This window comes from Nilaparvata lugens, chromosome 6 (assembly GCF_014356525.2).
Source record: "Nilaparvata lugens isolate BPH chromosome 6, ASM1435652v1, whole genome shotgun sequence".
Taxonomy (NCBI): Eukaryota; Metazoa; Arthropoda; class Insecta; order Hemiptera; family Delphacidae; genus Nilaparvata; species Nilaparvata lugens.
In genome coordinates this window covers 49,171,926-49,315,670 of record NC_052509.1, presented here as the reverse complement: position 1 = coordinate 49,315,670, position 143,745 = coordinate 49,171,926, and the positions used below count along the sequence as shown (strand labels likewise).

Genomic DNA, 143,745 nt, shown 5'->3' with positions numbered 1-143,745 from the left:
CTAAAAAAATCATTGAATTTCACAATTTACACAAAGGAAAAAGTACTCTGAAAACAATTATATATACACATATACAAAAGTCTGATCGTAGTTTCGAATATGAGCAAGGAAAGTTGTGTGAGTGTACCACACCAGATTTTATGAATAGATTTGCTTTATGTTTTGATTTATGACAGGAAGGATACAATTTTAAAACTAATCATTGTTGAATCTGTTATAATTATTGTGTAATATCTGTAATAATCATTGTTATCTTCTACAATCCAGAATCAAATTGCTTAAATCTTCTATCTAAAGTCACACAAAACGGTTTTGTTCTTCCATCATGCTTTTGCGAAAATTATACAATACAGTTTCCACTCCTAACTATCCAAAATTGTGTATTAATAATAATCTTATGGCTTTTATTGGTGGGGAGCTCCTGAAGGAAGTTCCACCTCGCCTGAAAATCATATGAGCCGTCAATGGGCCTTACAACTGTCATACTTCAGCCGGGACCGACAGTTAAACGTGCCCATTCTATAACACGGGAGTGACCTGTTCATGAACTTTTACTTTCCTTGCCTTATTACCATAGGTAAGGAAAGTATTACTTTCCGAAAAAAATTAAGGTACCCAAATTTCTAAATTTCTATAAGTTTCAAGGTGCCCCGAGTCCAAAAAAGTGGTTTTTTGGTATTGGTCTGTATGTATGTATGTGTGTGTGTGTGTGTGTGTGTGTGTGTGTGTATGAGTGTATGTGCGTCTGTGTACAAGATATCTCATCTCCCAATTAACGGAATGACTTGAAATTTGGAACTTAAGGTCCTTACAATTTAAGGATCCGACACGAACAATTTCGATCAAATGCGATTCAAGATGGCGGCTGAAAAGGCGAAAATGTTGTCAAAAACAGGGTTTTTCGCGATTTTCTCGAAAACTGCTCCAACGATTTTGATCAAATTCATACCTGGAATAGTCATTGATAAGCTCTATCAACTGCAACAAGTTCTATATCTGTAAAAATTTCAGGAGCTCCTCCCCATCTATGCAAAGTTTGATTTTAGATTCTCAATTATCAGCCTTCATCCACAATTTAAACACCAAATTTCAAGTGGAATAGATTTAGCATGAGAATCTCTACAATTAATGTACAGGAACATTTTCACCTTAAATTAAAAATAAACTCGAAAATCGAGAAAATGTGATTATCCAATTGCAAACTATTGGTAACTGTTGATTCTATTAAATGATTCAGTATGAAGATATAGCAGACCTCGTATGTCTCCAGCTTTGACACCAGCTGGCTCAAATCTTTGAATAGTAGACTTGAGATGCGCGGGAACACTAGCTCAATTTTCAGAACGGCAAGGAAAGTTGTGTGAGTGCGCCACAACAGATATTTTGTTATGAGCGGGGTATGAACCGGGGATCTCTAGGCTGCTACGCAAGCACTCTATCCACTAGACCACGGATCACTCCATGTGATTTTGTATTATGAAGGTGCGTACAGATATACGCGCCGCGAACATGAGCAATTCACTTTTAATCAGCTGACTATATCTGTATTTTTAGAGAAACGGTATAATATATAGATATAAAAAGCTTGGCATCAGCTGATGAAAGTGAATTGCTCATGTTCGCGGCGCGTACGCACCTTAATATTTGAATAACATTGATTGATTGACGTAATTCAAATTTATTGCCGAACCAAATTCTGATAGCTTTGCCTGTACAGTAACTGACACGACAATAAAAACTCTTTGGTTTCAAACTTATCCAAAGGAACCATCAACTTCGAAAACACAATTTATTACAGTTCCATATTATAACTCCACTCTACCATCAAAACGATACCTTACAGAAGCATGAAACTTTCGAAACTAAAGCCGGCTATAATGTAGCTACGACACAGAACAGAAGCAGGATTGCATTTCCTTACTGAACCAAGTTCAAGGTTCTCGTGAGGAAAGTTTCCCTCCAACTTTGTTTTGAAAACAAGGGTGGATGGGGGAGGAGGGGTGAGTGATGAAAAGAACAGTGGCCGGAGGAGGGGTAGATCGAACGAGAATGAAAAAAAGTTCAGGAATTCCATTCTATTCGCCAGTGAAAGACGGATAAACGACGGCCATTATATTTCGAAAGATTTTCCAGTTTCGAGTAGCATATTAGATACAGAGATTTTCTAGGTAGGATTCTGAAATCTTTTGCCTGTTTCAACAGTTGCAATGAGAAATAAGAAAGCATTTATTTCTTTATTCATATTAATTACAAAATATACTGGCTTAGATTCTAGTTCATAGTCAATAATAGTATATACTGTCTCAGATTCCAGTTCATAATCAATAATAATATGACTCATAATTCAATTATTTTACAAAGCATGAATAATACTATTCAAAGATATAATGAAATAATGCAAATTGATTACGAGAATATAATATTGTGTTGTTTATACATAAGTTCCGCTTCAAGTTTGAACATATAAATGTAAATTCATCGAAGAAATATGTAATGATTTACTTACCATCAACATTTGACTGGGACAGGAAGAGAGTGAAAATAGTGGAAGAAAGAGAGAGTGATAGATGAAGAAAGAAAGAAAGCGATAAGTGGGAAGGGGGAAACTACAAGGAAAACTAAAATACAGTTGGATATGTCAAAGTCTACAGAGGAAAGCTTTTCCCGAATAGATTAGCAACAGCTTACGAGCAACTTTACGACAAACACGTGGAGGGGGGTGATCAAAAGAAGAGGGAGAAAAGGAAAAAAGAACAAGCAGGGTAGGTAGGGGGATGGAAATGACAAGGAGGGGTATGTGAAAAGGAGAGACCGTGAAACAAGAAAGTGGAAATGGAAGTGAGTGAGGTAGAAAAACGTCAAGTTCGAAAGAAAGAGGTATAAATAAGGAGAGAATAGAAGTTTAGTGTAGATGAGGGTGTCAGGTAACCCTGAGACACTACAGGAGAGGTAGAATAGAATCGTAAGTGGCGGAATAGATACCGACTACTTATGCATTTAATTCGATTTCGAGTCCATGAGAAGTGTGTTTAAGGTAGGCAGTGGAGTGAAAGCCTGGCTCCATGTGATAGCATGCTTTCCCGGCTTTTCCCGGCGCGGGAAAGCCACGTGGAAAACCGTCAGGGTCAATAGCGTCATGTCTTGCGCATTTCCCCAGGCGGGACTTAACTCATTCTCCATCTCTCTCTATCACCAACACTCTTTATCACCAATTTTCTCTCTTCTCCTTTTTCATTTCCTCGCTCTTTCCACCCCCATCACCATGGAAAACCGGTGGGCTTTCCACTACCGTCTCATACATCTGATCCACTCTCTCTCTCTCTTTCTTTATTTTGCTCTTACACTCGTTATCACTAATTCTCTCTCCTCTTCTTCCTATCTTCTTCTCTATTTCCACCCTTCAACACCCGGGAAACCGTTATACATCACTATAACAAATTCTTTCTCCTTTCGTTTCTCTTATTTCTCTCTTTCCGTCCCTCATCACCACGGAAAACCCTTATTTTACTCTTAACTAATTCTCTCTTCTCACTCCTCTCCTTTCTATTTTCTTTTCTCTTTCCACCCCACATCACGACGGAAAACGTTGCTTCCACCACTAAACGTCTGATTCGCTATTTCCCAGACTTCCATCGATAACGCATAATTTCATCCCCATCCCACAATTTTCCCTGACATAACCCCCCCCCCCTCATCCAAGAATGCATGAGTCACTCCTGACATAAGCCTCGGCAAGAATCAATCACACAAACAATCAATCAATCACTGAGATCACTTTTTCTGTGCTTTATTCGAGTAGGCTATAAAAATAACATCAGTGAATGATAGAAAAACCCACGTCATGAGTTTCAGCCCTCAAAAAGAACCAGTAGAGACTTTTTCGATGTTTTATTCGTGTAGGCTATAAAAATAACATCAATGCAAGCTGTGAGAGGTAAAAACTATACTTTGGGCAAGATTATACCTCAAAAAGTCCCTCACTTATTCTGTGTTTTATTTAAGTAGGCTATAAAAGTCACATCCAGCCAAGCAATGTGACATAAAACATCTCGCTCATGCAAAAAATGTCATTAATCCAATAGTAACTCAATATTTAAAATATTTCTCAATTTTTCTCCTATCATTTCAATTTACATTTCTGCGTCAAGTGCATAATGAAAAATTGTATAATGTATACAGAGTGTCCCATAAGTCAGTTGACACTACCAATTTTAATCTAACATCCCATTGTCAACTGACTTATGGGTCCATCCTGTATAATTTATAATTTTGTGATAAATATGAATTCTGGAGTATTCACAGCAATATAATTCAATTTAAATAAGAAAAAGATACTTTAGATATGGTTTTCGTAGAGCTTGAAGGAATTTAGAAATGTTGTAAGAACAGGGCAAAACGTCTTAGCTCGATTAGCTACTGCGACCCAACTTGGGTAAAAATTAATAAAGTATAAATAAGTGGTATTTCATTATTTTTTCCATAAAAACAGTATCCAAAGCAAATCATTGTTGGCATTTATACCCCATGGCAAAGTCTGGGCGACTCACAACTTAAGTAGCTGTCACTCGTTTCGAATAGTTCCTGATCAAATTTTAGTTCATAGCAGACAAAAAATTGAATAATAATCTTTTCAAAGCTCCCTGAGAACAGGGACAATAGTGGCATCCACTGGGAGCCAATGCCATCAAACAGGGACATTAACAGCGTCTGAAACCCTTCTCACAGGGACAAGAGAAGAAATTTTAGTCGCCACTATTAATTCCAGGTCTAGTGTAAGCCACTATTATCCTTGTCTGGAGAGTGCTTTACAGTCAAAACATAGTGTACTGGTGAAGTTAGCTTCAATCGAGAATGGAAGTTATCATCTTTATTCGTTAAAAGGGGACAAAAGTCGATTTAAGAATCTATAATCGTAGACTTTATAGTGAGAGATTCACTTTGAGCTATCAGTATTTGTTATGTATAACACCAATGTTTCGCATTCAACTAATGCTGATAGTATGTAGTGAATCTCACCACACAACAATATAACTAGGTAACTACTCTACATTTTTTTAGCATAACCGAACAAACACTACCAGCAGCCTCAACCTCATCACAACAAACACACCAGCTACATTGAAACCGTCATTATTACCGCGTTCACTATACTGAGAATCACTGTAAACCGTCAGCATTTTTGATAAATAACACCAACGCTTCCCATTAAACCGATGCTGACATCTTCGTGAATCTCACTTACAGTTCTGGTGAAAGTAGGCAAGAAATATTATTCGCCGGTTCTAATTGTACACGTCCAACAGGAACTACCATCATCTGGAGCAATAAAAACTTACCTACATTATTACAATTACAATAACATTATTACTATTTGCTGCTAACGTAAGTTACCGGTAAGTTATGGCACAACAGGCGTGATAACTAGAGACGTGATAAATTTCGAGATAACAGGAAGTAGTGATTCGATTATTTCATCGCCAATAACTATAAGTAAAATGAAGGTAGACAGATAATCTTGAAAAAGGATTGTACATAGCTAAAGTTAGTTATAGCAGAGAGAAGAGAAGTACAATATATTTTTTATTTTTGGTAGTTAGTAAACTAGTTGTTCTGCTATAACTATAACTATGGTTGCATAGAGGATGTTGGTAGAATTCTATTTCTGTTCTGGCAATAACCTTTTGATAGGTTATCTGGTTATCTTTTTATTTACTTTCGAATCGTTTCGATTTATTCACTTCCTGTGTAGAGCACACTCCTATCAAACGTGAATTTCAGTCGTGTGAAAGATTAAGCAGTGTGATAAATGCGGTTTGTGCATCAAAAGGAGAAGTGCTTAGGCTAGGCTATAGATTATAAATTATATAATTATATAGAAAATTGAGTGAAAATGTATCATACATGGAAAACTACTTTGGGGGTAATCACGTAAAAGAACAAGTCAAAAATTATTGGTAATTTTTTGAAAAATTAATTTTGTATTTAAGGTTTAAAACCAACGACACTGTGAATCATTTTTATGAATATTTTAGGTTATTAATTGAAATCTAGTGTTAGGAATTTTTTATTCGTTTTGTAATTTCTTTGTTTATGTCTGTTTCAATCCCAATTATAAATTATTCAACAAAGCAGAGCACTTGGAATTTACTATATCAGACTACAAACAGCTTCAAGTAGCAAAAAATTGAGAAAATATTTGAACTCATTCTTTAATGAGAGGCTTATAAGGCTTTCAAATATTCAACTTTCAGAAGAAGTTAAGTTGTAAAATTGTGCAACTCAGTTATATTATGTCCTAAGGAACGGACGTAGCTATAAATTTGGGACTAGGTGAGATTATCCAATCTCCATAAGTCTTCATTACTTTCAACAAGTAATCACTTTATTTTCCCTTCCTAAAAATGAAGCACCTTCCTGAAGCACTAGCTAAATGTTGAAACTAATGAAGCTAGGTTGTAAAATACGAGATTAAAATGGGCGAAGAATGTAAAGAATAAAGAATGTAACATACTATATTCTCTGGTATTAATGGAAAGTAAGATTAGGCAGGGTAATCATATATCGTTTTTTTCAACTAAGAAGTGAAAGAAGAATAATGAGCAGAAAGCTTGTTGAAAATTGAATCATAATTCATAATTATGAATGCAGCTAACTGCCAACATGATACTTCCGGTTGAGTCGTGAAATTTGAGTATTCCCTTTCTATTAGCAGATCATTGCAATATTGAATTAGCACTAGAGTGACTATGAAATATTAAAAAAAGAATCAAGAAGCTACAAAAATTAACTACAGAAGGATTGGTATCAAGAAAGAAGTCAATGTTGAATCTGAAGAACAATAAAATGAAGGAGCTTCTACTTCAAGATAAAACTAAAAATAGATATTGTTGTACTGGCTAAAATGTGTCAATTCTTTCAAACGTTTAAAACTAAGAAGGGGTCACTTTTACTATTCTGGTTACTTAAATGGTGTCTAAGATGCTTTCTCACAGATGCTTTGATGCATAACCTATTTCGGACTATGTGAAACCTTATCTTAATTTGGGAGTGGAATAGCAAGGTTACCTTATTTTTTCTCTCTCCCTATCATTTTGATGATGTACTTATTGTATCAATCTATAAAGAATCATGTAGAATAATGAAGACTTGCAGAATTTCAATATTATCTTCGAATTCAAGAGTATTCGTTATTAATATTAGTTATATAAGTTACCAGTCCTTACAAATGAAAACGTGAAACAGAAAAATATAGAGAAGAACTGAAGATGGTATAGAGCATAACCTATTTCGGACTATGTGTAACCCTATCTAAATTTGGGAGAGGAATAGCATAAGGTTAGAGCATATAGAAGAAGTAAATACGGGGGATGAAAGGAAGAAAAAGAAAGACAATAGCACGGAGGTAAAATCAGGAGCAGGATGAGAAGTGGAAGGGGGAGGAGGAGGAGGAGGAGGAGGAGGAGGAGGAGGAGGAGGAGGAGGAGGAGGAGGAGGAGGAGGAGTAGAAAAAGAAGAAGAAGAAGAAGAAGAAGAAGAAGAAGAAGAAGAGGAAATTAGAAGATTGATCTAATCTAGTCTGAAAATATTGAATAAGAAGGAAAATAAATCAGGTAACGTAAAGGAAGTAGTGTGGAAAGTGGAAAGAGAAGAAGAAGAGGTAGTGCTAGCTGGCCATCAAGGAGACCTCTTCTGTAGGCTACCCTCAACCTGCTTCTAATGTCGGAGCAAGAGGCAATTTTCATTTCATTGAGCCACTATTACAGAGACGTTGAGTTTTTTCTCACACCGCCTCCTCAACATCACCTGTGAATGGCAGGCACAATGAACCTCCCAGACGAATGGAGGAGGAAGAAGGATGAAGAAGGATAAGAAGGAGGAGAAGAAGAGGAGGAAGAGGATGAGGAGGAGGAGGAACGATGTCCAGACAGGAAGCACCGCACTTCTCTTGCTCACTACTCGAGACTTTGACTTCCTTTCTCGAAGCTCAACCATCATCAGTGGGACGAGGATTTCTGGACTCAGGGTAAAAAATGAACCCAAGTAGACGCATTTACTCGACTAGACTAATCGTGCTACAAAAACTGACTTGTCCAAGTTGAACTTTAGTATAAATTGAGTCCTACAAAGGTTCATCACCTTATACTTTTAAATCCAGTCCTACAACGATTTACGACTGTATACCTCTGAAACGTTATCACAATTCAAAAATAGATTTTACAAGTTGGAGTAAAGAAGATTTTGTTTGTATGAAAATTAAATCCTACAAAGGTTTACTACTGTATATTTATATATTAACGTTATGAGGAAACTAAAAATAGATTTCACAAAACATGTTTTTTTAGTTTTCATCACATCATCATACTCCAAAAATGTCCTTAATTATATTATAAATCTGGAATTAAGTTTTAAAAGTTGATGAAGAACAAAGATCACAATGTTATCACTGTTCTAGCAAATATAGTAAGATTCACATTAAAATGACAGCATTCCTATACATAACATCAATTCTTACAAATTCAACCAATACTGGAAGTTTGAAATAATGAGTCTCACTATAGAAATACAAGTTTTATGATTATAACGATGAAATTCCTTAGTGATTCAACCCGTCAAAAGAGTAATGGAGGTGAAATGTTGACATTTTCCATTCATTACAGGTTCGCCAAATAATAGATTCTTGAGAAATTCTTCAGTCAAGTTATATTTTTGTCAACTTATCATCGAGTTACCAGAACCGATTTTTTGGTCGCTATGAAACAAAAATGTGTCAGGCTGGTAAAGTTTTTGAGAATCGTTTATAAACACTGCCCAAAATGTACCTTCACGCCTTTCTATAAGATCATTCTATAATTCTATAAGAGCCTCGACAAATCAGTAAGTTTCAAAAATTTCAAAATCAGTTTCCCAAACCACTACTTTCAAGATCTCTGTACTCTCTTGAGTGAGATTCATTCCAAACTGTCAGCATTCCTTATTTATAGCATCAGTGCTTCCCATTCGAGATTTTAAAGTTAGTCCCACGTTAGTCACTGTTAGGTGTTAGTAAGTCGATGATTTCACAACAGAACAACACAATAATAGTGTTCAGAGTGTTATCTATTTTTTCGACAGTAATTTCGGTGGGAGCCGACTGTACAGTATTGGTTGAATAAGCAACATTGGTTGAGACAGTCAACAAAGGTTACACAACGGACAGTTCAATCGACGAATTATTTGTTATTTGAGTAGATAAAGTGAGACTATCGGTCATTGTTTCATAACCTCCAATATCATGATAATGATTTCAGTATCTCGACTTTTAATCTTTTTCCACAGCGTAAAAATTGCCAATACAAATAAAATCCCACACTTTTCGATCAAACTTCCACCCTATCTCTCCCAAACAAAAAAAACCAACAATATTCTCCCCTCAATACGAAAAACCACAAAGACAATACCTTCCTTTCATGACATCAAACCCGGAGCAATAACACTGCCTTTATCAATGCCCCATACGGACCCTCATGTTTCTAATACTGGAGTCGCTTTCTGATAGAGCACTCAAAAGTGGAGATAATATTGAAATGTTTCCTGTACAGCTGTGACAGGCCTGGTGGCCTAACCACACAAACATACAAACATAGATATAATCTTCACTACATATATGAATGGCCTAAACCACACTGATATAATCGATCCTTTTTATCTGTGACCTGAAACATATCATACCAATGTATACAGATATATATTTTGTTTAGATCGCCACTATAAGAGTGACCCTTAACACACATACGTATAATAGTCGATTGATACCTTTTTCACCTTGTCCTGAAAAATATATCTAATACGAGTGTATATAGATGTAATTCCTGTATTTCTTTGACCTGAGACAATACATACGGTGCATGTATCGATATAATTTGACTATAATGTTTGCTATATCTGTGAAGTGGAGTGGAAACCCGCATGGAGATGGTGACTGACCAATGGTAGCCAAGCAAACCAAAACAGCTGTTAAATATTGGGAACCCTATGTAACAGCTGCGTTCCGTGTCCAGGGAACCCTATCGCTTCCCGTTTCACACATTACCTTGGTTCTCTCTAATATTCATTCTCATTCTGATTTCTCTCTTCTGGGTCTTATGTAAAAATTTCCTTTACACCCTCTACTACGTTGTGTACTGCATCTATGTTTCACCAAAATACAAACAGAAGTTCAATTCTTAGCTTTTCTCTCCTTATTTACTTCTCCATTTCATTATTTCCCTCATTTTTCTTATTTCTCATTTCATTGAAATCGTTATACTCAATCTGTCCTATGAATTTCGTATCCCTCTATTTCTTGTACTTATTATTATTATTCTACTACTCGCCCTCAGGAAATTATATTCAGTTTCTCTCTTACCTTTTTTTCTCTATTTTTCTTTCTCTTTTTATTTTTATTGAAACATTAGTGTATTCCTTTATCTCCTTTTTCTTTCCCTCTTTTTCATTTTCACCTTTTCTACTTTTCCTTACTGCTCTTATTCTCATTTTTCCTTCTCTACTTCTCCATTCCTTCTTTTATTTTCTCCTTCTCCATTTTCGTTTCATGATTTATCTTGTGCCGGGTCTACACGACAACGATATTCGCGCAAACCTCTGTTCACACGACACCAACTTTAACGCAAACCTGTATTAAAAACTAAACCATATATAAATTCTATACGAAGTCTTTGAAGTGTTTATAAACTTGAGATGAATAGTAACTCAAGCCTCCTCCTCCTCCTCCTCCCCCAACTACTCCTCCTTCACCTCCTCATCTACTCCTCCTTCACCCCCACCTACTCCTCCTCCTTCAGCAACTATTCCTCCTCCTCATCAACTCCTCCTCTTCCTTGTCCACCTTCTCCTTCGCCTCCTCCTCCTCCTCTTCCACCTCCTCCACCTACTCCTCCGCCTCCTAGCTCTACTTTTCCTCCTCCTCACAAACTTCTCCACCTCCTCCTCTTCCTCCTCTACCATCTCCTCCTCTTCCTCCCCCTCCTCCTCCTCTCCCTACTCTTCCTCCTCCTCCTCAACTACTCCACCTGCTCCTCTTCCTCCTCCTCAACCTACTCCTCCTCCAACTCCTCATCCTCCTCCCACTTCTCCTCCTTCTCCTCAATAATAATAATCAAGAATACTGCTTATCAAGTAAAGAGTGAATAACTATATCTATTACATTACTATAGAGTAAATAAGAAAATTATTATCCATTAAAAAAACTTCCTTGTTTTTGAGTATTTTTGAGAACTGACCTCGCACATATTTAATTTGAGGGTGCTGAATCCGAATCTGAAATCGCGAATTCTCAATCTTCATTTTGAAGCGATGTAGGTTTTGATGGATAGATGAAACATAATCGTTTCCTAGAAAAATTGACGCAAACCTGGCTGAGATTGATCGAAGAAAGCACAAACCTTAAAACCTCAGAAATTTACTACGATCTCCCGTCTACACGACGCAAATATCGTTGTCGTGTAGACCGGGCATTGGCCCTCTTTCACCACAGGCCCTCTTTGGCACCTTTTCGCACCAATACTTCTCTATCTGTTCACCTGCTATTCTATCAATGTTCTCCTTCCTCACACTTTAGCAGATCCTTCATTTTCTTCCTCTTCGTTTCCTTCTTCTTCCTCATTTTCAGTTTAACCATCGTCATCATCTTCTTCTTCCCGTTATACTTCTTTCTTTATTTTTCTTCTCTTTCTCCCCCTCAATGATTCACTTTGTGTGCCATTCCCGTCCGCGATGACTTTGGACTTTCTAGTGCGTACGAGAAAAAGCAGATAAGGTCATAGTTTTTTTATATATCTTTGAAAAACACTTTGGATCACAATGATTTCAATCTTTTCTGGATGTGATATACTCTCATTCGGATACAGACTGACAGCAAACTAACAATACTCAACTAACAATATTCAACTAACAATATTGTCAGATTACTGTGCATTAAACTAACAGTAGACAATTTAGACAACCCAATAACATAAGTGGAATATGATGAAAACACTTCATTTATATGGGCTACTTTTGTACAAATTAATAAAAACTTGAACTACCCTTTATTATTAAAAAGTTATTATTAAAGTACCCTTTACTTTAAAGTTTTTAATAATAAAGGGTACTAAAAGTTTTTATTTTGTTTTTTTAATTCGTGGAATATGATATAGTTTACATTATGCTGATCACTGTCCAAAGATCTGGGTCCTATATATTTTGGAGAGGGAGTTGGGTATACCACTCTACAATGAGACCGGAATTTTAAAATAGTGACCAACCTACAAAAAAAGGACAGAAAAATGAGGTAATAGTTCGATACTCTAATTCAAACAAAATTAATATAAGTAATCTAATATCTACAAAACAAATAATCAACAATAATAATAGACAAATAATCTACAAAATCAATAATAAACAAATAATCTATAAACTCTCAAAAAATGAGAGTTGAGCACTGAGTTACAGTGCAGATGATAGGGGTCAGTTGGCTCAGATGATTAGTGAAGATTTGAAGAAATTGAATTTATGGCTGCAGGTGAACGCCCTAGAACTGAATGCCAGTAAATCCCACATAATTGTCCACAAGCTGAGGCCTGAAGGAAATGATTTAATGAATATATCATTTCATTCAAATGAATGTGATAGTCCAATAAACTGCACCTGTGAAAAGATTTCAGAAGCACCCCAAGTTAAATATCTAGGTATTATAATTGATTCAAAGCTTACTTGGAACCAACAAATAATTAAATTGAAGAGGGAACTTACGTGTGTATGCAGAAAATTTTACTATATAAGAAATTTATGCCCCGAATATGTCATGGAATCGCTGCACTATGCACTCGTAAACAGTAGACTACAATATGGAATAGCGGTATGGGGAGGAGCTTATTTTAATAACATTAAACCTCTTGTCACCGGGCAAAAATACATATTGAGGACCATAGACAAAAAACCAAGATTATTAGCTCTTTGCCAATTTTCAGAAATGGGGATTTCTACCACTAAGGTATCTGTATTTCTTCAAAGTATTGTCAATTTTCTTTTTTAGAAGTGGACAAGTGAACGTTGCTAACCGCGAATATTATCTCCGATCCGCAAGTAATTTAACCAGACCAAGACCACACAAAGAAATCTTTAAACATTTTTATTTATTTATAGCCCCAAAAGTATACAATGAAATTCCAATTAGCATAAGGCAGCAAAAAAATCCGAGAAGTTTCAAGTTTTTTCTGAAGAATTGGTTATTGGAAAAGCAGGATGTTGAAGTGTGGTTTAGAGATCTCAGATAAAAACTTAATAATATTGCAATAGAAGTATAGTTACAGGTCATTTAAAGAAATCTATTCAATGTGTGAAATATTCAAATCTAAGCTTAGTAGGTATTTGTTTCTGTTTGTGATGTAAATAGATATTATTATTCAAGGTAAAACAACCCAAGTTGGAGAGTGTAGATATAAGTGATTAAGTGCCCTAAGATTGCTCTAGAATAGATAGATGGCAAGGGATACGTTGAGTTGAATTTTTCACCTTATGATGAATGGATATAAGTGGAAGAGTAATAATATTGTTTGTTTTTAAATAGAGAAGACAAGTTTTGTTGATTCTAGTACCTAACAGTCTTCTTCGCGACAGGGATGTAGTAATTATTATTTATAGGTTTATAATTTTTCTAAATGACTAAAACTATTTGCTATTAACTCCCATAAAGGAATCCTCGGGAGTACCTAATTTAAAAAAAAAAAAAAAAAAAAAAAAAAAAAAAAAAAATCTACACAAACTAATTTATGAATTCGCAGTTGATTAGTACTTTTATAATATGCATTGCATTATTAGAACATAATCAGAACATGCAGTATAAGTTGACATCAAACTAAGCATCAAGTTATCAGCTATAAATCCTATGCTCCAAGTTTTAGCTCCGTACTCCTTGGAATTCTGTACATTCTGACCCACTCACTTATCTACTAATAATTAATTATTACAAAAACTAAACTACTAGCTCATAAACTTATAATCAATAAATATTCACTTGCAAACTTTCTAAATAAAGTCCTTCTGTGGACGGTCTGTGAATTATTATGGCCATTCCTGAGATTTACGATGATAATTTCTGTTTGCTATACGCTTGGTTAATTGCAGTGAATATGACGTTTTCATGATTTATAAGACGCTTAGTAATAATTAATAATATGTAGGGGCAAAATGCATTTTTCACAACCTGCAACTAGAGAGTATTTTAAATAGTCTTTGAATTTATTCACCTGCAGCTTGCAACTCATTTAATTACCTCCAAAGGTTGGATTTATGTATTTATCGGTCTTCCAAGTCTGACTCTTCCAACATACTCTACCTATTCACTCTCTCTCTCTCTCTCTCTCTCTTCCTTTTTCTCACGCAGGGTAAATGAATTCGTTGACCCTTCCTTTTCCTGTGTTTTACAATGTTGTTAGATTGGAGGTGTTAATGCACACAGACTATCTCCAACCTTTTTCACTTCGTTCTTCTCTCTATGTTCTACATACTATGTTCTATCTACTTCATTATTTTCTTTCTTCTTCTTTTTCTTCTCCATCATCATCATCTTCTTCTTCTTCTTCCCCTTCTTCTTTCCCTTCTTCTTCCTCGTTTATACTTCCCTTTCTTTATTTCTTCATCCTCGTTTATACTTCCCTTCCTTTTTTTCCCCTATTCTGCTCCTTCTATCTCTCTCCACTTGTGACTTAAAGTTTACACACTGCTGGGCGAACGGAATGCAAACAAAATTAATTAGAACCTTAATAGGGCTTTATAACTTCAGATTTCCTTTAATATTCACTGCAGAAGTTCACTTCCGGAGAGATGGAATGAAGAGAAGGGAATGGCACGAGCAGTGAGAACAAACGAATGGGTGCCAGTGACAGGATTCAGGAGTAGCCTTCACAACCAAAATCATTTATATTATTGGATAAAGATGAAACGTTCTATTCTATAATAATAATAAAATGATATTTTGCGAGATCGAAAATGTGTGAGCTAACACTAGGAAAACTTTTCCAAATTTTTATTATTTCAATTCAGTTTGACAGATTGTTCCACTGTACGATTATTTCGATAAATTTATTAAAATTAAAAATGCCTGACGCTTTATTTCAGTATTTGAAAACGGGCATAGAAGATTCACGTAAAACAAAATATTATTTCCCTAGAAATCGTTTTCGTGTTACAGTAAAATAGAATGACTTTTTATTTTTGGATGGAATAATGATAGATAATTATCTAAAATATCACTTAATTTCTTTTAAAACAATTATTTCAAATCAATAAGTAGGCTACATACGAGGAATAGCAATAACATGAGAGTATACTGTACTTGAAAAACTTTTCATAGTTAAAATATTCAAATCTGAAATATCACAGTATTGCAATGGTCTTTTTTCTCAAAGAGATCTGAATCCATCACAATGTAATCAATAGGCTATGCGGAATATTTTAGTAGAATAAAATAAAAAAGCCAATGACCTAATCACAAAATTTTCATGAACTCAACACGGAAAAAAACACAGTTTCAACCGTTTTTCTCTCAATTTATTGTGAGAAAAATGAAAAACTATTGCACGCTCCACATTCAGAATTTATTTGTTTCGCCCACTAATACACTACTGGCCTCCATCATAGTTCAGATTTGTTTCGGCTCTAGCAATATTACTACGGTCCAACAATTCTCCTTTTTAAGCGCTCATGTTTTATGAGTTCTGTGATTACCAAAGCAATCTAGTTGAGCGATTGCTATGCGGAAAATATTCAATGACAAATAGTTAGTTAAGTTCAGTTGGGAAGTAAACGAAAAATACATTAAATATTCAATTATAATTTACATTCAAAACGAAAAATTGATTTCATATAATTTTTTATTTAAATTTACCATTTTTATGAAGTTATTTTTGTGACTATGATACAGAATGTTTTTTATGTATTTTCTATATGAAATATCTTGATTCGGGAGAGAAACCGTTTTGAATTAATCATGTTCCTATCCCAGCCATTTTTACTTTCCTTGCCCTATTACCATAGGTAAGGAAAGTATTGCTTTCCGAAAAAAATTAAAGTACCACAATTTCTAAATTTCTATACGTTTCAAGGTCCCCTGAGTCCAAAAAAGTGGTTTTTGGGTATTGGTCTGTATGTGTGTGTGTGTGTGTGTGTGTTGTGTGTGTGTGTGTGGTGTGTGTGTGTGTGTGTGTGTGTGTGGTGTGTGTGTGTGTGTGTGTGTGTGTGTGTGTGTGTGTGTGTGTGTGTGTGTGTGTGTGTGGTGGTGTGTGTGTGTGTGTGGTGGTGTGTGTGTGTGTGTATGTGCGTCTGTGTACACGATATCTCATCTCCCAATTAGCGGAATAACTTGAAATTTGGAACTTAAGGTCCTTCCCCTATAAGGATCCGACACGAACAATTTCGATCAAATGCAATTCAAGATGGCTGCTAAAATGGCGAAAATGTTGTCAAAAACAGGGTTTTTCGCGATTTTCTCGAAAATGGCTCCAACGATTTTGATCAAATTCATACCTAAAATAGTCATTGTTAAGCTCTATCAACTGCCACAAGTCCCATATCTGTAGAAATTTCAGGAGCTCCGCCCCATCAATGCAAAGTGTGATTTTAGATTCCCAATTATCAGGCTTCAGATACAATTTAAACAAAAAATTTCAAGTGGAAAAGATTGAGCATAAAAATCTCCACAATTAATGGTCAGTGACATTTTCACCTAAAATTGTAAATAAGCTCGAAATTCGAGAAAATGTGTTTATTCAATAATGCAAACTGTTGGCAACTGTTGATTCTATTGAATCATTCACTACGAAGAGATAGCAGACTTCGTGTGTCTCCAGCGTTATTGTCCTGTCACCAGCTTGCAGATCTTTGAATAGTAGACTTGAGATGCGCGTGTACACTTGCGTCAGGTGATAAATTTTTATAACGGCAAGGAAAGTTGTGTGAGTGCGCCACACTATTTTTTTTATTCTGTGATTGTATAAATAAATTAAATTAAATAGAATATTAATGTTTTTTATCGATTGCAATCACAATGAATATTCGGGATTTGTTCATAGTAAGTATTACGAAGATGAATAAGGAACAGATATTCTTGGAAAAAAGTGTCGAAATTTATTATAATCTCATTAATATTATTTTCTGGAATACTTGTCTTAATATTAGCAGAGAAAAATGAATATCTTTACTCTATGATATTAGAGTAAACTACACAACAACTATGAATCTGACCGGACCCATGCCGCATTTTGGAGTGAACATCACAGTAGAGAGATGTGAATTCCAATAAGAAAGATAATATTCCAGTGAATAGAGATTTATAGTAGCGATGATAAAACATCAAGTCAAAGAATAAATAAAATTGCCTCATACAATCCAATATTAAAATAAAAAGAACTACTGATCTCCATTATCTGATCAATCAAGTGACTCATTTTTGAAAAACACGGTAACATAAATTTATTAGAATCATATCTGAAAAATTGCGAATCCACAGAAAACCATACGGAAGCAAATGAGAGTGAATATTGCCAAGGAAAATTACAACAAAATTTGATTTTAGTCATTACAACAGCATTCCACTGACCGATTTCAGAACTCAACAAACTACAAAAAACCTATAAAAAGCAAACAATCCAACCTAATTTCAGTAGATTTTCCAAACCGACTGAATTTAATCAACTTCCTGTGGTTTTCTCCAATTCCGTTCCTGGAGGTAAAGAAGTGCTCACTTAAAAAATTCCGACAGTAAATTGTTGTAGAGAACGTTGAAAGGCGCATCTCAAGTTTGGCGAAATTCACTATAAACTGTCAGCATTGGTTTAATGTAGAGCAATGATGTCATTTTAAATAAATTCTGACACTATTAAAGAGAATCTCACTGGTGAATACATTCCTCAGACGTCCTGAGTTAATTGCTCTTAATAATACAACTGTTACACTACGGTATTCGTACGTATTTTTCTACAAACTGTCTGATTCCAATTTATAAGATCCACTTGTTTTTCTACAAGCACCTGAAATCAGCTCAACATTGTGAAACCTGCTTTACAACAACACTGGAAACTAGTTCAAGATATATACGCTACTTTGTAATGTGACAGTGTAGTAGATAATTGTTATCACTAATGAATTGCTAGTAGACGAGCTTTTGCTCAGTAAAAACACTAGGTTAATAACATAACAGAACCACAGTTCGTAGTTAGTTTTATTGAAGATAGCGTGCATTGCACACTTTTTACGTTAAATAATTGCTAAAAAGTTATTATGATCAGACAAACTAGTAATTAAACAACAATTGGAAAACGATGAGACATTATATTTATAATTGTTACTTTTTTCAATTATGGTCAAAGCTCAAAGACAACTAACTGAACCGAAATAAAACTGAAAATGGCAAAGGTAAACAAGAAATTTGAACGGGAAAATGATATCAAACTTTCAATCGATAACATAAGCTACTGCGATCCTTGAAAAGGCAGTAAGTATAGAATGTAGCACTTGATTGTTACTACATTCTATACTCTCTGGAAAAATAATAACATATTTCAACACAACATAGAAAACGATATAATAACACTTAGTGACATTTTACAACATCATATAACATTTAAATATCGTTTATGCAACTTTGTAAACAAAAATTTACTATGGAATTTCGTTTATAAACTTTTGAGTTCAACATCTCCTTAACAATATTTAACTTGGAATTAGAGGTTTATAGTATACGTCATTGAAATGATTTAACTGCAGCAAGTAATGTATGACCTTCTGACCTAGTCAACAATAGCCATATGGATCAAGGTCACCCTTTCTTTGAAACCTGAATCCCTCTCAGTCGTCTTAATACCTTTCTTTTTCGAACAATAGCATTTCTTTGCATTCATTGGGCTTCATGCTTTCTACCGAGCTGAGCGATGCTTTAATTATTTTGCTCTGCTACTGCAATGGACTCAATGCAACTATGCATCAATAATCAATAATACAGTAAATATTTTTCATTCACCAACAGAATCAGTTAAAACTAATAATGATTTTAATCAGTCCATATAAAGTTATTCTTTCTAGTCAAGAAACATGAACCTAATTAAAATACAGGAAAGATATAAAATTATAATGGTACCTAGTTTTTGAAAACAATTCGAAGCTCAATGATGATTCAATTCTCGAGATTCCTTACTGCCTGAAACTGATGATTTTCTATATTTTCAATTTATATTGAATAGCTTCATAACAAATCTCTTTTTTAAATTTTCTACTCCGATTAGACCTATTGCATTGTTTCAGTGTTTCTATAAATGTGTTCCAATCTTTAAGAAGTAAGATACATTCGTGAGAATTGAAAGTCACTCATCACAAGTTCACTGGTGATTTTATAAAATTATATTCAGCTACTATTATTATTTACATTGTTTTGCAATTTCAAGGTTCATCATGGAGTACCCTGCCTTGCGAGTGTTCCAATGTACAGCAGTATCACACTCATAAAATTCCCTACTCAAAAATATGCCATCCATGTAATGACAAAAGCAATTAAATCGACATTTCATTCCGCGAATAAAATGAGGAAAATATACACACAAGGACAGGAAATTACCTCGGTAGAAAATTATAACAGTTTTTCGACAGGTGAACTGCAATACGGTAAATTAGTAGCCTGTACTACAACACGCTAATTACGCAATTCAAGGTGATGGGAAACATTTCATCAACGAAAGGTGGACGCAGAAAGAAAGTCAAACAATACAAGGTATTTCTCCCAAGAGTGCAACGACTTTAAAGGTCGAATTATAGTGCAGCCGGAATTTGAAAGTACCGCTTTTAAATGTACATTAAAGTTAAACTCACGTTGTACTGTCAGCACTCGTTAAATGTGAAGCATTGATGCTATTTATAAGGAATCCTGACAGTTTGAAATAGATCTCACTATAGTTGCATAGTTTTAAACACTGGCCGAGGCAAAAATGAGGATGGAATTCTTCGTCTATCTAGAGTTCTAGAGCTTGAGTCTTGACAGTTATAATGGAAAAATGTTTTAATATTGTGTCGGATGTGAGTTGTAAAATCCTAGGCGTTCTTTAGTTGGGAACGGTTGTTTAGTTGGGACATCACACAATGACAAAAGTTTTAATTCAACCTACAATTGATGATGATGACTATATTTTAAGCATTGAAATTTAGATTCAATGAAACCATTTTAATAGTATAGGAAACATAGTGTTTTCACAATGACAAACATCTCTTCTGGATGACAATGAGAACTCAGTGGATATAAAAAAGAGTTATAGAAGATAATCTCGTTTGATGATTTGCATTTCATACGTCAGACACAGATCAAGTGAATCTGTTAGTGATTTGAAATGGCAACTACAGAACAATAAAATAGTATCCTTGACGAAATTATAATTTATATAAATTACGAAGATAATATTGACAACGAATAGAATCATAATTGATTTATGTTCAAATTTTTTAAAGAGGAAGAAATTTAATTTTAAGAAGCACATTCTACTAGTTGTAATTTCTGATAAATGGAGTCGCTCATTATGATCCTGTTGTATGACCCTATTGAAAAATAAATCTCTTTGACTGATCCATTTAATATATATTTTGACCATATTCATCAATTTCAGAATCCAATCTCAACTAGAATGATTGCGTTTTAATGATTTGAAACAACTAGAATGATTAGCATTTTAAATCTGGTTCATTCAACAGTGCCTACTAATAATACAACCTTTTAATGACAATGTTTACGAATTCATTGTGAATAGCTGACTGATCGCATTGTACTAATTAAGTTCCCTGCGAGAATAGATGAATGTTACTAAGGACTCATGTGGGAAACCTATGGAGACATTTCAGATTCCATTTTAACAGAGTTTTAAGAGTACTGAAAGTTTCACCTTTAGTAATGGAGAGTTTCTTCGTAGATGAATTTAAATAGCGTATAATATGTTATTTTCAAACTGAGTACCTTATTGTCCACAAAATGGAATTCCAACATGCATATTTGCGGTGTTATTTTATATCATACACAAATGTGCTCTACATCGATTCATAGATATGAATTTTGATAACAATATTGTACAAAATATTCAGAACACTTACCTTTCTTAGTCGAATCAATTCGGTGCAATTATCCTCAATTGGCTGATGATTATTTTGAAGATGGAAATGATTGTTCTCTTTAATTTCTTCTTCTCTCTTCAATGTATCCTGTGGAAAAACATATCGAGTAAATATGAATTTTTCAATGAAAAATTGATACAAAATTCATACAGAAAACATTGTTCATTTTGTAACAACATATAAGAGAAGACATGGAGTTTGATTATTGCTATAATAATGGTAAAGTAAATAACGAACCTATATACTCCTAGCAGGAAAGTTTGAAATACAAATAGCCTACTTCATCAACAATTTGTGTTCAAATTTTATAGAGATAGATCTATGGAAGATAATAGTCGAGTACTTCTAGTAAGATCTATTTTTCATAGTAGTAATTCTTCTAACTTTTCTAATATCTGTTTGAGACAGATAGAAATGAAAACATCACTCTTGACAAGTAATGCATAACTAATTTCTCATTCTGTATGTGTACATGTATACTGGAGACTGATGGCTGATATGTGTGGAATTTTAATTCTAGTTTTGAGCCACCATAAATCTTGAACTCTACATGCTCAGAATAAACCAACTATGGTGAGATTGGCTTTAAACAGCATCTCTCACGGATAACATCAACAACTCCCATTCAATCAAATCTGACAGTTCATTGTGAATCTCACTACAGAATGCATTTATTAGAACGGGAATCCTTACCCACACAGTCTATTACTGATGCAGTAGTTAATTGACTGGAATATAATTGAGGAATGCAAATGGAGTACATTCATATGCAATCAAATTGTGACAAGTTTAATAATAGGACTTGTTAATAATAGATTAGTCTATTCCTCAAAGTAACGGTGAAGTTGATACAGTGATAAGAAAACACTGAACCACTGAACCACACTAAACTGAGCACACAACAACTATTAGTTACTGATACATCACATAATAGATCTTTTAGATAATAGTTTATTGAAAACTCTATAGTTTAATTTACTTCGAACTGTCTGAATTCCTCATAGCATAACATAGCATCAATGGTTTCCACTCGACCTATGAATCTCTGCTGATAATCTCTAGTGAATCTCACTTTGGTTTGAATGAACTAAACGTAGTCTATGACGTATTAGCAATACAGTAGGCAATTTATCCTTTACATAGTACAGAATAATTTTCTTGCACTGTCACTGAGCCAATTACATGCTTTTTCTTTTATTGGGAGTGACATTGTAGACTTTCTAGTAGTGCCATTTTTCTGTGACTGTTTTCGGAATTAGTTTGTGTAGTTGGTGCAATGCAGTATAGGGGGCAGCACAGTAGTTTGTAGAGCACACTCACACCCTCCCCCCTACCCACTAAGCCCACCTGAAAAGCTCTTTCCTATTCTACACCTCTGTCTCACTCGTTTTGTGTCACGTACTGCCTGAAACTTTCATCCCTTATTTTCTTTGAAGTCTCATTCTTCCTTCTCCTTTCCACCCCCTATTTGCTTACACCCTTCACAGACTCACTACTCAACTAGGACTCTACAACTGTATTCTATGAATTCAGAAAGGAGTGAGTGTAGTACATGTTGCTATTAAATACATAATTTATGATTTTATAAGGAGTAAAAACAAACTCTTTTCGATCGATAACATTAAATTGCCATCAAACTGATTTAAACCTCAATCTCACAGTCATACATATGTAAATAGATAAAGACTGTAAATATGAATACATATAGATATACATATAGTCAAACTCTCAGTGTCCCAAATAGTCAAACTCATAAACACTGTACTTTGTATCAATACAAAGAATAAACCCTCGAATTCAATAAAAAATTAGGTAGATAGCTATCTGATCATACTATAGGAATCCTAATGAACTCAGAACGGATTTTAAAAGGTGACTTGGAATCTCCAATATGCATCATTTCTACAGATTAGGCTTTTCCTTCCCAAAGCAAATCTGAAGACAAGAAATGTTCCTTTCACAGACGTCTGTGAACTTATTTTCAATGATATCTACTATAAGAATTTCATCCCCCAGAGATCAACGAAGTGCCACAGTTCAGTAGCAAAGTGATATATCATCTCACTGAAGCAGTTCCAATCTTCGACCTTGAAAGGGCTTCTTCTCATCTCTTCTTTCATAGTTTTTCATTCAACGTGTGATTGAAAAGAGAGCGCATCTGGTGTAAAACTGGGTCATTTTCTTCTCGACTCTTCCTATTTTTCTTCCGCCCCCTCCCCACTTCACTAATATTTTTTCTCATCCCTCCTGTTATTTGTCCATCTATTCCTCTCTTTCTTTCCCATAACCTTCTTACTTCTTGATCGACTCTTCTTTTTCTCAGCAATTTTTCTCTCTAATTCCTTCTCTTTCATTCAATCCTTACTTATCAACCCTTCTTTTCCATTCTTCCTTCTTATCCCTTCTTCTATTTCCTTCTATCCTTCCCTTACATTCCTTCTCCTTCTCTTCCATGTTCCCCACTAACATCTCTTAACTTTTCTTCATCTTTCTCTCTCAAAGAGAGAGGATTTCTCCATTCTCCTCTCTTTTACATCTACTCCTAGACGTTGAGAGAGGAAATCACTTGGGGTGTATCCCAATAAGATATTTCCTCCATCCTCCCAAAACCCAAATCACTCTAGGATTCTAGCTCTTACATTCCTAGGATATTGCTAGCATCTTATTGCTGGATTCATTTTCGTGGGACCTTGACAAGGTCGCACAAACCCAGCTTAAAACTCTGTGTTTTATTATAGTATCTCCTGTATCTACGATGTAACTGAATATTTAGATACTATTTTCAGGATTACGAACTTTACTAGCTTTAATTAAGCTAGTCTTGGACCATGTTAATAAACGATTTAAACTGTCCTATCCAAGCACACTCTGGTGAATCAAAGAGTTCTTCCCTAAGACAGTTCTTTTAATCGTTTATAGATACGGACCTGTATGTATAATCATTGTAAGTTTTAATTCTCTCTGTAGTTGGACCAGGCATTCCATTTCACTTGCTCCTGCTCACCCTCTATTTAATTGTCTCTAATGAGAATGCGTAAGATTGAACGTAATTAGCCCTGAGCTTAAAACAGAGCGAATTCTTCCGGTTTGGAGTAATCTTTGGAGAGCTTTGTAGCTGAAAAGATTCATTTATCCTGGGAGATCGGCCATAATTACCCCCATACGAATTGTGCTTATTTGCATTAACAAAGACACACAAACTCTTCACTTCATTTACTGTTGAGTTGTACTAAACTGTGAATTAAGATAATTAATTCATGATTATGAGATTCAAAGACGATCAATATTGATCTTGTATTGATTTAGAAGTACACTAAAAAAGGTCTCATTCAATGTATTTTTTATTAAGAACTTCATTGATTACGAAACAGAAATTCATTAGATTGAATATAATCAACTACAATCTTAATTGAATAAAAAAACTGGAAGTTGTCACAACTATAAGTTTATTGAAATTAATTCAATTGAGATCTGATTTCGGTTGTTGTACCATTATCCATGTATGGTATACGAAAACCATAGATTAATAAAATCAAATTTTATAATCGTGTAAACGTGTATCCTCTTTGCTGAAACTAAAGTAAAGAGCAGCAGAATATAAAGGAGTGAGCTAGTTATGTGATTGGTAGAGACGTAGAGAGTGACCAGAGCAAGCTATGTGATATGTAGACAGGTATTCCATCTGATAAACTGACCAATCAGGATGAACGTTTGCTTTACGCATAGATAAGCGACTCCCACAATGAACTATGAACAATGAGCCTAGTTTTTCCTTCAATGCCATAATTATATTATGATTGTAGTATTTTGTACAATAAATAAATGAATGAATGAACGGTTGATGTAAATTTCACAGCAACAGAGGTCATCCACAACCACCCATTGTGGGAGTGGCTTATCGAAGCAAATGGGAGTTGTTCACCCTGATTGGTCAGACATAATTATCTACCCATCACATGGCTTGCTCACTGCCTCACTCCTTTATATTCTGCTGCTATATCAGGCCTACTTTAGTTCTGGTATGCCAAAGTTTGATAATGATGAATCAATGGAAACCGGTGTCTCGAAATTAAAATAAATTTGTGACAGCTTCCAGTCTTTTTATTCGATAAGAGTATGGATAATACTCATAGTAGAGTAATTAATACTCATAGTAGAATAATAGCATAGAGAAAAAATAGCGTAAGTAGATATCCCATGGTATAGGGCGTTTATGTCGCAACTTTTACTGTTATCTCAAGCCGATTACTGTCGATTATTGTCGATATTTACTGTTTTGACCGGGTAAGAGTGTATGAACGGCACAATATGAAAGACTACCAGCGTCATAAAGCTTCACGGGAAAGAACTACGTGAACTATCGGCTTGGGATAACAGTGAAACTTGCGACATAAACGCCCTATACCATGGGATATCTATTTATGCTATTGTTTCTCTATGATACTAGTATACTATACAGGAAGTTGGCTATAATTCGAATATGTACTACATGGAATAGCCTACAGGTGTAGAAAATAAAAATTCAGTGATTACACTAAACTGATGCGAAAACATGATATTTTCAGAATTCATGACAGCCTTTGGACATAATGAATAATGAGTTTGCCTGAGACAATCTTGTATGACTTGAAAACAGAACACCTCTCATTTAATTAAGTTTTCAGCGACAGAAATGGGTGGAGACAAGCGTTGGCAATTATTATAAAGTGGAGCGAATAAGAAGCATGAGAAGAAAAAAAAAGAAGAAGAGAAGAGAGAAGCACCTGACATGATAGTGTAGGTAGCGAGCAGCCAATAACACGTCGACTCCCATCGTAAATCAGTTGTTTATAGGCTCATTGGCCGTCTAACTGTAGCTGTATTGGACAGCTTAACTTGCAAAGAAGTTGTATTAAACTCACTGTTGAAGTTGATTAGGCCATGCAAGCATCCTTGTATCTCATTAAAGCCCGATGATAGTAATCTCTTCTCTCTGATGGCTATGAACTTGTAATTTTCAAGTTTGAATTTCTAAAGATAAAATTTGAACAGCATACGCAGAACGGTGGCAATGTATGCAGCAGGAGATGAATGGAGAGAAAGAGAGAGAGAGAGAAACGAGTGTAGCAAAAACCGATTATCGTTTCACTTTCTTCAAAACGAACACTTTCCACGGTCATTGTCCCAATTTACAAAGTTGATGACGAACGAAATGAAGACAAGAAATGTGAAGAAGAAGGATAAGATAAGGTTTGAATGGTGGACAGGATCGAAAGTACGAATAGCATGCTTGATTTTTTTCAATTCCTATAAAAATGTCTTCAAGATTCAAGTGGTGGTGATCCCAAGGATAGAGATAAGAGCTAAATATTTATTTTGCTGAGGATGATGCATGATGCATGGGTAATGAGGCAGATGATGATGAGAGATTGTGTACCATGAAACCAAATCGCTCAAAAATATTTATTTGGACCAATACAGTATAACATGAATATAATTACTGTTCCATTTAAAATCACGAATCTTAAGCAAAATTGGGGAATAGGCATCATTGGATATCCTGTGAAAAACAAGGAAGAAAATCCCATAATGTTTGTGAAAAATTATGCAAAAAGTTGGAGTAGTGGGAAATACTCCCAATCTGTTCTATTACACTCTGTTCATTACAATGGATAAAACTTTGCCATCCAGTGAGTTGGGGGGGGGGGGTCAAGCACGCTCCCACTCTACAGCAAGGCAGCATCTATTATCTTATATATTGTATACTCTCTGTTCTGTTTAGAAATCAGCCATTATTCTCAGAACCTGAATGCGTATGACTCACATTAAATATGAAGAAAATCCGACAAAAAAATACTGCTGAGAAAAATGAAGATGCTAAGAAAACTTATTAGAGTTGGAAAGAGAATACAGAGTTGAAACAGTTGAAAACAGAGTTAGCACATTGTTAAAAAACTTTTTCAACTATACAGATTACCAGAGAAGATGAAAAAAAGAAAGAGAGAATACAAATAACAAATGAAGAAGAAGAGCTTTGTCAGAAGAAAATGAGGACAATTCGGTGACAGTCACCAGATGAATGGCGCCGAACCATGTTCAAGTTTGAGAACATAATTTTCAAGTTTGATATCTCAATAAAAACCAGCACCAGTCAGCATACGAAGAACGGAGGCTCAAATAAATGACTGACAAGATTATCTTTCACTTTCTTCTACTTTCAACGGTCGTTGTCCCAATTCACATGTATCACGGCGATTCGATTTCCAGGAGAAATATAATAGGAGAAGATGAAACATATATGTCTAATGTGTGAGAAGAAATATCAAGATTGAACTAATCAGAAGAAAAAGAATCAGAGAGGGATAAAGCAGTAAGAAGTTGGAAGAGATGAATGATTGAGAAATAGAAAAATTTAATACGAGGGGAGTAGAAGATAGAAGTGGTGGACAAGATAAGGGTGGTGGAAGTGGTTGTAAAATAGAAAAAAAGGAGGAGTAGAGAAGCAGGAAAGGGGGAAGGGGATAAAAAAGAAGGGAAGAAGAGAGGATAAGAAAAAAAGGGGAGAGGTAAGGAGGAGGATGAGGTAAAGAAAAGAAGGAGGCTGATTAGAGAACTAGAAGAAGCAGAGTATGATGAGAAGAGTAGGAGACGGTAAGGGAGAGGAGAAGGAGAAGAATAGGAATAAGACGAAGAACGAGAAGAAAAACTCAAATTACAATAAACATCCAATTTGTGGAGAAACACAATTAGGAGTAGGATAAGAACAAAAGTAGGAGAAGAAAAATAACATGGCAAAGGATAAGGAAGTAGAAGAAAATTAGGATTTCACATGGAGAGTATGAAGAAACCAGAAGGAGAAGCTGGAAGAGACACTGCCGAGAGGAGAGGAAAAGAAGTACCAAGAAAATGAAGATGATTATAAAAGGTGAAATTGTTTGCATTTTTATAACGAGGCAATCGGTTAGTGCTAGAATTGGCGCTTCATCATCATTATTTGTCCAGATTGTCCTGGTTCCAATCTGAAACCAAGTTTCATTTTCGATGACTGCTATTTTGCGTGTGCGAAATAAAAAACCAATAAAAATTTTATAGCAGAACTTGTCTCGTCTCTACTCTTGCTTTCCATCCGAATTGGTACCTACTTTCGCTTCTTTACGTTTCTTGGCCTTAGTTTGTTGATATTAATTTCAGATAGAAGATACTTAGCAGATTTCAGATCAGATCAAATCCGTCATACTACAAGAATACATTGGAGTTAAAACCTTTTTTTACTGAAGGGTTTACTTTAAATTTTGTAATTTTAATACAATTAAAAAATGATTCATGCAACACAAGGTTGATAATCACATTTCAATCCAATACACTGCTGCTTTATGGATTTGGATACATCTTAACGATCATACTGCTTATGATACCCATAGTTTTTGACTTGCGCATTTGCGATAAGCAAGGACAGAGTGAATGCCAGGTGGTACGGGTATCGAACCCAAGACCGAACAATGATTGGAAACTCAATTGTTACTTTGTTAGAATAAAGTGTTAGGAAACATAATTTTAATTGAATTTTGAATGTTGATTGAGTAGAGTTCCTTATAGCATAGCACAATATTACATCCCACCCCTTGAAACATGAAGGGCGAAAACTCATGTGTTTTTCATTACGACAGAATCATGCTCCTAGAAAATATTGATATCGATTAATGAACAATGAAAGAGTATCTGTAGCCTACATTGGAAATCGACTGAATTTTTGCTATACAGTAGTATACGTCTTCAAAAGTCTCAATTGCAGTTATCATAGTAAATAATAGATGAAACCAAGGTACCTAGTACCTAGAATACATAGGTACATATGATGAATAGATGAATAGTTGTTGGAAATTTACATGGAATGAGATATTTTTGAGACAAACATATTTCGTGACATTCATTTTCAGAATTTCTCACTTTTATTCTAGTCCATTTTATTACTCAGCATTTTTATCATAGACATCTATGTTCTACTATGTTCTATACTCTACTCTGCACTCATACTCTACACGATAGTCTTATTTAGTTCAATAAATTCCATTTTATACCCTCCATTATAATATGAGGTAACTAAGAAAAACATTTTTTAGTTTTCCTACAACTCTTGCCAGACCCCTCAAAACCACAAGAGCACATCATTTACACACACTTGTAACACAAAAAGAAACAAGTTCAAGGAAAAACACACGTGACCGACTGTGGGAAGTGGGAAGTAGTCAGATCACGGAGCCAAGGTGAACAAAGAAGTAAGAAGCTAGTTTCTCAACCGCTTGGTCTGTAGACAATAAAGGAGCCCTTTGAATGGGGCGGCGTTGTAGCAGGGTAAATCACAGGACTCTTTCCAAGCCCAACAGTGTCAATGGGATTGCTTGGTTTGATTGCTTTCAACCAAATCTAAAAAGCACTTCTAGACGCTAGAACCGTATGTAGGTCCATTTATCTTGATCGATTCTAAATAACGTAAAAATCATGCACAGCAATAAATGTACAACATCTAGAGAGAGATAACTATAGAGATTACATTGAATAAAATATTATCTATATATATAAAAGCGAAATGGCACTCACTCACTGACTGACTGACTCACTCACTCACTCGCAGAACTAAAAATCTACCAAACCATAAACGTTCAAATTTGGTAGGTATGTTCAGTTGGCCCTTTAGAGGCGCACTAAGAAATCTTTTGGCAATATTTTAACTCTAAGGGTGGTTTTTAAGGGTTTAAAGTTCGTCTTTTAGCATGTATATTCTTCTTATTCTCTTAATTATAATTGAAAAATGTCCATACCATATGTTAATATAGAACTATAATCTAGAGAGAGTACCTCTTCGAAACAGTTGTTAACTGGTAACTGAATTAATAATTTTGTCAGGTTGGCATTAAGTTGAGTTGACTTTGTTAGGTTGGCACCAAGTTGAAGATTGAAATGCACTTATCGCGGAAAAATTGATTGGGCACTGCTACTTCAATCAGAGCTATTCCTGGGAATATTGTATTACTAGCCATCAGGCTCGCTTCGCTCGCCATATCCGTTTTGCCAGGCGTTTAGTCTGGACCCCCGACTGGATCGTCCTAACATATGATAAAAATGTTCAAATGAAAAATGCTGATCTCTTTCTTGGACGATCCAGTCGGGGGTCCAGGGGGCGGAACCCCCTGGCTAGACGGATGTGGCGAGCGAAGCGAGCCTGACGGCTAGTGGTGGAATAAAAGAGATCCTGTCCGTTCCAATTATTTACCAAACCAAGGTATTAATGCACTCAAGGCATCATCATCAGTAACTTCAATTTGGCTCAAATAAATTATGTGGAACTCACAACACCTCTGTTCATATTGCAAATAAAAAAAGCTGGTGTGGTACACTCACACAACTTTCCTTGCTCATTGAACTGCAAGCCTCATTCTCAAACGAGAACAATTTAGGGGAATAACATAATGACGATTGGCGGCAACATATTTGCAACTACGATCAGACTACTGTATAATTATGTGTATATTATAATTGTTTTCAGAGTCCTTTTTCCTTTGTGTAAAAGTCGTCAAAACAGCTGTTCTATAGATGAAATATCTTGACTATGACTGTGTTCTTTTTATAAACTGCTCTACCTACCTCATGCACGAGAAGGAGGTTACAAAGTCCATTTCTCAAGAATGGACCCCCCATTAGTTTCCCAGGAAAAAGACTCATGCCAGTTGATAGAGCTGATAAATATCTATACAGGGTATGAATTTGGGAAAAATCGTTAGAGCCATTTTTGAGAAAATCGTGAAAAACATGGTTTTTTAGAAACTGTCATTTTTCTCAAGAATATTACGGAGCTGCTGCAATTTTCCCAGAAATGAGACTCATGTCAGTTGATAGGGCTTATGAATAGCTATCCATGGTATAAATTTGAAGAAAATCGTTAGAGCCGTTTTCGAGAAAAACGTGAAAAACTTGGTTTTTTAGTCATTATCCGCCATATTTCTCAAGAATATTACGGAGCTCCTGAAATTATACCAGAAATGAGACTCGTGCCAGTTGATAGGGCTCATGAATGAATGGTATCAATGGTGTCAATGGCTATCAATGGTATAAATTTGAAGAAAATCGTTAGAGCCGTTTTTGAGAAAAACGTGAAAAAACATGGTTTTTTAGTAATTATCCGCCATATTTTCCGCCATCTTGAATTGAATTTTATTGAATTTCTTATTGTCGGATCCTCATGGTATAAGGACCTTGAGTTTAAAATTTCAAGTCAATCGGTTAATTAGGAATGGAGTTATCGTGTTCACAGACATACACACATAGGCCTACACACATACACACACACAGACCAACACCCAAAAATCATGTTTTTGGACTCAGGGGACCTTGAAACGTATAGAAAACTTGAAATTAGGGTACCTTATTTTTTTGGAAAGCAATACTTTCCTTACCTATGGTAGTAGGGCAAGGAAAGTAAAAAATAATTGAAGATATGGGAAAATACAATGTATTTATATTTTTTAATAATCTAATCAAGTCCAAACATTGCTGGAATCAAACACATCGACAAATCATGCACAGGAGTATAACGATAAATAATATTCATCGTTTTTCGTCTAGAACAGAGAGAAGCTAATAACTACTTCTTCCCTTATCCTTAGCACTCTTCCGTAAGTTAGATCTTCCCTTATACCTGGTCTAGAAGGCGATAACTACTAAGATTAAGTTAAATATTGTGTTCAGCTGTTCTTAGTGAGAATTTGTGTGTATTTTTGGCTTCAAAATTCATAAAATAACTTTATTAATACAATGTGCAGTGATAATTAAGTGTAATATTTAACTATAATTTAGTGTTTTAATTTTTCTAAATTTAAAATTTGCATCTCATATTTATTTTTGGACGAAAGTTGACCATGAACTTCTTACAGAACAAACATAACCTATTTTTTGGACATGTAATCAAAATTTGGGAATGGAATAGTTTTGGGCCAAGCCTGTTGTTCATTCCCAATCATATTTATATGATTTGTTTTTGTATCCACGTATAAATGAATAAATGAATGAATAAATGAATAAATATTATAATTGAAGACATGGAAAAATATAGTAAATTTTCTTTTTTAATATATTAAACATTTTTTAACAAGCCTCGAATATATCAACTGACAGAACTGTCTGATACAACATCTGTTAGATACAGTCTGACAGAACTTTAACCTGACTTGGAAATTGACCACAACGATTATATTTAGTGAAATGAAACAAGAGCACTAGAGTTAAAAACATTACCACAAAACTGGCATTTATCAGTGCAAGTCAGGTTTTATTGAGCATTAGCAATTTAAATTTAAATAATGTAACAGTTATAGCGGCGGGCGGAATCTCGGCTAGACTGTTAACGGTGTCGGGTCGGTAACAGCGGCATTAAATAAAAACCAACAAAGGGAAAGGGAAGTCCACATTTCCACTGCACTGCACTGCACCAGTCAGATGGTCACTGAGCGTATCTGTGCTCTTATAGAATGGGCGATTTTCCATCAAACACGACGGATGATGCGTTTTCTACTTTTGTATAACTGGTCGTGGTCTATGATACAGTAGACCTACTTTCCAAGAAACTGCAGTATCAATTTATTTGAGATTTGGTGACAAATAAGCAATTATTTATATTTACTCTTTCCTCACTTCTAGCATAGAGAAAATAATATTTTTATTCCTTCGTCTAGGGATATTCGTTTGTCTCTGCTTCTAGTCAACACTTAATTTAAACATTTTTGCTATGACCTAAGCCTAAGAAGTCACCTACAGTTGAAAACGATCAGAAGATTGTTGATTGGCTGTATTATTTCATAATCTCAATATGGTGATTGTTTTAATAATATGTTATTATTATAAGCATTTTTCCCAAAACAATATTTTTTGTTATCCATTTGTCTAGTTTATTGTGGAATGGAGTACTATGGAGTTATTTTTCCATCCCCTTACTACTACTCTCTCTCTCACACACACATTAATTAATTCTTCATACTTTGTAAAATTCGTTGAATAATTAGCAATACTGGCATTTAATGTAAATTAGTGTATAAGCCAGTATATATTGCAACAAACCTAAGTAAAGTACCTCTAACCTGATAACACCTAATACTAACACTAATACTAATACCTAACTCTAACCTAATACCTCTCACTCACTCTCTCTTTCTCTCTCTTCCGGTAGGGAGTTACTGGGAAGGATACTTAGAATATTCTTTCCGAAGAATGGACATTGATATATCCAAAGCTCGGCCAATTTATGTAGTTGCATAGCAATGTTATCTAGAGTTATTATAAGTTGCTTTTTCTCATATCATAACAGTTCAATAATATTATTTTCTTTTTATATTATGTAAATTTAGCTGAAACTTCGTTGTATTGTGAGCTATTGTATATAAGTGTTTAACCCAGTATATATTGTAATCTACATAAATAAAGTAATCAATCGATCAATCTCCGGTCGTTATGTTGATGGGAAGGATATTATTTTATATCATTTTCAGAGTCTACAATAATATTGTTGAACCACCGCTGATTTATGTACTTATTTTACAATATCATACTATCGATAAACGAATTGCATTCAATCTTCATCCTGATTAATTTTATACATTTTTATACGATGTTTAATAATTAGCCGTAATGTCACTTATTGTAAATTAGTGTAAAAGCCAGAATATATTGTAACTTACATGAATAAAAAACTTTTATCTCTAATACCCTCTCTCTCTCTCTCTCTCTCTCTCTCTCTCTCTCTCTCTCTCTCTCTCTCTCTCTCTCTCTCTCTCTCTCTCTCTCTCTCTCTCTCTCTCTATCTCTGAGGGTTGTGTAGTAGAGAGGACCAGGAGTCCTAACTCCGCCCTAATAAAGGCAATTAATCAATCAATCTCTCTCTCTGGTTATGTGAAGGATATTTTTGGGAAAGGCTATCATTTATCATTTACAAAGAATAGACGGCTATTTGTTAAAACTGCGCCTCTGTGCCACTTCTTAGATAATGTAGATACAAAACAATATTAAACTATAGTAATTTCAAATCTGGAAATCTGCGTATAATTTTTAGACGATCATTGAAAGATCGGCACACTCACACTCTGATCCATCTTTTGATTATCATCAATTCAGTTCAATTACTCACATCAACCTTTGCATTGAATGAAAAAGAATACTGTGATATATTGATAATTCAAAACACTAGATTTGAACTATTCAAAAAACTCATTTGGAGTCATTAAAATTTAATTACAAGCTATCTTTATTGATTTCATTTATAGAATCACTTATATGGAGTTTGCTGACACATATAGATAATTTATTTTAATTTCCCATGTCTTTACATAATTAAACCGAATTACGATCTATTAATCGGGAAACCAATAAATCAGTTGAAATGTATTTTAATAGCCTATATAAACGTACATAAATAAAATAGATTCAGAACAAAAATGTCATTTAACCTTTTAGTCGAGATTTTATTTCCCTTCTCTACATCGATCTCCGCATCAATCTCTAAACAAACAAGAATTAAAATATCACGAATGCAAGATAACGATTCAAAAAAATATAGTTGAATAATTATGCAAATATTTGAATGAATGCTCTATACAAAACTCTCATTCCACTTTCTGCTCACAATTCAAGCATCTTTATGACTTTGAAATGTATATCTACATATTCTCTTCATCTTCCCTTCTCTACATAAATATCCTCATCAATCTTTATGCAAACAAGAACTAAGATACCATCAATACAAAATAACAACTATTGAAAAAATATAGTTCGTTATGCAAATATTTGAATAAATATTCTAAGAATAGCTCTCATTTCACCTTCTACTGAACTTTCGTTTTCTTTGCTACTTAAATCAGAATCGTTGATATCACCCGTTCCTGTCTCCTTCAAATCCAGTTCCCAGCTGGAGGTAATTCTTGTAAGTGGATCAACGAAATGAAACTGAAATCTATAATAACTTTCAAAGCCGGTCAGGTTTCCGAACGCATCTTGTTTTACTCCCAAGATAAATGTGCCAGATCGCTTTGAATAAATCAAGACAACTTTGTCCAAGTGCCACTAATCAGCTAACAACATCGGAATAACATCTTCACTTTCATTGCCTCTCTCTAGTTATGTTGATCGGGAACATCGGAGGATTACTTTAGTGGACAAATTAAAAAAAAATGAATAACAAATTTTCAATAAGCATGATAGGAGAGAGCATATGATGGTTCTCATATACGGTACACATATTAAAATTCTAAAAAAATTATAAAGATGTCACTTAGTCTTGATCAATTTTCTTTAAAATTTTCGTAAACCAAAAGGCGTTTTAAATGAATAATGGTGTATTTTTGTAACTTGATTCAAATGGAAATTAGGATGATACCTTTCAGTACATTCAGTACAGTAAATAATTTTTTACTGGGAGTTTTTGTAAAAAAAATGTGAGCAACAGTTTTCTCCATTGTCTCTCTTAATCATTGACATGATTTGTGATTGTATGAATCTTTGATATTGATAGCCCAAACGCCTTAACCTAAACAATAAATGCCAATGATACCACCAAAGATACATAACTATAATTTATTAGATAATTGAATTTGTCTAGAGGTTGATACTAACAGTCACTCTTGAAATGAGTAAATTACTTTATTTTGAGTTCACAGAATTGCGTAGACATTCTATTTCGTTTTTGTCAAGCAAGTTTGATGAGGAATGAATTACTGTGGACATGAAAATCGTACAGTATCCACAGTAAATTTACTGTGCATTTACAGTAAATTTCCCGCTACATTTACCCTACAGTTGTCGCTGTTTTAAAGAGATTGCATGAATAGATTCAGCCAATTGTGATTGCATTGAAACTGACAATTCTTCATCAGAAAATGTGTTCAACGATGGACAACTTTTTTATGAGAGATGATTATCTTCTACAATCTACATACTACTGTAATAGTAAAGTATTAAAATGCAGTATTCAGAATATTGTTCGTTTTTTAATTGAAAACAGATTGATTGATCACACAATAAAAAGTGTGGTAAGACTAAAAGCCACCATAGTGTAAAAACCCGCAACCGATTTTTCACCACAGTTTTTTTATTCTTTGTAATTAATTGCACAACCATGAAAACAATCGACCACAAAAACCTGGAACAAGCCAACGGATGTTGACGGTGTTGGTCCAGCCCTGTACCAAATGAGACGGTCAATTAGTTACTCTGTTCTAGAAAAAGGTCACCATAAAATAACCCGAACGGCTACACGTCCACAGATCTCTCTATCTATCTTTGCCAATTATTCCATGAAATAACGAGATTTGTAACGGCAAATGGGCAGGTGAGATTCACTTCAATCTGGCACCATTGGTTGAATGGGAAGCGTGGGTGTTATTTGAAAATAATGCTGACAGTTCCAAGTGAATCTTTCTACAGTGAGATTCACTTCAAATTGTCAGTGTTAGTTGAACGGAAAGTGTTAGTGTTACTTGTAAGGAGTGCAGACAGATTCAAGGTAAACTCACAATGGCTTATCAAAAAAAACATTGAGAATATTACGCTCGCGAATCAAGTAGGCCTCCACTGAAACTAGTGTATAATAACACATCGTGTGCAATTCACTAATAAACTATAAGTAATTCACTTCAGACTGTCAGCATTCCATATAAACAACATCACTGTTTCCCATTCGACCAATGCTGACATCTTCAGGTAGCACATACTGTAATATACTTTGTAGAAAATTGATTGCCGTAATTAATTGAGAACTAAGCTCGATACACGGATTAGCCTTGTTACTCGTAAAGTATGTTACACTTCTCATTACACACTACAAGCGCCACAATTAGATGTGTTATCTATTGTTATCGGAGGAAGCAGCAATTAAAGTCCAACTGGAAACGTGATAAAGGCACTCAGGTCACTGGAAGTTCATTCTACCAAACTGTAGACTGTGTGAACTTGGCCTTTCTTACTAGTTTTATCATTCATTTATGCTATCATTCTTTTTTATAGTAAATGTGAGAAATAAAATTAGGAGAATTGATATCGATTTAATTCATCTTGTTAGGATCATAGAATTCCTTCATGTAAAGAACATGTGAGTGTAGGTACCTCAAAACTTGTATTATTCGATTGACGGACCCCCATCAAAGGGATAGGTACCAAAGCGCTCATCACATACAAAGAGAATGCCCTGGTTGCACTTTTGCCTATTAAATTTAACCGTGATTGAGTTATACCATCAAACAAACCATTACCACGAGAACCAATGAGCGAAGCGGATGACAATTAAATGACGTCATCTTATTAATCAGAGATGACTGAATTAATCAGCATTAGTCGCGATGAAATTTAATACGTGCACCAGCGGCTTATCCAGAAAAAAATTTCAGGGGGATCATAACATTGGCGTAAAAAGCACCTAAACTTCGGTTGGACACCAGGGGGTACGGGGTGTATGGAATACCCCCCCCCCCGCAAACGGATGGTCGGAGGCCCTACTCCGGAAAATTTTGGAAATATACCTTCAATTAGATGCGATTTTACGTAATTCCCACTTAAAAACTAACATTCCATTCAAGTTTTCCACTGCTTGAAACCGGTATTATGGAGTCTGAAAGGCGAATACAGTAAATGAATTGACAGTAGGCTAAGTTATACTGAACATCGAGAATACTTGTTCTATTTCATATCAGTCTGCTAGTAGACTACCTAGTAGCTAAATGTCAAATATTCAACATGAACTAAAAACAAGAGGAAATTGAGTACTAAATCTGAAACACCCATCATTTTTAACCGGTCCAATTTGATTTACCGAAACGTTAGCAAGATTGATTATAAAGACAACTGAGTCTAGGTGATTAAAGCTGCTGACCGTTGCAATTTGAGAACAAGGAGATAAATTTTAATGTGCACATAAACACCCGTACAGTGGACCACCCAGATCATACTCCGTAGAATTCTGGTACATAAAAACCGTACGTTGATCATTGATACCGCGAGTGATGGGAATGGAAGTACGCAATCAAGAGCTATCTATATAATAGCAATAGGATATAAGTCTCCAACACTTCTGCACCCCATACAATTGAAATAGAATGGTTCAAAACCAGATAAAATTATTGACAGCGAAAATTGCAGACTATCTAAGTTGGTAGCAGGCCTAATGTGGTCACCTATGGATTGGAAATGAAAATTGCAACTATGATTATAGAGAAAGATTATATGAAATATTATGAAGATTGGATGCTGTAATATCTAGCTCTTACGGATTCAATTCTCATGAGTAGATGCGGTCAAACTAAGTTACGATACTGTTGTTATACTGTTGTATGAATGAGATAGCCTACCGTACCGGTATTTGGAAGCAATTTATTTTTATTGTGGGGAGAATCTAACAGTAATGTAGGTTGATCTCTACATTAATAATTCAAAGTATAAAGTGATCCAATAATTCAATGGAACTTGTCAAGTGGAATTTTTATATTCTTCCAGACATATAAAAAATTTCAAGGTCAGAAATCAAATGTGTTTGATTTTTGTGCTGAATGGGCAAAGAAGCAGATAAAAGATTGTGAAATATGTGGTAGCCTACCTTAAATAAGTTCAATCCACAATAATAGGCATTCTAGAACGTTATCAGAAAATGTAATGATCTAAGCGATACAAAGAACAAATAATTATTTCACATTCATGATAAACTACTTTTGATAAGACAGATATCAATAGTCTTTAGCAATTTATGCAATACCAATGACAAACATAATAAATTTTATCTGATTTTGTGGGAAAGCTGAGAAATAATTACACTCGTATTTATTGGCCTGGCTTGTTTGCACTACATTGACTTATCGAGTAAAGATAAAAGATTAGATAATGCAATTGAGAAACTGAACAGTTAAGTTTATTGATCTACTGTAGGCCTATATTTTATTTTGTAGATATAACTACAAACGACGTTATTGTTTGGTGAATAAATGATAGTGTATATTGTCTACTATTATCCTAAAATTGAAATACTGGAATGTATGACAAGAACTAAGAAATATGGTAGATGACAGTTAGTCCAAAAATCTGGAGTGGCGCACTCACACAACTTTCCTTACCGTTATGAAAATTGATCACCTGACGTGATCGTGTTTACGCGCATCTCAAGTCTACTATTCTAAAATCTGAGCCAGCTGGTGACAGGACTATAATGCTGGAGACACAGGAGGTCTGCTATCTCTTCATAGTGAATTATTTAATAGAATCAACAGTTGCCAACAGTTTGCAATTGAATAATCAAATTTTCTTGAATTTCGAGTTTATTTCCATTTTTAGGTGAAAATGTTACTTAACATTAGGCTAATTGTAGAGATTTTTATGCTTAATCCTTTCCAATTGAATTTTTTTTAATTGTATCTGAAGACTGATAATTTGGAATCTAAAATCAAGCTTTGCATAGATGGGGCAAAGCTCCTGAAATTCTTAGATATGGGACTTGTGGCAGTTGATAGAGTTTATCAATGACTATTATAGGTATATAAATTTGATCAAAATCGTTGGAGCCGTTTTCGAGAAAATCGCGTAAAACCCTGTTTTTGACAACATTTTCGCCATTTTAACCGCCATCATGAATTGTATTCGATTGAAATTGTTCGTGTCGGATACTTATAGTGTAAGGACCTTAAGTTCCAAATTTCAAGTCATTCCGTTGATTGGGAGACGAGATATCGTGTACACAGACGTACATACACACCCAGACCAATACCCAAAAAACCACTTTTTTGGACTCAGGGGACCTTGAAACGTATAGAAATTTAGAAATTGGGGTACTTGATTATTTTCGGAAAGCAATACTTTCCTTACCTATGGTAAAAGGGCAAAGGTAAGTAACAAATATCCATAGTCCATCCCACGGGCTGGAAAACTCGCTCAAAATTACGCTAATATTTTGTCAGCTGTTCTATTGAAACAGTGGAAATTCAACGAAAAAAGTAATCTATAGCATAAAAACAAACCCATTCACTAACCACCATTACAATATTCATTCTATAAAATAATGAAATTAAATCAATTTATTTCCCATGTTACATTCTATTTATATTTGTAGCCTATCTATAAGAAACCCCCAACAAGACTACTAATAATGCAAAAATGATGATTGGAAACTTACCTTCTTCATATTCCAAAGCTTGAGAGCGTCGTTTGTTTTATTCCCATTTCTGCCGTTGATTTTTCCGAAATCGGGCGAAGTGAAAATTTGTTGATTGTTGATAGTTGAACTGCCGAAACTCCTGGGAGATTGAGGCGAGAATGGTTTGATTCCTACAGAGCTGTCATCAGCAGTCAGTTTTTGGTTATCAGTTTCACATTCCTCGTTGATTGTGGCCCGATCGAAATAAACATAGTCCAACGATTTGCTCTGGTTCGAATTGCTGAATGCCATAGACCGCGCAAACGAACTTTTGAAATAGTTGCTTGTTATTTCGCAAGAATAGTCGAAATTTGGAACCGTACCGTTGGTATCCATAATGATAGATTAGAAAAAGAGCTAGCCAAATAAAAAAAAACAAAACACCAATAAATCTAACAAATAACATGCATTTTAGAAAAAATGGACAAAATATAGGTTATGGTACAGTCTGAGTCCAGTCACGTGAAACGCCACAAAACTTCAACGAAATGCTTTTGAAGTCTGAACTGAACGAGATTATCAATCCAAAGATACTAAATTAATAAATATTTACAGCAACCTGCATAAAAACACACTTGTTTTAAACTGATTTGACCGGTATCAATAGAGAGAACACACCGGTAAAAAAGTAATTGCTACACAAATAGCTGCGTAATATTCAGACACTCTTTCACAATAACTCACAAATCGCAGGAAACACTATACAAAAACTTGGTCAATTTCAAAATTCGGAGGATCTAGGAGAACAAATAAATTCACGAATACACTACATGATTCACGTAAATTCTTCACTACGAAACTCAACGATAGCCGACTGTCAACATCAACCGTCAACAAATTCAAACAAGACTGTGAGAGAACTCTGACCGTTGATCTCCTCAGCGCATGCGCAAAATCACGTCTACCAACATTACCAGTCCGATTTCCCACCGTACGAAACTATCTCATCACTGCAGGGTGCAGGGTTTTATCAATGGAGTTTATCAGTAGCCAATAGTACAGTTTTCTTTTACTGCTTATCTTATCAGAAAATCGGTATAAATATAATATAAAAAATAACAATATTATACAGTAAAATCCTAATTAATCCCAGACTTGAATTTCATACGTAATTATTCAAATTTGGTGTGGAGAAGCAATAATGGAAAATTTATTTAGAAAAATAGAATAATATTATACCGTTTAGGGTTGAAATATTTATGTTTTCAGTAAGAAAACAACCCTATCATTAATCTCATTTCTAATTATATCATAATAATCAATCGTAGATTATCCGAACAATAGTTAATGATAATAATAATTATTAACCTATTCACTTATCTTATAGTCTGAATCATGGTAAGGAAATCCTTCACTACATCCACTAATACATCGATGGATAAACATTACTATCGACATTATTTATTCAACTATGATTCATAGATAGATACATTTACATTTATCATTCTAAGCCGAGTGGAGGCTAGAAATATTACTCATGGAGATAAATAAATAGTTCTTATCTATTATTGACATTTTTATAAGTGGTTCCCACCTTCCCACACTGGAAATTAATAATAACCAACGAACCACTATTATTTCTGCAATGGATCATGATCACTTTATGCTATTAAATCCAATCGTACATTAGCATCAATCAGGATGCTTGCTTGTCTTGGTAACAAAGCTGTCAACTTTCTAAGGTAGTAAGACCAACAAAAATAAGACATTCCATCAGACGTTAGTCTATGTCTCTATGAGATGACTCATCACACTTGAGCGACTTTAACAGAATCTACTCTGAATAGCCGGTGGTTAGAAAGGCAACAACCTTAGCAAACAATGATCAAAACAAGCTCCAAATATTTTAGATGTAAGATAAAAGATAAGGATCTTCTAGGATGTACTCTCTTCAAATCAGTGACTCATCAATGAAGAATCATGTCGTAGTTTAGCCACTAGCCATATTACTAACATGGGTTTAGCCAACGGCTAAATTGTATTATATCGATAATTGTCATGCTTTACATTCTAATCATACTAAAGACTACTGAGACAAAACTGTGAAATTCTAACGATAAATGACATAATGGGTATGCTGATGACTCCATAAATATTGTCATCACAATAAAGCTTACTGTAGTTTTAAGTAAAATAATTTGTACTGTAGTACGATAGGTATAGGAGCACTTGATATTTCAATGTAAATGTAAGTATGCTTGTACTTTTTTCCAATCTATACCTTATAAACTGGTTACAGGTTCTCGATCTTGTTTTGGATAACTTAAATCAAAGACAATACAAGTGACTATTTCACGGTACTTGTACTGTTGTACTATACTACTGTATTAATATTATTCTATTTTTCTCTTGTAGAACAAAAATAAATTGAGTTCAGATTCCAGATTGAAAGAGATCATCATGCTGATACTAATTCAATGATTGAAATACCACTCAAGTTAATGGTGAGAGAGAGGTAGACAGAAACCTATTTGAAAGATAAGAAAGGAGAAATAACAGGAAAATACTTGTATAGTGAGTGATTGAAATAGATTCTCTGTTTATAATCACAGCTAACAGAGACTGGTGGCTTTGATGCGTTGCAGAAACTTAGCTGCAAGTATTTTGAGGTTTAATATTGGTTGAGTATCGACACTCAGAGAAAAAATAGAAATAGAATGGAGTTATGGAGTTTGAGTCGGTTGTTGGTAAAGGGAAGCGAGCCGTAAAAGAGGAGGGAAAAGGGAATTGGAAAGGGATAGAGAGTCATAATATAGGAAAATAAAGATAGATGTGGAAAATATGATTCTTCAGTCTCTTTAGAGATCTCGGACGTGTGAACGCTTAGTTTTCTCAGTAGCAAGTGAAAAAAACTGTGAGTATTTTCAATGTGGAGGTTATTAGGAGAAATATTTTTCTATTATTGATTCTTATGAAGCAGTGCACATTGGTATTGTAATACGGTGGGAAGAATAATTTATTATCGAATGGTCTGGAAGTGTTTTAGTGAAAACTATCATCTCACTTATTAACTGACTTAGGCCTATGAATACGAGTGCTCAGATAATAAGTGAACCCCTATAATGCAGCTATTATTCCTTTGGATTCGTGATTTTCTAGATAAACTCTACAACTCATCAGAAAGGTAAGATAGATCACATAATCAAAATGGTTTGGCTTGTTTGCAAAAAAGCATGTTGAATTTCAATCATGATTGAATGCCACCAATGAACCAATCAGTGAAAGCTTTTTTGGAAAGAAGGCTTATTTCTGATTGGTTCTCGTGGCTTTTAATAACGTTTGAAATTTAACAGGCTTCTGTGAAACCGGGCCTTGAACTATTAAAATTACAATGAACCATAAATATCGGAAATCGTTCAATTCAAATGCGGCTCATAACCTCTATTTTCAGACTGTTTTATAAATTGGGATAGGAATAGTTTTGGACGATATTTAAACCTGTTATTGTTTCTATCCGAAAGTAATGTGATATTTTTTTCAAATTCATAAGGGAAGTTTAGTCACTTGAAATTGTAAGATATCACAGATTGTAAGCTTTGTACAGTACGCCTGTAGACCTAATAAATTTATAAATCCATATTTGAATAAGTCCAATTCAAGTTGATTTTTTTTTTGTTAAATAAATATACTACTCTTTTATTTTGCTCTGTGAAAATCATAAGTTTGTTTTTTTCCTTTTCTCTTATTATATATATTTTTTAGTTTTAAATTACAGTATGTTATTATACTCAAGAGAAGGAACTTGTAATATAATAAATGTTGTATTTGTTTTGATGCAAAATAAAAATTATTTGATTTGATTTGATATCAATTTAAGCTTTGTACAGTACGCCTGTAGACCTAATAAATTTATAAATCCATATTTGAATAAGTCCAATTCAAGTTGATTTTTTTTTTGTTAAATAAATATACTACTCTGATAGGTACCTTATATAGATATTTTCATTTTCTGTATAATCTTAACCACCTGTTCCTGAATCAAACAATCAAACCAATATTGAAACCTATAAAGCTAAATAAAAATTCTATTGATAATCAACAACAGCCAATTTATAAATGGGAGAAGAGTCGCATCAACGGTAATAATGATTATATTATCTATCAATTGCTTTTGGTTTCATCAAAAAGTAGGTTTTCTTGTGTATGATTTTCTCAGTACATCTTTTCTCTATGGTTAGGCCTACATTGTTTCATACAGTGGCTGACTCCAGTCTCCAGCACAAAGTAAGGATTCCTCTCCCTTCTCTATAGCTCCAGACTGTGGACTGTTTCGTGCATGCTAACGCCATCTATTAGAGAGCTTACAATTTAGCTGCGAGGAGCGCAGGTTTTAAAAGAAGGATTTCACAAGCTATCGTACAAGCATAGATACTGGAATACTGTATGGTCGTTTTCTAGATTTCCTGTGATGCTATAAAAATGAAATATATTGGTAAAAGCCATAATTGAATACAGAAGATATCAAATGTCAGTCGGAATATACATTTTTAATAGTTAATAAATTATTTTATTGTTTTAAATATGTTTCAGGGGCAGATTTGGGAATTGAATGAAGATAGTTCATGAAAGGCAACATTATAGATGAAGAATGATTTCAGAGAATGGCAGAATTCTACAATGTTTACTTTATAATTTATCCTTGCCAATGAAAAAAATAATAGAACGTAAGGTTAAAAGGAATGAGAATGAGATTTTCTCATCCAATCCCATGTTAAGAATACAACATGGAAAACAAGAAAAAGACAAGAGTGGAGAATCACATAATAAATAATGAGAGAATCACCTTTTATCAATGTATGAGAGAATCAAATAAACATGATTGATCATCATATCGATCTCTGCTGGAAAGATCCATAGCTAACCAATAAACTCAAATCAGGAATTATAATTTCACTCAAATGGCTGGTGGATGAACATCAATCAAGACTATAAACTAAGACTGTAAAAATATTATTGAAAATGACTAGGGAAAAAGCAAAAATCGCCATTCCAGAAAGAGCAATGCTACCCAACAGCATAGGTTGCATGGACTTCGACTACTTCTATCAATTTTATGGACGTGAGTAGAAAATTCTATGTGATTAACTTAATCCTAGAAGTAATATCAAGATCCTAACAACATCATTCTCTCATACTGGAAACTAAAATAACCGTACTTTGAATAAAATGTACTTTTTAGAATAACCGCATTATCTGTTCGTTACCATAATATATCACATTATAGCCTGGTAAGCATTGCAATGTATCTGCTTCATGCTATTTTGTAGAGCAAGAATTTCTTCTGCTTCAACCTATTTTGCTTATTGCAGCAGTTTGATTTGAAATTGACAATAACATATCATTCCATTAATAAAGCATGTCTAGAAGAGATTGTAGAGGATTCAAATTATTGAATTACCCACTCTTAAAATAGCGACAGAATAACCTATCATATTCCTTATTACTTCAATCTAATCTAAAAAGGCAAGTGAGCAACTTTCCCAATAATTGTTAGTTCAAATTAAAATATCAGTAGTACTTCCCAGGAACATAACTTCCAAGAATGTGAAATAAAAATGGTATTAGAAAAAAATCTATATGACTTAGAATGAGATTGAGATAAGATACGGTTGTCCTGATGGATATTTTTTCGTATCATAATATTATATTATTTCTAATTGTTTTGGTCCTAGAGTAAAGTAGTTACTTCCTCAATAAATTTATGTAATTTATAGAAATGTAACTGACTTATTTTTCAAAAAGCTTTTGAAATAATGTCATGATATTGTAATAAATCTTTTTCCATTGACAAAGAATAATGAAGTTCTCATATCTATTTGTGTGGAAATATGATGGAATTCTCATCACAATAGATTCCATAACATTCAAATATTTTATTGTTTTATTAGTTGGCAGCCAATAAGTCTGACGAAAATATTTTAAACACAACATTGGATATAAACTGTGGAAAAGCCAATTGTTCTAGCCAAAGTTCTACTTAATGATTTTAATAAACATGTAAGCAATTGAAAAAGAAAACACATTAACATTATTATTCATATTTAGTAATATTTCAAATCTTAAGCTCGTGGTAATGCAACTCTAAATCCATATTATATCAATAACTATTGACCAATTATTATTGAACATGTTATGGATAGGGTACTCAGTACTGAAGAGAATCAATAATAGAAGTCAAGACGTACTACTTAATCATCACTTAATCACGGTTAAAAATTTCATAAAATGTTATATTTAATTGAGCCGCAAAAAGTATTTTGAAATTGGATTATTTGAAGTTCGATCCAATAAATTGGATGAGGAAAAACAATAAAATTAACATTTATCTTTCTGCATATTTATCTCGATTACTGGTTCCCAATAAATTGTCCGCGAAAGCTCTAGAAGTGGTCTGCGATGAGTCCGAAGGAAGGAAAATTAATGTTTCAAGCTTTAACTTATTAGTGTTTTTAAAATTTTCTTTATTGCCTATATCAAAGTATAATCAATTTCCCTTCGAAAATGTTATATCAAACTCATCGTGTTCAAAATATGTTTACAATCGGTAAAAGAAGTGATAAGTTCCAAATTTCTAATGCTATGAGATAGGACTTAAAAGTTTGTTTGGAATCTTAATGGCAGATTTGTACCATGTGACCGAGCTAACCAATCAGAAGCGTGACAGTCAATGGCCATACTGTGGGTAATATAGTTACTGTAATTGAAACTATAGACCTTATGGAAATACAGCAATAGATTGGCTTCTCCACACATCTGTGTAACCACTTGTCAGCTGACTTATGATGAATAATATTCTATAGTCTGATTTTTACTCTAATATTGGCATATGAAGGAGGCTCTTTTTTTCCTTTTATATTATCCTTGGAATGCAAAATTTCCAAAAACCTTGTATATTCGTCGACGCGCAATTAAAAAAGGAACACCTGTCAAATTTCATGGAAATTCATTACCGCGTTTCGCCGTAAATGCGCAACATATGAACAATATTATAAACAATATTCAAACATTAAGAGAAATGCCAAACCGTCGACTCGAATCTTAGACCTCACTTCGTTCGTTCAATAATCCAGTACAGTAAAATGTTAGGTGAATAATATAATTCTACGTTAGAATGTAAATATAATAATTATTACAATACTCATAAAGGCAATAAACACACATTTAATATTATTAATTATTACCAGCGGCTCAAATGAGATTATGAAATAGAGATAGAGATAGATCATTGCAAATTTGTTGCAGAAAACATATTATAATAACACAACCTGTATTGTTATCATATTATATTGAGATGTTTGCTGCTGCAAACAATCTATATAAATAAAAATCGAGCCTCAAATTTTGACATTCAATAACTTTTTTATGTGTGCACCGAATTTGATGATTTTTTTAGCTGTGTTTGTTATGTTCAGGAGCAGGTTTTTGGCCTTTCAAATTTATGATCCGACTTCAGGACTCTTTCCTACGGTCCTTGAAAGTTTACATATAATCCTTATGGGAGAAGATTGGTGAGCTGGCCACACACAAAAATAAAAATCAGCTGTTATAATCATTGCGTCATCCAACAGCAGTCGGTAGATCTGTTTTTCTATTTTCTTATTTACTGATTCACAAAATTTTAATTCTAATAATAATGCCGCGGTACGAACTACGTCCAAACTTGGGTCGTAGAACTCGAAATGCTGTAAATTCAGAATATGCACGGGAAAATCAGCAGCAAGAAGATATGCCTTAGGACGTCCATAGGAAACACATAGGAAGTCCATTTTGAGATATAAATGTAAATACTGATTGTTGAATAATTTTCATAGAAATATAATCCATCAGATCAAGCAAAGGCGATCCTGAGTAGGCGCGGCTTGGTGATACAAAGTGTTGATCTTATGGAGATTGCCTTATCACACCGTTCAACGCCAGGCCCGATTCAATGTGTGTGAGTTCGTTCATTCAAACCAATAAGAATGAAGCACCTGGATGCAAAATGCCGCATGCCTCCTCAGGTGTCCATCCAGCTAAAGTTTGTTTAAAAATTATTTGGCGGTACGAAGTTCGCCGGGCCAGCTGGTATGAAAATATATATGTGAACATAAATTATCATAAGAATGTCAATTTTACTTGTTTTATATAGTGATAAGGACAATAAAAAAACGAGAGGTAATGAAAACTAACTAATAAAATGTGGACAAGAAATGGACAAATTTATTTCTGCTTTTCCTTGCTGGCCGGCTTAGCACAAATAATTCTATTGAGAGAACTTTCAGCATTCCTCAGAGCATAACACCAATGCGCCTCATTCTACCATTTCTGACGGTTTAAAGGGAATCGCACGGTATCGCTTCGAACCAGACTGGTTTATTTTCAGCCACCGTGTTAACAGGTAGGCAACCTCAAGGGGTTGAGGGCTTTTATCCACTGGACTATTGTGTGGCTTTTCGGAACAAAGAATAGCCGAACAGCCAGCCATGTGCTGCTGTCTCTTCCTATCCTATCCAAAACCGAAATAGATCTGTGTTCCTATAGTGAGATTCACTTTAAACTGTCAGCATTCTTCATTAATATTGTCAATACTCCCCATTCAAACAATGCTGACAATTTCAAGAGAATCGTACTACAGCTTTTGTTCCTAACAATATAGGTATACTGGTCCATTCATATCATGCTTATTGTGGTTAACCCACTTCTTTCTTATACTAAATAGTAACCAAATGCCGATACGATTGGATACAATCCAAGTTTTCGAGTATTTCAACTACTATCTTAACTATTATTTCGATTACATTAAAAAAATAAGTTCTATTTTTCAGGCTCTAAATTTTGTAAAATTACGTGAAAATATTTCAGTTATCAGTGATTTGAGTGTAATATTTTTGTTTCCTATCCAGTTTCTCAACCTTCAAGATTCTTATTTTTAGTTGTTTTTGAGTGAAAAAGAACTGAATTTCAGAAAAGTGGAATCATAGCCTCATTTCGGACTTTTAAATTATTATCTAAATTTGGGAGAGAAATAGTACAAGGAGTATCCTTAGTTTTTCTCTCCCATTCAGTGCTTCTTGTAAAAATTATAATAATAAAATAAAATACGTATATTGGATACGATTGGATACTAAGTTTTCGAGTACCTTAACTATCATAACTAATATTCCGATTTCATTTTTTTAAATTACGTATTATATATTGATGATTATGTGTATGTTGTTTTATCAGGCTAGATTCGGTAATTCACCTAAAGCTATTGTATAGAATGTAGATTAGTACAACGGTACTGTACGAATAAATTGGTGTTGCAATAGAAGGTTGTTAAACTTTAACGTATTCCTTATTAGCGTCCTATTACAGTAAATAAAATAATTTGATAAGTCCATACCATCCTCATTCCTTTAACATTAATTAGTTACGTATTTGTTGAATTGCAACGATTAAAAAGCACTCTTCTCTTGAATATACAGTACAGAGTACGGTTCTCAACCAATGATAATACAGAATACAATAAATAATTATTAGTGTGCAGCAAAAATACTATAATATTTATGTTACCTGATAACCTGATATAATTATGTGGCAATCGGTGAAGCCAATATTTTATATTTCTCTGCGCTGATACTCTTCTCGACTACTAATTATTATTGATAGTGTATTTATGTTTTCAATTGTTTCATCCGTTTCTAAAACGAATACTAATATATTGAAATAGGCGTTTTATATTTTTGAGAAATTTTACTAATTTTTCCTTCAATAACAATATTAATCTTTGTTCATCCTTTACTACAGTTTCTACTTACTTTTTCGTACCCCTTTACTCTTCAGAGCAAAACAAGTGCTCTCTCATGCGTTTCTGGAGGGGTGCGACTTTCACACCGTGGGGGAAGCTATGAACACAGCTTGTGACAAGAGTAAGACTCATCTTAAACTGTCAGCAACCCTTATAGATATAACATCAATACTTCTCATTTAACTAATGCTGGCAGTTGAAAGTGGATCTCACGATAGGTGCATCAGGTGAAGAGGTTTGATGAACATTGATCCTGAAAGGACACAATGTGTGTCTAATGACATGGTCTGGCATGGTCTGGTGAGAGAGTGAGTGAGTGAGTGAGAGAGAGAGTGTGTGTGAGGGAGGGTCAGGAGCTTGTCTAATCAATTTGTTGCTTGTTCTCCAAGGAATTTCAAAAGAAGGAAGAAAGTATCATGTGCAGTGAAATTCACTTTATACTTTCAGTATTTATTTAAAAATAACAGTATTACTTCCCGTTCAACCAATGCTGACAGTTTGTAGAGAATCTCACCCTAGTTGTTTCTAACGGACCAGAACAAAGGTTTGTGTTAAAAATGTGAAATCAAAGTAAAGCGAGGAAATATTTCATTGAAAAATAAGCTTTCACATTACATTTTTTATTATTAATAATTTGGTGTCAAATTTGAAGTATCATGACGTTGATTTTGTAAACCATATTCATTTACCGCAGTGATGTATTTCTGTTGTATTTGAGATTATATTCATTGCTCGGTTCAACACTAAGGAATTAAAAACACCTTTATTGTAAAATCTTATTTCAAGCATGAGTGTATGATCAAAAATTGATTAACACAAATAATATTATTCTTTGACTGAAAACGTTTGTAGCACCGGGAAGAAACGTTCCTTCGTTAAGTATCAACAGAGTTTCCTTTCTGTAGGAGGCCAAAAAATAGCCACAAGAGCGCAGAAAGTCAGTTTACCTGCACATTTGAATAGGTGAGGATCGGTGATAAGTGATATGGTTTTCAAACATACATGTGCGGCGAATATTTATAAATAAATATGAAAAATTCAAAGAATTAAATTTATTTCGAAAAATCTTCGAGTGTGTTGATTGTGTACAAGTTGGCATTGTGTGTGTGATAATAGTTGGGTGTAAGAAATTTCGGTAAACTGTGTTTTGTAGCATAATTTGTTTTTATAACAATAAGATTAATTTTTCATATCATTTTCAAATTCAATCATCATTTAAATTCATTCATTGAATGGATTTGATACTGAAGTAGAGTAGAGTACGTCTCTGTCATTATAGTATTAAAAACATATTGAAGGATAGTCTACTTTTAGTAAGAGTCAGAATTTAGTACAGAAAGTTTCATAAATCAAATTTATGTCGAACATTTTAATATAATAATAACTAAATTTAATGCCATTTGAATATATTATTAGTATTCACTTCATAAAGAATAATAATAGAAATCAAGAGTAAACATGCATGTTAGTAAAAGAGAGGTAGAAAACTACTTTGCAGAATTACAAGTTTATCAAAACTGTAATAGGAATAGGAAGTGGAATTTAAGTCAGAGAATTCTGAAAAAATTGTTAGAAGGCTGAACTTTTGTTATTTTTTCCAATAATAATACATCTTCATTTATGGCTCTCCCAAATATGCTTTTGATATGCCCATACACGCATCAGAAATGAGAACTTCATGAAACCAAAGGTCTAACAGGTATTTAACCATCGGCAGAGCATGAAGTCTTTCCAATTATAAAAATCTGGGCCTATGATGAATTTGGGACTTTATTATTTACTTGTAATGTTGTGAACGCTATATAATCTACAATTGAATTTTTATCACAAGGAAAGCATGAGTAAATAGTAATATACAACTCCCCAATAATGTAATTCATATCACCGATGACTAGTCATTCTACAAGAATGATCATGTGTTTGTGTTTCCCATAACTGTTTTGAGTGACGCATAGGACACAGAACGTAGTTTCGATGTGACGCACACCTCAACTATTTGCAAATTCACCAAGACGTTGCTCTAATGAACAAATGTTCCAATGAACACGAACGCTTTGATGGTCCCAATTGCAAATTCATAACTAGGCTTCATTGTTTGAGTAAGATTACAACTGGATTCATCTCATGCATTGATAACTGATTCAAATGGCTTTGGCAAATGGAGTCAGAAAGTACCAAATTGAGTGATAGAGCATCCCATAGAATATTTTACTGTGAAACATTTCTAAGTAGCTTTCAAGTCTTGTAAGTATCGCTTGAAAGTTGAGTTAAATATGGATGAAATAGTAAGAAGTGGATAAATGGAGCTGAAAATATTATGTAGAACATTGAAAAAGAGGAGGAACTGAAAGAAATGAAATAGAGAATTTACAGAAGAGGGATGAAAGGAAGTGAGCTACAAGAGAGGAGGAGGGAAGAAAGTGGTTTTTGATGAGGAGGAGGAATAGGAGGGAGAGGATGAAGTAGAAGAGGGAAAAAGAGGAATGAAAAAGGATGGCGAAGAGGAGAATGAGGAAGGAGGGAAGATGAATTATTAACTAGAATGGGAAAAATGAGAATGTTGAATTGAAGTTAACTATGTATGAATATGAGAAAAAATGCATCGAGACTTTGTTAATGTTATAAAATATCGAAAATATTTGAAGAAGAATGAGAAGATTGTAAGATGGAAGAAAACTGATCAAAAAGAGGTAAAATGGAGGTAGGAACAAGATGAGTGTGGGAAACGTCGACTTAATTATTTCTTGATCAGCTTCGGAGCTGTCAGCTGTCAACACACGAGTTCATTGCACTAACAAGAGGACCGTTCTTCCTGAAGAGTAAAATATGTGTGGGATGCAGAGGATATTTTGCAGACCTGATAATAGTGTGTAGGAAGCTGAATATTTTTGTATCCCACTTGTCAGGCACATTTGAAGAGATAGATCTACTGGTCTCCCAGGGTCATCATATCACAAACGGCTTCTTAAAAATTTCTTCACCTCGTCTTTTCTTCTACTCATTTACTTTCTCTCATCCTTTTTTCTCGTTCTCTTACCTTCTCTTCTCCTTCCTATTCTTAGTACTCCTCCTCCTTCTCCTCCTCCTCCTCCTCCTCCTCCTCCTCCTCCTCCTATTTCTCATCCTCCTTTTCCTCTTCCTTCATTTCCATCTTTATTATTAGAATTGAATTGAACTCTATACTCCATAGTCCTCTTGGCCATCATATTTTTTTGGTTGATTTTAGGAAACGGGGACCGTAACAGTGATTAACTGATTTCTTCTTTTAATTCTTCTTCCTCTTTTATTCTCCCACTATTCTGCTTCTCCTTTCATCTTCCTTTTCTCTTGAATGCTCCTCATTAGAGGCCAAACAAAGCTCACCCAGTAGTCTATTTTGATCCAGCTGTCAGTCTCAAATAATGTCTTTTGCAGTGTGTTGAACAAGTCAAATTTTTTGGCAAAATTCCAATTTTTCTCAATAGCACTCACTACTTTGTACACAAACCCACGTGCCATTGATGTCTAAAGCCAAATAACGAGTCTTCGAAACAAGTTTCATGACACTAAACTCCTCTTACTAATAATAATTCATAACACTGTCATAAATTTACTGTAATATTTTTCAGATGTAAACATAATGGATTTTTGCAGATAAAAATGGAAGATTTGCAGAAAATATAATCGATTTTATCTCTAATAAAATACAACAGTAAGGACATATATTTCTTCTACAGAGCATCAGAGATTTTTTCACATTTAACATGGTGGTTTTTATTGCAATACAGTACTCTCAAAACGTAGTCGATTTCTAATAAATTGCTATAAAATAGAATTAAATAGGTAAAATCGAGGCACCATAAGTTTAATCAAAACATCAAAATTATATTCTTTATTTGGAAATACAGTACATGAGGACGCCCCAAACAATGTGAGTCTTATTATAATCTTCCTCAATATCACCAATAAAAAAGCAAACTTTTGAAAGCCACCTGTTATTGTTATTATTCAAATGAGATTGTTACCCGGTCTTAACCTTGTTTCAAGGATATCTTTCCTTACAGACAATGCACAATAGTGAAGCCTACGCCCTACCATTATCCAGGTGTAAGATTAATGAACTTTTTACTGCTGTAACGAGTGATCGCTGTCATAATCAAGTAGGATAGTTTATTGTGCTGTAAAACGCTCAATAAAAACATAATTCGCCGGGATTTGTCCCACATTCATAACCTATACTAATATAATATCCAGTGTATATTTATATAAAACTTTCATTGATTTGATCAAAATTCAAATTTTGGGAAAAAATGTAGTAAAATGAAGTACTGTAAACTGTAAATTAAACATGCTGTGGCTACACGTTAACTCAATAGGATTGTAGGCCTACTGTCAAAAAATAGAATAGAACTCAATGAATAAACTAGTAGAGTAGCATGATAATAACTCTAATAATAGGGAAATATTAAGTAAGAAAACGAATTTGTTGATTTCTTATTAATTGCAGCTGCATAATTTCAAAACCTTCAAACTGTCATTACCGAACTTTTTGAATGTTCCTGTTGCATGCTTGAAAAACTGTTAATTACTGAGTGTTAAAATGGGACCAAGGCTATTCAATCCCAACATATTATCCACGAGGATGTCATAACTAATTTGTTGAAAAGAAGATTCCAAGAAAGCAAGTAACAAATAACACAAAACTCCAAGAAAAACGGGTCCAATTATTTTTAAAGTACTATTTTCCTGACAGTTTTCTCACGAACAATAATTTGCTACGAAAACCTGTTGTTCAAATAAGGCGTTTCAAATCAAGAAACACTTTTTTAACCATGATTTTAGTTTTATGTCTACTGTGCAAACGTTTATAAATCGGCAAGCTGATATTGTGCACTTGGTTTAGGATTATAACTTTTATGAGCTATCATAGATTCGACCATTGTTTCGATTCCTATTTCGTCTCAAGTTTGAAGTTTGTTCTACTTTCTTTGTATAAATGCATTATGTATCACCATAGAAAAATAGAAACCATTAAAAAATATCATATCCTCTTTTGTATCACACTCTTGTAAAGCATTTCAATTGATTTACTTTGTAATCAATATCGAGCATGTCGTCCTTGCTAGTATGATACCCAACATTTTATTGCCATGGAATCTCTCTATACCAGATGTAACTTCCAATAGAAACCTTTCTGTGCGGCTGTAGTTTCAGAATGATTCAATCATTCTATATTTCTCTATGGCTGAAAGCAAATATAATACCAAAGAATGAATGACGGGGAATCGAAGAGCGAGAATGACATTCCACACCAGGTAATCCAAGTCTCCATTCCTTTCGTCACGCAACACTCGCCTTCATCCTCTTTCTCTCCTATTCTCTTTTTCTTCTCCTCAGTTTCTCAACTAAAACGTACGACACACCCACTCCTCAAGGAGCTTTAAACATTAGTGACGTCACACCTGGGTTACCTCATCTCATTACGTAGCGGCTTATTACGACCAGTTCCGAGGGAGAAATCTTCAAAGGAAAAGGAGCAAGATGAAAAGAGAAAGATCACGCTCCACCGCAAATTGTCAGCATTCAGTATGAATGGCATTAATGCTTCCCATTCAACTATTGCTGACACACTTATGTGAATCTTACGTTAGCGCAGCCTCAATGTCCCTCGTCACCAGTAATAATAATAATAATAATGGAAGATGCACGATTAGCCGAGAAGTAGAGGAAGAGGTGAACAGAAAAAGATTGGATCAGTGGAGGAGGAGGAGGGGAAGGATGATGAAGAACAAAAAGAAGAGAAGAAGAAATTATTAGAATCGAATGAATGAACGAATGACCAAACCGGCCAGATGAAAGAAGAGGTACGAATCTACAAATTCGTATCCTGCGACCTGCGACAGCGAATATGGGAAGGAAGCAGGTTTGATACTCTGATACTCTGTTAGTTGCGTTGCTTGGGTTGGAATATTTGAGCGTTGTTTGAAGAAAACAATCCACCCTTGTTGATCAATTCGAATCCGCTCTCTCACATATTCATTCACTTCAATTTTCAAGATTGATAAGAGGAAAATGATACATATAGATCATTTCAAGGCGTTCTAATCTCATCATACGTTCTATGACAAATTTCCACAGTTGTTAATAAGAGAGACATTATTGACATCTTAATTCAATCTATAGGCTATTATGAAAGTACAGACTGATTGAATTACTGACAACATCATGTCTGTCTGAGACGTCGCCGAGGAAGGTAGCTAGAGTTGAGCGCTCCGTTATCTGTGTTCAAGCCACAACTTGACTATTGTGTATTATGTTCAATTCGCTTTGTTAAGAGTGCTGTCGGTAGAATTATGCTATTTCTATCGGTCTGTTCCTGTTTGAATCTGTTGTATTGTTTCTCGTCTATTTTAATTTGACAATTTTACTGCGATTTTTTTTGCTGAATTCGGTGGTCGTAGTTTTTTGAATTATAAACATGTCTTCTAACTGTGTTGAATGTAAATCGAAATGTGCCGCACGTTCATCGATTTCTTGTAGTGACTGCAGTAGTTTCTGCCATTTGAAATGCGTGAATATGACCAAAGACGAACTGGATTTTATTATAAGTGAAAAACAATTTGGCGTTGCCCACCGTGTGCTGCATCAAGAAGATCAAGTATGCAGGCTGTGAGTGATGCTGAAAAAGGTAAGGCCAGTATCTCACAGGTTATATTCATGTTAGAGGAAGCAAAGAATGATCGTAAACGTATGGAGAAGGAAATGAACACTTCGTTTGAATTTTTACATAATCTGGTTAAGGAACAAAAAGAAACGTTGGATAAACAGGCTATGAAAATGAGTGAATATATTGCAGTTATTGAAGAACTCAAACAGGAAAAAGTTAATTTGTCAAAGAAGGTGAAAGATTTGGAACTTAAGCTGGACGAGAGCGAGCAATACTCTAGATCTAATAACATAGAGATTCATGGTGTTCCGGAACAAGGAAACGAAGATTTGTATGAGACAGTCGCGGGTGTTTCGGCAGCTCTAGGTCACAAAGTGAGTAGGGAAGCCATAGACGTGTGTCATCGGCTGGGTAAGAGGAGTGATAACGCTGGTCCAGCAATAATAATTGCGCGATTCGTGAGGCGAGAAGATAAACTGAAAATATTGGAAAAAAGGAGAGTCAAACGTGATTTCAGTACTAATGACATTGTCTCTCTTGTGCTACTGCTCCTGTTTACATCAATGAAAACCTCTGCTATGGACGCCGAAAAGTTTTTGCAGCTGCCCGACTAGCGAAGAAAGAAAAGAACTATGCGTACTTATGGATACGTAACGGGAAAATCCTAATGCGGAAGGAGTCATCATCCCCTGTACGTGAAATTCTATCTATGGAAGACGTTGCCAAACTGTGATGAGGGAGGTCAAGTAAGCTGTTATGTTTAATTGCAAGGTGACGATTTATGTTTTTCATTTTATATATTAATATTCATTAATATGTCAACTGACTAATGAGTTCAATAAGTGATGATTCATTAATATCTTACCAAAATATAGATGACTCTTTTATTTTGATGAATTATTTTCTTTCTAATACGTGCGCAGATGGGCTAATTATCATGAATCAAAATATCAGAAGTCTGAGAGAAAATTTTGATCTTTTTTTAATACACCTAAATTCTTTAGATAAATTACCAGAAATTATAATCTTGTCGGAAATATGGATTGAAACAGCAGAACTAGGACGATATATGATTGATGGTTATAATCAGTTTTCTAAATGTAATGAAAACTATAGAGCTGGAGGTGTACTTGTATTTATATCACAAAGATTCTCCGCTATTGAAAATGATGTGACTATGACAACAGCCGATGTGATTAATGTCAAGGTCAATGTAGGTTCAGACGTTGAAATTACCTTTATCGTTCTGTATCGATTACATGCTTACTCAGTTATAGATTTCTTGAGTGAGTTGAATGGTGTTTTTGCGTGCGTAAGAGATAATAATGTTGTTTTTGCCGGCGACATTAATATATGTACTTTGAAACATTCTATTAATACTTTTGAATATCGGTCTTTATTGGCTAGCCATGGTTTCTATGAATTAATCAGCAAGCCAACTCGTGTTTTTGGAAATAGTAGCAGTTGTTTAGATCATATTAACGTAAGATCTAAACACGACGTTTTTTTGTTTGATTCAGATGTTGTGTCCTCTGGTCGTAGTGATCATGATATTTCCATTTGTAGTATTAAGCTGAAAGATCATTCAACTGATAAACTTAATAATCATTCTGTAAATAACAAAATTAATAGAAAGAAATTAAATTATGAACTGTTAAAAAATAATCTTAGATCGGTGGACTGGTCGTCAGTTTATTCCGAGGGTGATGTAAATAAAGCGTTTAATATTTTTCTTGATGTTCTAAACGATAATATTGATAAAGCTACTGAATTGTTGGAATGCAAAAATAATTACAAGCACACCATTCTGAAACCATGGATGACACAGTCGCTGTGTGAAAGGCAAAGATATAGGAATAAAATGTATAAAAAGTTAAGAAACGAATAGGTGATTTAAGATTTCAGAATTATTTTAAACGCTATTGTGATCGATTAAAAAGAGATATGGATTATAGAAAAGAGCAATATTACATGAATTTATTTAGTGTAAATAAAAATGATATAAAGAAACAATGGAAGACTATAAATGAGATATTAGGAAAAAAGTCAAAAAATAATAAAATTATAAAGATCAAAGCAGGGGTAAACCCTAGTGTCATTTTGGAAGATGAAAATAAGATTGCAGAGGAATTTAATAGCTTTTTTGTTAGTGTTAGTGATCAGCTGAAACTTAAATTAGATCCGCCAGATGATGAGATAAATAAAGAGTATAGGACTTTATTCAAATTGAAACGAGTGATGAATTCTTTCTATTTCTTTGAGACTACTGTTTCGGAAGTAGAAATGATTATAAATTCATTGGACTCGAAAAAATCTTCTGGGTTTGACAGAATATCTGCTTCTATTATTAAAGAGATTAGTAGTATAATTTCTCCAATACTTTCGTATTTGATTAATTTTAGTTTTATCAATGGCATTTTTCCGGAATCACTAAAAGTTGCTGTTGTGATTCCTCTTTTTAAAAAAGGTGACATTTGTGATTTGAACAATTATAGACCGATATCATTACTTAGTGTTTTTGCAAAAATCTTTGAAAAGGCTATTAAAAAACGATGTATTGATTTCTTAAAAATAAATGGTTTTTTCTCTGAAAAGCAATTTGGTTTTTTGGAAGGAAAATCCACAGAAGATGCGTTATTGAATTTCTGTGCAGATTTATATCAGGGCTTTAATAATAAATTGAGCGTGGGTGGTCTTTTTATAGATATAACCAAAGCTTTTGACACTGTGGATCACAGTTTGTTACTGAATGTAATGTGGTTTGCGGGCTTCAGGGGTTTTGCTTGGAATTTTTTTAAAAGCTATTTGAATAACAGAGTCCAATGTGTTAAAATTAATAATGATGTATTTAGCTCCTTCAAACCAATAAACTGTGGTGTTCCGCAAGGATCGGTCCTTGGACCTATTCTTTTTTTGATATTTATTAATAGTCTTAGTAGTGGACCCTTTAGAGGATCACTTACTAGTTTTGCGGATGATACTGCTTTATGTTACAACTCAAAATCTGCTTTGGAATTGCAAAAGGATGTTCAGTATGATCTTCAGTTATTAAAATTGTGGTTTTCTTTCAATAAATTATCCCTTAGTAATAAAACTAAGTTTATTCATTTCTCTTTAAAGGATAAAATTTCTTGTATCAAACCTTTGTATTATAAATGTAATATTTGTTTAAAGTCTGATATTGCAATTTTATATGATTTGAATTGTCATAGTTGTATGCTTATTGAGCAAGTTGATAAAATCAAATATTTAGGCCTTTTTATTGATAAAAATTGTAATTGGAATGAGCATATTAACTCTATTAATAAATATATGTTATCTGCTATAAGAACATTCTACTACTTAAAGAATATTTGCCATGTAAATGTATTAAGGTTGATCTATTTTTCCATTATTGAAAGTAAGCTACAATATGGGATCACTTGTTGGGGAGGTATTTATTTCACAAATATCAATACACTTTTAGTTGCACAAAAGAAAATTATCAGAATAATGGCGCGTGTACCTAGAACGGAACATGCAATGGTTTTTTTTAAACAATTTCATATTTTGCCATTAAGATATTTATATGTCTTTAGAGTTTTAAGAATATTTTTCATTAGAGGAGGAAATGTTCAAAGTAATGCTAGAGTTTACTCTAGTCGTTTGAGATTTCAAAATAAGGTCATTCTGTTGAAGGCTAATGTTGAAGCTTTTCGTAGGTTTTTTACTTTTTGTGCTTTAAAGTTTTATAATTATCTACCTTTCCATGTGTCCTCTAGTTTAAATTTAAGAATTTTTCTCAAGGAATTGAAATCTTGGTTGTTTTCACTAGAAGATGTTGAGTTTCTGTTTAGATAGTATAGTTACTTTTATATTGTATTTTTGATATTATCATATTGCAGTGAATGATACATTTATGAAGGGACAGTTTATCTCTTAGTACTCTTCAACATATTTTTTTTCTCTTTATTATAAACATTTATCAAGTTTTTATATAATTTTAGCTAGGCTCTAAGCTACTCTTTCTTTATTTTCAGTGTGATGGTGCCTCAACACGTTTTTTCAAATGAGGTTACCTAACCACTTTATATTATTGTTTTGTAATGTTTTGTGTATTATTTAATATTGTAAATTGTAAAGTGTGTCAATAAATAGAAATGAAAATGAAAAACATCGTCAAAAAATGAGTGATAATTGAATAAGAATAATTCTATTGATTGATGGAGCAGGACAGAAAATTTCTCTTGTTCCTGACTAAAATCCATATCTTTTAGTTTAATTGAACAATATATTATTTTATTTATTCCTTTTTACAATTCACTAGGAAATATTTCCAAATCTATCATTTACAGCTGAATGTTTTTCCTATTGGGTATCAGTGGATATCAGTCATACTGATTATGTCAGCCTTCATTGTAACCATCAGAAGTGAAACCACTGAACACCAAAGTGGCTCATAGTTTATAAATGAATACTTTACAGTGCTTTCCATTTTTCCTCTAGATACTTACTCACAAGATACAACCTGAAATAATTTTTCCCACTCTCGATAAGTTTCCAAGAAGCTTGAAACATTTTAGAATGCCGAATATTCACCCAACTATCACACACATTATGCTTAATAATATATTATATCTAGTTTATCTCACAGTGTCTGATAACAGTGCAACGTTCAGATTACTTCAAAGATAACCTACTAAACCTACAGTAGGCCTACTAGAAACATAGCTGAAACCAGTTTGCAGAATGACGCAGTAGTGTATAAGAAGGACAACAGTTTATGTGAGAAAAAAAGTGACTTGAACTGTTGATAATGTGACACAAATTCCAAGTAAACTAGTAGTAATTGAAAGGACTTTTTACCTTCAATGATATTAATTTATGGACAAATTTAGTTGTGTTTGCCATCATAAAAATAAGTTTCATCTTGAAACATTTGAGATAATATACTGAACTGAGTTCCAGAATGAGTGAAAGTGTTCAATAGATTTGAAAAATATCTGAAGGGTCCTACGTGAACATTATCATCTGCAATAATCAATTTCGATTGTTCAAATATAACATTGTATTCGTCCTACATGAATATCATATAATTCAATAATCTATTTGGGTTGTCTATGTGCATTCTAAAAACTTTCAGATATCGCGAATCATTCATTGGGCATTAGGAAGTGAATGTGACAATTTGATTCCACATTAGAATCAAGGAGTATTTAAACAGCCAGACCAAGTTTCATCAACATAGCCAAAGAGTTAATTCTTCATTTACTGTGAAGAGAGTCACTGAATCTTCAAATTACCAACAAGTGAACAATTTAAGTACTGTTTCAAGTGATCAATTCATCTATCATGGATAATTTATTATAGAAACGTGAAACAATGCATATTGCAGTGTGAAATCGCCACTTTTGTGTGATGTGTCAACATTTGTACAAGGCATATCCAAAAGATACCAAGCCATGAATTCAAATTCGCTGACTGAAGCATCATTACCGCGAGTGGTACCACGCGTGCGCCAAGACCGGCCAGCGAGTGTCTACGACAATCTAAGAGGCAGTGGAGCGACAACCAATGGCGGCAGTGCAGCCATGATGGGGACTCCTCCTGTTCTCCACAATCATCCCCTTAATGGCGGCGCAACAGATGACGTCACCGAAACGTTTCCCACGCAGACGCATTGCTTGCGGACGACTGTGCCGCAGAACATTGCTGCCACTGCAATCGCCGGCAGACATGCGCCGACCAGGAACTCTCTGCGACATTCGCGCATGATTGTGCTCAATCGATCATCTTCAAAAGGTAGGCAAAAAAAGATTTCAAGACTCAAATCAGGTATGACAAATATTTCTCCATTAGATGATAGATCACTCAATTGAATAGATTGAATGTCAGCACAAGAATTAGGATAGGGATCCTGCTGGTCTCAACTGAATAACTCTCTGAAATTTGCTGTAAACTGGGCAAGAACCCCCAACAGACTGCTTATAAATGAACAACATCAGGGCAAGGCCACTTCACTCACAATTTAATTATTTTAAAAGGAGGTCATTATCAACTTAATTTTATTTTTCGTGTTACTGGAGGTCAGAGATAATGTATAAGGTTATCATTTCGAGCATGCAGCTCATATTCTGAATAATTCTTATTTCTATTGGGATTTGCAGGGAAAGGTTCGTGTCTGACTTAGATCACATTACCCAATTGGGACAAATTAATAACTCATTAGTCCCCAGGCAATACAGTACATTTCATCCCTCGACGTGCACTCATAAAAGTGTGAAAATTTGACAAAAAATGCCATACGCTAAATAAACAATAACTCATTCTGAGGTCAAATTAATTATTATAACTTGATTATTCTCTCCACTAAACACAAAGAAAGCATGACAAGCAGGAAAAAGCAGGAGGAAGCCGGAAGAGGAGGAGGAGAAGGATGAAGATGAGGAGGAGGAAAAGGAGGAAGAAGGAGTAGGAGGAGGATGAGAAGGATGAGTAGGAGAAGGAGAAAGATGAGGTGGTTGGGGAAGAGGAGGTTGAGGTAGTTGTTGCAGAGTAGCTGGAGGAGAATGTAGTGATGATGATGATGATGATGATGATGATGATGATGAGGAAGAGGTGGCAATGGATGAGGAGGTGAAGGAGGAGGATGAGGGGGAGGAGGAGGAGGATTAGGAGGAGGAGGAGTAAGTACTACTCGTTATATTTATTTCTGTTCTCAAGTAATACAAGAATAATATGCAAAGTTAATATCCATAACGTTCTAGCAGAATTAATTGTCCTGCTCCAATATATTTAAATTAATTTTGTAGCAGGCTCTTTGTCCATTAATAAGTCAGATGATCTAAGAGATATGATTTTGTTGTACATTTTCAAGCTGAAACCACGTGTCAGCATGACAAGGACTCTTTCTCCTTTCAGCATGACAAGAAGGAGAAAGAGGAGAAGAAAAAGAGGTCGAGCACGTTACTTACTATTCTGTACAGACACTTAAATATGGGTCATCAAATAATGTCTTGTATTTCAAACAAGCTGAATTCTGTAGCTTGATTTTTTTTTCTACTGAGGGTGAGGCCGATATGAGCTCTTAGTTTGTGCGTGTTAATGAAGTGGATGATAATAAGAGATGAATGGAACTACAGTTTTAGGTGGGTTCCGAACCACTGGGAAGCGATTCAACAAGTCATGAATCATATTCAGAGGAGTTGGCTATTATTGTTACTAAGTTGCCTATTATTGTTACTAAGTCTAGGGTTATGGTCGGGTCGATGTTTAGCTTTCAGTTTGGGTCGCGCTGGCGATTTGTAACACAAACATTTTAAAGAATGAAAGTGAACTCTATGGTTTCATCTTCATTTCCATTCAGCACGATGACATTGGAATGTTTTTATCAGATGATCATAACCGAAATCTACACCGCGACCAACTCGTTCTGTTTGCACCTCTAATTAAGACAATCTCGCATCACTACACAATCTTTTCCTGGACTGAAATCTATGTTACTAGTAGTTCTGTGAACAGTAGACCTCACGCAGTATTCTCATCCACAAGTACCTGATTGAAACTATAGACCTTATGGAAATACAGCAATAGACTGGCTTCTCCGCACACCTGTGTAATCACTTGTCAGCTGATTTATGATGAATAATTCTATAGTCTGATTTTTACTCTACTATTGGCGTACGAAGGAGGCTCCTTTTTTACTTTCCTTGCCCTATTACCATAGGTAAGGAAAGTATTGCTTTCCAAAAAAAATTAAGGTACCCTGATTTCAAGTTTTCTATACGTTTCAAGTCCCCCTGAGTCCAAAAACATGATTTTTGGGTGTTGGTCTGTGTGTGTGTATGTCTGTGAACACGATAACTCCATTCCTAATCAACCGATTGACTTGAAATTTTAAACTTAAGGTCCTTATACCATGAGGATCCGACAATAAGAAATTCAATAAAATTCAATCCAAGATGGCGGAAAAAATGGCGGATAATTACTAAAAAACCATGGGAATTTGGTCTTTGAGGTGCATGAATTCAGTATTCGAGAGAGCTATATTCAAATAAAGGTGTACAAATAATATACTGTATATTATAATACTGTATTGAATTATTAATAATAATAATTGTAATAATAACATTTAATAATAATATATTGTAATAATAATAATATTTGTAATTGAATTATGAATAATATATCACTGTTTCATTGGAATCCTAGCCAAAATTCCTGACTACATCTTAAACCTCACTTATTATATAGATGAATCAAACTATATTAAGGATAGGCATGATGAGAAACTCTAAACTCTAATGATCAGAACTAAATACGTTCATTACTTCTCAAAAAGGATTTGAATCTCCTCATACTAAGACCTAAATGCACGATTACATGATCATATTTATTACAGAGTTCTCATTCCAAGATTGAACAGATTTCAAATTCAATTTGAAAATTAAATTGAAAATCTGTTCAATATTAAATTTTCTAACAAATTTCTCAGTTTAAACCGAGTGCATTGGGCCTCAAGGTGTCTCCGCTCACCCCATTCAAGTTGTTCGAAATCATACTTGAGTCAATTAGAAAATGTGATTGAAAGTTATTCCTGAAAGTTTGCTTGGTACTGTAGTTTTTGAAATGAAAAAGGAAACATTCAGTCACAATATTTTATTCAAATTCAGTTCTTATGACATGATGTACAGTCTCTCAAACATTCGCTGTATCTTGCTTTTCAAATAATCAATAACATACAACAACATGTAGTAGAATATTTCGGCTATAGTCATTATACTTACGCCTAGAAATGCATCCAAGTAGATAACAGTGGCATCCATCATCTTATTGTTATTGTATGTGTAGGTTCGAACTTTTGGATGGAATAAAACGTCTATGAGTTCAATTGTAGCATATGAAGTTTTGGAATTCCAAACTTCATAACTTTGTGATTCATAAGATATAACCTTGTAGTCAGTGTAGTTGCAAGATGGCAAGCAGTCACAAGAATCTTCAAAGCTCCTGTCACCTGTGTCATAATGAGTGGCTTTGGCAACATTCACCGCACAGGAGCTGTATTCATCAGAGCATATGTATGTTGATTCGTTGTGCGGCATGAAAAACAGAACACATCCGCATTCTCCCAAAGCTCTTTTGGTGGAGCACTCCATTAAACAGTTTCGTCGCGTGTAATATTGAAAAAAGTCCAATGTTTTCTCTGTTGAGTTGTAGCATTGCTTAGCAGATGGAACTTTGTACAGAAAATCGTTTTCATCCACAGGATATTTTAGAATTACTTCAGGTTTGATGAGAATGCGAGAGTGTTTTGACCCCTGAATACGATGCCATCTCATGAATGGACTAGGGACTTCCCAGGGATTGTGGATTGTAAACCGATATTCATTGTCCCTGCCAATAAACTTGATGTCTTTCTTCTCACTATAATCATAGAGAACATAAGTTATGTCTGATTCATCTACCAAAACTGGTATCTTCGATGGTCGATGAAAGTCGTTTGTTCCTTGTAACCAATGTTCTGTATATGACGGGAAATCCATTGATCAAATCAGTATTCAATTGATGCGTCATGTTCAGTCCATACCAATTCTCTATTTCCAAGTCCAAATGATGTTGTACTGTATCCATCTTGTAAATCTTGTAAGCCGGAAGCATGTTGAAGGACCAGCAGAGCTCTCTGAACATGAAGGTTATTTGATCTGGTACAGGACAAACTAATGATGAAAACTAATGAATAGTCATTCTTTGAGAGAATATTGATGAAGGATACAAGTCTCATATCAGATATAACAAATCTTTCTCTATTACTATCTGTACTATTTCCAGTTGAACTCATATTGAAAATCTTATCAAATGCTTTTCTTGACATACCTAAGATATCTGCAATTTTATATGTCTCATCACCAAGTTTTTCCATGAGATATTTAACTTGCTTGTCTGAAGAGAGTAGTGGACCACACATTGTGAAAACAGGAATAGGCAGGGTAGAAATGTGTTTAGGAGACTTTGCCACTTCCATTGTCATCGGATCCTCTTTCCATTTATTTATCTTTATTCTATAAATTGCAAATAATGAGGTAATGAAACCGATTACGACTATACACCAAAAACATTGCTCTATCCAATGTTTGTTCGCATCAAAAATATACTTTACCCCATGTAATGACGTATTATCGAGAAAGTTCTTGAAATGGGGATTCACATTTTTTCTTCTCCTCATCTGCCTTTGATGTGAAGTTTTGGAAGGAGCCATGTTGTGAGTGTGGAAAACACAACAAACAATAAACACAGTGGATGATGGATTACTCAATTGAATGGACTGAATATCTGCACAGGAACTAGGATAGGGATCCTGGTACTCTCAACTGTATCACTCACTGAAATTTGCTATAAACTGGGCGTGAACCTTCAACAGACTGCTTATAAATGAACAACATCAGGGCAGGAAAATGAACAACTTCACTCACAATTTAATTATTTTAAAAGAAGGTCATCATCATCTTCGTTTTATTGTGTTACTTGACGTCAGGGATAATGTGTAAGGTAATTATTTCGAGCATGCAACTCATATTCTGAATAATTCTCATCTCCATTGGGAAAATGCATCATGTATCTTTATTGAATGGAAAGGTTCGTGTCTGAGTTAGATCACATTACCCAAATTTGATAAATTCATAACTAATTCTGAGGTCAAATTAATTTTTATAAGTTGATTATTTCTTCCACTAAATAACAAGAAAGTATCACAAGCAGGAGGAAGGAGTTGTAAGATTAGGAAGAGGAGGAGGAGAAGGAGGAACAGTTTGTGAAGGAGGAGGTTGGGAAGGAGGATGATGGGGAGGAGGAGAATAAGGAGGGAGAAGGAGCAGGAGGAGGATTATAAGAAGGAGGAGAAGGATGAGGATGAGGAGGAGAAGAATACAGGGAAGAGGAGGTACTACTCACTATATTTATTTCAGCTCTCAAGCAATACAAAAATAATATATGGAGTAACTATTGATAATGTTTCAGCAGAACTAATTTCCAAGTAATGGTCAGTCTGTGTGCTATGTCCCAAATTCAAATTCAAAATGTTTTAATTGCCGTGAACAAATACATGTTATTGACAAAGTCATCAGGTGAACTTATAATTACATCATACATACAATACACATACATTTCGCATTCTTAAAAACAGAGAAATATTATCACAGCAAACAGCTCCGGTATATTCATAACAATAAATTACATGTTCCAATCAATTATATTTTAAGCACTCTTTAGAAGTCAATGTCGGTGTGCTCGAAAAACTCCACAATACTATAGAAAGGGTTTCTAGAGCCATTCATTTAATTTGTGAAGGAAAATCTTCTTTGAATATTCGTTTGAGGGGTTTGCAAACTTGTTATAAACCTTTTAGTTAGTACAGTGTGACTTTTGAGAGATTTACTCAATCTGTATTAGTCGGTAAAAATTTTCCCCTTATTGCGAGTGTCATGCTTGTGAACATCTTTATTAAAAGTCAAATAGGGTGATTTTTCAAAGAGAATGTCACTAGCTCTAAAATGCACTAGTAGTTCTGTGAACAGTAGACTTCACGCAGTTTTCTCATCCACAAGTATCTGATGTCACCTGCTCTAGTTGATTCAGTAGAATCACAATTCACAGTTAAATCATAATTTACTCTTAAAAACTGACTTATCTTAAAAAACTCAGTTCACGTTTGAATTTGTATCCCATATGATAATATTTATGCAGTTCCGTGATAATTTTTCCATCTGATAAAAATATTTCTCAACTATTTTAAAATTAATTTTTTTCAATCAAGAATATTATAATCTCTTCAGCATTATTTAGCTCATTTAATAATTTTTTATTTTATTTTCAATCACCTATTAAATTTGTTTTTCAAATGTGAGAATATTGATACTGATGGGCACGCAACATAAAAAATATTGAACCCCTACCTTATAGAAATAGACACGGTCAGACATCTGTGTAATGCATGCAATGAATAATCCACTTGTCAGCTGATTGATTATGAATAATTATTCTATAGTCTGATTAATCCTATCTTCAAAGTATATTATAGTCAGATATATAGTGATATCAGAGTATGGAGGAATAATTCCTCCATAGAAAAGGAATTATTCCTTTTTTTCATATTATCCTTAAAAATGCAAAATTTCTAAAAACCTTATGTATACATCGACGCGCAGTTGAAAAAGGAATATTCCTGCCAAATCTCATCGAATCCTATCAACGCGTTTGGCCGTAATCGCGTTACATACAGACAGACAAAAGAAAATCCTAGTTAAAACATAGACCTAACCACGTTTGATCAATAAATTAACTAGTAGTTCTGTGAACAGTAGACCACGCGCAGTTATAAACCACAGCCTCCTCTTATACTGTCCATCAGAGTAAATCCTGTCTGTATGTCGTGTCGGTGAGATACCGGTGTGAAAACGGCTAATGGCTGTTAGGGGTTGGTGTATCAAAAATGCTGACATCAAAAGCTAATCTCCTTCAAGATATACTGGTAATAGGTCAGCCCGAGTTCAAAGCAGAGAAAGGTCGATAGACAATACTATGTTATTTTAGTTATTAAAATTGCATGAAATCAATAGTTCATTTAATCTATATAAATAAAAATCGATCCTCAAATTTTGACATTCAATATCTTTTTATGTGTGCACTGAATTTGACGATTTTTTTAGTTGTGTTTGTTATGTTCAGGAGTAGGTTTATGGCCTATCAAATTTATGATTCGACTTCAGGACTCTTTCCTACGGTCCTTCAAATTTTACATGTAATCCTTATGGGAGAAGAGTGTGGTTGTAGTTGCAAATGTGTGTCACTCCAGATTTGCATATGAAATCTCATTCAGTATGAGCAGCATTTTTTTATTTTATTGTCTTTCACTCTCTTCTCTCTTCTTCTTATTACTCTCTGTATTCATTACACATTGCACTCATGCTCAGTGCATGACACTCATCCTGTCAAGTGATCCTCACCTCCTCACGCTTGACGTGACGATCCCCTCTTTTGTAGCATGTTCACGTTCTAAATAGCAAGAAGAACCAAGAATCACGAAGGGACACAAAAGAATACAGAATACGAGTGAAGAAGGAAAGAAGACTAATTATTATAGTGTTCGTGACCAACACTGTTTCCTGTTTTCCTCAATGGAAGGCGGTCGAAATGACTTTTGCAACGATTTCGAAGAATTTAGCCAAATGTTACCTTATTTTTCAATAAAATTGTATCTCCGAGTATTCTAAAGTCAAATTCAATAGCACAACCACTAGGCTATATAACTCTGCTAAAATCTTAGTTATTATTTTTGTGAGGAATATAACAATACGGTAGCAGCAGATTTGAATAAAATACATCTGTCAAATGTTTAATAGCACCAATAATGTTTGTAATACTATTGGAGAAAATCACTCAAATCATTCAATCTGAATTTGAAAATTCAATTGAAAAAATAATACAATACACTACAAAGTAGTATATCATTCTATATTAAAGTATATAAAACATTTAAAAGCTAATCATTATTTTACAGTTTTAAGTGATTAGTGAGGGCTATTTTGTTTTTCAATTTGGTTTGTGAACAATCTAAATTTTTATGCTTTTGTACTCCGGAGCGAAGCTCGGTGCCCCGACATTCATATTATTTAGGCCTACATTCATCTCTGGTCACAACACCTTTTCAAAACATTGTAGAAATTCTTCATAAAATTTTCAGCAATTTGTGTTTGAAAGTCTTGAGTAAGACCATTGTGAAAATCTATATATTCTTGTTCAAATAGTCTTATTTCAAAAATAGCATCATTGCGAAGAAAAATGTTATAACCTATGTGTACCTAGTGATTGATATGCATCCTGGAATTAAGTATTCGAAGTCTTTGGTTCGGCTTGAACTGGGATTGAGCCCTCTATTTCATACTCTATGATCCACCATACTCTCCATCACAATTCTAAAACGGAATCGCAGAATACTGCATAGACAATGAAGCACATCATCAACAAGTCAATGAACTATGATCGTGCTTTCAGTGCTTTCTCAGACTGAGAGTCAACGCGACTTCCAATATGTACCTGGCCACGTGCTATATAAACTGTCAGCATTGGATCAATGGGAAGCATTAGGTTTATATTCATGAGGGATGCTGACAGTTTGAGGTGAATCCCACTTTGGAACTTTGAGTCGGATAATGTCCCCTCTCTTGTCAAATAAATCACCTACTTGAGTGCGATGACTTTGTAGGCGACTCTGATTCTATCGCTATTCTATTCTCTCTTGAACAGTTATTTTGAAATTGTCTCTTCTTTAAAGAGCCTGAAAAGTCAAAGTTCAGCGTAGAAAAACGAAAATTTGAAACAGAAACTGGATCAGTCAAGAATGTATATTAACAGAGATTCAACGAAAATTCTAATGGAGAATGAGAGAAAACTTTGGGTTTTTTAATACGACTGTACGATAAATTAAAAACAGAATATGGATGAGATGAAGAATTACAGAGATTACTAGAGATTCATTAGAAATTCCAATAGAAATGTGAGAATACTCTGAATTATGAAGTATCGTACTAAAAAAACTTACTTTTCAGGGCTAGTGAAATTATTTAAATACAATAAAATTTTTAATGTACCTTTTACCCTTGAAAATGGCTCTAATGAGCTGTGATTTGATATAGAATAAAAAGGGTACTTGGTAATTTTTATTGTCTTCCAATGAAAAAAACTTGCAAGATGACTTGAACTTGGATAAGTTGAGAAATGTATATTACCAGAGATTTATTGGGAATTTCAATGGAAAATAAGTGAATACTTGAAGTAACCATGGAAAAGACTTTCAACAGGAGTCGAACAGTTGAACCAGGAAGACTTGCGTGATTCAATAGTACCTACTGGTTACATAAATCACCTTTCCCTAAAAGTAAATTCTGACAGCTTCTGAGCTAAGCTAAGGTATCAACTATGGAGTATCAACGTTTACTTGCAAGTTGCTGGTTAATCGTGGTTCTACTATCTTGTATGTTGCCATCCATATTTAATTGTCACACTTATTATGTTGAAGAATAGCATATGATTCATAAATTGTCATAATTCCATTTTTAATGGAATAAAAATGTCAACTGCCATGAAAATAAATTGCTATTTTCTCATTGATAAGCTTGGGATTTATAAAATTATCAATTTCTGAACTCCCATTAGCTGTCGCTAAGACATCAAAATTGCTGCTCTCTTATCAAGTTCCTTGTGATTGGTTGAATTACATTGGTTGAATTGTGATTGGGTGAATTATTCTCACTATGGTCCTTGACATGGGGACTGAGTTACTGCTCTTCTTATTGGTCAGCTAGTAAGTTTGTGATTGATAACCTCTTACCGAAAACAATTTATGTAATAAATGATTGGCTTTGTAACTTTGTCTATTAAAGCCACTGAGACTCTTGGGCTGGCCCCAACGTTGTCTATTGTATCTTCTTGTCAAGAACTAATTCTAATTCATTATACGAACTGGAGAATTGTTGAAAATTACTCTATCTCTACTCATCCTCCACATGGTTAGGTGAAAAAACAGAATAGCGTATCTAATCTTTCAACTAAGAGCCATTTGAAATCAGAAGTAGAAATTAGAAGAAAATTGTTAAATCGTAATTAATTGATAATTATTCAACATTATATTAAATAGAAAAATCAATATTCAATTATTGATTTATACATAAAAAACATTGATAATAGCATTCTGATTTTTTTCTGAAAGTCCTATAATTTTTAGCATGACATTTTAAGAATAGCCTTAATGTCACGCTTTTAAAATACTTACAATTAGGACAGATTTGGTTTAATGCATCCTATTTCAGTGGTGGTTGAGTTCTTAGTGACAGAGAATACCGCTTGTGAGCTCTGTACATTGTCCTTTTCCTTTACAATATTTAAGATTGTATCGCTAAAACATAGCATTGCGGTCTTTCATATAATGAATGTGATTGAGTTCACATTCCTATTGTTCTAAACTACCAAATTAACAAATCCGACCTTCGTGGAACAAAATCATGAACTGTGAGGAGACCTAGACTTGAGTAGAACCAGATTGAAAACAATTGTGTGAAAAATTCTATTTAAACACTGAGAGGTAGAGCTTTAGAAGGTCAGTAGGATTGTTCCGTATTATCAGGTAGCTGGTTCAAGATCAGTACGATAAAAGCTCATTGTAACATTATCCAAAGATGCGAGAGAATTCTTCGGTTATATGCATTATAAAATAACATTAGAAGTCTTTGAAGACAGATAACCTCTCACTTGAATCCGGGGTAGATTAGAAGACTAGTCAGCTACAAGCCACATGCAAAAATAGGGGAAACCCAAAAATCTTGGAAAACCAAAAATCTCTTCAAGAATTCCGAAGATACAATAGCTTTTGCTTTCACATGGGAGATTTATCTTCCCTTTTTATTGTATCTATTACTTTTTTTGATACAGCAAATTGTTAATAACTAAATAATTTGATACCTGACTATAGTATAACAATAACCTCCCGGGCTGGAGAACTCGTCACTGAAGAAAATACCGTTAGTTATATTTGTCAGCTATTGTAATGAAATGTCCGGGTAGAATCGATTAAAAATATTCCATATGACTCTCAAATACTTTTTTCCATCTGTGAATAATGATTATACCTACAGCATACATGATATATTATACAGGCTTCACCACAGTAATAAAATATTGAGCACGTATCCTTATCGCCTTATAAAGAATGTTATTGTCCAACGAACTCGATATGTATCAATCTGTTCAAAGAATATGTATGTTGAAAATTTGATGCTGATTGATGTGAGTATTCGAGAGTTATCGTCAAACATACAATCACCCCTACAAGGACTCGAGCCTCTTAATTCAAAAGTAGGAACTCGCTACGCTCGTTCGATCAATTATTGAATTTGTTATTAAGTTCTTATTATTTTCAACTTCATTAGGCCTATGTGTATTTCACACTTTCCTCTGAACTTAAAAAAGGAAATTTCGGTACGTTATGAATACTCTACTTACCTAAATAATATAGGCTACGTAGACCAAAATAACGGCTAATCTCAGTTTGTCCGCATAGTCCAATGAGCTCTTTTTCAAGCTGTGTCTATTTGCGCCAGGCCTAATGGTTGGTCTTCTCATTCCTTCCTATTTAGAAGCCACAAAGAACTCTTGACTTTAACGGCATCTCTAAAAATAAAGCCCGAAGTACCGAACTATTCTAAGCAGCCTCTAATAATGCGAGTGGCAAACTGCAGGCGTGTTTAGCTCTATTCTTATTTATCAGATCGGAAATCGAACTGAGCCAATTGGCAAATAAACATCTCAGTTTCCGGAGCAGATCTTCCAAATAAACACATGGGTATTTGGTGCTGCAGACTTTGTTGGAGTATTTAGAAAATATATACGGTGTGGAAAACTCATACTAATTATTCCTTTGATGTTGCAATTAGAATTGAGAACGTTGGTTATAAGGCTTAGTTGAGGGAAATGTATCTGGTATGAAACACTCACACTAATTCCCTTCATTCTTTAATTAGAATTGAGGACATTATGAATGACACATAATAATGAAGCAGGTCAATCAATCTAACGGTTATCATTGTTTCATAATCTGATATTGAACAATACCATTCTTCCTTTAAGAATGTAGAATTGTGGTACATTATTCCAAAATTTGATCATCAATAGCGATAGTGATTAGCAATCCTGACCTCTTGGCGAAAAAAACTTCACTAAGTACAAACCATAGAGTGAAGATACCGTTTAATTATAGTTTATCTGTAGTAATCATTTATCTCTGACATTACTAAATCAATCAACAACAAACAAGTATCACGAATCGAGTATCTATCTGTACTATCTGTTTCACAACATTATTTTCTTTTCTAGTTTTGCTATCGTAAATAAACGAATATCAGTATAGTATCACAGATGACGGCTTTGGCCCACTAAAGTGAAATGATCTTACAACATAATTTTGTGGAGCCACTACAGCGATACGATATTATGGTCTTGAGAGGCTCACTTGCATCTCTCAACCGTGACTGGATTGTTGACACAGAAGAAGGAGTGATGTAGAGGAAGAAGACGAAGAAGGAGGAGAAGAAGAAGGAGAAGAAACGGAAGAGAGGAAGAAGTAGTAGTAGTAGAATAAGAAGGAGATAAGCAGAGGAAGAATAAGGAGATAGTGGGAGAAGAAGACGGAGAAGGAGGAGAAGAAGAAGGAGGAGAAGAAGAAGGAGGAGAAGAAGGAGAAGAAGAAGGAGAAGAAGAAGAAGAAGAAGAAGAAGAAGAAGAAGAAGAAGAAGAAGAAGAAGATGAGAGCTGGCGAAAGTTGTACTGGAGAGCAATGAAGAAATCCAAGCACTATAGTGACTAGCTGATACCAAACAAACGCTAATGTCATATTCATTACGTAAGAAGCTAGTCGGTTTTAGGTTAGCCGGTTACCAAGCCATGGTAAATACCGGTACGTACCATACTGATAATGTACATTACATTTACTCTATAGCTGTATTATAGGTACACTTCTAAATGGATATAATGTAATACATGGATAATTGAACTGATTTACTTTGGATAATGGTGTATCCAGCCTTATAGGTATGAAATGGCCTTAAGTTACTTTAGGGTTTTGTGGAAGATAACATTGAAAGATTGGTAGTTGAGTAAAGATAATTTGGGTAAAATGAAAGTTAGGGAGAAGATAATATTGATTAATGGGAAAATATACAACATTCAAACAAAGAATTAATGGTACACTACATTTACTACTTTTTGTTTTTTTTTCTAAATTTGCTATGCTGTATTTTTCCAGGAGATTGTCTTCATTGAATGATCCGCATATAAGTATTCACTATTGTGTGAGTATCCTAGTCAGATGGGATGATAACATTACATTTTTGATATAACAATCAAGCGCTTAGAGGGGTTCGAATTGACTAACCCAGCGTAAGTTAGTATATCAAAGGTTTTCTAGCTAGTCTACGTTTGCTTAGGCTAGGCACACACCAGTTAGTCAAGACAAGACAAAACATGATCAGACACAACACTTCACATAGTTGCTCATGACGCAACACACACAGATTAGTCATTGCAATTAGACATGCCTTCATAAGCAACTATGTGAAGTATTGTGTCTGATCATGTCTTGTCTTGTCTTGACCAACTGGTGTGTGCCTAGCCTCTCAATGCTCACGAAGTCTATTTGAAATGATTGATCATTCATTGCTTTCATATTCTATGGAATGAGTAGGTTACACTACGTTACATGTATGTTTCATCACCTGAATCTCTAGAGAAATCGTTATTTCTACAATAGCAACAATAATACATGGATGTATTCAAGAATTGAACCAATATAGGATTTAATTCCATCAATTGCATCCAGATGATTAATTAAAGATGTTATGTGCCGGTACCGGTACTGACGTAGAACATGTGAAAATAATTAATGTTTAAAATATGATGTGTATTGTGAGCTTAAGATTTATTCTGGAAGTCGTGAACATTGAGAAATAGAACAACCACGGACAGAGGGGATTAGAAAAATGACAAGAAAAAAATAAAAACAAAGAGTAAACCTGGGTCAGCTTCTATTTCCTCCACTTGAAAGAAAGAGAGAGAGACAGAGGGAGAGAGAGAGAGAGTGAAAAGGGGAAGAGAAAGAGAAAAAAGGGAGAGTATGTGAGAATCTGACTAAAGTAAATTGGACGAGAAACGAAGAATCAAGAAGAAATTGAAGATACCATTTACCAACAGTTATTACAAAGATGAACTGTATGGCATATTATAGTCCGCCAATTTACGGCGACTATTTTATCGAGAAAAAGAGAAAAGGAATGTGAATAAGAAGGTAAAAATGATGGAGACGTGAGAGCTGAGACATGAAGTAGGAAGAATGCTGTCCACATATAAGAGACTGCATAGCAAACACCTGAAGAATAAAGATTGCATTATACGGTACATAGTCAAGACTAAAAACGGTTTAATTTACGATGAGGATCTCTAGAGTCTTGACAATACTTCATAGAACTTGTATATATGTGTTGTAGGTTGAGTTATCAACCCATATCAAAGAAGGCTTGTTTATTTTCTAAACAGGTACCCTTACTGCCTCTTTTATTTTTTCAGTTGACTGGGAAGAGTTCATAAAGTCATTTTTATTATCGCTATTATCATGAAAGTTCAAACATTGTAAAAATTTCTTGAAGATGCAGTACTGGAGAATTTGTAGTACGCTACCTACGTTCATAGAGAAATGATGGAGAGTTGAATGAATTCGTTGAAGGTTAGGCACTACACTTGGGCACCAAAACTACACTTCACGAATCACTTGATAAAACATTTTTCTGACCTTTGATCTGATAAGATGTGAGTTTTTACAAATGAAGAAAAGATGAGTTTTCACAAACTCCAATCTAGATCATTACTATCATCTCATGTACAAACATGACATCCAATCGTACAGAGTTCGAATGGACAATTTCATTGGAAATGTCAATTGGCAAACATGTAAACGGAAATTGAATTCTCCAACAAAATCGAATCAGCACAGCATTGACCTTCAATTATGCCTCATCTTCTGCAAAATCACTTCTATTTTCAAATCGAGTGAATGAGAATTCATCGCAACGTCACGTGACCTTGTCGCCGATGTTTATTCAAGCGCACAGTGCCACAACCACAATCCAAATCACCAATCTATTATTCAAGAACGTATGAAATAGGTTTGGTTCGGTAAGAATGATCTCAAGAAACAAGTAGGCCAGTTTGACAACAAGGTAGCCTAGTTGTTGATAGAAAAAGTAATGTAGCCTAGCTTTGTTTAGAACAATAATTATTGACTTAGAACAATTTTGTTATATTTTTTTATTTTTCTTCCAATATTTGCATTGTGTTTTCTATGGCGAATAGATGAATTTGGATTTGATTCAATTGAATTCTCCCAAAACCAATTGATATCAAGTAGACTAGTAATAGAAGAAGAAAAATAATTGGAATAAAATAAGAATGAGGAAATTCAAGATAACATAATTGAATGAGATGAGCATTTTTGTTGATTTAGAATTAGCAAAAATAGCGGAGAAATTTTAGTTACAGGAGTAGAAGCATTAAATTCATTCCAATGACTAAATTATTTGAAAGGAAGTAAAAAAGTGAATTCAACACATTTTTTCATTCAGACACATTAATATATTATTTTCTCCCATACATCACACAATATTTATAGCAGTACCTTTATGAAGAAATCTCATATATTTCCCACCTAGGAGCTATTTTGCGTTATAGTAGCATGGATAGAAAAAAGTAAAGATGCGCCGTTAGCCTACAACTCATGAGGATTCTTTGATGAATTTCAGTGAAGGTAGGCTATAGGTATGGTTTGTTTTTTAGTTTGTCACCAGGTAAGATAATGAATTTCTATTCTTTTTACATAATTATCATCCCTACATGTAAGCCATTGCAGCTTTCTCTTCAACATTTCTTGCACAGTTTGTGGGTTTTGGCCCAAAAAGGCATCAGCAGATTTAGAATAGGAATAGATACAATTCGATTAACAACTTGATTTTTTCAAATTTATGAGTTTGCTAATTTTTCAAATTAAGGAAAACGTCATAATTAAGAAGTGGTACTGTGACTAGCTGCGACTTCTGGACTTGACAATTATATTTATTTCAAATACGATCGATCATCTTATGCTTTGAATCATTCTGTACGTTTTTTGTCCTTTTTCTATAAAACTACGCTCGGGTGCACAAAAGCCTGTTAAATGTAAACTGTGATTAGATGCCACGAGAACCAGTCAGAGAAGCCTTAAAAGAAGTGGTACTATGACTAGCTGTGACTTCTAGACTTAAAAGTTATATTTATTTTGTATCCAATCATGCTTATGCTTTGGACCATCCTGTACTTCTATTTGTTCTTATTCTATGAAACATAGGCTCGTTTGCACGAAAGCCTGTTAAATTCTTACCACGATTAAATGCCACGAGAACCAATCAGAGAATGAAGCTTCCTTTACAAAAAGTATTTTCTGATTGGTTCCCGTGGTATTCTGGTATTTAACCATGATTGAAATATAATAGGCTTTTGTGCAACCGGATTATAAAATTTGAATTTTTGAATTCAGAAATCAACTCTCAACTAGCGCACAATAGAATACAATGAAATTGAAACTTCATTCATCACAATACAGTTTCAAACAAATTCAAAATAAAAATAGAAGATATTATAAATAGTAGGATATTCTTCTCTGAATATGAGTCAATTTTTTTATAATGATGTCCTATTTTTGCAACATTTAATAAAATATTTAAATAATATTTTAGATTAATATTGCAAGATAAAATAATATTATTAATATTCAAATAATTTTTGAATATTAAATAAAATTGGAGAATGGTTTGTTGCAGTACAAAGAAAGTACCATCCACATGTGATGCGTCACCACAGACTGGGTCGCGCTTTGGCCGCGCTGCAGGCTCTGATTGGCGGGGCGGTCACCACGCTGGCCCTCTGGCTCATCATATGGACACCACGGCTGCCCACCAGAGACGTGCCTTACTGGAGCGGATTACCGGTATTCATTTAACTGATAATCAATTATAATCTGTAATTTAATAAGTGTACCATACAATAAATATCCTATCTCTCATAGAGCAACAGAGATTTCAACATTTATCATCACATTTTATTTATCATTAGTTAGAGATCAGCATACATAGAGTATTTAATAGTTAGTGTAGCATTTAATGCACCTAGATACATACACATAGGTATTGTATTCTAGATACATTGGTATCATCACTTTGGTTCAGGTATCATTTGAATCTCGTACTTCTCCTACTCCATCCTCGTCTTATCCTCCTCCTCCTCCTTCCCTCTTCCATTTCCTCGTCATTCTTTTTCACCTCTCCCTCATTTTCCTTATTATCTCCTCTCAATAAATTAGTTTCCAATTGGAATAGCAATAAGGTTACCTTATTTTTCATCTCCCTATCATTTTGATAATGTATTGTATGAATGAATAAATTGGTTTCCACCTTTCTAATTTATTTGTTATTACAGTATTAAATTGAGTACAGTCTTAACAATTTCGGAAAGAAGCAACAGACTTGAGACCATGAACATTTCTGTTTCAATTTGTTTTTGGACGACAGTCCATATAGGTTCTAATTTTGAATGATTGATCAATTCACTCTCCAACTCCAAAACAAATAAACAATCAAATTCTGAATTTATGAATACTTGAGAACATTTAGAATGAAAAAGATCGAAAAGAACTATAGTAATCTAAAACAAACAAAAAACCCTGAGGAGTAGACCTAAGTTACATAAAAAATACAATAGCTTCTCTGTCTGAATCTAGAAGATTTTCAATACAGTATAATGTAAATATGTCAATACAATTTTTCATGTTGATAAATATTACCATATATTTATTGTGACTAACAAATTTATAACTTATTATCAGGTTGCTTGAATTGTGACCGAAGACTATTCGCTTCTTCTTAAGATATTTTTAACAAGCAATATTCCAATACAGTAAATGGTTTTCAATCTTTTCAACTGGCAAAGCTCACTTTCCATATTTTGGAGGAAGTATGTGAATTTGATTAGTACTATTCACTCAAGAATTTCACTGTTGATTCATTGAATCAAAATATTGTAGTGCACTTGAAATAATTCATTCATTTTTGTTCACAGCTCCTCTTGTCTGGAATTCTGGGACTTGTACTACTCTCTTGTTGCAGAAAAGACTATCCAGGCAAACCGTATTCTTGTCATACATTCATTTTCAAAGTAAGTAAATAATCTAGGTGATTTTATTAAAATTGAAACAAATCGCAGTCAGAAATTTCTCCAAATTGGAAGCCTCCTTTCAAGATCCTTAGTCGAGGATCCTTGAACACCGGAGAAACGTGTTTTGTGAAGCCCCTTTCATGAAACTTGTTTTTTACCAAAGAGTATTATCACAGAGAAACGATAGAATAAGAAGATATCCCATGCTATCTTTTCTCTATGGTATTAAATCATGAAACAATATATTTTCTTCTATATTTCATAGTCATGAATATGAAATATTTGATATTATTGATCATTATTAACAAGAATCAACTATTATTATTATATTGAACTAGTACCTCAATAACCGTTATTTAAGATTATTGAAAAGAAATAGAAGTTATCAAGTACCCTTTTTCATATTCTATTAATATTCACAACTATAATTATAGTTCCAACTCATTATACAGCCAAGTATAAAGGAAAATGAGTATTGACAGTAGTTATCTACTAAAGAAGACAATGGAAAAAGAACCTAGACAACTATGACGTCCTATATCATTTTCACTGAATTTTACTAAGTGAATTCTACTATAACTTATAAATAGGTACTATAAAAATAATTACTAGAGAGTTGTCTTGCCCTGGGAACGCACTATAGCTATTCCGATGAGGCCGTTCTAGTGTTTGATTGAATTTATTTAAAATGAAAATTAAACGTCCTGGGTACGCACTGACAGTGATGTGTTTCAAAAAAAGTAATTACAAAAATTAAAACAATTGTTTGCAGACAATAAGCGTGGTAGTGTCGATAGCGGCGGGTGGAACGTGTTTCTGTGCGGGCGCGTTCGCCGCGCTCCATCTGGTGTTCCTGTCGCGCGCCGCTTGCGAACCGATGAACGTGCTCAATGCGACGTGTGTGTGCCGCGCGCGAGCCGCGCCCGACACCGAGAACGTCCTTGACATCACCGCCAAGGTCACGCGCTACCAGGACCTCAACTGTCCCGAGGTCGAGAACATTCTCACGGTAAATATTATGTTAACATTTAATTTTGCATTACGGAAAAATTGAATACAGATTGATACAGTAGCCCAGTCAACGAAGTGTTATAGAGGGAAAAGTTTGGAAGAAAATTTTTCACCCCGCAGTTCTGTTTAGGGTAGTAAGGAGGTAAACATATCAAAAGTCCCCACCCCTACCCCTTGTGCTAAGGGGGTGAGGGTGGTTCAAAGGTACCATTTTTTGGTTTCTCACATATAACTCGGAAATCATGCATTTTACAGACATGACTATTCTATAAGAGATTAAAGCTTACATAATTTTCTACAATATTGATCAAACAACTTTTTCTACATCTCTCTCACTTCTCGAGATATACGCTCTAAAAGATGTGACATTTTTGGAAAAACACATCTTCCTTCAATTTTTGGCTTTTTTTGCTCTTATAACTTTTTGAATATCGACGGGAAAAATCCATGCTGAACATGAACTTATAGAGCATCAAATTCTCTTCAATTTGATGTATAACTTCACAAGTTCACGCACATCCCTACGACTGTTGCAGCAGCTGCAGTGTTGAGTGTGAGATCTTCAGTTATCCAGAAAATGACCAATTGACGAAGGAATTTGGAGAGAATGTTTTGAACACAATTTTTGACTTCGCAGCTTTGTTGGAACCAGTTAGGGGGTGAACATATCAAAAGTCCCCATTCCAACACCTTGTGTAAAGGGGTGAGGTTGGTTTAAAAGTTGCATTTTTCAATCTTTTGCTTACAAGCTCATATCTTGAGAAAAATGCGTTCAACCGACATGACTAACTATTCAAAAACGAAACTTGATAAATTCTCTACAATATTTGTTTTGTGGTGATTTGTGATATCTCCAACAGTTTTCGAGATATACGCTCTTAAAAGTGTAAAATTGTTAAAATAACAGCTTTTAATCCTATATTTTGATGTTTCAGGGCCTATAACTCTCCAACAATGCATCGTAGAAATGAATGCTCAGCGTAGATTTGTAGAGTTTTGTTTTCTCTTCAATTTGATGTATTATTTCACTATTTAATGTTTTCCTTTTATTGTTATAGCAGATTCAATGTTGGGGGTGAAATTTTCAACTCTGCAAAAAGTGTCAACTTAGCAGTTCCGCACCTTTGATAGACGGGTAGAGATGTGTATTTTTGCTATGTTTGCCTCCCAACTAGTCTTCATTCAGCTACAAAGTCAAAAATTGTGTACCAGATGTTCCAGACTCAAATTTCATTGTCAAGTGATCAATTGTTACAAAATTAAAATTTCACCCCCCACCTAGAACCTGCTATAAAATAGAAGGAAAACATTAAGTAGTGAAATAATACATCAAATTGAAGAGAAAACAAAGCTCTACAAATCTACGCTGAGCATTCATTTCTACGATGCATTGTTGGAGAGTTATAGGCCCTGGAACTTCAAAATATAGGATTAAAAGCTGTTATTTTTACAATTTTACACTTATAAGAGCGTATAACTCGAAAATTGTTGGAGATATCACAAATCACCACAGAACAAATATTGTAGAGAAGTTATCAAGTTTCATTTTATGGATAATATATCCATATTATGAATATGTGTCGGGGAAAATAGTGGCATCCCCAACACATATTCATATAAGCTATAGTGGAAGCCACATTTTCTCAATGTAGCAATCAATAAATATTGTTGAATTATTAATTTGTAAACAATTGTTGGCTATTTTTTATAATTATTCAGCGTTATTAGTAATCCAGTACCATACTAAAAAAACCTTAGTTTGAGTTCTGATGACGAATAACACAAACAGAAATAGTTGGTGAGCATTCAACGTACTGCAATTCAATGAAAAATATTCCCAGTCAATCGATGAATTAAAGCAGAATTGAAAGAATAAGAACTTCTAGAGAAGTTACCAAAGTGTCTTTTGATTTTGTAATAATGTAGACTTCCTATACGGTGGGATTCACTGTTATCTGTCATTATTCCTTATTAATAACATTCAATATTCTCCAATCAACCAATGCTGAAAGTTTGAAGTATATCTCACTATCACTATATACTATAGCTTTTGTTCCATAATGTTATACTTTTTAGATACCAGTATACTTTTTATTGTATACGTTATACATGCTAGAGCAATATTTACTTTATGGTGAGGGCTGCTCTTTATTTATCAAGAAAAAAATCAAGTAGCCTACCCTTTTTAAAAACTTATAATTCACAATAAGTTATGTTAACTCACTTGAAAATGATATTTATGTTGAAACATGTTGTGAAATTAAAAGTTTTCAAAAAGAGTCCTTAGATTTTTTTATCTTGATCTTAAATCATTATACGTATACTTATACTTATACTTATAAATATATAGGTACTGTGTGCTAGTTTCTATGTATCATGCGTGTGGTTTGGCTATTTACCCACTTCTGTTCTTTCATAAAACTCTCCACGTTACATAGGGAATAGAAAAATGCCTTTACAGTTATCAAAGTCTTTTTCTTATTTATGGTAGTGGACTCCCTCCAGTTTGGCTTTGGTTGGTTTGGCCATTGGTCCAATAGCCATTATTTATAAAATTAGCCTAATTTGCCATTTTTATTGTCTGTTTGCAATTACTTATTAGTAAACTGCAATACAGTACATATTGAATTTTGAATTGAATTGAATTTCTTTATTCATCAAAATGCACATAATACATCTAAACAGTGTCAAATTACAACAAGAATTATTAATATATTGTCACAAAATCATCCTTTATACATAGAGAAGTCAAAAATTTTGATAAAAAACAAGATTGTAAAATCATGCAGTCAAATTGACATATTCCTGCAAAGAGTATAGGGATAGTCCCACCAAATATTCCTTTGATTTTTTTTAGGTATTCAATCTCCTCTATTTCTTTCAACTCTCTAGAAAGTATATTGAAAAATTTTCTCCTAATAAAAAATGTTTTTTTCTTAAAGACATCCAATCTATGCCTCTCCTCGATCCTTCCAAATCTGGTGTTTTAGCCATGTGTTTCGTTTCGTGACCTGTGATACATAGAAAATATTCTGTCTTATTAAATATGCATACATCATGATCTTGAATGTGTTTGTGTGAAATATATCTGGCAGATTTTTGCGAATAGGCCTACATGTATTTAATAGAGTAAGATTCACTTCAAACTGTGAGTATTAGTTATAAATGACATGAATACTGTTTCCCAAACATGTAATATACACGCCCTTTAGGCTTTTTTGTTTCTGAAGGATAATATAATTATTTTGTAATTTTTTTCATGTTATGTAAACTTATGGGTCAATAAAGGAGTTTCAAAATAAAAAAATACTCCACATTTAACCTATTCTGAAGGTAGGGAGTTGAAAGTGCATCTCACTATAATATAGAAAGTATGTAGCTTACTACCTAAGCTAGTTTCATAAAATTCAATGAAACTCTAATTCGATCTCATTATTCAGGTGCTGCTGATGGGCTCAGCGGCTGCTAACCTCCTGGGAGGAGTCCTAGTCGCCTGGTACGTCTACCTGCACTGGAGTAGTCGCTATGCCTACATCTATTCGCAGGTCAAAACTGGAGATGATAAACCTATCATCATAACAAATAAAGTGTGACGAGTTGTCCAAGTGAAAAAAAAACTTATGAATTACCTACCTTAATGCCTTACTTTGTGCAGACTGAACAATCATTATAACAAATAAAGTTCGATTACATCTCACATCTTACATTTTTAAGAGTTGAAAAAACTGTAGAATTAATGCCTACATTTATTCCTATTTGAAGACTGGCGATAATGAGCTAATCATCTTAGCTAAAAAGTAGTTGTGAGAATATGTGGAAGAAAGTGAAAAGAAACATAATGAATTTGTGACATGAAAAAGTGTATTTATTCTCAATTGCAGACTCATAGATGTTACATTAAAAATGAAAAACCTACTAGATATTTTATAATTTAGTACAAACAAATAAGTAACAATATAATGTGGGAGAAAGTGAAATAATCAATGAATTTGTAACACAAAAATGTGTATTATTCTCAAGTGAAGGCTAGCGACGGTAAAAGCCAATCATTAATATTACAAATGAACTGTGATGAGTTCTGCAAGAAAGTGAAAAATAACAAATGAATTAATGTATTCATTAATTCCATTCCAAGTACGATAAGTCAATCATTATAACAAGTTCAGTGTGCTGAGCTCTCTTCAACAAATTTTCTTAAACCTTTCAAAGAAGAAAAGAACATTGAAAATTACAATGTGATGTATTTTACTTTTAAATATTTGAAATAGAAGTATCACTCCAATAAACTGTATAAAGTTTTTTTAAACTAATACCGTAATGATTAATTCTTGTTTTGTGAAATATTTTTCATTTATAACTTAGTTCTATTAGTAGAGTGAATCCTCTTTAAAATTGTACGATACATATTGAGCTGCTTTGTGAACACAGTCATTCACATTATTATGATTTGGATCAGTGAATAACCAGATAACATCGAGCAGAAATTAATTATTACAGTAGACTATGAATATTTCAACTGAATATGAACTCAACCACTATAACCTAAAACAACTGATACCAAGCATGATTGTCCCTCTTGCTATATCATGAATCAGATCGCAGTATATAATGTACCGGTATGTTATGGTACCTATTTACCAGATATTTTTCAAGTGTAGAACCTTCTTTTATATTAGAACCTTATTACCTATATTTTTGTAGGCAATACAAAATTTGGTTTCTTCAATCTAGGATAGGTGTACTAGTTAATTTATTAGAAGAATTTCGAGTACTGTACCGGTAGCCTTGAACAGTACATAAAAAATAAGAAACCTACCAGATATTCTATACTTTAGTGTATAATATAGATTGTATATTTTTGTAACATGATGTGACTAATTAATAGAAACTTATCAATAACGACTGTAAGGCTTGGCAATCACATATTTGAAAGCTCATAGAATTAAATTCCAAAATTTCCCAAGGACAGTATAGTCCATGAGGGAGTTTTGAATAATTCAAAATAATAAATATTATAATAATTAGTATAATAATAATTATTATTATTAGTACCAATATGATTTTCATTATTGTGAGTTGTGAGACATTGACTAGATTCTATCAGAGATATAGTTCTTTTGTAATGATTTGTTCTTTATATGTAAATAGTAATAATTGTAGCTTTATGTTTATTAAATTATCAAGAGCGTTCAATGTGTTAGAAATTAGGGCAACTGATGAAACCAAGTACAATCAGCAATAAAATTATTGTAATAAAGAGTAATCATACCCAAAGCGATTCTCAATCATTGAGAGCCATTCCTATTCACAAATAGGGCCTATAGCTTAAAATCAAAATAGCTTAAAATTCCTATTTTAAAAATTACTAGATCACTAGATAATAATAGTGGTACAGTAGTTGAGAAATTTATATTAATAATTTTTGTTTTTAAACTAAGCATACTAATTTCTCAAATAGGTCTGAAAATTATTATTTTGTCTTGATACATAACTGATAACTTGGATAATCTGTTGGAATGATAATCAATAATACTTAATCCATTGGAATTCCAGTTCACGTACAGTTCAACAATTCTTCTTTTTTTTGTTGACTTCAAGGAATTTTTTGTTTTCCAATAGAATTGAACTTTAGAAAAAAATTGACAGATGTGCCACAAAATCCATACATATATACCTATATCACAGAATAAATACAGATGTATGTAGGCATATTCTAATTTCCAATAGGCTATCAGGAATGTAACTAGCATTTATGATTTATGTTTTTATGCCGATATCTAAATTACCAGTGAGTTGAGCCATTACCATCATGAACTATGTAAGTGGCATTCAAACTAGTTCTTTATTGTGATTAAGGTATAATATATTATGGGTTAAATGTGATGGTTGAGCAACGATCATTCCTGAATTCAAAATTCATTAGAGACCAAAAACTGATCTTTCGACTACTTTTGACAATTGGAAATATAATTTCAATCTTTTCTGAGAAACTTTCTCGCTTTCACAACCAACTCAATTCAATTAAATTTCTTTATTCCAATATAAAAACAATGTACAATATAGAATAGAATAATTATGGAATAATTATTTCCCCGCATGGACAGTTGATCCGTGCGCGAGGAAAGAGTACCCAATCTATACAGGAAACACTTGTGTAAAAACTACAGTCAATAATTTATATTAATTCAAGTTTAGCCTATAGAAAAAATAGTTAAATCCTGTATGAATATATAAATACAAACTGTATCAACGACGATTCACACAGCACAAGTACCCGACTCAGAATACTTCATCTTCTGGTGAGCTATCTGAACTATCGATTTATCATCTTTTGAAAAAAAAACAAGTTTTTAGCATGTTGAAAATTTAATGTTTTCTTCTAAAAATGTCTCGAAAGAAGAACTATAGGTCGATAAAAAAGATCCAGGCACCAATAGAAAGGCGACATTCTCCCCGGTCCCTGTTTCTTTGATGTAAAATTCTCACTTATTACGACACTCCATGATCCTGAGAAGTTATATTCAAAAGATTGAATCATAGTTCCATGCTGAAAATAGGCTTATTAAACAACTGAAAAAATTCTCAATAGAATATTCTTTTATTGCGGATGAAGCCGATAAGAAAGTTTTGCTTATGCGTGGGTAATTTGATGATCAAACGTCCATACCTACCGGCAGGATTCGAACCCATGACCAGGTGGCACTAGCAGACTGAATGGTGCAATGCCTAACACCTCAAGTCGTCTGGACTAACCTGGCCGGCACAATTATTAAAAATATATACAAAATATAAAAGAGTCTCATACAAAGCCTCATACAATATGTAGCATATTTATAATTCTAAATTTTTATAAAGTTTTTTGAAAATTCAAAAACATTTTGGCTTTAACGGGATTTGAGCCAACAAGCAACCTTAAATTCCAGAATTTTATGTTGTATCTTACTACGGAGTTTCCAATTATTGTGCTTGATGATCTGATAGGGCTTTTCTCTCAAGTAGCATATCTATGACAAATACAAGAAATTTGGAAATAGAATTTGAATTAATTCAGAATCTTAAAGAAAAATTTGATCAGTTCGTTATTTACGGTTAAACAGCTAATCAAGTAGTATCGGTAATTCAGATTTGATGAAAACAACATATATCCATATCTTTCTTGTACTAACTTAAATCCAAAGCTGTCTCCATATTATATAGTAGGTAAAGATAATACACTACAGATAAGTGACTCAAATATTTGTTAGTACGTATGTTAAAAAAATGTGGAGTCGCTTTTATTATGGAGAGATTCAACAAAATATAAATATAAAATTTATTGTATTCCTTTATTTCATAGTTTTTAAATAAGAATGTTACATCAAACCGGAATTAAATTTAGTGTAAGAGTGTTGTGATACAGTGTTTGAAGAAGTATTTTTGTATTTAATTATACTCAACAAAAAGTTTGTACTTGGTACCTATTATTGTGATACCTTTGCTAGTTCTCTAGATTCGTAAATGTTTCAGTTTGAATGTGTTATTATCGGTAGTATTAATATACTGTAGGCCTAAACTACATAACCCTGGCTGCCATTTGAAAAATTGCCAACAATGAAACCACAAGCCTTCTCGTCATGCTTTTAGGTTCTAGCCATGAGTGCCTATGAGATTGGAAAATTAGAAATGTATTAGAATTCAGCTCATTGCATCACTGATTTGCATGGTAGCAACTGAACATGAGAAAATCTCTGAAACATTTGACTTTTAAATTTCTGAGACATTTGACTTACATTCAATATTCTTGGTGGGTTTAATAAAATTTTTACGAGTACCATCAACTGCTATTAATGATTGAAATAAGACAATAATTAAATTACTGACAAATTCAAGACTTAAATATGAATATAAGGTATACCCAAACACTTCAATATAAATGGCTTCTGATACTTATTGAAATTATCAAACACAATGGATACTGTTGAAAATGTGTTTTATTAAAATCAGCAAATCAATCAATACACTTAAATATAATCAGAAATGATAGATGTGAACAAGAATATCATCTCCAGCTCATGGTTTTGTGAGACCAAAATTATCAGTAACCCAAATAAATAATTTTTATATTATACAAAAAGAATTTTCTAAAATCTGAAATTGATCTCCTTAATAATGTTATAAAAAAGTAACTAATATGAATAGGATAGTCCATCCATAAGCTTGATACAAATATTTCTATGTTGTGAATGTGATGATTAGCAATGTAAATTCAACTGTATCATATTCCATGGAAATAAATTATGCAAAGTGCGGCAGAACCGATGAAGCAGTTTGCTTCGATTGTCACATCAACTGTGGTAGAGTAAGAATTTTGTCTGTGGTCAATTATTGTCCATTTAAGCAAATTTGAGTAGGAAACATGGTTTGGACTGATATTCATCCAGGACTTGCCATTCGCGATTATCACTCAGAGCCATAGTCAGGGTGGTTTTCGTTTCATCAGGTCATTTTCCCAAGCCCAGGCTCATAAGATAGTATAAACAGGTGCGCGGAAAAGGTATCAAGTTTTTTTACAATAATATTAAAATTGAATTGGACAAAATATCTTGAACTACTTAAACATTAATTCTGAACACACATTTCTGAAAAAGTAGAATAAATGTCAAAATACCATGGTTTAAATATTTTTTTGAAAATATTCCTATTTATTGAGGCCCTGGGTGGGAACCTCGCGGTTGCCAGGGGCCCCCGAGCTGGGTCTGAGCTTCTGGTCTGTGGCCCCCAATGATCCATGATCCATGATCCTCCCTCAAAATGATCCATGGATATTGCAGCGATTACTGTATTGATATGATACACAAATGTTTACAGGAAGTAATTTATTTGATACAATAAATAATTGCTGCCATATTAAAGATTATTCTGACCACATTCCTCAATGATTTGTGAGTGCATTATAAGATGGTTTACGTATTGAATAAGTTTCAAGAAATAACGATAAACTATTAGTTTAAGGAGCTCTAATAATTATCTTTTCCCGGTTTGTTGTTATAATACAATATATAGTAAGTATAATACACAAACTCACTTTCTGTGCAACTTCTGATTCATGTTCAAGAATCCTTCCTGTATATTAATTTTGCATTGTATTGAGTCATATCTTTTCAAACCTTTTGTTTCATCACTTGAAAATAGAGCCTATAAAATAAAAAAAGTGAAAATGTTATATATAAATACAATGAGGGACCCGGTCAGGGACGCCCTTAATTCCTGTCTACGGCCCTTATTGTTACTACAACTAAAAATGTGTGATTACTACACAACAAGCTTTTCGACCGCAGTTGAACATTTCTCGAAACAACGCCGCTCCTAATGCAAACATAGTGTTCATGGTCGTTTTCAATAAGCCCTTAACAATATTTAAAAATGCTAATGTTATTTTGTTATTAGAATGTAAATTCGAATATTCTGTCCAACAAGTATCACATTTTGTCGACCAATTCTTGTTGAATAGACCAAAAAATAGTCCAGTCACTATATACATTGGTGCATGCAATTTATATTGTAGTTCTGATTTTTTATATATAGTATATATTAATTGGGTACATAAGAGAAGTCCAGAACCAATTTCTTCATGAGAAATTTCCTTGTGATAGATAGGGCCTTGTGGCCCAGAAACCTCGTATTTTCGGCTCATTTTCCAGTTTTCAGCTATTTCTGCTAAAATCTCGTAGTCGGACAGAAAAATTTTCTCTCGCCTGTTTTAGATTACAAAATTATGGATAAAATGAGATAATTCGGAACTCTCTTTCTTTAATTAGTACTGAGTTATGATTTTTCAAAAATGAGTGAAATTTGAAGAAAAGAAATCAATTTTGATTAATTTTAGTTTTTGATCAACAATATCTTCCGATTGTTAACATTTAGATATATAATTCAAAATCCCTCTGGGCGTATTTTTGTGCTCTACAATCTCATTCTCGAGAGCAAATTTTTCTGTCCGATCACGAGATTTGGCAGAAATAACTGAAAACTCTAAAATGAGCCGAAAATGCAAGGTTTTAGGGCCACTCTGTATCTAGCACAAGGGAATTTTGCATGAAGAAATTGGTTCTGGACTTCTCTTATGTACCCAAATAATATATTAAAAATCTGGTGTGGCGCACTCACACAACTTTCCTTGCCGTTATGAAAATTGATCAACTGACGCTAGTGTACAGGCGCATCTCAAGTCTACTATTCAAAGATCTAAGCCAGCTGGTGACAGGACAATAACAGGCCTACAAATAACGTTAAAATTGCATACAACTACAAACTAATTGCTGAAAAATCGGAAAAAGAAAATTGGAATACTATTTTTGGAAATGATGATACTATAGATACCCTAGTTGACAATTTTGTGGATCGTATAAATGGTTTTATGGATTCAAGTAAAACTGAGAAGTATATTCCTCGCCGAAAGCGTCCCTTAAAACCTTGGATTACGGACGGAATAATAAGATCAATTATTATACGGAATAAAATGCATGATAAAATAAGAAAAGGCCCTGCAGATGCTGATTCGATAAATACATACAGAGTTTATCGTAATACATTGAATAGACTCATAAGTGAGGCGAAGGATAACTATTATGGGGATAAAATAGAACAATGTAACACCAATAGTTCAAAGCTTTGGAGGTGTATTAATGAGGCTATCGGGGAGGGGAAGAAAGAGTGTTGTAAAATTGGAGTTGATGCCAAGAGGTTGAATGACTTTTTCACCAATGTTGGGAGAGACAGGCTAAAACTATAAACAGTGATCCCACAAGCTCTCCAAATTTCAATTTCAACAACGATGTAATTGAAACTCCTCTACCGAATTCCTTCTTTATGAGACCGACAAACTTCAATGAAGTTCAAGCGACAATAAAGAGCTGAAAAATAACTGCACCCCAGGCTTGGATAATCTCAATAACAAAGTACTCAAACATATAAGCCACACTATTTCACAGCCGCTTTCCGTGATTTTCAACAAATGCTTTGAACAAGGCTACTTCCCTAAACATTTCAAAACCGCCAAGAAAAACCTTTATTCAAGCAAGGAGATCCCTTGGACCCAAGTAACTACAGACCAATCAGCCTTATTAGTAATCTAGCAAAAATCATGGAGAAAATTATAAAGAAGAGATTAGTTGTGTATTTGAACAAGCATAAAATAATAGATAAGAATCAATTTGGATTCCAGACTGCGAAAAGTACCGAAGATGCGTTAATTGAATTTTCTAATACTGTTTCACAAAACTTGAATTCCAATTACAAATCTATAGCAGTTTTCCTGGATATTAAAAAAGCCTTTGATACTATACCACATAGTTTTCTTTACAATAAACTCGAAAGATATGGCTTTAGGGGAATATTTCTAGAACTCATAAAGAGCTACTTGAGAGATAGAACCCAGTCTTTAACAATCGACGGACTTACTGATGTCTCCAAAATGACCTCCTACGGTTTGCCTCAGGGAACGGTACTATCACCAATCCTCTTTATATTATATGTCAATGACTTATTAAAGCTGAAATTAAAAAACGCCACAACTATATCATTCGCAGATGACACTGCAGCTATTTTCCATGGGGAATCTTGGACTGGGGTACATGAAATTGCAGAACAGAACTGTTTGCTCATAAAAAATTGGTTGGACAGAAACACCCTGAGCCTGAACATTGAAAAAACCAATTACATCACCTTCGCATTCAATACAACTGGTAAACCTGATGAGAATTTAAATCTGAAACTCCACTCAAACTGCAACAATAACTGCACCTGCCCTACTATAAAAAGAGTCAAAAGTACCAAATATCTAGGTGTCCAAATAGATGAAAATTTGAAGTGGGACATACACATAAAATTTATTTGCAGAAGAATGAGATATCTATCCTATAAATTCTACGAAGCAAAAAAAATTCTGAACTCAAAACATCTAAAATGGTTTACTTTGCACTGGTCCAGTCCATAATTCAGTATGGTATATCCGTAAGGGGGGCTGTTATAATTCTCACTTAGAAGAGCTTTTCATAATTCAAAAATCAATAATCAAAACAACTTTAAATAAACCCAGACTTTACCCAACCGACTTGACTTTCAAAGAGTTTAATGTGTTAACAGTTAGGCAGTTGTACGTAATAAATGTAGCGAAATATATAATCAAACATAAAGCTAATTTTCCTTGCACAAATAACACAATCAATAACCTGTACAATCTGAGACCCTCCTCAAATAAGTATCTTATGTACAATACAAACATTGAAACCATCAGAAGACAACTTATATATTTAAGCACTAAATTGATAATAAAATTCCTGAAGAATATATCTGCTGCGCAAAATTGACTAAAAAAATAAAACATGATATTAGTATTGGATTAAAACGAACTATTTTTTCTACCTGTAAATTAAACAAAGTAAAAGAGGAACTTAGTGTTTTTGTGTGCTCACTTACCAATCTAGTGTGGACCTTTTTATTTATTTTTCTTTATTAAATTAACTATCCTATCATCCCACCTCACCTTTTTTCCTAATCCTTTATTTTCCCTCTCAAGGATTGAAAGCCTTCCTAGTACATGGGTAACCATAGTTGGAAGAGCTTCAATCCCACCCCTTTACACCAAATTCTGAATTAGCATCTTGTACGGACATTTTTGTTTTTTTTTGTACTAATTTTGCTAGTTGTTTATTCTTGTTGTAATTTAATATTACTTGTATTTTATGTATGTGTGTAAAGGAAAATAAATTGAAATTGAAATTGAAATAACGCTGCAGACACATGTAGTCTGCTATCTCTTCATAGTGAATGATTTAATAGAATCAACACTTGCCAACAGTTTGCAAATTGAATAATCTTATTTTCTCGAACATTGAGCTTATTTTCAATTTTAGGTGAAAATGTTACTGAACATTAATTGTAGAGATTTTTATGCTCAATCTTTTACACTTGAAATGTTTTATTTAAATTGTATCTGAAGCCTGATAATTGGTAATCTGAGATCAAACTTTGCATAGATGGGGCGGAGCTCTTAAAATTTTTTACAGATATGAGACTTGTGGGCAGTTGATTGTGGGCAGAGCTTATCAATGACTTTTTACTTTCCTTGCCCTACTACCATAGGTAAGGAAAGTATTGCTTTCCAAAAAAAATTAAGGTACCCCAATTTCAAGTTTTCTATACGTTTCAAGGTCCCCTGAGTCCAAAAACATGATTTTTGGGTGTTGGTCTGTGTGTGTGTGTGTGTGTGTGTGTGTGTGTATGTGTGTATGTGTGTATGTGTGTATGCCTGTGAACACGATAACTCCATTCCTAATTAACCGATTGACTTGAAATTTTAAACTTAAGGTCCTTATACCATGAGGACCCGACAATAAGAAATTCAATGAAATTCAATTCAAGATGGCGGAAAAAATGGCGGATAATTACTAAAAAACCATGTTTTTCACGATTTTCTCAAAAACGGCTCTAACGATTTTATTTAAATTTATACCATGGATAGCTATTTATGAGCCCTATCAACTGACATGAGTCTCATTTCTGGGAAAATTGCAGGAGCTGCGTAATATTCTCGAGAAAAATGGCGGATAATTACTAAAAAACCATGTTTTTCACGGTTTTCTCGAAAACGGCTCTAACGATTTTCTTCAAATTTATACCATGTATAGCTATTTATAAGCCCTATCAACTGACATGAGTCTCATTTCTGGGAAAATTGCAGGAGCTCCGTAATATTTTTGAGAAAAATGGCGGATAATCACTAAAAAACCATGTTTTTCACGGTTTTCTCGAAAAAGGCTGTAACGATTTTCTTCAAAGTTATTGAATGGATAGCTTTTTATCAGCTCTATCAACTGGCATGATTCTCCTCTCTGGGAATCTAATGGGGGGTCCACCCCATCCTTGAGAAATGGACTTAGTAACCTCCTTCTCGTGCATGAGGTAGGTAGGTAGCGCAGTTCATAAAAATAACACATAGTCGAGATATTTCATCTGTAGAACAGCTGTTTTGACAACTTTAAAAAAATTACGACTAAAAAAATAATCGTATTTTACAATTTACTCTAAGGATAAAGTACTCTGAAAACAATAATTATATATACACATATACAGAAGTTTGATCGTAGTTTCAAATATGAGCAAGGAAAGTTGTGTGAGTGTACCACACCAGATTTTTTAGGTATGAATTTGATCAAAATCGTTGGAGCCGTCTTCGCGAAAAACCCTGTTTTTGACAACATTTTCGCCGTCATCTTGAATTGCATTTGATTGAAATTGTTTGTGTCGGATCCTTATAATGTAAGGACCTTAAGCTCCAAATTTTAAGTTAATTGGGAGATGAGATATCATGTACACAGACGCTTATACACTCATACACACACACATACAGACTAATACCCAAAACCCACTTTTTTGTACTCAGGGGACCTTGAAAACGTATAGAAATTTAGAAATTGAGGTACCTTAATGTTTTTCGGAAAGCAATACTTTCCTTACCTATGATAATAGGGCAAGGAAAGTAAAAAATCAGGACTACAATATAAATTGCAAGCACACCCCCTTTTGTATGTCTATATTGACTGGACAGCTGAACTACAAAGAAACATAGCCTATTGAGCACCTGTTGCCAGTTGTGACATCTGATCAGTAACGTAATTTGTAGACTTATCAAATTCAAGTTATTGAAGTTATTAGAAAAATATAGAATACATACTTGTAAAAATACTGTTGTAAAAATTAAACTGAAGTGAGTGTAGCAGATAACAAGCATTTGGGAAACTATAAACTTACAAAAGCAGTCTGCTCCTGTAAGGTATAAGAGAAGAAACAGGTAGAACTACACTTTACCTCAGCCAACTCATCATGAATTCAAAGAATCAAGTTTACACACAGTATTCAAAAATGTGCACTTTCATTTTTGTGCAATTTCACAGTGATATAGGCTACTTGGGAAAATAATTATTCTATCTATACTACTACTACTACTACTCATTGACTCTACGGCCCTTGAAGAGCCTTGGCCTCCTCCACAAGCCTTTTCCATGCATCTCTGTCCTGTGCTCGCTGTCTCCACCTTCTCACGCCCAAGGATTGAAGGTCTGCCTCCACGTCGTCCAACCATCTCTTGCGTGGTCGGCCTCGCTTTCTTTGTCCCCATGGTTGCTGATACAGAGACATACGTGCTGTACAGGTTTCCGGCATACGTTCCACATGGCCCAACCAACGAATACGTGCTCTTCTAATTTCAGTAACAATGCTCGGTTGCCCATACAGATTATAGAGCTCATCATTTTTTTCTGAGTCGCCACCTATCAGCCTCTAACACTGGCCCATAAATTCTTCTTAGGATTTTTCTCTCCCATCGATTCAACAGCATCTTATCACAACTTGTCAACACCCATGTTTCACAAACATACATCACCACTGGTCGCAGAACTGTCCTATAAATTTCAATTTTACTGCTCCAGCTTAACAGCCTTGATCTAATGATTTTCTGTAGGCTGAAGTATGCCCTATTTCCATCTTTCAATCTCTCTTTGATTTCCATTTGATTTTCATTTTTGTTAGTGATAAGGGATCCAAGATACTTAAAACATTCTACTGTTTTGAAACGATGTCCTTCCAGTGCGAGCTCTTCAGGTATCCTTCTCTGGTCTCTAGTCATCATCATGTACACAGTCTTACTTCCATTGACTGCAAAACCTGCTTTTTTTTACTCTTCCTCCAATTTTCTAAAACTTTCAATCAGATCCTCCTCCCTTCGGGCTAAGATGTCTACATCATCTGCATATGCTAGGCATTGTGCCATTCTAGTAAGCAGTGTACCTCCAGCATTCAAACCTATATTTCTGACTGCTCTTTCCAAGACAAGGTTAAACAGAGTGCCTGACAGAGTATCTCCCTGTCTCAGACCCCTCTCAATGCTGAACTCTCGAGAACTTTGACCAGCGATACTAACTTTGCTTTTGGTTCCTGTCAATGTCATGTTCACAAGGTGCACCAACTTATCTGGAATCTCCAGTATGCAGAGTGTTTCTAGCATATACATCCTGCCTACACTATCATATGCTTGCTTGTAGTCTATGAATAACTGGTGGACAGGAATATTGAATTCGTAGCATTTCTGCAGTATTGTTCTGATAGTGAATATATGATCCGTTGGTGCTCTCCCCTGTCTGAAACCACTCTGATATTCTCCAAGAGCATTTTCAGCATAAGGTGCCAACCTCATTGCTAACACCTTTGCAAAGACCTTCTAAGCTACATTTAACAGAGCAATACCATGGTAATTAGCACATTCCGACTTGGAGTCTTTTTTATGTATTGGGCAAAGGAGTGCCATTTTCCAGTCATCCGGCATTTTCTCTTCCCTCCACACTTTACAGACCAGGGCATGCACCTTTCTCAAAACCAGCACTCCTCCATGCTTCAACAATTCTATCTATACATTCTCATATATTTATTGTATTATAATTATATTTCAATTATTCAGATATTCTGATGGGGTTACTTGAAACATTACTACAAAAATTACTAGCACCCTCTCTTTATCTAATTCTAAACACAACTAGTCTCGGCCGAAACTTGCCGTTTTTAAAATTAAATTAAGTACTAGTTATTATGTGTATTATATCTATCTGATTTATTATTTTATGGAAAAATTTTTCAAGTTGATTGAAAAAATATGAAAGCTTCTATTTATGTGACAAGGACCATACTTCCTCATAGCATCTACCTATACTAATCTATTCATCTTTATGATACCTGCAAACATGATATTGCAAACTGCCAGTCTGAGCACATCTATAGCTACACAGTTTGTAGCTGTAAGGCTTTTCGCCAGTATGTATTCTGCGATGAGCTGTCAAGTGATTTAACCGACTGAATTTGTAGTCACAAAATTCGCAGCTTTAAGGTTTTTCGCCTGTATGTGTTCTTAAATGATTTTTCATAGAACTCTTGCAAAAACATTTGAAGTCACATATTATACAGGTGAAAGGTTTTTCGCCTGTGTCTCCTGAGATGGACTTTCAAACTACGTTTCTCAAAGAATTTGTGATTACAGACTGTACAGCTATGTGGTTTTTGTCTTTTGATATGCCGTTTCAAAACAGCTAAAACATTGCATCCGAAGCCACATATTTCACATATGTGAAGTTCTTGGCCTGTGCTTGTATGTTTTTTGCCTGAGCCTGTATGGGTTTTGTTATGCTGTTGCAAACTAGCTAACACATTGCACCTGAAGCCACATATTTCACACAAGAAAAGTTTTTCATGTGTTAGGAGATGCTTCTTCAATCTACATGAATCAATGCATTTGTAGTCACAGAATGTACAACTGGAAGGTTTTTCGACCGGATGAATTTTCTGATGTTCTTTCAACTGACTCAACTTACTGCATTTATAGATACAGGATTTACAGCTATAAGGTTTTTTGGTTGTGTGTGATTCAACGTTTTTCTACAAATCACTTGAGAAATTATTACTAGAAGAATCATGTTTGTAATAATTTTCTCTATTGTCTCTCAATGTGTTTTTTTCAAATCATAGAACCAAGAAGTTTTGTAGCTACAGTGAAAACAGATATAGAATGTAGCCTTTTGTCCATCAATATCATTAGACTCAGAGAAATTATTACTAGAAGACTCGAATTTGAAATCATTTTCTCTATTGTGTCTCTCGATATGTTTCTTTGAATCATAGAACCAGGAAGTTTTATAGTTACAATGAGCACAGGTATAGCATGTCGTCGTTTGTCCATTCATATCATTTGACTCAGATAAATTATTACTAGAAGAATCATGTTTGAAATAATTTGTTCTATTGTGTCTCTCGATGTGTTTTTTCAAATCATAGAACCAAGAAGTTTTATAGTTACAGTGATCACAGATATAGAATGTAGCCTTTTGACCATCTATAATTATTATCATTCGACTCTGAAGAGTTTGAATGTGCATTATAGATGTTCAGTTTGCTTACTTGTGTGTTGATGTGGCCAGATAAGCTGCTATCATCTTTCTCCGAACTTTCTTCTGCATTTTGAACATCTGAAAAATAGAAATAAGAAAGTTGCATTTCATTTATCATTTAAAATAGACATTACCATCGATTTGAACAAAAATGTTTCAATTAATAACTTAATATTTGGTGATAAAAGTTTCTTAATAATTCAAATGAATTCACACTCTGTATGTTAATGGAATAGTTGATGTTTGGTGGTCTTCATTGGAAAATGTTAAAAAAGTGAAAGGGAGTGTAAAAAATAGTTAATTTACATTGACGCTTAAGCCCCAATATATTATTAGTTGTGTATAAAGTAATATAATAATTGAATTACATAATTCAATTGTAATTATTATAAATACTACATTAGAAAGGTAATATTTAATTTATTTGCGCATCAAGTTCTACTTTCTCCTATGAAGTACTCAACATCTTCCCCGATAGATCAAGTTCCAAATAATTTGAGCAAGAGAGAATATATATTATAATCGAAATACTTGTGAACAGAAATACTTCAATATTAAACAAACAAACAGACGTTTTGAAATAGTGTGCCATTCTTCAACATTTTTTTTTACCTACCCTATATCTACTTGTGAATGTGTGAAAATTTCAAGTTAATTTCAACAAATTTTTGTTTCAACTTCTACAATTGTTGAATTACATTGCACAATCTCATTTATTCAATAATAAATTGTGATTAGTATGATAATTCACTCTATAATTATTCAATAAACTGCACTTCAATGCTGGAATTTCAAAGTGTATCTCACTATAGTAATCTTCATGAAACAATAGAACTAATAATATTGAATAGCAATAATAAATTATAAAATATCTTACAATTTGCTTTGCCTTGGATGAATAATTGACAGTCGGCTGCACGTTTGCGGCCATCACAATCATCTTCATCAACATGATTATCGTTTGGAGACCATGCAGTGCTGCAGCCTGGTACTGGGTCTTGGCAGCTATTGGTCTCCTCCTTGACAGCAACTGTTGCCATCTGAAAAATAGACATTCACGGTCAATGAAAATGAATTCGAATCATGCCAAACTTTAAACAGTTAAATTCACTACTTAACAGCTGTTTCTAATATTGAATACAATGGATAAACAAAATTGATATATTATTTATTATCAAAATTTGGGAATAGAATAGTTTTGGGCTGCGGGTCAAGCTTTTCCGATGATATTCATAAGATTTGTAGTTTTGTACCTACAAATAAGTGAATGAATAAATAAAGGCTGAAATAGAGCTATAGTCTCTGCAAACCTTAATTTGCGACATGGGGCTCTATAGCAAATGTTATTTCAATAAAAAAATAGGAGTAAACTGTTGCCGCTTTCATGCTGATTCTCCCAAAAAGCCCTATTCTCTCTTTTAATCTCTTCCTCTTACACAATTAGCTCACAGGCTCTTTGAAAATCTGAGCAATGCTGCAATCGGATACACGTGAATCACATAAGTGGTGATGGGGGGGAAACGAATAAGTGAAGGTGTGGGGGTGGAGGGGAAAGTGTGTATCACAATATATGACGAGAAAGTTTCATCGCGATACATTTCCACCACCACTCCAGAGCATAATACTATGACGAGGTCCACTCTATAATTGCAGTGAAGAAAAACAGGAGAACAGCGTTGCCGATTCTCTGCCTTCTATAGAAGATAGCTGATACCAGTAAAACTATGATTTATTATAAACTGTTCATTCTTGTTTAAATATAGGCTAGTCAATTCCTATTTCATTCATCAAGAGAATATGTTTTTCAATGATTTAATAATTAATTTTCATTATTAAAATTAAATATTCTAATAGGTAATTAATTGTATTTCTACATTGTTAAAAAATGTTCTGTTGAAGTTGGGGAGCTAGAAAAGTATAGCACAGTGTGACGACCACAGTCAGTGCAGTGCCGCAAGGTTTATAAATAAATACAGGTCATGACACAATTAGCCCAGTCAACGAAGTGTTATAGAGGGAAAAGTTTGGAAGAAAATTTTTGACCCCGCAGTTCTGTTGAGGGTAGTGAGGAGGTAAACATATCAAAAGTCCGCACCCCTACTCCCTGTGCTAAGGGGGTGGAAGTGGTTCAAAGATGCCATTTTTTTGTTTCTTGCATATAACTCGAAAACTATGGATTTGACAGACATGACTATCCTATGAGAAAGCTTACATAATTTCCTATAATATTGAACTTACAACTTTTTCTATATCTCTTTCACTTTTCGAGATATCCGCTCTAAAAGATGTGACATTTTTGAAAAACACATTTTTCCTCAATTTTTTGCTATTTTTGCTCTTATAACTTTTTGCATATCGATGGTAGATTATGGAGCATCAAATTCTCTTCAATTTGATGTATAATTTCACAAGTTTACGCACATCCCCACGACTGTTGCAGCAGTTTCAGTGTTGAGTGTGAGATCTTCAGTTATGCAAAAATAACTTAGATCAATTGACAAAGGAATTTGGAGAGAATGTTTTGAACACTTTTTGATCAATTTGAACAATTTTTGACTTTAGGCTACAGCTTTGTTGGGACCATTTAGGGGGTCAACATATCAAAAGTCCCCATCCCTATCCCTTGTGCTAAAGGGATGAGGGTGGTTTATAAGTTGCATTTTTCAATGTTTTGCTTACACGCTCATATCTTGAAAAATGTGTTCAACCAACATGACTAACTATCCAGAAATGAAGTTTGATTAATTCTCTACAATATTTGTCCTTTCGTGATTTGTGATATCTCCAACAGATATCTAAATCTATATCTGATATAAAGACCCCACACAATGGCCGCTCAATAAGGAACACGAGTGTCATGACCTCTATTTATAGACCTTGCAGTGCCGGAGTGTGTTGTGACCTTGAATCATCAATTGTGGCCTGACCAATCAGGGAAAGTGATCTCGTTTAGTCATCCAGCAATACCAAACATTATGGCCTGGTTGCACAAAAGCCAGTTGAATTTTAATTTCAAAAATAAAACTAATCATTCAATCCTTTTTTTTTGAAAAGAAGGCTCCTCTGATTGGTTCTCGTGGAATTAATCTCAATTAAAATTTAACTGGCTTTCATGCAATCCGCACTTCAATTTTATAAGCAGCTTTTCAAGACCTGTTACACTCTCACCTTTGGGTAGCCGTCTAGTTGTCACCCCGACTACTTGACACCTGGTCATTTTGGCCATAGGCGACTAAAAAAACCTCGTAAAAATATACCATTGCCGTCAAGTTGTCCCCCGACTACTTGACACCTACTGGACAAAGGTGCCAACTAGTCATGACCGTAAACGACTACTTGACACCTCGCACCCTCGCATCAGGGTGTCCCCCCGACTAGTTGTCACCTCCTTAGAAAGGAGACAAGTAGATGGGGATGGCTCACGTCTACATGACACTTTGCACGCTGGCGTGCACCTACAGAGCACCAGTTGGCACAACTTATACCCCCGCGGCAAAAGGGAAGAGGGATCAAACAATTTTTATTACTGTTCATGATGTAGAATTGAATTCTAAGCACTTTTGGTTCAGTAACATTTTCCCGTCAAACGCACAGTTCGGGAGATATTCGCCGTCTTACAGAAAAAAATAAATAATAAGAAGCCCTTTTGATGACTGAACCAGATGTAGAACACAATTCTAAACACATTTTGTTGAGTTACATTTCCCGTCAGATGCACAGTTTACGAGTAAATTGAGCCTAATGCTAGGATAGTCAAATTTTCATCCATCAATGATATGGCAGATGAAGCTATCTTGGTTTGGTTATCAACTGAGGTATTACATGAAGTCTGGTAATTAATATGAGGATGAATAATTATTTATAATACACTTGTTTCTATACAGTCTGTTCCCGTGTTTCGGATGGACACGTTAAGCCGTCGGTCCCGGCTGCCTAAAAAGCAGTCGTTAGGTCATGTCAGAGGCCCTGAAATTGATCAGTTGCGACCTGAAAACTCTGACACCAGACCTGAGCCAGCCAGGTCACTCGATATTATTATTATTATACAGTCTGTTTCTATACTTATTCTTGATTGCACCATGGTTCAAAAGGCTCACTCACAAAGACAATGTTGAAAGTCGATGAAGCCAACATCTACTGCCATATCTCCAAATCGTGACGTCAGCATCAGATGAAAAACTTTTCTGTAGAGTTTGTTTACATTGTTTTCCATAGCAGATTGTGTCTATTTTAGCGGGAGCACAGCTGGAGTTTACTATTTTAATGAATAATAATTTACATCCTTCTGAAATAGACACAATCTGAAAGTTTTCTATCCGATGATGACGTCACGATTTGGAGATATGGCAGTAGATGTTGGCTTCCAAGGCTAGACTTCCTAGCGTGTCTATTCTATAACTGGTCTAAGATTAAAACAATGGTCTATCGTGTTTTTAGGTTAAAATAATTTCAACTACTGTTTGCTTTTTAATTTATAAGTATTTCATGCTCCAGTAGCCCCACTATATGGAATTCTCATATGAATTGATGAATTATGTAAGAGTATAAACGTGTTATTCATACAATTATACCTTAAATTATTGAAGTTAACGGCATACAGCATTGGTGAAGTAGCATAGCGGGAGCAGAGCAGAAGCAGTGACACAGAATACATACAGAATGGAAACCCAGCTAGTTTATTCTGTAACTAAAATCCGCCATCTTATAAGAAAGTTCAGCATTGTTGACCGAGCGAAGTGAGGCCTAAGATTCAACTCGACGGTTCTGCATTTCTCTTTTATAATATGTTTATATTTTTGTTTATATGTCCCATATTTTCAGCGAAATGCAGCAATAGATTTTCATGAAATTTGACAGGTATGTTCCTTTTTGAATTTCGCGTTGATGTATATATAAGACTTTTTGAAATTTTGCATTTTAAGGATAATACAAATGGAAAAGAAGTACGTCAATATTGCCGTAAAAATCAGACTATAGAATTATTCATCTTAAATCAGCTGTCGAGTGAATTATTAATTGCATGCAATGACACATATGCAATTAATATCTCAATCTAACTTGGTAAAAAATCAGCTGTCATGTGGACTATTAATTGCTTGCAATTTTCATGCAAATATTAAATTCACTTTTAATTCCATGCAATGATGCATGCAATAACCTGAAACAACATGGTATTTTCTATGGACCTTTCTCTGTGTTCAACTCATGCTGACATGTTGCCAGTATATCGCAAAGAAGATTAGCTTTTGATGTAAGAACCCTTTTTAAAATTATTTCGTCACAACATGTTTTGGCTATTTTTTTTATTTTATTTTATTTTATTTTATTTTTTTTAAAGATTACGTCCTAAAGACTCCAGTCATGGAGTATAAGACAAGTCATGTTATTACATAATAATTCTAACACTAAGTAGTTCAACCTAGTTTAGGTTTGAAAGGAATTCTTGTACACTATAAAAAGCTTTATCAACTAAATATTTTTTCATTTGTTTTTTGAAAATCTTCAAATCATCATTACTTTTCAAGATTTGAGGTAGCTTGTTATAAAATTTCCTACCAATATAATCTGGTTTTTGTTCAAATAACCTACTATTGTGACCCATTATATGATAATCTGCTCTGTTTCGCGTATTATACTCATGAACATCTGAATTCTGGATCACACCACTCGTTTTCACATGCATTACAACTTCATATACATACAAAGATGGCACAGTTAATAGACCAAGCTTTTTAAATAAAGGCCTACAAGAGTCTAACCTATTCACTTTCTCTATACATCTGAGTGCCTTCTTTTGAATCTTAAACACTCTGTCCATATTTTGTTGAGATGAATTACCCCATACTAAAATAGCATACCTAATATGAGATAGTATAAGTCCATGGTAAGCAGTTAACAGTAGTTTTTTATCATTCAGCCTAGCAAGCTGCCGCAGGACAAATACCCCAGATGATATCTTATTACATATCCTCTCAATGTAAGGATGCCATGTTAATTTCCTGTCCAATAAAATTCCCAAGAATGCTACTTTCTCTTCTTGGTCTAATTCATTTTCCTCTACAAACACATTTATTTCTCTATCCTCTACTGAATTATATTTACTTTTGAATTGTAGGAATTGACATTTCTTACTATTTATTGTTAATTGCCTTTGCTTCAAGAATTGGACAATTGACTGTACTCCAGTAAAAGCATTTATTTCTAGACTATCTAATAAATAATTGTTAAAGATAAGCGATGTGTCATCAGCAAACAACAGAGCTCTGTGATCTTTTAACTCTTTTGGTAATTGGTTCACATACAACAGAAACAGTAAGGGACCCAGAATTGAGCCTTGAGGTACTCCAGCCTGGACCTCCAGTTTTTGAGATTTAATTTTTACTATTTCATTCCCATCCACCTTGGTAAGCTCAACACACTGGTTTCTACCTATGAGATATGATTCAAACCATTTTAGTTCTATACCATTCACACCTACAGTTTTTAGTATTTCCAATAATATTCTATGGTTCACACAATCAAAAGCTTTGGATAAATCAAGAAATATTGCGGCTGCCTTCTCACCTGAATCTATTATATCTATTAGTCTTTCAACAAGGGATACTATTGCAGTCTTAGTAGATTTCCCTTTCTGGAACCCATGCTGTTCATCACATATGAAATTAATTTCTTCCAGGTGCATCAATAACCTATTTAAAACTACTCTTTCAAAAATTTTACTTATTACATTTAGAATACTAATGGGTCTATAATTTTCAACTCTTTCAGAATCACCGCTCTTGAAAATTGGCAAAATTTTTCCTTGTTTCAGATCATCAGGGAAAATACCCTGCTCTAGTGAAGTATTAAGGAGATGCAATAAAGGGTCCAGTAATTCATTTTCACATTCTTTTAAAATTTTGCTTGAGACCCCATCCAATCCTACTGTTTTTTTGTTATTCAAATTTTTTATTATTCTTGACAACTCATCTCTTGATAATGGATGAAATTTAAATACCTTTTCAATTGGCTCAGCATTTAATGTAGTTGTATTATAAGTATTAGTGTTCAGTGACTTTTGGAGATTATATGCAACCTGTTGATAATATTTATTGAAAAAGTTACAAATGTCTATACTATCATCCATATAATTTCCATGTTCATCGATTATCCTAGGGACATTAGTAACTGTATCTTTTTGAGCTGCTCTCCTATTTCTATTAATTACCTCCCAAACAGCAGAGTTAAAATTGGTACTAGTTGTTAATATTTCAGCTGTTTTCTTACACTTAGCTTTCCTCACTTCTTTTGCATAGTTTTTCTTTAGACATTTGTATTTGACTTCACTCGGAACATCCCTCACTAATTTAAATTCCTCATAAGCTTCCCTAACAATATTTCTTTGAGTAAGAATATCTTCAGTTATCCATTCATCTACTTTGTTTAATTTACTTTTTACTTTGACTTTTTTTATCGGACAGCATACACTAATGTGAAATCTTAGAGTATCAATGAATTGCTTATATTTGTAATTTAGGTTACAACTGTTATAAACACTACTCCAATTTTCTTGAAGCAGTTCCTGCTTCAAACAATTTATATTTCCTAGCTCATATTGCTGAATTTCTTTCACAAAAGTTTTTTTTCTGCTTGGATTCTGGCCCTGCAACTTAACATCTAAAATTTGATAGTTATGATCTGATAGATCTGAGCTACCTAACCTGACATTACAACCTTCTATATTTGTGAGGATATTATCAATAATTGTCTGTGAAGTTCGAGTTACTCTTGTATATTCGTGGACCTTAATTTCTAAATTATTCATATTAATAATATCTCTAATATCCTCTGTCATTTTATCCTGCCTGGCAAAATCGGTATTGAAATCTCCTACTACTATAACATTTGTGAAACGAGCGGTTGTAATTTCCAAAAGTGTATGGAGCAGCTCACAAAATTTTTGCCAGTCTCCATTTGGTGACCTATAGATACCTAACACTGCTACCTCAATCGATCATCAATTTTTAACCTTAGTCCCGTCACCTCTAAATCCATCTCAACAGAAAATCTCTTAACAAAATCCAGTTCATAAGTTTGGGTATGTTTAGCATTGCTAGTGAATATACATACACCACCACTTCTATGAGCTATTCTACAAAATTCTGATCTCAGTGAATAGCCTGGAATCCTAACTTGATTTATTTCCTTTATTTTTAAGCCATGCTCTGTGAAAATAACAATGTCAGGATCCTCCTGTTTAAGAAATACTTCTAATCTGTCAATTTTGTTGCGAAGATACTGAATATTTTGATGATAAATACTAAAAACCTTACCATCTTGTGCTACTCTATCTCTAGCATTTGTAGCTATTTCCCTTTCCCTGTTTTGAGCCAATTTACTAAAAAATCGTTATTTGTTTTTTTGACTGTTTTTAAACCAGAGGATTGCAAACGGCTTTCAATCAGCTCTGCCAATCTATTACAAAAGATTACTTTGCCAGATCGATTTAGATGCAACCCATGATTAGTGAAGTTATGTCTTTTCAGCCTTTCATTTAGAAAACAAATCCCCAGTTGTTTAGAATTCTTATTTTTTAGGCTGTTGATTGTATTATGGATTGATTTGTTTGTCGAATTGATTGCTTCATTTAATTCTGGCCTATCAAACCTATTAGGAATAGTACTTATTATTAAGTTTGTTTTTTTGCTGAGTGGCACAATTTCCTTGATTTTTTCTGTTACTTGAGGAAGATGATTCAAGTTAGGTTCATTTATATTATTTGAGCCACCCAGTACAATTAGATAGTCATTTTCATCAAAGTCTTTAGTTTGTTCCCTAGCTGACTCTACAACTGCATTAATTGATGCACTTGGCTTGAAAAAACATTGGACATCAAATTTATTTTTTAATCTTTTATCAAGGAGATCACTGCAATCACGTCCATGACTGGACGTCAGTAGCAGAACTCTCCCTTTCCTATCTTTATTTCCCTCAGCTATATTTTTGGTTGCTGTCTTCAAAACCTCACTGTACGTTTTATTTCGACCATTTTCAGAGCATTTCCCATCATTTAGGTTAGATTCTATTTTTTTGCATTTGGACGGAGGTTCTATCATACATTTAGTATTATCAAATTTAGATTTTAGTTTCTTTATTTCCTCCGACATTAGACTACATTGATTTTTTAGATTTAGTATTTCTTTTTTATGGTCTTCATCTTGTAATTTTATAATCAGTTCCAAAGATTTAATTTCTTCTACCATCCCTAACCTTTCTTCCTCAGACGTTTTTAGAGTTACTTCTAATTGGTTTTTTAAATTAGTGTGGCTACTTTGTAGTTGAGCAACTTTTTCGGCTAAAGTAGTTTGAAGAACTGGGGTTTTTGGTTTTGGCGTTTTTGAATTTTGGTTTTGGGAACGCGTAAGTACTCCCGCTATGTTTACATTTCTATTATTAACCTTCGGTGTTCTACTTGAGCTCATCTTCCTATCTAAGAAATTATATTACTTGCAATAATGACTGTACAAAAGTAACTCAGCCACCTTTTTTTTCTTCATTCTATCAAAATACTTTGGTACACAAGTTGTATAATTGATTTAAAATGTATTTTTGAAACAATTAAATCATTTTCAGGCATTACCATATGAGAAACACAAATTAAAATACCTGAAATGACATTTTAAAAGTTGATAACTAACCATCCTAGACTTCATCCATGCTTCAGTTAGCCTACACGTTTATGTTAGACCTACTTGTACCAGTTTAAATAATATTGAAAGGTTATTTCAGAATTATTTCCATTGAAATTACTTATTTTGAAAAGGATTTCTATTTATCTATCATTTTTAAAAGAAATTGGAATAGAATACCTATCAATTAACTTTATTTCTGTTGTTTTAAAATTCAGATTGGTGTATCACAGCTTTTTAAATTAGCTGCCATTTCAGGTTTGTATAAAAATAAAAATCTGATCTTAGTTATGGAAGCAAATTTTTGAATCAAATTATGAAAAAAATTATTTTCTTGATTAAATTGATTAATTTATCAAGGAAATGATAATTATTATTAGATAAAATTTAATGGGATGAATTGAAAATAATTTTAATTTCTAGCAAGATGGTGTAGTCACGTGACGTGTCACATATTCGCTACATGTAAAAAGCATTCTGGTTGGATAGGCGTTTGAATGATACTTTCATTCTGTATGTATTCTGTGGCAGTGCAGTGTACTGTATAAATTTAATGCTTGCCGGAGCCAGTGAACTCTATGGGGGCGCGACAGTCGAGACCGACGACATTCGAGGCCTACGACCGTAGAGGACTGTTTTACAGTCCTCTACGGTCGTAGGCCTCGACTGTCGGGAGTGTACGAAAATTAGAGTGGCCTCAACTGTCGCCTAACGCAGGCGACATTCGAGGCCACTTTTTCAGGAGTCCTCTCCCGTCGTAGGTCTCGACTGTCGGGGCTGTACAAAAATTAGAGTGGCCTCAACTGTCGCCTAACGCAGGCGACATTTGAGGCCTCTTTTTCAGGAGTCCTCTACCGTCGCTGGCCTCGAATGTCGCTGGTCTCAACTGTCGGGCCTGTACAAAAATTAGAGACTCGCTTGCAGCAGGCGACAGTTGAGGACACATCCTACTGCGATTCCAGACAAAATACATTTTATAATGATTATAACTTCTGATTTGTTGAAAACTAAATAATGGAAACTTCCTTCATAAAAAAAGCATATGAACTTTGAAGGTAGATAGTGCTTATCCTTGAAGGATTTTCAGAATGATCATCTTTGTGAAGAATTACAGCTTAATCAGTCAAGTATTTCAAGTGTGATGAGCTCACATACAAACAGACAGAAAGACAGACACCATCTCGTCTTATAGATGGATAGAAGATAGATAAATATTTATATTTGTCAATGAAGGAGGCATAATGCAGTAGTAATGGATTCCCATTACTTAAAAATATGTTTAGGGACCATCATCCAAGTACTGGAATGTATATGACTTGACCACCTTTGTTGACAAAACTCAATTGGAGGCGTCCTCTTTTTCAGGAGTCCTCTGCCGTCGCAGGTCTCGACTGTCGGGGCTGTACGAAAATTAGAGTGGCCTCAACTGTTGTCTAATGCCGGCGACATTTGAGGCCACTTTTTCAGGAGTCCTCAGCCGTCGCAGGTCTCGACTGTCGGGGCTGTACAAAAATTAGAGTGGCCTCAACTGTCGCCTAACGCAGGCGACATTTGAGGCCACTTTTTCAGGAGTCCTCTACCGTCGCTGGCCTCGAATGTCGCCGGTCTCTACCGTCGCTGGTCTCGACTGTCGCAGGACTCTTCTGTCGTTTGCCTCGTTTGACATCGACCCAACTCTATACTAACGTATAGTTAGTATAGAGTTCAGTGGCCGGAGCACAGCTACAGAATAAATACATACAGAAAGGTAACTTCCTATCCAACAAAATAATGGATTTTACATTGGCACCAAGACCGCGCCATCTTGGTAGAAATTAAATCTACCGCTAATTTCAAATCACATTCAACTTGAATCATTGAGAGCATTGCTCTATGTACCGGTAAATTGTCCCAAGCAGTGAATTGTGACTTTAGTGAGGTCTACGTTATAATGACAGTTAAGAAAAATACAAGAACAACGTTGCTGATCCTCTGTCTTGTCAATGCCTTCTATAGATGGTAGCTGATACAGGTTTATTGATGTAATATTAAATGTTCATTCTCGTTTAAATTGGAGTATTATATTTTATTAAGCAAGCAATTATATTTTTTCATAATGAATTTCCATAATTAAGATGGAATATCTTGTTAATTGATTATTAATTCTTCATTATTGAAAGACGATCTGGCAACAGAGCAAAGCGAGAAAGAGATAGCGCTATTCGCTCTGTTGAATGATAGACAAGGATAGCAATACCATTGCTAATAAAACACTGCCATCATAACGTGGACTTCACTATAAAGGTAGAAAGGTCTGTGTCCCATGGGAACTATTTTGACAGTGAATGTTCCAAAATCCATTTACTAGTGAATTATTCCTGCCTTGCACTCTGACTGTGGTGTCACAAATTGTATCACAATCAAAGCCTGTTTTTTTAATTTTTATAATGATTGATTTCCATGAGAACCAATCAGAGAAGGTTACAGTTGATCAGCTGACCAATCAAAAAGCATTGGAATTCTTACAAACCGGATTATTGCTGATCGAAATCCTTCTCTAGTGAGTCATGTTAGTTGCACTGTCATCACTGTAATGTAAGTATGGCAACAACTCTAAAGCTTTGACAAAATGATTGGACTTACCCATCATAATAATATAATATGTAATCCATTCTCAGTTTGTCAATACAAATGCGGTTAAAATCATGTTTTGTAAAAAATATGAGTTATATATGTTATAATATAGTAATGTAGCCTAGGCTTACATTTACTATAACTACCATTAAAAACTGTTATACTGTATAAAACTTGAAATTAATAAATAAGAAAACTTGCCTCAACTATTAATGATCCTACTTAACACCTTTTTTAGGAGTTTCTCACAAAATAATTCAACTTGCATTTTTGAATCATTTGTTGAATCATTTGCTATCTTAAGAATGTTTTCGCACACATTGTAGGTACCGTGACCATTTAAGGCGGATTTAGTATATTTGCCAATGTTGGACAACTAGAGACGACCTTGCCTTCTTGACACAAGAATAACGACCTGACATCTATAATGACTCTCAAAATGACTTCATAGTAAGATTAACTCCAAATTGCCAGCATTCCTTCTGTATAACTATATAAATGCTTTCCATTGAACTAATGCTGTCATTTTGATGTGAATCTGATTTCACTATAGGCTCTGATGATGGCGTGCATAGTGAGGTGTGATTGCTGATGCTAAGAACCGACAGCATTGCTTAAAAATTTTTAAGCTGCAATACTAAAAAATGTGTTTGAAAAACAACATTTTTCTGCAGGATGCAATTTACAAAATAATTTTTGCAATTTATCATTGTTCAAGGTCTGAACAATCAATAATAATTGGTTTGCTGTCTTCTGAATTATTGATCACTAGAGACGTGTAAATCTTTTAAATCTTAAATATTGTTGAAAAATAGTATATTATCAATATTAATAATGAAATTTAGTATCATCTTATTATAATTCACTGTCTATAGTTTAAGGTGTCACATATAGTTTCTTTCCCCGTCAGATATTTGGTGGAGGCGTCCTATCTAGCTTACAACTTGAAATGTGGTAACCTTGTTCTATTCATCAACTTATCTATCTAGCTTACAACTTGAAATGTGGTAACCTTGTTCTATTCATCAACTTACCTATCTAGCTTACAACTTGAAATGTGGTAACCTTGTTCTATTCATCAACTTACCCAAGATTCCAACAATAGTAGGCAACATTTAATACTGGTTCAATTTCTATATTCAATTTTAATGGTATTTCAGTTTCAGTTTGTTTCTCACTTCAGTATGATTTGATAAAAATATCACACCACTTCTTTTTGAGCAATGAAGGTATTCCAGTTGATTTTAGTTGGGAATCATTTGTTGCTTTGATATAATTTTGTGTATGCAAACGTACCGCACATCGCACATTTATTTTATAATTTTTGTTTCCCTGTAATGCCGTATCCACACTGAAAAAATGTTCGACATACATATTCGGCAAACATGTTTGTTGAGAAGCTCAGGGACAAACATTTTAAGAAGTTTGGTCAATCATTGTTTGTCAAACAAAAAATTACTGTTTTTCCAAACATTTTCAGAGTTGACAGCTGTAAAACATAAAACCTGTGTTCTTCCCACTTAAAATTATTTTGTTTGGTGACGCATCCACACTGGCCACGGGCAAACATTGTTTGTCAAACATAATAAAATTTGCCCAAACTTTTTCAACAAACATGTTTGTCTAACATTTGTTCAGTGTGGACACGGCTTAACACTTTCCAAATTCATTATTTGCTGAAACTGTAGTCCACTACTGAAAAATGCAAACAATTGAAATTGAAGACTTTTATATTTAGAACGACGTTTCACGGGAATTCATATGGAGCAAAAGGTTATTTTTCTTCAAATAATTTTTGTAGGGTTGTCTATGTTTAATCCCATTTCCAAAAAATGAATCAGTTCAATCATGAAAAATCGGCTAACCTGATTTGGTGGCCCCGTTATTTGACGACTAGTTATAAAAGACGCCGAAAAGACTAGAATTATGTAAAGAGTTGCATTGCCACACTATAGTACGGTGTACCGTGCGAATCTCGCTAGCAGTTGAAAATTTCGCAATTCCAACATTGTCTGAAGTCGCGATCTTTTCAGAACCTGGTTTCATCACCAGAAAATCAGAGCAGCTATTTTACATCACCTATGATGTGTGTATGGTTCAACATTTATGAACTAGCAATATATTTTTTTGTATCATGATGTTGACTCTGTTTTAGCATTCAAGTTATGTTTTAAGTTATGTATATTCTCATACATTTTTTTTAGGGTTGTGTGGCAGAGAGAACCTGGAGTCATAACTCCGCCCCAATAAAGGCCTATAATCAGCATTTTTCAGTTTTTGTGGCTAATAGAATTAATTTTAATAACTACTAAAAATTTACAATTTTTTCTTTATTGCTCAAACTTAAATTGGGGAGGGGGATTGTGCTCTTATCCCTCACATATCTTTTCGACATATACACTATAAAGAAAATATGACCTTGGAAGGTAATTTTTGTAGCTGTCCCGACCACAAAAAATTTACAGGTCCCATTTGGGGAGGGGGGAGGATACATATCCCCACATCCCCTTTGGAAACGCCACTGCACAAAGCCAAGACACAAGCAAGACACTCAGACACGACTGTCAAGAATACACAATCGTAACGCAAACATGACAAGACTATACACAGCCAATATATACAAACATTATAAGTCAAGGCATAGACAAGTTGCAGAGACAGACAAGTAGGCAAGATTAGACAATTAAAGTACAATTAAATACAATTAAGTACAATTAATTATAGACAATTAAATACAAACAAGACAGACACAACCTTTGCCCCTACTACTCGTTCTGACTAGCCCATGACTAGCCCACCCACTCGTGGTATATTACCCATAGGGTAATATAGATATAGTTACTGTAGTATTGACGTACCTCAGTCGCGCAATGCTATTTAGTCCTGTTTGAAAGCAATTACATGATTTGTTAAGAGGAGACCGCCACCGCTTGTTGCATCTAGCTCAGATCTCAGGTCGTGCCAATTCAACAGAAGAAAGTAAACCGGGTCACAACCGAATTGGAGGTTAGTGCAATTATTGTGCTCCACAAAACTGACTCACTGCAACAGTAGATGTATACTATCTTGTGAATACACTATAGCAGTTGAACCTGTAGATACTAGTAGTTCTGTGAACAGTAGACCTCGCGCAGCCTCTTGTTAATACTGTCCATCAGACTGAATTATGTCCTGTCCTGACGTGTCGGCGAGATATCGGTGTGTAAACAACTGATGGCTGTTTGAGTTTGTATCGACATTAATAATAATGATAATTATTATTATTAGAGCAAAATTTGTTGTAAACAATTATGCTACTATCATCAAAAGCTTACCGACTTGAAAGCAGAGAAAAGTCGAGAGAAAATAATATGCTACTTCGTGTTATCAATTGCATGCCTCATTGCTTGCAATAATTATTAATAGTCCACACGACAGCTGTTTTTTCACTAAGTTACATTGAGATGCGTCATTGCACGCAATTTATAATCCACTCGACAGCTGATTTATGATAAATAATTCTATATAGTCTGATTTTTACGGTAATATTGGTGTTCGAAGGAGACTCCTTTTTCTTTTGTATTATCCTTAAAATGCAAAATTAAAAAAAAAACTATATATGGTATAAATTCAAAGAGGAACATACCTGTCAAATATCATGAAAATCTATTGCCGCGTTTTGCCGTAAATGCGGAACATAAATATAAACATATATATATATATATATATATATATATATATATATATATATATATATATATATATATATATATATATATATATATATATATATAAAGAAAAATGCAAAGCCGTCGACTTGAATCGTAGACCTCACTTCGCTAAGTCAATAAGTTTATAGATCGGAGTTACTGAATAGTTAGTCACAAAAAATCGTCTCCCACATCCCCACACACCTCCCACACCCCCCATTAATTGGTAACTCACAAAAATAGTTGTAAAATCCCATATTTCACATCAATTCAATCTTCTGAAGTAGATGTTTCAATTCATTTTGTCAATTAGGCTAGGCTACCTTATTTTCACTTATCTGAATTGATTGAATTTTTACTTTCCTTGCCCTATTGCCATAGGTAAGGAAAGTATTGCCTTCCAAAAAAATTAAGGTACCCCAATTTCTAAATTTCCATACGTTTCAATGTCCCCTGAGTCCAAAAAGTGGTTTTTGGGTATTGGTCTGTATGTTCGTGTGTGTGTATGAGTGTATGTGCGTCTGTGTACACGATATCTCATTTCCCAATCAACGGAATGACTTGAAATTTGAAACTCAAGGTCCTTACAATATTAGGATCCGACAAGAACAATTTCGATCAAATGCAATTCAAGATGGCGGCTAAAATGTCGAAAATGATGTCAAAAACGGTTTTTCGCGATCTTCTCGAAAACGGCTCCAACGATTTATATCAAATTTATACCTTGAATAGTAATTGATAAGCTCTATCAACTGCCACAAGTCGCATTTATGTAAAAATTTCAGAAACTCCGCCCCATCTATGCAAAGTTTGATTTTAGATTCCCAATTCTCAGGCTTCAGATACAATTTGAACAAAAACATTCAAGTGGAAAAGATTGAGCATGAAAATCTCTTCAATTAATAAATGTCTCGTAACATTTTCACCTAAAATTGAAAATAATCTCGAAATTCGAGAAAATGTGATTATTCAATTGCAAACTGTTTGCAACTGTTGATTCTATTAAATCATTCACTATGAAGAGATAGCAGACCTCGTGTGTCTCCAGCATATTGTCCTGTCACCAGCTGGCTCAGATATTATTACTTTCCTTGCCCTAATTACCATAGGTAAGGAAAGTATTGCTTTCCGAAAAAAATTAAGGTACCCCAATTTCTAAATTTCTATACGTTTCAAGGTCCCCTGAGTCCAAAAAAGTGATTTTTGGGTATTGGTCTGTATGTGTGTGTGTGTGTGTGTGTGTGTGTGTGTGTGTGTGTGTGTGTGGTGTGTGTGTGTGTGTGTGTGTGTGTGTGTGTGTGTGTGTGTGTGTGTGTGTGTGTGTGTGTGTGTGTGGTGTGTGTGTGTGTGTGGTGTGTGTGTGTGTGTGTGTGTGTGTGTGTGTGTGTGTGTGTGTGTGTGTGGTGTGTGTGTGTGTGTGTGTGTGTGTGTGTGTGGTGTGTGTGTGTGTGTGTGTGTGTGTGTGTGTGTGTGTGTGTGTGTGTGTGTGTGTGTGGTGTGTGTGTGTGGTGTGTGTGTGTGTATGAGTGTATGTGCGTCTGTGTACACGATATTTCATCTCCCAATAAACGGAATGACTTGAAATTTGGAACGTAAGGTCCTTCTACTATAAGGATCTGACACGAACAATTTCGATCAAATGCAATTCAAGATGGCGGCTAAAATGGCAAAAATGTTGTCAAAAACAGGGCTTTTCGTGATTTTCTCGGAAACTGCTCCAACGATTTTGATCAAATTCATATACTTAAAATAGTCTTCGATAAACTCTATCAACTGCCACAAGTCCCATATCTGTAAAAATTTCAGGAGCTCCGCCCCATCAATGCAAAGTTCGATTTTAGATTCCCAATTATCAGGCTTCAGATACAATTCAAACAAATAAAATCAAGTGGAGTAGATTGAGCATGAAAATCTCTACAATTAATGTTCAGTAACATTTCCACCTAAAATTGAAAATAAGCTTTAAATTCGAGAAAATGTGATTATTCAATTGCAAATTATTGTTGATTCTATTAAATCATTCACTATGGAGAGATAGCAGACTTCATGTGTCCAGCGTTATTGCCCTGTCACCAGCTGGCTCAAATCTTTGAATAGTATGGGATAGTATATTTGAAATGCGCGGGAACACTAGCGTCAGGTGATCAATTTTCATAACGGCAAGGAAAGATGTGTGAGTGCGCCACACCAGATTTTTTTAATAGTAGACTTGAGATGCGCGTGAACACTAGCGTCAGGGGATCAATTTTCATAACGGCAAGGAAAGTTGTGTGAGTGCACCACACCAGATTTTCAGAATACACTCTTCTTCTCCAGCGTATTTATCTATATGTTTTAAAACATAAGAAAAATAAAACCAAATAATCAATAATCATATGACATGTAATAACAAAAACAATCATTATCACTTGGAGCAATGACCACAATGTTAGTGATTGGTTATAATCTCCTAGAATTCGTTCTGAGATATTATTCTCCATTTTTCCAGAATGGAACAGAACTTATTGGAGGATGGGAGTATGTGAGCGGGTTTTCATCGAATTTTATGTTTGACATAAACGAAGCTTTTCTACAGACTCCGATCAGAAGACTTTCAGCTCAGAAAAGACTTTGGTAAACAACATGGATAACTGATTGACTAGTCCAGGTTACTTGAAAAATCAAAATCCTCAAAGTAGAAAGCATTATCAATATTATATTATTTAATAGTGGAAACCACATTGAAAGCAAATCTTCTTTTATTATATAACCAGAGCCTTTGATCTTGAAAGCCTATAGGTACTTTATTTCTCCATCAAATTTAGCCTACATAAGGAAATTTTGGGTTAAACAATGATATATTGATCTTGGTCTTAAATATTCATATCATAATGTTGTAACAGTAGAATAATAATATCGCAATATTCCTATCCTGAAATCTGAAAGATGTACTATATCTATTATGACTGTATTTTACATTAAATTGATGTGACATTGAAATGCTATTCACTTGGTCTTCTCACCTCTTCTTGCTCACGTATTTCAACATATTTCAATCAATTGTGAAATCGAATCAATCGTGTAATAAGCTTTATATTTTATCTCAGGTTATGAAATTCTATATTTTTTCAATAATGATCTAGACGAGAGAAAAATTTATGCCCACATGCGATTTCTTTCGGACAGTTGAAAAAGAATGGAATATTTTCTTCCTCTGTCTTTCGTTTTTATCTGGAAGGAAAATCAATAGCCTATAATTAGATAGTAAGTTTAAAGAAATGATGAAGAAGGATTGATATATTTCTTGAAAATGTAGACACTTTCAAAGTGTTTCCAAAGCTTATAACTGATATTTTGATCAACGGGCTAACTAACAATCACTTTTACGTTTACTCATTCATAGGATATTTTGAATTTTATTTTGGGAAAATTGATTTTTTTAATTTGAGTTCCTTATCCTAAAAGGGTAGCAGCTTTGTAAACATGGTATGGACTTATCACGCATTGATCCTATTCGGATAGCCTATATTGATATAATGTAGAAAAAGTTTCTGTGAAAATATATAAGTTCAATCACCATAACCTAATGTTTCTCTTTGGAATATCGTATTTTTACAAGTATAGTCAACTAAACCTGGGGTACTCTTCTGAAAGTTGTGTAATTCTGAATGATTAAATAAATAAATGCCAGAATAACTACACATTAGCCTACACAGTACATTTTTTTTATCTTCTAGGTTGTCTTTCAAATACCACTGATACAGCTTGAATTATGAAAAACCTATGAATTTGGTTTGCTCCTATTCCATACTGTAGTTCAACTCATGATAGTTAGTTTTGCTCCCAGTTCACCTCCCAGCTGGGGGTCACCTTCATCATATAGTTGCTCTGGACTTTCAACCGGTATCGTGATTTTCAGCAAACCATCCAAATATTTTCAGCTTCTGTCTCTATTTCGCTGCACGCTATCGAGGCTGTAGAGTTTGCTTTCAATTTGTTTTTTATTTCACAATAAGTGTTTAGTGTCCAAGATCAGTACAGGAGGGAGTCGAAAGAAGATGAGGAAAAAGAAGGAAAAGAAGTAGAAGTAGAGGAGGTGGAATCGAAAAAGAGCGTTACGTAAGTTTGTTGATCCTTTGTTTTTGAAGGTTTGCAGCTGTTTTAGGTTAGCTAGGTTAGGTACATAGTCTTCTTCTGACGCAGCTGCTGATTGAAAAAAGGAGCAAGGTGCTAGTGGGGTGAGGAGTGGTTGAAGGGGAGTTGCGAGAAGGAGGACGAGGTGTTGGTGGTAAGGGGGTAGGAGGAGGAGGAAAATGTTTGGACCTTGGCTGTGCCTCTGCCACTGAGAGCACTGAACTAACATGCCAAGTTACCTCTTCTTTTTAATTTCTGTTAAAATGGTCTTTACGCCTTTTCTTCAACTGTGTGAGACGCATGCTCAAGCGATCAAGTCCTGCAATAGTATTTGCAGCATCAAGAATATTGAACCAATATCAAGACAAAATAATTTTCATTGACTGATACCAGTAACGTGCATAATAAATATTACCTGTAATTTGATTGGCGTGTATATAACTGATTGTATATGTATATCCTATCTATATCCTATGTGTATCCTGTCAGATACTTATTCAAAATCGAATCCTTAATACGATTAGATACGAAGATAAGTAGAGACGATAAGTAGTAAGTATAAGTAGTGAGTAGTAGTTGTATAAGTAGTAGAGTAGATAAGTAGTACTGTAGTGAGTGCTTATTACTTGTTGATAGCCATTCTAATGATATTTCAAAAACATTATCAATGCAATAGTATTATTCTATTTTTGAATGGTTACATGTTCTTAAAAACATTTCCTAAAGGTCAGCTACTTGAACCTGTAGGTCCATTCATTCTTCTCACATTATAATTCTCCTGCTCAAATTATGTGCCATGTCAATATGCGAATACAAAAACATTCCATATCATAAGTCGGCCTACTTCCATATTCATCAAGAAAAGCAAAAATTCCTTTATTGTAAGATTCACTCCAAAATGTCAGCATTGCTTATAAGTGACATTAATCCTTTCCAGTTAAACAATGCTGACAGTCTGAATTAAATTTCACTATTTGAATCTTACATAGACAGCTCATATTAATGAATGAATCATCAAAATGCTTATTTTATACACATTTTAAATAAATTCATAGGGGAACGATGACTCAATATTGTTTTGAATGAACTGGGCTGCTACTTGAAAAATCTTGCGTATAATCCCTACTGGATTTACAGTAATTAATGTAGGTCTATTAGACCTTTCTTCCTTGAAGGACGGCAGAATGCATTCACGCCCAGATATGATCTTAGCAAGCTAGACCCACCTTATGTGGGACTCTCTGTTAGACCTACTGGATCTACTTGAAATTGTAGGTGCATACATATTTCGCCATCAGCATCCCTTCATTCACCCATGCACAAGTCAATGGCCTATGTGGGCACCTTCCCGAGAAAAAAATTGTAGATGTCACTTGAGCCTTATGTGGTATTACCTCGAATTGTGATTTATCAATGATGATGCAAAAAATTTCTGACGATTCAATGATCATCATCACATTTAAACACTTGCTCGTGTGCAATTACAGTACTTTGCCAGCTCTTGAATGTTATGAGATAAATTTCGCCATTGAACACCACTGGTTACATAATAGAAGTTAACATGATTCCTATGCCTTTCATAGTCGGCGTCGTGTTACATTAAAACAAGTCTGCGCATGTTAATTGAATGTGATATTTAAATTTGTAACACGTGTAGACATTTAACATGGTATTCAATTTACCAGCCATTTATTAGAAAAGGAGTGCTGTTACGCATAGTGCCGATTGCCTGCCTATATTGCGCCTTCAAAACCACTATGTTCCCTATATTGCGCCTTGAAAGAGCACTACTTCTTTTTTGTCGATATTAAGAAAAGGATGGTATACTATTATTTCTTGAAATAATTCACCACGTTTAAATGAATATTATATAAGAGATAACAGGAAATTATTTGAAAAAAGTGTTCATCCTTACGAATTCGTTCTGGGACATACTCTAGAGTTTCTGAATCCTAATAGACTATAGACTTCTAATTTCCAAAATAGAAGTTAAGACCGTTTTAAACAGGGGAAGCGAAATTGAATGTAAAAAATCATCTAATAGAAGCAAAAGAGAACAAATATCATGTCTAATCAGAACTTACAATTTGAAAATAAATACAAAACCAGCATTGGAATTGTGGGAAATAGAATTCCTTTTGAAATTCTCAGCAAAGACTATACCTACTGACGTAAATAGTATTCTAAAGTTTAAAAATTATTAGAATGATAGTGAATTTCGTATTATATTATTGCCTGCACAAATCCGGGATCCCCAATACCAACACGTTTCCAAGAACAATCTAGAATATGTGAATGACGTAAATTGTAAATCTTGTTGGACAGTGCGTTTAGGGTTAATGTATCGAATAAGGAAAACCTGCATTAATTTATTCTACATTTCAAAAGAAGAAAAAAATTAGGCTAGCATTCAGCTGCATATCTTGTTACTGGTTACTGGTTATTCAGGTCTCTTCCAATAGTTTTGGTTACCGTATGCGGTTTTGCACTATGGTATTATCGATTTGTGCTTAGCACCGTGCTAATTGCCTTATTCAGATTTCCTACTGCGGGAATTCTTTATTAAAGAGAATCTGGATTTTTGTGATAAAAGGGTTAGGTTTTGAATAACTCCACAATAATACATTTTCAGGGAATAAAACAAAAGAATGAAGCTCAAAACACAAGTTTCACTTATATTAATCCAAATAGTTTGTTTTACCAACCCGCTTTCTTGTATCATTAATCCTTCATTACCTTTAATATATCTACCTTTACTGTGATTGAAAATCAAAATATCTGGGTCAGACTAAAACTCGAACTAAATCTTAAACTAAATGGTTCGAACTAAGAATTCAATAAATCTTTGTGTATTGATTTAACTTAATTCACCTTAACAGTAAAAAATTAAGAAGGATGTTTCCACTGTCCTGTTATTATTGATTCATACCTCACATACATCATACAGTACCAACGACTTCTCTATCCCTCACGATCATAGGCCAACTCCGAGACTCATCATAATTCATCTCAGAAACTTATCGAAAATATTCATCATCAAAGTGTAACTTCCGACAGAAACGTTCGTTCTCTGCATTTTTATTGTTCAGTTATCATATCAAACTTAATCGAACTCTATCCGATTATTTTTCAATAGCATCAAAGTTTAATTTAGCATCATGGAGTACCATACTAAAATATTATTAATTTCAGATAGCCTACTGTTGTTGGTGAGATGCTGTGATATCTATCCATAATTGAAACACTGGGATATTGTCATATAATTAGTGATATTTTTATGAGAACATACCAGTGTTTTCACAATTATTGATGTTGGCGAGAAGAAGGAAAAGGCCTCAACTTTGTGCTTTAATAGCATAAACATTGTTGAAGGCTATGAAAAGGTGTTCTTGGAACTTTATAGCTTGGTTTTTCAAGTAGGTTTGCTCGAATAATATTTTACGTCCAATCTAGGATTGATGAACATAGGAGTACATTGAGAGAGTACCTACATGTGTGGAATAAGACGACTGTGGCATGATGACCATACATCCACTCACCAAACAAAGTGTAGTCTATGCTCATAAATGGTTACGCATCATTTGACCTTCCTGTCTGACTGCAACTACCTTCCTGTACTGTAGTGAGATTCACTCTAAATTATCAGCATTGATTGGACGGCAAGCATTGAAGCTATTTAAGAAGAAGTGCTGAAGTGAATGCAGCTGTACAAGTTGTTTTACAGATTCCGAATCCAGGCCATGTCCTCCTTATTCAATGTCACGGCTTTGTTCAAATGAATACGAATGCTGGAACTTTTTCTAACGGTGACTTATTACTTCTGATTTCTTCTATGAACTGACTTTGATCTAGATTTAGATATTTCATGGACTTTGTGGGGACATAATATTAATTTCATTCAGGCTACGGTATACTAGCTAATTTTTTAGACAACTTAATATAATTCTATTACGATATCTGTCGTATTAAATCTATTATAATTGTATTCTGTCGTGTTTTATATGAAAAATTATTGAAATATAGATGGAATCTTTCTTCGTCTTTCATGGTTCTTAAAGCTCGAGTTAGACAAATGAATAAAAAATAGTCCAGCACAGCAATCAACTATTCGTAGTTGGCTTACCCAGTTCCCAGCCACTTTTGTATTTTTATTTTTTCAAATGTATTTTCATTCATATTCTGATTAAATGCTCAGAAGGAGTCGAAACTACAATCACCAATGAAAACATCAATTAAAACTCAGTTGCCAACAACTAGCAAGGAATCTCGTTACTGGTTATTGAAATTGATAAAACAAATGAAAAATACATCATACAAGAAAATATGAAATACTTAAATTATGCACCATATGATTGTCTTATATCTTTTTTTCGCTAAGGATGATCCCACATTAGCTCATAAATGCTTGTGCGTAGGCTATAAGACGGATGATGATGAGATATGAGTGGACCTACAGCTTTAGGTGGGTTCCAAACCACCGGGAAGCGATTTTTTAAACGCATTGATGGTATTTAAAGAGGTCCTAAAGTGACCATCCTTAGAACGGGAGTATCAGGCGCATCGAGCTTAACGTATCTTATTGATAGCTTATCAGCGGACACCAAATCGCTTCCCTTCGCTTCACATAAGTTAACTTACAAGCAACTCAAATCTTATGTTCATGAAATTTGTCCATTCAACTCCCTAAATGATGAATCAATCAATATAGTGTTTTCGGGCTCTCTCGATTGTCCAACTTGATCTTTTTGTATTTGAATTTTTTATTAAATTGCAAATCGTTGTCAATATGTATCAATAAATTAATCTAAAATTAGAGTAGGTGAAATGGAAACACGATAAGTTGTCTTTTTTACAAAATATCTGACTATATAATGTTCAATTCATGAATATAGGCCCAGTATTAGAAGCCTGCGTTTATGAGATCACCGACAGCAGAGTTATGTTTGCTCTCGATGGTTATATGTTTTATTAGTTAAGTAAGTTGGACTATAAACATAACCTAACCTTAACCACGTAACCGCCAAAGCGGGCCGACGCTTGTTATCCAATAGGAGCCGCCGCCTATGGCTCTCTGGCTGATTGCTACTTCAAACTGTCAGCATTCTTCATGACTAGCACCAACGGCGCCCATTCAACTAATGCTGACAGAATCAAGGGAATCTCACTATTGCTCTATGGGGAAAACAGCTGTCTGAGCTGTCAGCATTGTTTTAATGGAGAGTGTTGATGTTATTGATGAGGAACGCTGTCAGTTTTAAGTGAATCTGGCTAGCAGAAGCTGGTTGTGCTCGGTTGCCCAACCATTGGTTGGCTCATTCAGCTCAGCATCTCTTGCAACCAACGCAGAACGCAGCAACGCAGCTATCCTAACCTCTCTTGAGTAATCAATAAGGTGCAATTCAACAAATTACGTATTGATGCCACTCACCAAGATTAGTCCATTTTTTTAGAGTTTGTTAATTTTCAAACATTTATCATTTTTCGAGTTTCAACTTGTTTATTTTCAGAAATGAAAAACTGTTAATTGGGTGAGTTTCTGGATTACTCCTTATATTACGTACAGATATGAGCAATCTTATACTTATAAAATAAGTATATGCAATGGAATGTTTTATAAGAGAATAGGCTTATCTATACTGGGAATAAACGTTTACAATACCTATTCATTCTAAGTTTGTTGAGGAACAGAAATGAACTCTGAAAAGTTTTGTATCCGATAAAAACACTATGCTCACAGTCACACTATAAGCATAATATTGAATGGAAACAACTTGATATTGTCAAAACCACTGGTTTGTTCAAATAATTTGAGATACTAGTTTTGGTTGGTACACCATTATCAATATCTATTTAACTGAAAGCTAACATTAAGCAGCAGAATACACAGTGTGGGTGAAGCCCTAGTAGACGATTGACCATAAGCTGTAACCAATAAAGGATGAGCTCTATTGCCATTGGTCAAGACTAACTATTCCGAATATGGTCATGGGAAAAGTTGGACAAAAAACAATGTAGAGAGACTTAGTAACTAACAAAACCAAAGAGGATAATATGAGGAAGAACGTCCACTGCATTTGAGAACCAGACAGATAAAACTATGAGCAGTTCAATAGATGCCCTCTTCTTCTTGACTTCTTCAACTTTGAATTTGAACATAGGTCTACGTGATAATATTTTTTCCCATGAATGGACACAGTGTTTGCTTCAGGAACATTACACGTGGATTATGAATGATTATCATACCTATTAGACTCCTCCGTTGGTTTATATTTTTCATTTTGTTATATGGAGTTGAGTCTTGGACCCTGACTGAAACAACAACAAAGGAACTTGAAGTGTTCGAGATGTGGACCTATAGACGAATCCTGAAAATATCATGGATGGACAAAATTTCCAACAACAGGGTTCTTCAACAACTCAATAAGAAGACGGAGCTAATGTACATTGTCAAGAGACGAAAATTGAGAATCTGGGACACATCATGAGGAATGGAACTAAATATCAGTTGTTGAAATGTGTACTGCAGGGTAAAGTTCTTGGCAGGAGAGGTGTTGGTAGGAGACAAATTCCTGGTTAAAGAACTTGAGAACATGGTTTGCAGTGTCCACCCCGGAACTTTTCAGAGCGGCTGTCAACAAAGTTAAAATTGCCAGAATGATTGCCAACATTCGGTAACTGATAGACACCAGAAGAAGAAAAATATCATACCTATCTCTTAAACTATGAATACTAGTCTAGTTGGTAGTTGGAAGGTTGGTAAAGGTGTATCAAATTTTTCTCTCTCTTCCACTTGAACACTTTCACAATTTTTAATAATTTTTTAAAACTCACTTTTGTTGATCGTTGAACTTCCTGAATCGATCACCCCCAAACATGACTTGAGCAATCAGATTGTAGGAGATTACTCTCTTAATTTCCAGCCATACTCTGGAACAGTCACTTGTACATGATTGGTCGAAGCAGTTCTCAGGTACTTGCAGATAGCTAATACTTAAAACAGTTATTTCTTAACTAAGCAATCCTCTTTTAAATAAAAAGACTAAGAAATTGTTAAGAATCCTCTTTTCCTATTATTCAATTCTATACCAGTTCGGCATGTGTCAATAGAAAAGAGAGATGCTTTGGACTGGAAGGGGAATTCAATGAAAACTTGCTTGTTACTTGATTAGATAAGTTTGTAGTTTCAAATCGTGAATAGTAGGCTAGACTACTGCTCAGAAGATAGTTTTTGTAACATTACTTCAACCTGTTATTATTAAACTGTATGAATATTGATCAGCATTAAACTAGTTCATTTCCTGATGAAAAGCTGTTCAAATCAAGTTCAACGGCTCTCAAGAATAATCAGACAACAAACCGGGTTGAACAATACACTTATTTTTATCAACTAGAATCTAAATCGGAGAATGCTTTGCCGAAATAGATTGTCCAAAATTGCTAACGATATAATCCTCAGCTAAAAATATGACGGGAAAACTCAGAATACTTATTTGAATGTCTGCTGGTGGCATTTGGGTCAGATTGTCTATTTGTGAAGGCATTATTTGGTAGCAGATGTCCAAAAATGTTTGTGGAATAAAGAAATCTCCAGACAAAAACAGAAGAACGACGGTATAATTAGCGAAAATTTGTTTTGCATTCACCTCCCTTCAGTGGTAGATATCCATTATGGAATATTTCGCCTATTATACAACAAAAAGTAGAGAAGAATACTTTTTCACTTACTTAGTGTAGCGTTATGTATTTGGAGATTACATCACTCACTGGTTATTGCATAACAATGTCGACAACATTGTACATCGGGGGAATTCGTACGGTAATTGATACCATTTGTAACGTAAATAAGGCAAATCGGCTACATCCTCAAGAAACCCTCTTTAGTTGACCAGCTTGTATTCTATAATGGTTGGATAACTCTGCGGGGAAATGTCTATCCGGTGTTATCTTCATCTTTTATTGAAATTAATACAGGCCACTCAGTAACTACGTACAGTATGTGAGGAGTATTAGACTGGTGTAGATTTTTATCTACAAAATGTTGACTATTTTCTATATTAGTTTACCTATTTCCTATATTTCTGTATGAAACTAGCTACAGCTAGTTGATCCATTCAACTCACATACACTCAACACTTCAAAACTATTGCTGCTTGAATCCTGCATGAATTTCTGCGATTATCTTTCTAAAACCATTTTCCTTTTTTCAAGCTCTCTTTCAAAGCTCTCCTCCTTGACTCAATGCAACACTATTTCCCATAAAAACAATCATGATTATTTTCGGAAGATTGTCTCAAATCACATGGAATAAGTAGGCTCACCCTCAGTAAGAGCAATGAGCATGCTATAACAGCATGTTGAAGACCAAGTACAATAATTCCAACTATATTTTACTAACTATGTTTGCGCATTTGGATGTGTTAAAATAACAATCTGTACTTCATCATCTTTTGTAAATCGATTTATTTTGTGAGCCATTCTTCAATTTTTCCAATGAAATAAGCCAGGAAAGAAGTGGGAATTTGTGAGTAGTTTTGATCGGTATTAGAATTTTCCTATAATAATTTTATTATCTCATCAAATTTCCTTACAATATCACAACTTTGTGAAACCATTCGAATTCATGAGGAATGCACGAATAAAACTCATTGATGCAAGTAGATGTATTCAATCAGATACTACACACGTATTTAGTGATCAAGTCTAGACAGTCATCAATAATGTTAATGACTTGTAGTGCAATGCTTTTCAAGGAAAAAGTATTCAATGACATACGTAGACTTGTATCGTTGGATTTAATAGAACCACTAATCGATGTCATAGAATTAATCACCTTGGCTGCGTGTTTCATGTCTCTATTCAGACGAACTCACACAGTTGGGATTATTATAAGTACAGGAAAATATTTTATTATTTTTGAAAAAAAACATGTTCGAGTAAATCATTTTTATTCTAAATGTAAAGGCAGGTAGTCTACATAGTGTAAACGCGGCTTTAACCCAGACAGTGATCCACAGGTCATAGCATAGTAGTTTTCGAAGTGATTTATAATTATTATAACAGCTTAAAATCTTACAATACTTCAAAAGGTTTTGAAAAATTATGTTTGAATTGATAATATTTATAATTCTTTAATCCAGCCAGTATAGAACGATAGTTTTCAAAGTGGTTCATGACATTAATGGAAATGAAGTTCAATTAGTATTGGAGTTGAGGTTTCAGATTGACTGTTTCCGTTCTACAGCTATGCAAAAATCACATTAATTTGAAATATACATAGAAATTATTGGAAAAAAATCAAAACTACTCCAACAATATTTCACTAAAACTGAAACATGAGATTCATTCTACCTAAAATAGCCATAGCCACAGTAGTGTCGTGTAAAGCGCTATTTAAACTTATGTAACATTTTCAGTTGAGACGCTTTTCATTGGGGTACAATTTGCGAGTGGAGGGGATAGGAGACAGGAAAACGGGAACAGAGGGATAAAGGAGGGAGGGAGGGAAAGGATGTTGATTGGCAACTTTTGCTTACATATTCTTCGACTGGGGAACAAAGTGAAGATGGCGATGAGCTTAGAAATAGACAGAACTTACATAACATTTTATTCGGGGGGCTCAAGCGCCGATAATACAGGCTTAGCCCACAGTTTGCTCTACTCGTTCTATTCGCAGGGGAATGTCCAAAAGTACACTATTACATAATGATAAAAAGAGCCAAGGCAAACAAAAATATCGCTTTTGAGAACATGATTGATCAATGTTGAAAAATGAGAATATTTCTTATTCAATATAATATTTCTTAGTTCAATCGATTTAACTCACATAAATTATTCTAAAACATGTAATTTTAATAAATATGGAATAATGAAATAGAGTTTTCTAGAGAAAATTAAGTTAACAGCCAATGTAGTTATCATGAACCAAACCAATAATGAAATTTTCATATGATATCTGTGTGATTTGAAGTGGATAAGAAATGATCTGACGATTTTATTAGAATCCACTAGTCCATTCATATTGTTGATAGACGATCATTCCCATTCTTGTGTAAATATTATGTACGGGTTAGTAAATAGCTCGTACTGTTCCAGTAATGTATAGCTAGTAATGTAATGTAATAGCAGCTAGTAAATATTATGAACGAAATCATATTTAGTAGAATAGGGTGCATTATAGCTTACTCATACAATTATTAGAACTAAGATAATAAATTATGAATAAATAAATAAAAATAAATAAATAATGCTTGAAGATTACACTTATTGAATTCGAAATTAGTGTGTGTTCTAGTTAGAAAACGAAATTCATTGGCAACCACACAAGTATCATTATCGAACAGTTAGTCATGAAGGTGCTTTTATTAGATCCATACTTGTCAATTTGAAAAATATCATTGAGGATATGGAAAATATAACAGAGCTCTCGCATTATGGCCGTCTTTAACTCTGTCTCAGCAAAGACAAATAACTTCGAGAAGGATGGCTTTGTAATTCCAAATCCAATCAGAATTTTAAAATTTTTGAAAAGGTTGGCCTACAAAATTTTTGAAAAATGAGAGTAATAGTAATAATAATAATAATATCGAGTGACCAGGTTGGCTCAGGTCTGGAGTCAGAGTTTCCAGGTCGCAACTGATCAATTTCAAAGCCTCTGACATGACCTAACGACTGCTTTTTAGGCAGCCGGGACAGACGGCTTAACGTGTTCATCCGAAACACAGGAGTGGCCCGAGATAAATATTTTTCCCAGGCCGGGATTTGAAATGAGAGTAGCCTACATAATGATAGAAAAACAATGAGAATGGTTAGTTTGTTAAAACAACATTTGGAACAAAAAAATTTATGTTTTTCAATTGCTTTGAACTCGAGGATAGGAAAGTGAAGATAGAAAAGGTGCTACTGAGAAAGCGATCGAATGAAAATGAGTTGAAAATATGAGTTGGAAATGAGCCGGAGCCGGAGAGGTCGATAGAATAAGATGGAGTTGCATAACATGTCTGTTTCAGTGAGCACTTGGACACGTGATGTATCAAACACATGGAGCATGGAGGATTCTCTGAAAACTGTCTGCGTTGATTGAATGAGAAGCATCGATGCTATTTATTGGGAATACTGACAATTTAAGGTGAATCACAAATATAGCTAGAGCTTAGCTTGTTTTTCTTCGCTCACTTTCAGAATTTATATTTCACAATTTTCTGTCAAGTGGGTGGCTCCTGTCAATAATTACTCAAGTACAGTCTTCTCCCACAAAAATAATATCTACTTCGAATTCCAATTCAACTTTTTCAAATAAGGAGTTCAATCACTCGCATACTTTATTGATTGATTCAAACAATAAGTACATCATCAAAATGATAGGGAGAGAAAAAATAGTCTCATTTAATATTCAATTGACAGTTTCATTTGATCAATCTCTAGATGAAATGATAAGAATAATTTCAATCATGGAAGAAACTAGTATGTTTAAAGTCCGATTTTTATAACTATAATGTTTATAATATTATCTTATGATAATAAAGTTATGATTAAGATACCATGTAGTCTGCCCCCTGTGGGTTGGGGGAGCTTTGAGTCGATCATCGTACTAAAAAATGTATCGAAAACCAGAATTCACCCATAGTATCCATGCTTGTCGTAGGAGGCGACTAAAATGGACCTCAAGGCAACTCCAGAAGTTGCCTTGCCTTCAAACCCACGGGATCTGCCTCATCAGGGCAGTTTCCAAGGGGCAAAAAGGAAAACCCAATAGACCAGAGATGGGTGAGACTCCAGGCACAAATGTAGGTCAAGAGGCTAAGTCGAGGGTGGCCAGGTGCCCTAGAGGCAATTTGGCGACCCCTCCTTAAGCGGGAGGACCTACAAAGAAGCCAGGAGTGAAACTCACGTGAGTCACGAGTTTGTGGGTGGAGAGACCAAAACCCACCACTGCTCAGATAAGGGCGGCCATTCAGGCAAACTTCTTAGGAGAGGTGAGGCTTTTGACCTGCGGAGTCTCAGAGGGGTAAAAAGAAAAACCCAAGAGACCAGAGATGGGTGAAACTCCAGGCACAAATGTGGGTCAAGGGACTGAGTCAAGGGTGGCCGGGCGCCCTTCCTCAGCGGTAGGACCTTCAAAGAAGGCCAGGAGTGGAACTCACGTAGTTCACGAGGACTAATCAGTCTGAAGAGACTGCCAAGCATATCACACTGGATTGTAACAAGCAACCGGGTGATGAATGGGATGTTAGTATAGGGAAAAACTCATGTAAAGAACACAGGTATTGGTTTGCCTAACCAACATACTACTTGGGAACACAATAAGCTTCGATTGACGTGTGGGGTTCTTTGAACCTTTGGATCCTTGAATCCGTCCCTTCAAAACAATAAACAATAAACAATAAGGTACCATAATAATTGCTGAGACATTGAATCGCTAGTCGCAAGAGTCACTGAGTCGCAATTGCATTCGAGATAGGGTGGAGGAAGTGGATTCAATTCTCTGGTTTGAACGCTAGTTCCAATACAATAACTATATTGAATGCACAGAAGGATCTGAGCAAATTATACTTTCAAACGTAGATGCTCAGAATTTGGGTCAACCTCCCGGACTTACTCAAACAGGGTGGGTTCAGGATTTAAAAAAAAATGAATGAAATTAATATTAAAAATCGAGATAATCGATACAAATACAGAACGTAAATATAGAATGTGGAATCTTTCGTTAAGTAGTGAGTTATGAGCTGTTTTTTTATATTATATCCGTGGAAATACATTTCAATTCATGGATATTGAGATTCATATAGTCTGTGTATAATAAGTTGAGACTTGGCCCTCCATCCGAAGAAAGTACAAGATTGCCAATTCGTGTAAAATTGCAACTTTCTCAAATTTCCAATTCAACGTCAGAATTGGATGTAGAATATTATCTACGATATCCTAGTAGTGCTAAACAATTTTCAGGGTTGAAGGATTAAAAGGAAATTAAACTTTTATGATAAAATTGAAACATCGCAAAGATTTGTTTTTCTTATGAATATCACTTCTCTCAGAATCATGGGGCGTTGTAATGCGTGATAATTCTATATCTATTTATCGGGGAGAATTATTTTTCTATTGGTTTCTGGATCATCTTTATCCGACTTATAATTATTTTTAATTAATGATTATGCTCGTCAATGTCGAGACATTTCGAGCAGAAAACATAAAATTTTCGAGCTGCTGGAAACTATTTTGTTTCGAAAGATAAGTGGGTGGTGAAAGCGAGAAAGTTTCTCAGAAATAATTGAAATTATTTTTTCAATTGTCAAAAGTAGTTGGAAGATCGTATCTTAGTCTCCAAGGGATTTTAAAGTTAGGAGAGCGGCTGCATGGTATGCATTGTGTACCAAATTGTATGCTGAAGGCTGGCAATTTACAAGATATTTGACTGAATTATTTCAAACTAGCAGGGCACCCATGCTTCGCTACAGGAATTAAAAGATAAGATTATTTTTGTGAATCATTTATAATCTAAATTCTACCAACATTGCTATAATCGTTTTTGAGATTAGGCCACAACTTGGCATGAAAACTATTGAGTCAAATCATTCGATTAATCATTGATGTGTTGGAAGTGCTCTGTAGAATAGTAGTCCAATTGCAGCGAATTTTGTAGAATATTGGGAAAAGGAACAACAGCTATTTGGCCGTTTTAATAAATAACCCCTTTCTTCCGCCCAAGTTAAATTTTGGCCGAATTTCCTCATTCTTTGGAAACAGATTCCACAACGGACACTTCTGAAGTTTTGAAAATACCCTCCATATATCATACTGAATTATTAAAGTTTCATTGAAATTGTTTAAGCAGTTATCGCGATCGGATATACAAACAAAATTAAATTAGTCTTGATAGAATAGGATCACTTGATAGAAGCAACTCCCGTCATAAAAGTTTGTTTTATGAAAAATAAAAACTATCTATACTCCCAGGAATAGCTCTGATTGAAGCAGCAGTGCCCAATCAATTTGCTCTCGACAAAATGCATTATGCATTTTGATTAGTTCTTCAACTTGGTGCCAACCTTATGAAGTCATCTCAAATTAATGCCAACCTGTCAAGATTATTAATTAAGTTGCCAGTTAACAACTGTTTCGAAGAGGTACTCTCTCTAGATTATAGATCTATAATAAATTTAAAGTTTTTAAAAATAAAGGGTGCTATAAGATTTATTTTGTTTTATTAATCTATAATAACATATGATATGGACATTTCTATTATAATAAGGAGATTGGGAGAAGAAGAATATACATGCTAGAAGACGAACTTTGAACCCCTAAAAACCACCCTTAGAGTTAAAATATCGCCAAAAGATTTCTTAGTGAGCACCTAGGACGTTTAAGGAAGCTATATTCCAAGTTTTGTTGCAATCCATCCAGTAGTTTTCCAGAAATCGTGATCAGTGAGTCAGTGAGTCAGTGAGATGAGAATTTTATAAGTATAGATTAATGAAGTTTGAACACTAATTCTGAAAAATCTAGAAGGAAAATTGAAATTTGGGCTTCCAGGTGCACGAGATTGATATTTTTAGAATCTATGTTCAAAATTTGTAGATCTAAATCATTCCTGTTTTTCCGTTATGCAATCCACAAGTTGTCATGTTTTGATGCGAACAAACGAACACACGAACAATCACAACCCTACTCTCTCTTATTATATAGAAAGATGCAAGCAGCTGTTTACCTCTAGAAAGGCTGTAATGAAACACTGCTTGGTTTATTCGAGGCAAGGTTGTCATTTTCACTATTTTATAATCATGTGGCTTGCAGTTGCTGAACATTTCAATCGTTCTGTATTATGTTTTTGTTGATCCCAGCATAATAGTATAAAGGTGGCACACCATTCAGCCGCTATCCTTGACTTTGAAACTCCTGAGAGGCCAAAATACGTTCTTCCGAGTAAGTTTGACAATTGGAAAATTAATTTCAATTATTTATGAGAAATTTTCTCGCTTCACCACCTATTCATCTTTTGAAACAAAAAAGTTTCTAGTATGTCGAAAATTTCATGTTTTCTGCTCGAAATGTCTCGACATTGACGAACATAGACATTAATTAAAAAATATTTAAAAGTCGGATAAAAATGATCCGGAAACCAATAGAAAGGAGATATTCTTCCCGTTAATCTATATATATAAAAGCGAAATGGCACTCACTCACTCACTGACTGACTGACTGACTGACTGACTCACTCACTCACTCACTCGCATGACTAAAAATCTACCGGACCAAAAACATTCAAATTTGGTAGGTATGTTCAGTTGGCCCTTTAGAGGCGCACTAAGAAATCTTTTGGCAATATTTTAACTCTAAGGGTTGTTTTTAAGGGTTTAAAGTTCGTCTTTTAGCATGTATATTCTTCTTCTCCCAATCTCTTAATTATAATTGAAATTTCCATATCATATGTTACTATAGAACTATAATCTAGATAGAGTACCTCTTCGAAACAGTTGTTAACTGGCAACTAAATTAATAATTTTGTCAGGTTGGCATTAAGTTGAGTTGACTTTGTTAGGTTGGCACCAAGTTGAAGATTTAAATGCATTTATCGCGGAAAAATTGATTGGGCACTGCTACTTCAATCCTGGGAATATTATATTACTAGCAGTGAGGCTCGCTTCGCTCGCCTTATCCGTTTAGCCAGCCGTTTAGTCTGGACCCCCGACTGGATTGTCCTAACATATGATAAAAATGCAGGCGAGCGAAGCGAGAATCTCATTCTTGGGCGATCCAGTCGGGGGTCCAGACGGATATGGCGAGCGAAGCGAGCCTGACGGCTAGTTTGATATGAAATCATCACGCATTACGACGCAACATGATTCTGAGAGAAGTGATATTCAAAAGAAAAACAAATCTTCGCGATGTTTCAATTTTATCATAAAAGTTAAATTTCCTTTTAATCCTTCAACCCTGAAATTTTTTTAGCACTACTAAGATATCGGGGATGATATTCTACATCCAATTCTGAAGTTGAATTGAAAATTTGAGAAAGTTGTGATTCTACACGTAATTTCTTCGGATGAAGGGCCAAGTCTCAACTTATTTTCCACAGACTATAGATTAATTTCTTGGGTTTGAGGGTTGGGAAATTTCAATGTGAGAGAGAGCAAGACAGTGATCTCTAAAATGAAACGTTTCAAATTCTACATATAATGTATAATGTATGTAGGATAACAATAATGCATAAAAACTTATGTTGTTTGAGGGTCAAATGCACCATCTAAGGGCCACATATGGACCATCTACGTTCAACACAACATGTAGGCATTCATTATGATGTGTTTCATTCCGGGTTGAAGCGAACAGCTGATCTATCACCTTTCAAACGAGGTTTAACTCTAATCTAAGTTCACATCTTGATATTATAGAAATTATAATGTGTTTAATTTTTCAATTTAAACCGCCAGTTGTTCCAGGATCTACGTTTAGAGTGAGGTGGTGAATACGTAGCATAAGTGGAATAAAGAATTCATCTACGTTCAATGAGCGACACTGCACTAGAGTCGAATTCCTTGTAAACTCCTTGAGAAACATTACCGTTGAATAATTACCCTCCCACATGCCTCATACAATAATTTGCCGGAATTAGATTCGCGTAGGACTCCCCCAACAGAGAACAGACAGACTATCAATTACTGCACAGTAGTAAGTTTTGTGGGTCAAATAGGGTTCCTGGTAAAAATGAGATGGTAGGCCTATCGTTTACCAATATCCGTGAGGGGAGCTCGCCCCAAAGATATATCAGACCACCCCTCACACACAATTCACACTCACTCCCCCCGCCCACCTCCGAGCACAACCTGTTGCCAAAGAGCCCATCAATCCACCTCAAGTTATGTAATAGTGATGATATAAGTGACATGTGGATTTGGTGGTTTGCGGAGCACAAAGGGGGCTGAAATGAGTCCAGAGTTCATAATATACGTATACGGACGCAAATGGAAGCTGTGCAACTGCTTGTTAAACTTTGTTCACTTAGATTATTCGAACTAGTTATTGATAGTAAATATTGATCCAAGCGAACTATATTGCATCTATTTGAAGATTCAACAGATTATTATTCAGAACCAGCAACGATAACAAAACAGTACATTTCAAACTATTGTAGGCTGCGTGTAGTAATAGTCTTATTGCGTGGTTTTTTATTTGTTTAAACTATCGTCCTGCACGTGAAATGTAACAAAGGAAATATTTCACAATAGATGATAAGATCAGTTCAACACATTTTGAATTTTCAAAAGTGGTATTTATTTAGATGTTTTCATAATAATTTTCCTTATTATTTTCGTGAATCACTTTCCAGTGCTCTGATTTAGGTTCATTCAACAAAATTGAACGTTTCATCTATATGTCACGCCATGAATATTACAGATGAGTTTTGTTCTGCTATGGAGGATTTTGTGATAATATGTTCTTGTTCACTACGTTGTTTACGTTTCTTATTTCTTTGTTCAGCACCTTCAAAATGTATTCAGATATTCCTTTGAATTCGATGGAGAGCATAGAAGAATGTGGACCTTCATTCATTCATGCATTATTTCATATTAATTCGATTTGGAAAAATGTCGAAAAATGCTTTTTTAGACAAATGTGAGAGCAGCTTTGACATGATAGAGAAGGTGAATCTGTAACGTAATCCATATAAAAAATCCAGTGTCCATGTCATTTATTATGTTTCACCCTCCTCTCGTTTTCATAATATTATAAAATTTGAGTAAAGTTACAGTTATACTTCAAATGAGTAGTAAAATCAAATAAATTACTCTCATCAAACTACAAGGCAACAGAAAAACATGTTGTACCTTTTATATGAATCGTAGTTAAAGTTTACTCTTTTCTTTTGATCTTTTCGTGTAGCCTAATTCCTATCCTTCTTGTACTTCCATAGGAAGCCTACCGTGATCTATTAATTATTGTAGTTCTATTCACCGAAGGTCGATAACTAGATAGATTTGTGCTTGAGTGATGACTTGAACAAAACTATGAACAGAATTTTCTGGTGTAGTTCGAGCCAAAAAATCCATTGAAACCCATTACTGTACCATTTATTATATCAGGATAACGCTTAAATCATTTTTTAATACTGTATGTTGAACTTTGAGAAATGGTGCAATACTAACTTACCAACTAACTTGAACTTTCAACTAACTTTCACTACAGTGCAACTTAAATACTAGGGGCAAATTTAGGGGCAAATGAGGCTTTCTGTAACTCTCTACGAACCTCCCTATATTGGAGACCAATTTCATTACTACGGTAATAGGCTTTAACTTTTTTAAATTGTATTTAAAAAATTGTCACTTTTAAAAACTTTCATTTTCTTCACACATTACCAGCAAGCATGAATTATTTTTCAAAGATGGGCGATGAACAATTTTCGCGCCGCGCCGTCGTGAACAGAAATACTTTTTGGCCGGCGATCATTTTGGCTTGAGACCAAGCAGAGGCCAGCTTTGGCGAAATTCATTCTAATCGGTCAGCATTGGTTGGGTGGGAATCATTGATGTAGTTTACGAGGAATTGTGCGGAGTGGAGCAAAGCGTGCAAAGGGCAAAAGTACTCTAAGTAAGGCCAAACGAATTGTTTACGTAATGCAAACGTTTTTGAGCGTTATATAACTACTCGGCTCTTCACATCTAGGCACCGATCGGGAGAATAAGAAAGACCTTGTGCTGACGACATATTGCCGAAATCGGCGCGGTGAATGTGAATGTGACTATGCAGCTCCAACTGACTTCAATAAGAGACCCTTGAGACGTAAAGCTGAGAGTAGTTGTTCAATATTGCTGTAAGATTGTTCAATATTGCTGTAAATCCACAAACCATAACTTTTTGAAAAGTTTATCCTCAAAATTCAATAGGGACTTTATTTATGAATGCCCTTATGTAGGCGGTCAGTAGGATGCTGAATATTAAAATTTATACATTGATAGTTACAATATCATCCTCAACATACTATGAATGATTGCGGGAAAGGGATAACAGGCTTAAAACCCCGGCGCAAAACTGTTCCTTGCCCAAATTTAGATAGAAATGAAATGAAATAGACTGGAAGGCTATAGACTGAAAGACTGAAAAAAAATATTCGACTAGATCTCGGAAATGGGAGTGTTTAGGACTAACCCCTTTGTTCCATAACTGGAGAGTTTGACAAATCAATCAATGAGTCATAACCTTTGCAGACACCTGAAGATGATGACTGTGATGATATTCATTTTGGAATGAAATATTTTTTCCCGAATTCCAATTTTTTATGAAGCCCACATAAGCTACTTCCCTGTGCGTTGGTACTGGAAAGTGCGTGGGTGATTTACGAGATTATCAAACATCCATGCGTACCAGCGGGATTCGTACCCACGACAAGTCAGTGCTAGCAGACTAAGGTCGTAGCTCCCCCAGATCAATATACCAATCTGGTCGGCCATATAGTTTGCGAATTATAGCGATTACATCCAATAGTGATCATATCAAACGATACTTTTCATTAACGTTTTTAATCAGATTTTGAATCTTATTTATTGTCCCATAAGTTTACTTAATATGAAAAATCCACAAAATTATTATATCATTCAGAACAATAGAGCCTGAAGGTATATCACCTGTATTGGAATAAAAATAAATGAATTTGAAGCAGGAGAATAGCTCAAGAAAATATCAACCATATACCTTTACCAAAATTTGCCAGAGATTCATCTTTCAATATTACTCTCATTTCACTCAAGCACAACCCTAGGGATTTGTGTGCACCATTCTCAGAAGAAAAAACTCTTTCATTACTATTTGATTGAAAAATTTCAGAAGATACAAACCATAGGATGGATTCTCGACAATACTGAGCGCAAGTGATAGAAGTAATTAATTCATGATTGATATATTAATTATATTTAAAATATCATAAGTTGAAGATTCTATAGCAGCTCCAGTCTACAACAGTATAAGTCATCCGAATGATGCTATGATAATATTCAGATTAAATTCTTGTCAAAAATGAGCGATGTCTTTTTTTTAACCCTCCCTCCCTTAGTATTTCCGAATAGTATTTCGGTTAGGGTGGTTTTATAAAATATTTTTGCTGCTACAAAAAGGGTCAAAAATGTGAAATAGACTTATCTGATTTTGACAAAATGGGGAACACGTGAAGATAACAAATCTGAACCAATATAAATCAATTAAAATAATTGTCAATCGATAACTAGTGTCCACCTGTTTCCCTATTCATTTTTGCTTCTCTCGGAAAAGAGTGCGGCACGAAAGATTTTATTGATTTACAAAAATAGTGCGAAAATGTGGCGTCAGATTTGTTTATTGACATAGGAGAACAGGAGGACATAGCATAATCAAAATAGCATAATTACAGTATTTCAATAGATACAGTTTAGATACGATACGCACAGTAAACTTTTCTAAACTTTTCCTCATCTATTCAAATGAGACAATTACACTTACTTCTTCAAAGTATATTATCTCCCATGTCAGAGTGCAATCATTTATAATTTGTGTAATTGTTGATAATTGTGATAATCATTATCACAAATTACAAATGTTGTAATTTGTGATAATGATTAGACTTTTTCCACTCAATACTCGAGTAATACTCGAATAATTTGATAAAACTATTGTATTAAGTATTGTTGATAATTATTCTTGTTGTATGTTGTAATACATTGTAATTTGAGCCTCTCTTTTTCTCTCTCCGGATCATTCAATGATTTGTGCTTGTATCTATAAATGAATGCGATTGTCCTTTAAGAGAAATAAGAAAAATTCTATACTCAGTTTCGGTAGACATGTATCTAGGGTTGTTGAACAGGGTACCTTCATAATAGAAAACAAACAGAGCCAATGCAGTAATAGACAAATCGTATGTAAAGAGGTCGCATGCTCCGAAACGCAAAACCATCGGGATCAGTTACACACAAACGCTCATATACAGAAGACGCATAATTTTAAACAATGAGGCAAAGTAACTATAGCGAGACTCAATTCATACTGTCAGCATTCCTCATAATTTTTATGAATGCTTCCCATTCAACCAATGCTGACAGTTGAAAGGAATATTCCCTCGCCCTTTCACCCTTATCACATCGTAGGATATTCAAAATTACTTCACCGAGCGAGTAGGCTACTAAACGTTCAGAGTTGCTACCTTCAACAAGGCAGCTGTCTATGAACAGCATGAAAATGAGCTGATCAGATCGAATGTACCGTTGTTGTGAACGAGAATAACAATAGAATTATTATAAATAGTTACAGAATATTTGAAAAGTTTGTTGTTACGTGGAATTATACTTGTGGGTCAAACATTGTTCGAATCCAGGATAATATAAACACACGTTCCCTCATAATACCAACTCCTCTGATCTACATTGGTGTTCTATTCCAGATGTCAAATTAGGAGATCAACTTAAGAGAATTAATGAAGATAAAATTCATATCCTAGTAGAATAGATAATGTAACAGACTAGGATATGAATTTTATTTTCATTAAATCTCCAAGTTGAAATCAATGTAGATCAGGGAAGTTGGTAGTATGAGAATACAATGAGGTGCATACTTAGCAGAAGTAGGCTACTAATCAATACAATTTGCCCTTTATAGCCCCCCCCCTCACCGTTGTATTTCGGTTAGGGTGGTCGTACAAAATATTATTATGCTGATACAGAAAGTTGAAAAATGTGAAATAGATAGAAGTTAGTTGAGTTATAGATAGAAGTTGTTCATCTTTCAGGAAATAATATTCTGCAACCAATAAGTTACCCTGCTTTACGCTAATCTAGTAAGTTTTTTGGTTGCGCAAAATAGTACGATATTGGTGCGCAAGAAGTTTCAATTTAATCATTCTTCACCTCATTCATACTCTATTCATTCAGTTTATAGTTGATAGTCGTAAAAGTAATCTTGCATGACAATCGTAGAATATCAATCATAAGATAGAAAACTCGGGAATGTGGCTTGTAGAATAGAATAGGGATTTATACCTTCAAGTATACATAGTATACGATTGGAAACGTGTATGTGCTTGAATTGTAAATCAGAAGACTTGTATCATCACAAACTAGTAAGAGTTTGGAACCAGTAAAAAAACAGAGGTCCTCTAAGCTCTGAGATAGAATTTTGAATATAGGCTCCTACGCACCGCACACAACTTTTAGGATCAGCAGTCAGAGTTCAGGTATTTAGGACTTTCAATAATATTGTCAGAAAACCAGCTACAGCATACTCTACAGGGCTCAAACTTGGAATCAAGTTCAAGCAATAACTCCACTAAAACGTCACTATTCTGACTACAATAATATTGTATTTCAATAATGCATTTCAATATTCTATACTGCAGTTCAACAGATTATCTATCGATTGATTTCTATTGTTATTGGAACTGTGATGATATTGATTTTCTTCCACAGGAATAGACCCAATAGAGGATCAGAGCATTAATAATCAACCTATTTGAAAAAGGCATGTTATCATTTTCCATCAAAGTTAATATTGTAAATAAAATCGAGGGCCATTCTCAACGTCTTCTCAATTCAATAATGGAAATCGTCTAATGAAAAAAATGTAATGTAAAGTTAATGTTAAGTTAATATTGTAGTTTAATCGTTAATGACTAAGAGTCTACGCAGTTATAGTGACTGCTTCAACTGAAACCTGTTTGTCATTTTATAAAAATAGAATTCTGAATTTTACTTTCAAGTGTCAGCCTTCCTTATAAATGGCACTGCTACTACTGCTACTACTTTTACTTTGTACAATGTGGATGTACTAGATGGCAATGCACCTCTAGGGTCATTAAATATTTCGAAGTCAAACTTAGACACTGTAATTTAATCACCATAATAGTTTAACTAACATCTTAAAGACGTATCTTACAAAATTATTGAAAGTTCTCTTATATAAAACTCTTTTTGTTCAAATTTGAAAATTTATTATCATATGTGGAAAGTACTAACAGAAAAAAGTCATAACTATTGATTTTTTTCTCATTTCTGTGGAATGGCCAAATCTTATCTCTGTTCAGGGACAGATTGGAACAGTTTTCACCCCTAAGCTCTATTCAAAGTGCAGCTCCGTCAAAATATGATACATGAATGTGAAAGTTATTATTGGTATAGTATAGACAGACTAAATGCAACCTGATAAGTTGATACAACGGAATTAATTGTGGATAAAAATTGGTCAAAATCGGAAAAAATCATAAACCTGAATAAAAAGTTTATAATTATTCATCAAAACTAAGGCATTAACATAGTGATTCACATAAGGTGTAACAATAGGTAACTTGTTAACCGTTCATTTTACAGAGAACTTTAAATGTGCAACTTCCCTTCTTTTTTCGTGACATTTTACGACATGCCATTTTAAATTGAAGATTTGGCCGCCATCTTCCAAAATGGACGACTTTATTTTTTCAAATGGCAGCCCGCATTTTTAAAGATATTCTTGGATTCTACATAATTTTAACACATATTTACTCTCGTCATTTTTTTGATAAACCCAACGGTTCACGAGCTGGAGGGTATTTTTGTATTCTTATCATGAAACCAATAAAATATTGTTTTTCAATGATTAACCACCGGTATATCAAAAACCATTAATCCGACAGCCAACTCTAAATAGGGAACTTCCCTTCTTTTTTCAATAGATAATAATGATCGCTCTTGCCATGACATTCCTACTATCACAATGGTTTGCTTGTGATTTGTTTTACTGAAATTCCGTTCTCTGATGTATTGACGATAAAATCGCTGCTCTCTCATTGGCTGATATGTGATTGCTGGAATTCTCTATCACTTTACTTTCATTGGTCATTGTTACTAAAATGCAATGGATACTCTCTCATCATTGAAAGGCTTGTAATTGGTTAAATTTTCTCTTGTAAAAATGATTCCATTATTGCTGGTCTTGTCTGCCTGAATTTGTATTCCTTTATTTTACATCACACGGCTCCCCACCGTTCTACCCTTATCACCAAGAAAAAGGGGCATGGGGCAATTTTCCGAATTGCTTCTTTTCCCTCCGTGAAAAGTTTTATTTGTTTAGAGAATTCTTAATGAAATTTATTGATTGATTATGATTAGTTCATTAAACGAT

The 143,745-nt window shown here is 34.3% G+C and overlaps 2 protein-coding genes and 2 long non-coding RNA genes across 18 annotated transcripts; 2 read left to right on the top strand and 2 right to left on the bottom strand.

Moving 5' to 3' along the window:
• Positions 1 to 10,533: 10,533 nt before the first annotated feature.
• LOC120351959 lies at positions 10,534 to 12,063 on the bottom strand. Its single transcript, XR_005571662.1, has 3 exons — positions 11,508 to 12,063; positions 10,865 to 10,870; positions 10,534 to 10,579 (listed from the first exon to the last, which is right to left on the bottom strand). It is a non-coding gene; the product is annotated as an uncharacterized LOC120351959 (long non-coding RNA).
• A 31,017-nt stretch (positions 12,064 to 43,080) lies between these two features.
• On the top strand, positions 43,081 to 89,027 carry LOC111056699. 6 transcript variants are annotated; one of them, XM_022344090.2, is made up of 6 exons: positions 43,081 to 43,469; positions 44,876 to 45,404; positions 79,185 to 79,351; positions 80,479 to 80,574; positions 81,347 to 81,583; positions 85,026 to 89,027. In XM_022344090.2, exons 2-6 carry the CDS (start codon positions 45,305 to 45,307, stop codon positions 85,176 to 85,178), a joined length of 753 nt encoding a protein of 250 aa, XP_022199782.2. In that variant the 5' UTR covers positions 43,081 to 43,469; positions 44,876 to 45,304; the 3' UTR covers positions 85,179 to 89,027. The 6 variants fall into 6 exon arrangements, with proteins under 6 accessions (XP_022199782.2, XP_022199781.2, XP_022199779.2 ...); XM_022344089.2 differs by lacking the exons at positions 43,081 to 43,469; positions 44,876 to 45,404 and adding exons at positions 51,054 to 51,249; positions 61,407 to 62,541; XM_022344087.2 differs by lacking the exons at positions 43,081 to 43,469; positions 44,876 to 45,404 and adding exons at positions 51,055 to 51,249; positions 61,394 to 62,541.
• On the bottom strand, positions 79,149 to 114,820 carry LOC111061634. 10 transcript variants are annotated; one of them, XM_039431033.1, is made up of 5 exons: positions 104,126 to 104,241; positions 100,432 to 100,594; positions 99,565 to 99,632; positions 90,650 to 90,759; positions 84,214 to 84,596 (listed from the first exon to the last, which is right to left on the bottom strand). In XM_039431033.1, exons 2-5 carry the CDS (start codon positions 100,592 to 100,594, stop codon positions 84,572 to 84,574), a joined length of 366 nt encoding a protein of 121 aa, XP_039286967.1. In that variant the 5' UTR covers positions 104,126 to 104,241; the 3' UTR covers positions 84,214 to 84,571. The 10 variants fall into 10 exon arrangements, 9 of the variants coding, with proteins under 9 accessions (XP_039286975.1, XP_039286967.1, XP_039286968.1 ...); XM_039431034.1 differs by lacking the exon at positions 104,126 to 104,241 and adding an exon at positions 114,694 to 114,820 and having other exon boundaries at positions 84,226 to 84,596; XR_005571660.1 differs by lacking the exon at positions 84,214 to 84,596 and adding an exon at positions 88,316 to 88,338.
• On the top strand, positions 114,628 to 118,508 carry LOC120351958. The gene is made up of 2 exons (XR_005571661.1): positions 114,628 to 114,841; positions 118,013 to 118,508. It is a non-coding gene; the product is annotated as an uncharacterized LOC120351958 (long non-coding RNA).
• Positions 118,509 to 143,745: the final 25,237 nt, after the last annotated feature.

What these genes read in the sequence shown, in the direction of transcription:
- LOC111061634 (XM_039431032.1), bottom strand. Translation starts at nt 104,208, where the DNA reads ATGTATTCTGTGTCACTGCTTCTGCTCTGCTCCCGCTATGCTACTTCA. An exon ending in GTTAACTTCAATAATTTAAG is followed by an intron (nt 100,595 to 104,125) that starts GTATAATTGTAT and finishes TCTATTTTTCAG; the next exon opens with ATGGCAACAGTTGCTGTCAA. An exon ending in CATCCAAGGCAAAGCAAATT is followed by an intron (nt 99,633 to 100,431) that starts GTAAGATATTTT and finishes TCTATTTTTCAG; the next exon opens with ATGTTCAAAATGCAGAAGAA.
- LOC111056699 (XM_022344089.2), top strand. Translation starts at nt 62,202, where the DNA reads ATGAATTCAAATTCGCTGACTGAAGCATCATTACCGCGAGTGGTACCA. An exon ending in CAATCGATCATCTTCAAAAG is followed by an intron (nt 62,542 to 79,184) that starts GTAGGCAAAAAA and finishes GGTTTGTTGCAG; the next exon opens with TACAAAGAAAGTACCATCCA. An exon ending in AGGTCGAGAACATTCTCACG is followed by an intron (nt 81,584 to 85,025) that starts GTAAATATTATG and finishes CTCATTATTCAG; the next exon opens with GTGCTGCTGATGGGCTCAGC.